Genomic DNA, 129,948 nt, shown 5'->3' on the forward strand with positions numbered 1-129,948 from the left:
GCAGAGTTTAGGCGTGGACTCAGCCATCTGCACGGTTTTCCAGGACAATTACGGGATTTTCCTTGCCCTTGTGCTCGGAGCCCTGGTGCTGCAGCTCTTTTAGGTGTGGCTGAACCACCCCCAACCCACAGCGAAGCTGGGGATGGTCTTTAAAGGCCCTTCCAACCCAACCCCCTCTGTGGTTTTATTACTCTGCCACAGCCAACTCAGTCTTTATCCCTGAGGATTTTATTCCCCCAGTCCCGCAGCCCTGAGGGCAGGCACACGAGCCGGGAAGGCTCTCCTGGCACATTCACAGAGCACCTCGGTGGCCACCAGCACTGTCCCCAGGTCCTGCCCTCCTCAGGGGTCTTCCTGCCCTGCCTGGCTCCTCCATTCCGGGCAAGCAGGAGTCACTTTCCCAGAGCCCAGCTGGCAGCAGTGCCCTCGGAGCAGCTACAGGCGAGAGGGGCTGAAAGGGACACCTGGAACCACCGAGTCCCCAACACCTTCCAGGAGCTCGTCCCACTGGCCAAACTCCTCCTGCAGCTCTGCACAGACGGTGACAAGGTTAGCACAGCCTCCCCTCCAGGGGACAGGGCCACCACAGCCTCCCCTCCAGGGGACAGGGCCACCACAGCCCCGCCAGGAGCCACCGAGGGGCAGCCACCAGACCCCTGTGCTTTGGGAAGGACTGGCCCCAAGCCCTGGGGGACAGCAGCCACCCCACAGCCCCCCCAAACCAGGGCGTGCCCCCCACTCCCCCACCCTGGGCCATACTCAGGTGCCTCTGCAGGAAGGCCAGAGCCGCCCGGCTGGTGATGGCCAGAGCCTTGTGGGGGTCCAGGGTGCCCCTCCTGCCGAAGATGCGGCTGAAAAGCTTCCCAGGGAGGAAGGCAAAGTCGGTCTGGTCCTCGTGCACGGTTCCCCTGGCCAGGGGAGGGATGTGCATCAGTGGGATGTGCAGCAGAACCCAGAGGTTTTCCTGCTGGGACACCCGGGGTGGGGGGGATGCCAGCCCCTGGCTCACAGCACGGTCACAATCCTCGTCTGGCTGTTCCTGGAGCTCAGCCTCTTCATTTTGGCAACGCTCTCCGGAGTCTGGAACTTTTCGGTGTTGATGAAGAGCACAGGCTTGGGCACCTCCGGGTACAGCAGGTTCTCCAGAGGGAACATCCAGGCATCCAGAGCCACGGCACACCTGGAGCAGGACAGGCACCCACCGAGGCTCCCCGTGTCCCCAGAGCCACCACAGCTCCCTGTCCCTGCTGTGCCTTACCTGAAGCTGGGCTCCTTCACCAAGGCCAGCACCGCTGTCACCCCCCCGAAGGAATGGCCCATGATGGCCACTTTGGTCAGATCAAGGTTGTCCTGCAAAAGGGAGAGGGCTGAGGAGTCTGAGCTCTCTAATTAGGGAAGAAAAAGCCAAGGGAGGATCAGCAGAGGCTCCCTGGAAGGGAAGGAATGTCACATTCCACTGCTGGTGTGATGGGCTCTGGCTGCCCAGTGCCCACAGGAGATGAGAGGCTGCAGGAAGCCGAGGGGTGGGAAGCTGGGGCTCTGCACCTTCCTTACCCCAGGAGGAAAACTGCAGGAAGCCAGGACTGATCCTGCCTCCCAATCCATCACTCCGTGCTCGATTGCTCCTCAGGCACAGTCAGGCACAATCAGACATAATCAGACACAATCAGGCACAATCAGACACAATCAGGCACAGTCAGGCACAATCAGACATAATCAGACACAATCAGACACAATCAGGCACAATCAGACATAATCAGGCACAATCAGGCACAATCAGGCACAGTCAGACACAATCAGACATAATCATGCACACGCAGGCATACCCAGATATCACATGCCCCAAATATAATAAGTCATAAAATAAAGAAAATCTATTTTAAAAAAGTAAACATACATATTTTAAAAATCACATAAATATATTAAAACCAGCTAGATTGCTTCTCCCTCGATCCATCACTCTGTGTTTGATCCCTCACGTCTGCTGAGTGATGATTCGACACTCGATTGCTGATGCCTGCCAATCGATCACTCGGCAATCAATTGCTAATGCCTGCCGATCGATTGATCGCGTCTGCCGATCGATTACATCGGCGATCGATTGCTCATGCCTGCCGATCGATTACATCGGCGATCGATTGATCGCGTCTGCCAATCGATTAGATCGGCGGTCGATTGCTCATGCCTGCCGATCGATTACATCGGCGATCGATTGATCGCGTCTGCCGATCGATTAGATCGGCGATCGATTGCTAATGCCTGCCGATCGATTAGATCGGCGATCGATTGCTCATGCCTGCCGATCGATTAGATCGGCGATCGATTGCTCATGCCTGCCGATCGATTAGATCGGTGGTCGATTGCTCATGCCTGCCGATCGATTACATCGGCGATCGATTGATCGCGTCTGCCGATCGATTAGATCGGCGATCGATTGCTCATGCCTGCCGATCGATTAGATCGGCGATCGATTGCTAATGCCTGCCGATCGATTAGATCGGCGATCGATTGCTCATGCCTGCCGATCGATTAGCTCGGCGATCGACTGATTGCGCCTGCCGATCGATTACATCGGCGATCGATTGATCGAGCCTGCCGATCGATTACATCGGCGATCGATTGCTCATGCCTGCCGATCGATTACATCGGCGATCGATTGATCGCGTCTGCCAATCGATTAGATCGGCGGTCGATTGCTCATGCCTGCCGATCGATTACATCGGCGATCGATTGATCGCGTCTGCCGATCGATTAGATCGGTGATCGATTGCTAATGCCTGCCGATCGATTAGATCGGCGATCGATTGCTCATGCCTGCCGATCGATTAGATCGGCGATCGATTGCTCATGCCTGCCGATCGATTAGATCGGCGGTCGATTGCTCATGCCTGCCGATCGATTAGATCGGCGATCGATTTGATCGCGCCTGCCGATCGATTAGATCGGCGATCGATTGCTCATGCCTGCCGATCGATTAGATCGGCGATCGATTGCTCATGCCTGCCGATCGATTAGATCGGCGATCGATTGATCGCGCCTGCCGATCGATTAGATCGGCGATCGATTGATCGCGTCTGCCGATCGATTACATCGGCGATCGATTGCTCATGCCTGCCGATCGATTACATCGGCGATCGATTGATCGCGCCTGCCGATCGATTACATCGGCGATCGATTGATCGCGCCTGCCGATCGATTAGATCGGCGATCGATTGCTCATGCCTGCCGATCGATTAGATCGGCGATCGATTGCTCATGCCTGCCGATCGATTACATCGGCGATCGACTGATCGCGCCTGCCGATCGATCAGATCGGCGATCTATTGCTCATGCCCGCTGATCGATCACTCGGCGATCGATCGCTCGCCATCGATTGCTCCTTAGACACCCCGGGCAGTCCCGGGCAGCCGCGGCGCTCAGAGCCGCTACCTTCAGCACGGACAGATCCCAGCCCTGCTGAGCGATGTCCCGGTCGCTGCTGGCGCCGGCGATGCCCTGGAGGAGCCGCAGTGCCCGCACGCATTCCTGAGCTCTCTGGTGAACCTGCAAGAGCCAGCCCTGCCCTGGTAAACCCAGCTCCTCCAGAGCACAGATCTGGGCTCTCATCTTCCCCCCAGTGCCCAGCCAGGCTCGTTCCTGCAGTGCCGCTCCCTGAATTGACACAAACACCAAGGCAGGTGCGAGGCAGCAGCGCCGCGGCTCCCACAGGGACACAGAGCGTTTTTTGGGATGGTTTCTTTTTGGTGTTTGTTTTGAATTCAGTTAATCTGGCAGCAGCCGGCTGGAGATGAGCAAAAGCCTCTGCTCTGGGGGGGAAGCAGAGGATGGAGAGCCCAGGATCCTCACCAGCTGCCCCCCAGCCGAGCCACCCCTGCTCCAAACCCCCACAGGGACCCCAGAACCCCGAACCCAGGAGCAAACCTGAGTGTCCCCCTAAAACAGCTCGTTGAGCATCCTAAAATCCCAAATGATTCAGGGAGAGGATGCCACGGCTTGGAGCCACTTTGAGGCCACCAGTGCTGGTGTCTGTGCACATTTAAGGTGACAAGTGATAAAAAACTCCGATGGAAACCTCTCTCCTGCTCTCTGCAACACAGAAAATGCCATAATGGAGATTGACCCGACTACTTCCTTCTATTTGTTATTTCTTTATCTTTCTCCCTCGCCATTCCTGCTGGTGGGTTCAGGAGAACTGTTTCCCTTTTCTGTGCAATGTGCCATGAGGCAGAGCACACACAAAAATAACAGGCTGGGAGGTGATTTAAGGCTGCCAAAAGCACCTCCGTTCCTAGAGAGCTTTTCCACGACTAATCTTCACTTGCTGTTGTCCTTTTAAATGAGGCAGAAACAAGCAGAGGGAGGGGGGAACTTGGCTCAGCAGGAAACCTTCCTGCTCCCCAGCAAGCAGCTGTCCAGGATAATCCCAGAGAGACAAAAATCCGAGTGGGAACAAACCCAGCAGCCGGTGCAGAGCTGGGCTGGGCACAGAGTCCTGATGTCCCCAGGGTGTGGGGACTTTGTCCAGGGCCATGGCAAAGCCCAGCCTGGCTCCTGCCAGGGTCAGCTGGACAGACAGACCCCAGGAAACAGAGAAAGGTTGAACAGATTTTTCTCACCTCCAAGGGAAAAGCTCAGCCCCAGCACTGCAGCAATACGAGATTGGGAAGAGCATCCCCAGGGCCAGCCTGGCTTGCAGGAGGAGTTTCAGACCCCTCCTCTGCCCCCCCGCCCCGGTACCTGCTTATTTCGGAAATAAAACTCCTTCTGCCCTTGGGGCACCCGCTGGAAGGGGATCCACTCCTCCGTCCCAGCCTGGGCTGTGCAGAAATAGGTGGTGGCAGCAGAATGGTCCCTGTGGGGGCAGGAGGGAAGGGGACAATCCCCCCTCAGGGCACGATGTCCCACCAGCCCCAGCACGAATTTGGGGGGGACCTGGGCACCCACCTGTGCTCCAGCGCTGCCACCACGAAGCCCCAGGAGGCCAATTCTGTGCAGATTGAAGAGTACAAGGTCCTGGAAGGGAGGTGGGAGCAGAGGGGTCGGGGCAGGTCTGAGTGGGGCCACGGAGGGCTCCCCACATCCCTGCCCCAGCCCTGCTCAGGGCTCACGTTACCGAAAGGCTCCCAGGCCGTGGGAGAAGATGATCAGGGGGTACCCACTGCTGCAGGGCTTGAGAGGCCCATTCCAGCTCACTGGGACTCTGCAGGAGCCTGCAGGGAGGAGAGACCCCCGGGAAAGGTGGGGGGGACACGGGCAGGGGGTGCCACCACTGCTGGAACAGGTCCCTGCTCAGCTCCAGCTCTGCCTGCAGCATCCACCCAGCCACAGGGGGGCTGAACCCCACCAGGGTGGGGGTCCCTAAGGAACGGGGAGCCCCCCAGGGTGGGGATGTCCCCCCTCACCGACGGCGATGCTGAGCAGGCTCGAACACCAGCGGCGGCCGAGGGTGACATCAGCCAGGCCCCCGCAGTACTCGGGGCGAGGGATCCAGAGCGGCTCCACGGCCCCTGCCCGGGGCAGGCACGGGTAGAAGAGGCGGAGGAAGAGCCCCTGAGGGAGACAAGGGAGGGAGGACACAGTGGGGACAGCACAGAGGGTGGTGGCCGTGTCCAAAAGCAGCTGGCTGCAGCCACCCTGCTCTGCATGGAAACCTGTCCCTGTCCCCATCCCCATCCCCGTACCTGCGGCGTGTGCCCCACCATGACATCCGTGCAGCCCACCTGGTGGGGTCCCTGCCCCGGGGGCAGCGCCAGCATCCCCCCCATGCCGAGCCTGGGCAGAGACACTGGGTCAGTGTCTGTCCCCCACCCCAGGGACCCCAAATCGCTCCCTCCTCCTTTTCCCCACCCCTCTCCCATTGCCCAGACCCCCAGTTTCACCGCTGTCCTGGAATTCCCAGGGCACAGCCCCTCGGGGCTGCTCAAGGATGAGACCCCCCCCCCCGTTCCTCTCCCGGGACTGGGACCGTGGGGCTGCCCCACGGCCACAGGGTCCTGTGGGGACCGTCCCCCCGCGGGGACAGGGGTCAGTGCGGGGCTGGCACCCAGTGCAGAACTACAGCGTCCAGCAGCGCCCGGGGCTGCGGAACCACACCTCCCAGTATGGCCCCGGCCCGGGACCACAGCTCCCAGTATGCGCTGGGAGCCCGGACTACACCTCCCAGTACGCGCAGCTGGGCTACAGATCCCAGCGCTTCCCAGTGTCCCTGCAGCTCCCAGCGCTCCCCCCAGCGCCCCCAGTCACCATCGCAGCTCCCGGTTGTCCCCAAATCCCAGCGCTCCTGACAGTTCCCACTGCTCCCCGCAGCCCCCAGTGCCTCCCAGTTCCACCCCAGCTCCCAGTACTCCCCAGCAGCTCCCAGTGCCCCCACCCCGAGTCCCCCTGCAGCTCCCAGTGCCCCTCCCAAGCTTCCAGGGCTCTCCCAGTTCCAAGTTTCCCTCTGTGCCTTCTCAGCTCCCAACTACAACTGTCCAGTACCCCCCAGTATCCCCCTCCCCAAACACCCCCCGCCCGCACACACCAGTACACCGGGTCACAGCTCCCAGCACGCCCAGTGTACTCTGCCCTGCAGCTCCCAGTGCCTCCCCTGCTCGTGGACTACAGCTCCCAGTAGCCACCAGTACAGGACACCGCTGCGGGGGTCACCAGCCCGAAATCACAGCTCCCAGTGACACCAGTACAGGACACCGCTCCCAGTTCCACCAATGCAAAACCACAGCTCCCAGTGTCACCGCCACAGAATGACAGCTCCCAGTGCCCCCAGTTCAGGGCACAATCCCAGTGCCCCCGTGGCAGTCGTGGCCCCTCCGTAAGGGCTGTGCCCAACCCCAGAGCTGCCCTGTCCGTGTCTGCACCCAGCCCGGTTCCTGTCCCCAGCACTGTCCCCTTGTCCCCCCCAGAGCCCAGCGGTGCTCTGGGGCTCTCGGTGCCCATCCCCACGTTCCCTGTCCTTTCCTTAATCCGCTTTCTGGAGCTAAAGCGGCCCCAGGTCCCCAGTAATCCCCTCTGCGGCCAGGGATTAATTCCCTGCGGGGCCGAGCCAGCCAGGCTGGCAAACAAATACCCAAAGATTGGGTGAAAACCAATCTCTACCGAGCTCCCACGCACGCAGCCCCACTCCAGGATCCCCTGGGTGACTGGGGAAACTGAGGCACGCTCTGGGTGCTGGATGGAGCCCTGGGATCGCCACTGTCTGTGTCCCCTGGGGCTGGCACAGGGAGAGGGGACCCCAGCCCGTGTCCCCAGCCATGGATCAGCCGCAGGCTGGGGCTGGCCGGGCTGTCACACCCGTGGCCGGGATCCAGCGCTCCGGTCCCGGCTTGCCCGGCCGGCGGGGCAGGGCGAGGGCGGCTCTGCCGTGGCCGCGGATGCCGGGACGGGGTGGGAGAGGCGAGCCCCGACCTGTCCGTGCCGCCAGGCCCAGCCCACGCCCGGCTCGCCGGAATGGGGTCAGCCCCCCTCCCCAGCACCCCCAAATCACCCTGGAGAGGGTTCTGGATGGAGGTGATGGGTGACAACTCGGCTGTTCGGGGCCATCCTGCTCCTGCTTCAAACTGAGCCCAGGGTGGGACTGCGGGGTTCGCTGGTGAGCCCCGGGGGTCCCGGTTCTGTGGCTGTCACCAGGGACCCCCACACTGAGCTCAGAGTGTTCACAGGGCCCGTCCTTAACGGGATTCACTCGGCCCACATTCCTGCTCGGCTCCTGCTCCAGTCACCCCACCAAGAGATCTCAGTGATTTGGGGGGTCAGGCCAGGCTGGGACCCCATCCCTGCCCCCCAGAGGGTGAACCCCACAGTCCCCGGGCCGTAGGCATGGCAGTGTTGAGAGCTGGCATTGACTTTGTGAGGATGCAGAAGGACCCCTAACCCTGCCTGGGGGTCGCCTGCGACCCCGGGGGTGTCCTTAGAGCCCGGGGGTCGCTGGAACCCGGGGGTGTCACTGGTGGAGATGGCCCCAGCTGTGTTTCTGTCCCTGCTCCCCATCACTGCCCCATGGGATCATGACCCCATCACTGCCCCCGTCCCTTTGGGGGTCTCCCGGGGCACGGAGGGGCTGGGGGCTGAGATCTGGGGATCACGGTGGTCACGGAGGCCACGAGGACAGGGGGACACGAGGGGACACGGGGGGACAGGGGGGACACGAGTAGGGGTCGATCCCGCAGCCCCGGCCCCCCCGGGACCCCCCTGTCCCACGTGGGCGCGGCCAATGGCGCGCGGGGCGGGGCGGGGCTCGGCCGGACACGCCCACTCGTGTCCCGGGAGAGCCAATGGGAGAACGAGGGCGGGGCGAGCCAGGGAGGGGGCGGGGCCAGCGAGCCGTGGAACAGATGCGGGCGGGGGGGGCACGTGGAGCGCGGGGGGGACGCGGGACCACCGGGACCGGCCGGACAGCGGGGACACGGACACGGACACGGACACGGACACGGACACGGACACGGACACGGACACGGACACGGGGACAGCCAGCCCCGCGGGGACTGACAGGCACAGCCAGCTCCGGGAGGGAACAGGGGACAGCCAGCCCTGGGCGGGACAGACACAGGGACGGACGAGGGACAGCAAGATCTGGGAGGGGACAGGGGACAGACAGTCCCAGGGGGACAGACGGACAGGGAACAGCCAGCTCTGAGAGGGACAGGGGACAGCGGGACAGTTAGCCCCGGAGGGGACAGACAGACGGACAGGGGAGGGACAGGAGGACAGGGGAGCTCAGCTGGGTCTTGGACAGGCATCCGAGGGGACACGGGAACACAGAGCCCAGCGCAGGGACAGACGGACAAGGTGACAAGGGGGACGCACACTCCCGACTCCCCAGCCCTGGGAGCGGCTCCTCCGCCCGGCCGCGCACCGGGAGCCCGGCGGGGCTGCGGAGCACCGGGAATGCAGCCCGGAGCCGCGGGCAGGCGGCGATCGGGGCTCCGGGACACGGCGGCCCGGCACCCACCCGGGACCGCGACCCCCCGAAGGTAACGGGGGAGCGGGCAGGGAAGGAGCAGTGGAGAGAGGGGGGCTCCGGTGCCTGCGGGAGGGTTTATTCCCAGGCTTTTATTCCCAAGGGAGCTGGGGCGGGGGGTCCCGCCGCAGGGATGTGTGGAGCCACTTGCGGTGACACGGCTGGCGGCGACAGGACGGTGACGACGCGACCTCTCCCTTTCTCCAGGGATTTGAAGCTGGGTCAAGCGATGGAAATGTCATTGTCGCGGCTCGGGGGCCCGGAGAAGTGAGCGGCTGGGACACCCGGGCACCGGGCTCTACTCTGCAGCCGGACACGAAAAACCAGCAGAGCCCTGGGCAGAGCGGGCACAAAGTGGGGTTGGTCACAGACTGCAAGGGCACAGGACAATACCTGGGGGCCAGGAGCCGTCCCACCACCCACTTGGGAAACATCGGCCTCTTGACCGGACTCTGGCACCCATCTGAGCCCGATGAGGAGCTGGGGCTGCGTGTGAACCTATGCAGACCAGGAAGAAATACATTTTCCTGACTTTCCTTGCCTCTTGGCTCCTGCTTTTCTTCTTCGGAAGGGATCAGCTGCGCCGTTTCGCTTTCTTTTCCGGGAGGAAAGCAGAGGCCCGGAGGAGCTGGCCCCGCTGGACGGATCGGTCCCTCCTCCAAAGCTTTGCGGACCCCGAGGAGCTGCAGAGGGATGGGGACCCTGCCCTGCTGTCCCCCCGGGAGCGGCGGGCGGCGTGGCTGAGCGTCCACAGGAGCAGCAGATGCCGGATGGAAACCTGCTTCGACTTCTCCAGGTGTGAGAGGCACGGCTTCAAAGTGTTCACCTACCCCCAGGAGCGGGGCCAGCCCGTCTCGGAGACCTACGGCAAAATCCTGAGCTCCATCGAGCGCTCCCGCTACCACACCCCGAACCCCGAGGAAGCGTGTCTGTTCATCCTCAGCATCGACACGCTGGACCGCGACCACCTCTCGGCCCAGTACGTGCGGGACGTGGATGAGAAAATCCGCGGCTTTCCGCTCTGGAATGGCGGCAGGAACCACCTCATCTTCAACCTCTACTCGGGCACCTGGCCCAGCTACACCGGCGAGCTGGGCTTCGACATCGGGCAGGCCATGCTGGCCAAAGCCAGCTTCGACACCCAGAGCTTCCGACCCGGCTTCGACGTCTCCATCCCTCTGTTCTCCAAGGACCACCCGCAGCGTGGTGGGGACAGGGGGTGGCTGTACCAGGACTCGGTGCCCCCCAAAAAGAAATACCTGCTGGTGTTTAAGGGGAAGAGGTACCTGACGGGCATCGGCTCCGGCACGCGGAACGCGCTGCACCACATCCACAACGGGAAGGACATCATCTCCCTCACCACCTGCAAGCACGGCAAGGACTGGGAGAAGCACAAGGACACGCGCTGCGACAAGGATAACGTCGACTATGAAAGGTGAGTCAGGGATGGGGTGGGAGGGTCTGAGGCCACGGGACACCCCACAGATGTTCCTGCCTCTCTCCGTGACCGTCTGTGGCGGCCGGAGCTCCAGAGAGGGAAGTTTTGGGCTCTCCTGAAATGGAAGAGGCTTTCCCTGCACAGCACTCCCTGCTCAGGGCTTTCCTGCTCTGTATTAAAGTTGGAGCAATCTGGCGAGAGCGGCTCTTATCTGCAATCGCTGCCACTGCCTCTAATACGATTTCCCTTTTTCCGAACGCTGATGAATGACGCTTTTCTTTTCCCCCCTCCCGCTCTCCCCCAACATAAACGTTTCTCTTGGAGATGAGCCCGAAACATCCCCCCCTCACTGGCTCCACTGAAAATCCCACAAAACTGGCGGGTCTGTGGGTGTCCCAGTGTGGGCAGCCCCGAGCTTAATCGGTGGTGGTGGGTGGGGGTCCCCCTGCATCTCCATCACAAATAGACGTGGTGGCAGCTTTGTGTGGTAGAAAAATTTGGGATACAAAGTTCTGTGAGTTTGGGAGGTTCAATTCTGCAGGGACACGTGCCAGCTCCTCACCTCCCCATCCAACGACTTGGGATCCATCACCAGCCAGCTGCCCAGTCCAGGGCTGGTAAACACAGACCCCATCCCACAGACAGTGGGCAGGTCCCCATCCCACTGCCTGGGGACATCCTGGGGACATCTCCCAGCCGCCTGGCTGGAGAGCAGATGGGGAGAGGCCACGTTGGGCATCATCCTCAAAGCGTCTTAGGAGGTGCTGAGAGGTAAAAGTGGAACTGGGGTACTGGAACTGGGATTAGCCAGGGCTTTGGGATGGGTCAGGCACCACATGGCCCTGTCTGGAGGGTGCCACCAGCCCAGCAGGGTCAGCACTTGCAGCAAAGTCCTTTTGGGATGGGGCACGGCAGGACAGCGGGGCTGGCAGGGCAGGGGGCCCAGGGTCAGCCCCACGCTGTGCCAAGGGGCAGTGGGATGAGAATTCTCCCCCATCCGCCCACCCAGGTAATCCCCTAATGCTGTTTGCAAATACAGGGAGATTTACACCTCTCCCAGGATGGCTTTGGGCAGGATCCACGGGGAACACGTGGCACAGGGGAGCGTGCTCATGTGTGACCCCGAGCCTCCCTGCTCATCCCTGAGGGACACCGGGCAGAAAAACACCGGCACCTCCATCAGAGCCGGCTGTGCCCGACCTCCGCGGGGATTGATGCCCTCCTGCCCGGGGAGATGTTCCCAGACTCGGACAGGGGACAGGCCAGCAGGGAGGGGACAAAGTGAGACCCCGGCAGCACCCGGTACGCCCGGTGCTGACACGGTGCAGGCAGCTCGGGGAGCAGAGGAAGGTCCTGCTGGAGGTTCCATCATCCTCCTCACGCCCGAGGGGCTGCCCCAAACAATCCGGTCCTGTTCTGGGATAAAGGGCGGCTTGTGGCAGCGCTGCGGAGCGGCCCCGCTGCCCCGCGCTCGGAGCAGTCAGTGCGGGCTGGGAAAGACTCAGCGGTGCCGGTGGCACCGTGCCCGGCCGGAGCCGCGGAGGGGCCTGGCGAAGGGAGCTCGGCGGGCGCTCGTCCCGGCTCCTGACAAAACAAGGAAGCCCTGACGGCGATTGCCCGGAAACCGCAGCGCGTCAGGAGCGCAGTATTTCCATCGGGAGGCTCCGGCCCCGCAGCCCGGCCGGCGCCAGCCTCCCCACCGCACCGGCTGCCCGAGAGGAGAAACCGCCCCTCGGGACGGGTCCCGCTGCCCACCCAGCCCTGGCAGCGGGAATGCCCCCCCCGAGCTGCCAGGAGGTCATGGCAGGGTCCGGGGTCCCCGAGGAGAGGTGACAGCCGGTGACACCCCGGGGATGTGGCTGTCGCTGCTGTGGTTTCATGGTGGGGGGATCTGGGCGCTGCTTGAGCCGCTGTCACTTCTCCGGTTACCCGGGCAGGAATTTGAGTGTTAACGGGTCAAGGGTCTTGGCATCGTTTGGAGGCACTGGGGAGGTTCATCCAGAGGCGGATTTTATTGTAAAACTCTGTGCCTTGGCATTGGGGCTGATTTCCCACACCCCAGAGCGCCGGGACGCGCCAGAGTGCTCCAGCAGCCACGGAGGTGACACAGCCTCAACTCCCAGCCTGGCACCACAGGGACCTCCTGGGGACCAACACATTTCAAGGGCTCTTTTTCAGCCTCCCACCCACCCGGATGGACCATGCAAGTCCCCCCCAGCCCATCCAGGACCGGCTGCCCCTCCCTGCGGGCAGGAACAGACGGGGTCTGTCCCGACCTAAAGTCAATATTGGATTTTCCGGCGCGGCCGCAGGGACCCGGCAGAGGCCGAGCCTCTCCCCAGCACGGCACAGAAGGGGCTTTGACAGCCCCAAGGGCGAGCCCGGCCGGGGGGGAACACGCTGCTGGCACCCACTGCCCCCCCCGAACGCTGCCAGGGCAGGCAGGGCTGGTCCTGCCCAGCAAGTCCGGGCACGGCACAGGAGTCGCTGCAGTTTCGGGCTCGGGGGTTCGGGTGGTGGCCTTGCGTGGGCTGTCATTGCTGGAGGGTGGGAGGAGCTGGGTCGTGCCTTCGAAACGCGCTGGGGTCCTATCCTGACCCCCCTTCTTTAGGGGATGCCCAGGTACATCCCTTCATCACCCAGGAGATCTCTGCTCCCACAAAACCGGGGATGCTCAGAGCCAAAATGAGTCCAAACCGATCCTAACGCTGCCCTGGGCTGGCTCCACACCTGCAGCACCTCCCGGGACGCTCACAGGAGGGGAGGGGGCCATGCCTGACCCCCACCCCATCTCCCACGCCAGGTTTGACTACCAGGAGCTGCTGCACAACTCCACCTTCTGCATCGTGCCCCGGGGCCGGCGCTTGGGCTCCTTCCGCTTCCTCGAGGCTCTGCAGGTACAGGGGGACGAGGGATCCTCTCACCGGGTTCTGGGGGCTCTGTCTCAGCCTGCGGGGTCCCTCCACAGGCCGCCTGCATCCCGGTGCTGCTGAGTGACGGCTGGGAGCTGCCCTTCGCCGAGGTCATCGACTGGGGCAGAGCCGCTGTGGTGGGCAGCGAGAGGCTCCTGCTGCAGGTACCGGCCCCAGATCCTGCCCCACGCCGGGCACCAGCCCCCAGCTGAGCCTGGCAGTGCTCCTGTGGGCAGATGCAGGAGGGTCTGATCCAGCCTGGAGTGGGGGTCCCGCTCCAGCTGCAGTCCCGGGGCTCTGTTCATGTCGGGGGGATGGTGGGAAGCATCTTCCCAGGCACAAACCCTTGGGAATGCCGGGCCCCATCCTGCGCCAGGGAGAGGAGATGCAGCCCCACAGAGGGAGCATGGATGGCACCACATCCTTACAGGGATGTCCCTTGGGACGGTTGGGATGGTTGGAGGGGACAGAGACGAGGTTTGGGGGGAAGCTGAGGTGAGGACCCCGCTGCTCCCCCCGGCACAGATCCCCTCTGCCGTGCGCTGCATCCACCCGGAGCGTGTGCTGGCTTTCCAGCAGCAGACCCAGTTCCTGTGGGATGCCTACTTCTCCTCCGTGGACAAGATCGTGCACACCACGCTGGAGGTGAGCCCCCCGAACCCCGAACCCCCCTCCCCACTGCCAGGCTCACAGCCGGGGTTCTGGGAGCATCACTCGGGCCTCCTGCAGATCATCAAGGACCGGCTGTCTCCACACCGCTCCCGCTCCCGATTCCTCTGGAACGCGCTGCCCGGGGGGCTCCTGGTCCTGCCTGACTTCTCCACCCACCTCGGGGATTTTCCCTTCTACTACCTGCAGCAAGGTAGGATCCTGCCTGCCCCAGCTGAGCACGGCAAACTCGGGGCATGCCACAACGCCTCTCCTTTCCCTTTCTCACTCTTTTTTCAGGCTACAGCCCTTCCGAGAAGTTCACGGCTTTCATCCGGGTGGCCTCGCAAGCAGGGTCCCTGTCACAGACCATCCTCAGGCTCATCCAAGCCGTCTCTGGATCCCAATACTGCGCCCAGGTGGGAGGAGCTGAGTCCCGCGAAAGCCGGTGCAGCTCCCGGGTGTCCAGCGGAATGATGGGGCTGGGTCCTGTGGGTTTGGGGTGGACGGAGTGGCTGATGGTGTCGCCTTTGGTGGGCAGAGCTGTGTCCCAATCCCTTTGGGGTGGAGACGGGACCACCTGGGAGTTTATCCTGCTCCAAACCGCCATGAGATGGTTTTGGGATGGTCTGGGCTGGAGTAGAGAACCCACCAAACCCCTTCCCCTTGCAGATCGTGGTCCTGTGGAGCTGCGAGAAGCCACCAACCCCGAGCGGGAAGTGGCCCCAGAGCGCCGTGCCTCTGACCATCATCCAGGGCAGCGGGAAGGTGAGAGGGGCAGGACGCGGGGAGGGATCTGGGGCACGGCCAGGGAGCCGGAGCAGCCACCCCACGGCACCAACCTGTCCTTCCTCCCCCATAGCTCAGCGAACGCTTCTTCCCCTTCGAGGCCATCCAGACGGACGCGGTGCTGAGCCTGGACGAGGACACCAGCCTCTCCACCAGCGAGGTGAGCCCGCGGTCCCGGCTCCCTCGGCTGCTCAGTGCTCACCACAGGGCTGTCCCCATGTCCCCACGTCCTGCAGGGGCAGCGGTGATCCCCTCCCGCAGGTCCCCGCGGCGGTGACACCGCAGTGGGTGACACCGCAGTGGGTGACACCGTGCCCACCCCGTGCCAGGTGGATTTTGCCTTCTTGGTGTGGCGCAGCTTCCCCGAGCGCATCGTGGGCTTCCCCACGCAGAGCCACTTCTGGGACGCCGAGCAGGGGCGCTGGGGCTACACCTCCAAAGGGACCAACGAGATCTCCATCGTCCTCACCGCCGCCGCCTTCTACCACAGGTACCCGGCCGGGAGGGGCCGGTGGGGCCGGGAGGGGCCGGTGGGGCCGGGGGGCTCGGTCACATCTCGCCCCTCACCTCATTCTCCCCCTCCCCAGGTACTACCACAGCCTCTTCACCGAGTACCTGCCCGCGGGGCTGCGGGAGCTGGTGGACGGGCTGGCCGCCTGCGAGGACATCCTGATGAACGTCCTGGTGGCCGCTGTCACCAAGCTGCCACCCATCAAGGTGACCCAGCGGAAGCAGCACAAGGAGGGGGTGGCCCAGCAGGCGGAGTGCGGGGATGGGGCTGCGGGGACCCCCCCGCCCGGGCAGCCGAGCCCCTCAGCCCCGCACTCCGCTCCTGCCAGGGCGAAGGGCACGGCCGGCAGCCGGCGTTTCTCCCAGCGGCAGGACTGCCTCAACCAGTTGGCAGACTGGTTTGGCTCCATGCCCCTGGTGTCCTCCCAGCTGCGCCTCGACCCCGTCCTCTTCAAGGACCAGGTCTCCGTCCTGCGCAAGAAATACCCGAGCTTGGAGAAACCGTGAGGCTGCCGGGCTCGGGGGCAGTCCCGGTCCCGGTGCACGGAGCCCGCCGGGGCCAGGCGGTCGCTGCTGACGGGGTTTTACTCGTTATTGGCTTTTACCAGTGCAATAAAGGAGGGTGGAGAGGTAGGATACGGATGGTGGCTGTGGGACGTGGGGAGCACTGGGAGCTTTTGGGTGCTCCAACGCTTCTGCAGGCTGGGAATAACTCGGGCAGCCCCCCCAGCCCTGCGGGGAGGGAGAGTCCTTCACCTTCCCGAGGACAAACAGAGGAGCGATAAGAGGTGTGTGTGACCTCCCTGCCTCCCTCCAGCTGCGTGCCCCGCAGTCCCTGGGCAGCCCAGCACCCCATTGCCTCGCAGCGCTCCCCGGAGAAGGGAAAAGGAGTGTTCCAGCTCTCTTTCCTCCCAGCTGAATTGAAACAGGGAATATTACGTGGCTGGCCTCCAACAGCCACTCTCAGGCTGCCACGGCCCTGGGTCTGCCCTTGGCTCCTACAGATACGGGAGAGAACACCCAGACCCAACATCCCCCCACACACCCCCGTGTGCTCTGCTTTATTTTCCACACATGGAAAGTCCCCCCGGGATGCAGGGCAGGAGTCAGTCGCGGGGGGGTTGGCATTCCCGGCAGTCCCGCATCTCCTCGGAGTAGCTCTCCACCTGGATGGTGGTGGTGTGGAAGTGGAAGGCGCCCTGCAGCCGCGAGCTGGCCTCGTCCAGCACCTCCTGCGCGCTGGCAGCCGCGTCTGCCGGGAGAAAATTGGGGAATGTCGGGGTGCGGGGAAACCGCCACCCTCCCCTCCCGACTTTGTGACACTCATTGAGGGCGATTTCCCTGTCCCCCCGCTGTGACACTCACTGATGGCGATGTGCACCGAGAGCAGGGGCTGTGTCGCGGTCAGTGCCCAGATGTGCAGGCTGTGCACCGCCTCCACGCCCCGCACCGCCAGCAGCGTGTCCCGCACCGCGTTGAAATCCATCCCTTTGGGGGTCCCTGCGGAGGCAGAGCCGCAGGAGCTGCAGGGACGGGGCACCCATGGGTGACCCCGCTGCCCAGTGCCCCCCTCGGGGTGTCCCTACCCTCCATGAGGACGAGGAGGACGTCGCGGAGGATGGTCAGCGTTGTCCCCAGCACCAGCGCGGAGAAGAGGAAGGTGCAGATGGGATCCACGTACTTGTACTCGGGCTGGAGGGGGTGGGACGGGGTGAGACCCCTCCGGCACCGCCACCTCACCCCAAATCCCCATCGGGACCCTCTGTCTCGCCCCGGCCACCGCTGTCCCGGTGTCCCCAGCACCCCGTTTGCCCCCGGTGCCACGCAGACCTTGAAGAAGATGATGTAGGAGGCGATGAGGACGCCGACGCTCTGCAGCAGGTCCCCCACGACGTGCACGAAGGCGGCGCGGACGCTGGCGTTGGGCTGCTCGCCGCCCGCCCCGTGGCTGTGCCCGTGGCCCGTCTGGTGCAGAGCCACCCCCATCCTGCGGGCAGGGCACTGGTGACACCCCAGGGCCCACCAGGCTCCGGGAGGGGACAGCCTGGCAGGGCAGGGGCCGTGTGGCCCGTACGTACACGATGTTGACGGCCACGGCGCAGGCGGAGGTGATGAGCATCACCCCGCCCTCGATGTCGTAGTCACCCGAGAGCAGGCGCTGGGCCCCCAGGTAGACCAGGACCCCCGTGACCACCCAGATGGAGAGCACGGAGAGCAGGGCCCCCAGGATCTCTGCGGAGAGACCCCCCCGGCATTGCTGCTTCACTCTGTGTCACCCCGAGCACCATCCCCGGCTCCCCGGCAGTGCTGGGGCACGGGGGGGGCACCCAGCGCTCATCCCCGGGGATGCTCCTTGCACTTGTTCATGGGGCCAGGACTCCCCACGCACCTCAGGGCACCCCAAAGCCCCCGGTCCGCACGGGGAGGGCACCCCGGGGTGCTCCCATGGCATCCCCAAGGTGCTGCCACCGCGTTACCTGCCCGGTACCATCCGAAGTTCATGGTTTTGGTGGGGGGCCGTGAGGACACCCAGAGTGCAAAGAGGCTGATCATGATGCTGGCAAAGTCCGTCAGGAGGTGGGCAGCGTCCGTCAGGATGGCCAGGCTGTGTGCCAGGTACCCCCCTGAGGACACGGGACATCGCGGGGACATCGGGGGGACATCGGGGGGACATCAGGGGTATTTCCCCGAGCTGGGCACAGATCAGCTCACCCCGCCCCCTCAGTGGGGTCCCACTGGGTGTTTTGACCCACAGAAAGCCAACGGGGAGCTCTGGCCGCACCCACAGCAGGGAATGGGGACAAGAGGGGCTCTGGGCGGCCACTCGGGTGACCCCACAGGGACCACCCCGCACCCAGCACTCACCCACGGCTTCCCCCACCATGAAGAACAGGCAGATGCCAGCGGCCAGGTAAAGCTTCCTGCGCGCCCGCTGCTGGTGGCCGGGGTGGCCATCGGGCCCCCGCGTGTGGCAGTGCTGGCCACGCCGTGTCCCCAGCTCCAGGGCGGGCTCCTGTCCCTGCTCCGCCTTGTGCCCGTCCTTTAGCGCAGCCCCCACATAGGACCTGCCGGGAAAGGGGTGGTTGGGGCTGGGGGGGACTTTGGGGGGCGGGCTGGACCCTGAGCGCTGCCCCCCAGCCCGTTCCCCGGCCAGACCCCACTCGGGAGCCGCAGAGCAAAGAGGGGTCACGACATCCCCACCCCCCCGGGGCCCCCCCGTACCCGCCGGTGCCCTCGCTCAGGAGGTGCCGTTTCTCGTCGCCGGGTGCCATCCTCCTCCTCCTCCTCCTCCTCCTCCTGCGGGTCGGCGCGGGTGACCCCGGCGTGTGGCCGGCGCTGGTGGCAGCCGGTGGCCTCGGCCCGTGTGAAGAGCCGGGATTCGTGTGCAAATCCCGGCTGGAGGAGGGACGGCCAAGCCGGCTGCAAAGCGCCCGCGGAGCCGGCCCCAGGCTGGGCCCCCTCGCCCGATACCCGAGGGGCTGCTGGGGAGGGGGGATTGCTCTGGGACCCCCCCAGAGCGTCCCCAGGAGCTGCACGGCCGGGCTGGGTGCAGCCCCCGGGGCACAGGGGGATGGAACATCCCCAGGTCCCCTCCAAAGGCACACGGTGACCCCCCCTCCCCGCTTTGGGGAGCCCCGGAACCCCCCAGTTTAGATCCAGCCATGTGATGGACAAACCTGGACGCCCCCTCCTCCTTTCCCCCCACCCTGGCTGAGCAGGGTTAATTACCCCGGGGCTAATTGCACTTGTGGCTCAGCTCTGGGGGCTGCCTCAGTTTCCCCTCGGCCTCCACCGAGCAGGATTTGTGTTTTTGCAAGAGAAAAGCATTTATGGGGTTCCTTTGCATTTAGGATGTATATTTGCATTTATGGCTGTATTTTTTCATCCGAGGTGTATTTTTGAGCTCAGTCAGCAGCAAACCAGCAGCTCCATGCCAAGACCATCCCCATGTCAGGGGCTGGCCCAGCCTGGAGCATCCTCAGCCCCCCTGTGCCACATCTCCAGCCTGGGGCAAGCTCTGGACCGGGCATCCCATGCCCAGGAGATAAATCCTGCCGGGTGCCGACCTGTTACATCCCGGGCAGGCGGCCAGGAGCGGCTGCCAGCGCTGCCAGAGGTGCTAATGAGGCTGGAAATTAAGAGACGTACGGGAGGTGATGCCACCAGCCTGGCAAACCCATCCCCGGTGCCCAGAGCGGGGCCGGCGAGCCGAGAGCGAGAGGCGAGGAAGAAAAGAAACACCCGAAGCACCAGTTTTCTTTATAAAATACACAAATTTCAAATCCGTGACAATTATATACAAAACAAGGGAATTATAAAACGTGCGGAATTTGTCCTATTTGCACCCGTATAGAAAAGTGTCCTGTGCTGGAGCAGGCTCCGGCTCGCCAGGCTGCCGGTCCCTGCCGTGTGTCCCCCCCATCCCAAATCCGTCGCCGGACATCCCGTGCCCGGGGGCGTTTCTCCACCGCCGGCAACGTTGTTGTGGCTACAGGGAAGCTGCTGAGGGAGAGGATGGGATGATGAAGGAGAGCCCAAGCCCCCAAAGCTCCCCCATGGGTGCTGGAGGGTCCTGGGGAGTTGGGTTCAGCCGTGCTGTGTCCCTTACCCATCACTGTCGTCTCGGGCGCTGCGTTCTCTTCCACCTCTTCTTCCTCGCCATCAAAGTATTCCTCATCTTCATCTGCTGCAAACAAGCGGCCAAAGGTCACCAGGAGCCACCAGGAAAAGCAGTGGGTGTCACCAGCTGGGTGGGGGTCGCTAAAGGGGCGTTGGGGGCTCAATTACCGGGGTCGAAGTCCAGGGCACGCACGGCCTCGGTGAGGTGGTCCAGGCTCACGGAGAAGGCATCCATGCTCTCATAGCCCTGCTCGATCTTGTCCAGGCGACCACCCTTGGAGGCCTCCACGATCCTGGGCCGGGAGAGCGGGGATGTGAGTGTCCCTGTCCCCTCACTGAGCTGGGGACCGTGGGGCAGCAGGGCAGGGGGTCAGGGCATCCCCCACACCCCCCAAACCCTGCCCGCGGGGCTTGGATCGTGGAGATTTCCCCAGTTTGAGCACTTACGTTTTTATGAGCTGCTTGACATTCTGTGGAGAGGAGAAGGAGGAGAAGAGGGAGGAAAAGGGGGTGAGTGAAGCCACAGCAGCCACCAGATCGTCCCCAACAGTGGGACCCCGTGGGGCACCAGCGGGCAGGGGCAGGTTTGGGGGTCTCACCATGAGGAAAGCGGCCCCCCCGGTCTCCTCGGCTGCCTGGATCGCTGTCTCCACCAGCCGGCTCGACCTCTCCAGCTGCTCTTTGTACTGGCAGATGAGGCTCTGGATGAAGGAGGTCTTGTCCGCCTGCTCCTGGGAGATGCGCTGCAGCAGCTCCGCCTTCTTCTCCTCCAGCAGCGCTGCCAGGGCGTCAAAGCGAGCGCAGAGCTCCCGCTTGGCCGCCTCGCTGTTCTCCTGCGGGGACAAGGGACAAGGGATGTCACCTCCGCGTCCCTCCGGCACCTGCAGCATCCCAAGGCTTCCCTGCCATGCCCGGCTCAGGTTTTACCCCCCGGTTTTTTGGGGGGGCTGCTTTCCCCCCTTTCCTCACCTCGGTGCTCTGGCAGGAGTCCTCCAGCTGGGTGATGATGGTCTGGATGCGGTCATTCCCCGCCACGAGCATGGAGATGCAGTTGTTCAGCTCAGTCTGGTGAGGCACAGAGAGAAGAAGTTTGAACTCCCTTGGAGACAGGAGCTTCTCCCATCCCAGCATGGGGACGGGCTGGGCATTGCCTGGCCCCAGCTCTGCTCCCCCACGCCCCTCAGCAGCCACGGCTGCTCTAAATATAGTCTGTCTCCTGGGCGAAGTCACCCGGGGGGCTATTAATACCCCGTGAGCCAGTCCCGGTGTTATTTGTCACTGTCCTAGCTCAGCACAGTGTCCCCCGCAGCCCCCCCCGGGTCCCCCCCCACTGCACCTTCTGTCCCTGGAACACGGTTTGCAGAGGGGCCACCTCGCAGTCCTTGTGGGCACCGAACACTTTGCACATGGAGCAGGTGGGCACCTCGCAGGTGACGCAGTAGATGTTGATCCGCTCGTCCTCGTGCTCCTTGCACATGGGGTGCTCCCCCTTTTTCAGGGGCCTGCTGGAGAGGGCGGCACGGCCACGGTGACGTCGCCATCACGGTGACATCCACACCAGGGTGATGTCCCCGCTGCAGGGACACCCCCACTGTCACCCCAAAATCAGGTCCCCAGGAAAGAGGCTGGATCCTGGCATAACCCCAGAGCTGCTGCTTTGGGAGCCACCGAGCTCTGTGCCTCTGTAAAGCCCAGTATGTCCCAGTTTAAGCCACCGTGGCACTGGGCATGGCAGAGGGGACGGGGAGGGGCTGTAATCCACAGTTGTTGCACCAGAGCCTAATTTTAGCCCTGTGCTGCCCGGATTTATTGTCACCCATCGCGTGACCGGGGTGGGGACACCCAGAAACCCCCGGGGGGGGGTCCCAGACAGGGGCTGCAGCTCAGTCATCCCATCCACAGCAAGGAGGGACACGGGGACAAGCCAAGGCTCTGAAACAGGGACAGGTCCCGGCCCCCCGGCCCCCCCGGCCACCTGCCACGTGCCATCCTCCCCGTCCCCATGGCTCTCACACAATATTTACAGCGGTCCAGGAAACTTGGCCGGGGCCACAGCTCTGCCTCGAGACCCCTCTGTCCCCCATTCTTGTACCCACTGGGGCCCCCCCAAACTGTCCCTCTGCCCCTTATCAGCCTCAGTGCCTACTGTCACGAGCAGAGCCGGGATTCGTCCCCCACACCTCTTATCTCCCACCGAATGTTCCAGCAGGAGCACTGGGGGGACAGCAGGACGCGCCCAGCTGTCACCACCCCCCTGGGGACAGCCAGAGGCACAAACTGCTCTGGACAGAGGGGAGAATTGGCTTGGGGGAGGAAGTTTTGGGTCCGGGGAGGAAGTTTTGAGTCACGGGAGGAAGATTTTGGTCGAGGGGGAAAGATTGGAGTTAGGAAAAGTTTGAATTGGGGATCACTTGTGGGACATGGTTTCCCCACCATTCCCAAAAAAGTAGATTTTTAAAACACCTCTCAGTTGCCCCATCTCTGGGGTCAGAAAAGGGCAAACCCCGACAATCACTGAGCAGAAAGACCCCCAGGTACAATCCCTTGGGGTCTCGGTGCTGGTGCTGGGGTATGGGAGGGGGCCATTCCCGCGTCCCCATGTCCCCATATCCCCGTGTCCCCCCCGCCACAGCCCCCGTGCCCACCTGGAGCACTCCTGCTTGTAGATGTCGATGATGTTCTCCACGAGCAGGTTCCTCTGCAGCCCGTACACGCCGTGGCGGTCCAGCAGCACCTCGTGCCGGCACGAGGGGCACCGGAACCGGCCCCCCGAAATCAAACTGCCCCGGCTCTGCCAGTACGGGTTGGCGGCCTGCGAGGGGAAGATGAATATCGGGGGGGGGTCCATCAGTGTCCCCACAAACATCCCAGTGTCCCCACAACATCCCAGTGTCCCCACAACATCCCAGTGTCCCCACAAACATCCCAGTGTCCCCCCAGCGCGGGGTGGGGACGGAGCGGATCCCAGCTCAGCCTCACCTGGAGGACGTCGTTGGCGCACTTGCGGCACAGGTTGTGCTGGCAGGGCAGGATCACCACGGGCTTGCTGAACATCTCCAGGCAGATGGGGCAGATGAGCTGCTTCTCCAGGCTCTCCATGGGGCTGCCATCCTGCAGGATACCGGCTTGGAAATCCATGGGCTCGGCAGTGTTCTCCTCTCAGCGCTCTCGCTGCCGGCGCCCCTCGCCCCGCTATTTATAAATCGCCGTCCCTGTCACGCGGATCGCGATCCCGACGGTGTCGGGTGTCGGGGACAGCACCTGTCACACGGCGCTGAGACATCGGCGAGCCCCGGTAAACAAGATGGGCACAGGCTGTCCGGGAAGCGCTGCCCGCCCGTGCCGGGCTCATTCCCAAACTGGAGCTGCGGGGTAAACAGAGCCACGCGCTGCCCCCCGGACAAGGGGTGGCACGTCCTGAGACCGGCACGGGCCCCAAAATATCAGAGTGGGGACATCAGAGGGGCAAACACCAGCCCCGTGGTCATTGGGACATTGTGATGGTTGCAGAAATCAGGCAGGACTGAGCCAGCTGCAGCAGGGGGTGGATTGAACAGTTTGTCCCTTTCCCCACCCAAACCATGGCAACTTCTGGGGTGCAACCACCTCGCCAGTGACTCCCTGCGTGCTTGGAGGGGGCAGGCAGCTCTGGGGAGTTGCAGTCCCCGTGCCATGCTCCTCTGTGACCCCAAACACAGTCGTGACCCAGCTGGCTCCGCTGCTGGGGTTCAAAACTGACCCAGAAAACGCTGGAGGGGCAGAGGGTGAGCACAGGCCTCGCTGAAAACAGCTCCAGACACGATGCCCAGCTGGCTGGCCAGGGGCCAGTGCTGGCCACAGGGAGAGCTGTCAGCACGGGCAGCTGTGCCAGCAGAGGGTAACCCTAGCCTGGGCACAGACGGGTCAGGATGGGGGAACAGCGTAGGGAGGGGTACGGGGGGTACCTGGGTGTACAGGTGTAGGTGTGTAGGTGTGCAGGTGTACACGGATAAATGGGTGCACAGGTACATGGATGTGTGACACACGGACACCTGGACAGGCACACGGTGTCGGGGTGCACTGTCGGGGTGGCCCCACAGCTGTTTCGGGGCTCCTTCCGCCCTGGCTCACGTGTGGAGCGAGTGACTGTGCCGAGCCCCGCCAGGCACATCTTGCAAAATTGTTCCCGTTCCGGCACTTGGGGCTCTGCCAGCCGGGCACTGGCAGGAGAACAGGGCTGGCTGGGCACCCGGGAGGGCAGCGCAGGGCTCGTCACTGCCCGGACCCAGACACAACCCGGCCCTGCCCTGGGTGACATTGATTAACTAATTGCTTCTGGACTCGATTAAGGGGATTCACGGGAATGGAGGGGTGCTAATGCCCTAAGCAGCTTTCCGAACCCACAAGGGGCTCGTTGGCCCCTAATTGGCTTGGGACAGCTTAGGCAAGACCCAGGACATTAATCACCCCCGGGATCCTTCCCAATTAACCCTGGAGAGCCCACTACAGGAATGAATTTCACTCTGCTCGGTCTTCGCAGGGCTCTGAGCAGTAGGTGGCCCCGGCTTCTACCGAAATGTCCCTGTGGTGGCTTTGTAATGGTTGAGGAGAGAGCAGGGCCTGTGCCAGGAGCCCTGTGCCCCCAGCTCCTGGGCATGGGGGGCACTTCCAGCCCTGCAGCCTGGGGAGGAACGGGGAACATGGCACAGAACAGGGAACACAGAGGGGCGACAGCTCTTGTGTCACTGTCATACAACCAGCCAGACAGCAGCAACCATACAACAACCAGAGCGCAGCCAAGGGCGGGAGGGGCTGTACTGATTTTTTCTGCACATCAAGCAATAAATCACGGAATTGTTTATTTTGGAAGGACCTTAAATCCCATCCAGTGCCACCCGTGCCATGGCAGGGACACCTCCACTGTCCCCGGCTGCTCCCAGCCCCGATGTCCAGCCTGGCCTTGGGCACTGCCAGGGATCCAGGGGCCGCCTGTGCCAGGACCTCACAGGCAACAACTCCTAATTAATAATCAGAAATTTAAGTTATTAATTGATTAATTAATTGATTAATTGATATAATTAAACGCCCACGGCGCTCGCCCCGCCCCTCCCTCAGCTGACCAATCACAGGGCGCTGTGCCCTGGGTGGGCGTGGCCGCGCTGGGGAAGGCGGGCGGAGCGCAGCCCTAAGATGGCGGCCGGGCGGCGGCGGCGGAGGCGCTGAGGTAACGCGGCTTCTCCCGGTTCGGCCCGGCCCGGGAGCGGCCCCGCATCCTCCCCGGGCCCTGGGGCGGTTGTAGCGGGGCGGGTTCCGCGCTGCAGGTTCGGGGAAAGGGAGCCGATACCCGCCGCGGCGGGCAGGGCCCAGCGGGCCGGCATCGTCTCCCGCCCTGTGGGGCGAGCGGTGCGCCGGTGCTTCCCTTCACAAGCGCAGGTGGGGGCGCGGTGCGGCCTCCCCGAGCAGGAGGGCTGCATTTATACTCTCCATAGTGTTGATATATTTCTATTATTCCGTCATTACCGCCGTTAAGTTGGCGGGTGGCGCTGCGCGGGCCCGGAGCGAGGCCCCGGCCCGGTGTCGGCTCGGGCAGCACCGCGGGCGGAGCGGGGCCGGGGCAGCCCCGGGGCTTGGCGCGGTGCCAATGCCTCGGTGCCAGTGCCACGGTGCCAGTGCCTCGGTGCCAATGCCACGGTGCCAGCCGGCTCCCGGCCCGGGGGAACGCTCGGTGCCCGCTCGGAACCCGGTGTGCCCGTGTTTGAGGAACGCAGCGCGGTGTTTTTCCCCCGGAGCTGTTGGGCCCGTGGGGAATTGGCAGCTCCCGGCCCTGTTGGCCCGTGGGCTCTCCGTGTTCAGGGCTGGAGCTGCCGGCTCAGCCTCGGCCCGTGCCGTGAGTGGATTCTCCTGGCAACGCGTTTCTCACACACGTCACATCTTGGTTCAAAACCTTACTGCAAATGCCCGTCATACAGCTTTGCTGAAAGGTTAAAATATCTCTGTAGCATTGCCTGACACTGATGATACCTTTTTTCTCTCTCTTTTTCTTTTTTTCCTTTTTTTTTCTTCCCTTAAAATTGCCTAAAGCAGTGGAAATACTTGAAAGCTTCCTACTAATAACAGGCCCTTTCGATGTGGTCCTTATTGCCTGACATAAAGAGAATTACCTTTATCACTGGCTGTCTTAAAGCTATTGTAGATCTATCAGTGTGATTTTATTTATTTATTTACTTTTGGTTTTGCATTTCATTCTGTTTGGCCAGTGATCCTTGGCTAGTCAAGCTTTTATTTTTTTGTTTTAATTTATTGCTGTCTCTAGTCAGTGTCCCATTTTGGTTTGGTTGTGTGAAGGTGGTGCTGGTGTTTGGTTTGTAATCTTGTAGGGCAGCGTGCAGGGAGGGTCATAAATCTGCAGCAGGGTTTGGTGGCTTTTTTTTTTTCCTTCTTTTTTTTGTGTGTGTGTGTGTCTTGTTTTACTTTCAGAGCAATTACTTAACTTTTGTCCTTGCTCTGTTGAGCAAAAGTGAAAGTTAGATGCTGGGTGCAAACTTTTGCAATCAGTTACCCTTTTTAACCTTTCATAGCTGTAGATTCCTCATGCAGAGGAGGCTTGGTGAAAAGTCAGTCACCTCCAAAAAATAAATCGGGAGCGACTGAAGCTTTCTCTTCTCTGAGTTAAACAACTTAATTATAACAGAAACGTTTGCTCCTGCAGTCACCTCCAGGAAAAGGCAGTTAATTCAAATCTGTTCCTGGCTGCAGCTGGGACCTCCTGTGCTCTCCAGGCTGGATGGGGAGCATGACAGCCTCCTGTTATTCCTGCAGATGCTCACGGAAGACACTGAGGGAGAGGAGCAGGAGCGTTCTCGATAGTCCTGCCTCGGCACCAGACCAGTCTAGGTTTGAATTGTTGCCACCTTGAGCACGCCGGGCTGTGTTTGAAATCTTAACGAAAAGATGTAATTTCACTTTCCCACCTGGCCCGTGGCAGCAGGTGCAGGTTGATGGAGGAGCTTCTGGAACGTTCCAGCACTGACCCCCCGTTAATGGCGGGGTCTGGGCAGGCCAGCCCCTAGGGGGGGAAAAAAAAAAAAACAAAAACCAAAAACAAAACAACAAAAAAACAAACCAGCTGGGTTCCTGTGCCTAAGTTTTAGTTCTGTGGGTTTTTCCCCCTTCCCCAGAACCTTTGCTCTTGAAGATGGTGAGTAGCCAGCCTAAGTACGATCTAATTCGGGAGGTTGGTCGTGGCAGTTATGGTGTGGTGTACGAAGCGCTCGTCAGGAGGACCTGTGCCCGCGTGGCCGTGAAAAAGATCCGGTGCCACGCTCCCGAGAACGTGGAACTGGCTCTGCGTGAGTTCTGGGCCCTTAGCAGTATCAAGAGCCAGCACCCCAACGTCATTCACCTGGAGGAGTGCATCTTGCAGAAAGATGGCATGGTGCAGAAGATGTCCCATGGCTCCGGCTCCTCCCTGTATCTGCAGGTACACCCGGACGAGGGCACGGGGTGGAAGGAATCGGTCACCACGTGGAGCTGGGGGGAAGGAAGGAGGTGGGGCAGCTCCTGGGTTTGAGCCGGGCTTAGTTAGGCCACGGGGTTGTTTGCATTGCTGACGCCCTGAATTTAACGGAGTTTTTTAAAAAAAGCAAACGGAAGAGTCACCCAGATCTTGGGTTTGAAGCTCTGCTGCTCTGAAAGACTCCAGAATTTGTATTTAATGCAAATCTGCTTTGGTCATTTGAGGAAGCCCAGGGGAGGTGCAGGCTGTGGAGTTCCTGGCAGCTGCAGGTTAAAGAGCACTCCTGTCCTGGCACAGAGCTTGGAGGAATTCCATCCTGGCTGTCCTTGGAAGAGGAAATCAGGGTCTTGATTTCTAGGAGGCCAACACTTGAAATTCTTTCAGAAACAAGAATCAATTGGTAGCACATCATGTGCTGGTTTTATTTTGTAATAAGTAACTATTAATCTATTCAAAGAGTGGTAAAGGCATAAATAAGGGAATACATATCACTCTGGAAGTGTCCTTTAAGTTTGAAGATGTGTATGTTTGAACAATAAGTAGCTCTGGAAATACATTAATTCCCTTATCAAGAAGCAGCCCCAAGTATAAATCACCCCTGGGCAGAAATTTGTGTTCCTGGTTTAAAAAGGCAGCAGCCTGCTGAGTGTTTGCTGTGTTAGCCCTAGCCGGCTGTTTTTATTTCAGTTCTCACTGTCACTCCTGTGTCTGCTGTGCCCCTTGGTGGGGAGCAGCCCTGCAGGTGCCAGCTCCTGTCTGAGCCTGAGATCCTCGGCTTTGCCAACTCCCCGTGGCTTGGGAGCTGCTCCCGACTTGTTTTCATGGAGGGATTAGGCTAAAATAATTCTGGGCAGCTCGGGGAGGAGAGGTGAGAGGCTTTGCCTTGCTGGGTTTAGTGGAGCTGCCAGGGACTGCTCCCAGCTGGAGGGCAGATGTGCAGGGAGGAGCTTCGGGAGCCCCGGGGTGGGGCAGAGCTGCCAGGCAAGGTTGGGGTGGTGGTGCTGGGCACTGCCCAGCTGGCACAGGGATCCGGGCCCTGCCAGGTGCACACAGCTCGGATTGTTGTGCTGCTCCAGGGGCAAGGGCAAAGGGCAGAGCTGAGCTGACTGCAGGGCTCGCTTTGAACCAAGGACAGCCAGACCCCCCCCTTGGCTCAGCCTCTCCTCCTCCAGCTGGAATCCCAGAGCTGAGCTGCTGCTGTGGGTGAGGAAGGGCTGCACCCTCTCCTCAAGGGCCCTGGGGCAGATGCTCAGTGCCAAATGAACCAAATCTGTGGAGTTTGAGTCCTGAGTCAGCCTTGTCTGGTGCTTTGGCACTGTCACAGATGAGGGGGATGGATTTTTGTTGCCTTAACTCTCACAGCACCTGCAAGTGCAGCTCCTGTGACTCAGTGTTGGTGCCCTCTTGGCACAGGAGGCTCCCTGCTCTCCTGAGATATCTTAATCTCACCATTCCTGACTACAAACCCTAAAGAAGGCATTTCTTAGCTCTAAAATAGATTTACTGTTTAAATTGGTCTGGGATGATAGCTGTAATTTAATACCATTTTTTTCTCTTGAAAGGTCACTTTTTAAAAGCGTTTCAAAATGCCTCTCTAGATATTAACACACCTCTTCACTTTGGAAAGTCAGTTTGATTTAGTATCCAGTGGTGTACTACTAACAGAAATAATTGCAGGACTTTCCTTCCAGAGCCACCTCAGAGGAGCTGAAGAGGCAAATGCAGTTGTGTAAACAGGATTAGTAAAAGTGATTGCAAGTTTTACTTTGCTTTCTGTGTGCAGCTGTAAGAACTGGCTGTTCAACTTGTGCTCCTGGAAATTCCATGTGGATAATGATGGTGGGAAGGGTGTTCTGTGCTCAGCTGTGCCTGCAGATCAGTGTTCTCCTGAGTTCAGGGATCCTGTGTTAATTTGCTGGAATTCATTAATGTGTCAGGAATGGAGACCAGGCTGTAAAAATCTCTAATGGATAAATAGGGCTGTGTGGGGTTACTTGTGAGACTTTGTTTATCCCGAAAAGCTGTTGGCAAAGTGGGTGGGACAGGCTTTGTCAGGGTGGGACTGTGTCCAGCTGGGACAGATGGGAGGGCAATGGCCACTGGGTATCTTTAAAAATTCTGTTATCAGGGTCGAGCTCTGCTGCTGGGCAGAAGCCTGAGCTTGATACGCTCCACACGAGTGAAGATAAGGAGGCTGGCAAATACATTGTGATTTTTGGTGGTTTTTTTTTTTTTTTTGCTCTTTTACGTAAAAACATTTGCATAATGTTTTCTTTCCCCACCCCCGTTGCAATATCTTGCTCTCTGGATTGTTGGGAGGAGGGTCGAGCAGTTCTGGAATGGTCTGGGTTGGAAGGGATCTTAATCCCCATCTCATTCCCATGGGCAGGGACATCTTCCACTGCCCCAGGCTGCTCCAGCCAGGCCTTGGCTGGATCCAGGGGCAGCCACAGCTCCCCTGGGCACGCTGTGCCAGGGCCTCAGCAGCCCCACAGGGAGGAATTCCTGCTCTGTAACTAACCCAAATTTCCCCTCTCCGTGTAGATCTTGCTCTCATGCATTTTTCCATCACACCCTTTCCTTGTCAGGATCACCAGGTAGTTACCAAATTTCCTTTTCCTCATTGCAGCTCGTAGAAACCTCATTAAAAGGAGAAATAGCCTTTGACCCCAAAAGTGCTTATTACCTGTGGTTTGTGATGGATTTCTGTGACGGGGGAGACATGAACGAGTACCTGCTGTCCCGCAAGCCCAGCCGCAGGACCAACACCAGCTTCATGCTGCAGCTCAGCAGCGCCCTGGCCTTCCTGCACAAAAACCAGATCATCCACAGGGACCTCAAACCCGACAACATCCTCATCTCCCAGGGCCGGGCAGACACCAGCGACCCCGAGCCCACCCTCAAGGTGGCGGATTTTGGGCTGAGCAAGGTGTGCTCGGCCTCGGGGCACAACCCCGAGGAGCCCGTCAACGTCAACAAGTGTTTCCTGTCCACCGCCTGCGGCACCGATTTCTACATGGCCCCCGAGGTGTGGGAGGGACACTACACGGCCAAGGCTGACATCTTCGCCCTGGGCATCATCATCTGGGCCATGCTGGAGAGGATCACCTTCATCGACACCGAGACCAAGAAGGAGCTGCTGGGCAGTTACGTGAGGCAGGGCACGGCCATCGTGCCCGTGGGCGAGGCGCTGCTGGAGAACCCCAAGATGGAGCTGCTCATCCCCGTCAAGAAGAAATCCATGAACGGCCGCATGAAGCAGCTGCTCAAGGAGATGCTGGCGGCCAACCCTCAGGACAGGCCGGACGCCTTCGAGCTGGAGCTCAGGCTGGTCAACATCGCCTTCAAGGACAGCAGCTGGGACACGTGAGGGGGCTGCGCTCACCTGGCCGGAGTTTTCCCCACGGGAATGTTGAGTTGGCCGAGGTGGGAAATGCCAGAGTGAGGCCCGGGGCTGCTCCTCGGTGTGCACGGGCAGGGGGATGGTGCAAAGAGCCAACACTACTTGATTTCCAGCACTCTGCCATGGAGTGTCTCACACATTCCACGTTCCTGTGTCAGTATTAGGAGCTCTCATGGAAAAGGAAAAAAAAAAAAAGAAAAAGGTTTGCATGCTGGCAGTGCAAATCTTGAGGCTTTGTCGTGTAATCTGTGTATATATTTATGTACATGAGTGACTGGGAGTGTGTGGCACTTAAATTATTTGCTGTGGGTTTGGATGATTGGGGTCTGCTAGAAATCTGGGTGAAGAAGGTGGGTAAGAAAAAAAAAATCCCTTCTTCCCCGGGCCTGAATGACTTTATTATTTATTTTTATCTAATTTCAAAGACTTGACTTTGTAAACAAACAAAAAAAAAGCAATGCAAGGGGATCAGCTGCTTTCCAAGTGCTAACGTGGCTGATCTTAGCACTTAGAGCTTAATGAGCTCATCACTGAGGGAGTCAAATTAAAAATGTACAGTCAGGTGCTGGCAGGGCAGCTGGCTCATTGATCATTTGATTTTTTTGCTTTTATTAATCAATTAATCTGCCTTTTCTCTACATCCTCTCTGCCCTGGTGTCCACAATCCTGTAGCAGCTTGAGGATTTATCACAGCAGAATCCTGTGCCCTCAGTTTATGGGGACATGGATGAGGGAATGCAGCAGCACATTCTAAAAATCCTTCAGAATCCCTGGCTCACAGCTGCTGCCAGAGCTGGCAGAAAGCTCAGTGACAGGTATGTGAGAGGTGCCAGCCTGGCTTGATTTTTATATTTTTTAAAATTTTTTTAAATTATTCTTATTTTTCCTCCTTTTAAAGAAGTAATCTTTATTTAAAAGCACAGATGGGGGGTTTGGAGCAGTTGGGAGCTGCTCCTCCCCAGCTCTGGCTGCACTGAGGAGGAGCCACCTGACACTGCAGCTCTTTGTACCAGCACAACACTTTGCTCCTTTGTGTGCAGGTCTGACCTTTCCCATCCAGTTTGACCTTTTGGGGAAAAAAGCAGAGTCTTCAAATTGCCTTTAAAGCTGCAGGAAAGGCCATTTTTCTTTAAAATAATCCAATTTGATTTTTTCCCCCACTCAAATCTTACCTGAAAATGTCTGTAAGTATTTCCTTGTATAATTTTCTTTTTAAATACTGTTCCCCCTTAGTGCTGGGACAGCAGTTCTGAGCACTCAATGTTTATTCTTTGAGTGCAAATAAACAAAATATGATTTTTTTGTTGTTGTTGTTCCTAAAGCAAAGGATTCTGATTGCACCCCACTTCTGAGGCTTTGCAGCCACAGGTGCTTCTTACCTGGTGCTGTGTGAGCTGGTGGCTGTCACCCAGCTGGCCTTAGTTGATAATTCTTGTTCTTTTCTTTCACCTCCTGGTTTTAGGGAATGATCCTCAGACAAACACACTTTGTTTGTGCCAACTCTGCCTCCCAGTTCTCACACCTCAGCAGGGCCATTGGATGAGAAAAATTTGTTTATAATTCAAGTTAAACTCGGGAGCTTTTTAAAAACAAAGGGGTGAGAGCATCCCCCTGACTTACCCACCCAGAAGTGATAACCAGAATAACTCTGCTCCCCTCTGAGTTTGGGGGTTTTTGACTCCCAAAGTGTTTTCTTTGCACTGATTGCCACTTTATAGGTTGGGGGTACCTGAAAATCCCTCTCATGGTGCTTGTCCTCGAGCTCTGTGTTCTCTTTGATTTTTATTATTTTTTTTTGTTGTTGTTGTCTGAGGTCTTTGTTTTGAGAAAAGAAATCAAGCTGTGGTAGCAGGGGGGTCCTTCACCAGCGTGACACGAAGTCAAGACACTTTTCAGCACTTGGGAAAGATTGTTGTTCTTTTTTTTTTTCCATGTTTTTCTTTAAAAAACTGTAAAATATATTTTATGGAGAATTTATAATGAGGAAAATTATTGTGTAATTTATTAAGTTCATGACTGTTTTTGAAATAAAATCTTGAATTTCCATGGAGTTCTAGGAACTTTTTTTTTGTGGGGAATTGCTTTCAGTGAGTGCTGCCCTCCAGGGACAGAGTCCTGCTGTTCCCACTTGCCCTGAGAAACCTTAGGAGTGAAGGTGAGGAAACATCATTATTTATCCATGACAGGAAAGTGTAGCCCTCATTTGCATGTTTTAATTAGCACTGCTCTGGCACAGAGGCATCTGCAGACTGGAAATGCTGTAAATTCATTTCTCTTGGAATTTCTTACACCCACAACAAACCTGAGCCCACCTGTGGGTTCCTGGTGCCAGGAATGGGCACATTCCCACCTGGAATTCCCAACTGGCAGGAACCTTGTGCTCAAGTCAATGCAGTTTGGATTTAGAATCATTTTTTTAAGGGATAAAGACCTTTAGTAAAAGGAGAAAAATCCAAAAGTGGGACTAATTCTAAGAGTGGTGATTTTAAATACAGACACAAGGTGAATTCCTTCCCCACAAAATGAAGAAAAATAAACCTCACATATATATGTGTGTATACATATATATATAAAAAATATATATGTACTGTACTTCAAATATATTTAGCCCATAGGGAGGGTGGGGAAACCTGCAGGGAAATGCCCTGGTGCAGAAATTAGATATAATTAAAGCCCCATCTGGGCAGGGAGAACCCAAGCTCAGAGGATTCAGGTTCCAGCTTGCCCATCCCCGTTCCCAGGGCTGGGACCTCGCCTTTTTGCTTTGTTTTACAAAACAAAAGTTTTTTTAGCGGCTGTCCTGTGCTGGCAGCTGGGGCTTGGTGAGGGAGGTAAAGCCCCAGCTCCATCCCAGCCCTGGGAAAGGTTTTTCCTGCAGGGAAATTTCTCCCCTCCCTGGTGGGCTGGGGTGGCTTCTCCCCCTGCTCTGGTCCCACACATCCCCGGCTCCTTCCTGGGGCTTTTCTCTCCTGGCCCAGGGAGTGCAGTTTGGAGCATTTAAACACCAATTCCAGTGAGTGCTGCTGGCAGGGGCTCTCCTGTTCCCCTTCCCATCTGCCAAGTGCAGTTCCTGTGCCTGGAATGCCACAAACCATCCCCAGCATCTGAGGGACACGGGAATTGCAGCCGGAGCTGCTGCAGGTGCTGCCCAGGAGCTCTGGAAGTGTTTTGGGGGAATCTGAAATCCCATTTTTAGGAGCAGGGAGGTGTCAAGTGACCCGAGGATGGGCTGGGAAGAGGAGCCCCAGCCCAGGCTGTTCCATTTCAGATTTATTTCTTCTTTTTTGGGATGGAACCTAAAAACCTTTGCAGCAGTGCTGGGTTCAGGCCTCCATCCTGACCCTGGCCTTGCTTCCCTCAACCCCAGCAGCTCCTGCAATGTCTGTCTGTCCTGGCTCTCCCTGTGGTCCCAGCCCTCACCTGCCGTGGGTTTTGGAGCCCTTTTGGGGTTTGGAACATCCACAGGAGCTGCTCCAGTTCTGACTTGCACTGACACGCGGGTTCCTGCCTCGGATTAGGTGCTGGTTTCAGGTTTATTTGTGCCCGTTTGAACCCTTGGTATTTTTAAACTCGTCCAACAAGCTTTCCACCCCTGCCCTCTCCTGGAGGAAAGCTCGAGCCCTCTCTGGCTCCTCCCCAGCTCCCGCATTTGCCTGGAGCTCAGGCCAGAGGAGCTGCTGTGGGGTGGGAGTTGAAGCAGCCAGTGGAGACAGCTGGGGCAGCAGGTGCTGCATTCCTGGCTGCAGCTGAGTGAATTTTGAAATGATTTTTTGAAAGGAGAAATGCACCTGGAAAGAGCTCAGCAGGACACGGTGGTTCCTGCTCAGCTGGAGCAGGGTTGGTTCAGCAGGAGAGGAAAATGCTGTGGAAGGAGGATCTGGGATTTCTGGCCTTTGGGGACCTTCTCTGCATTTTCTCACTCTGGAACTTTCTACACCTGGCCCCAGCTGTGCTGGGCTTCACCTGGGCTTGTTTTGCATGTCCAGCTCTGTGCTCCCTTCCAGCTCCACAGAAGAGAGCTCTGAGTAACCTTAAATAAAATAAATAACCTTGGAGCACCCACGTGGCTCCAAAAAGCCCCTTGGTGCATCCCCGGGAGGAAAATGGGATAAATCCCTTCCTAGAAGTCACAGGGACAAAACCCCCACCACCAGGAAAAGCAGGAGCTGCCTGGAAGTTTGATGCCAGGAAGAGCCCCTCAAATCTTCCTTTTTTTAATCCCAAAGGGAATCTGCCTTGTTCAAATATTCCAGTTCAGCAGCAAGTGTCTGGCAGGTGCTCCAAGGAGGGAAACCACTGGGCCAGGCATTTGGGAAGAGCATCCCTTGGGAACACCTGATGGGGAAAGGTGATTTCAAGGCTGCTCTTACTCACTCTTGGCTTTCCCAGAAGAGCTGCCGGGATTCCAGCTTGGAAAATAAAACATTTCCTAATGAACAGTGATTCATGCTGCCTGGAGTTAAAATTAAGGTCCACGAGGGAATCCAGGAGGAGATCCCTCAGCTGCCAAGGGTTTCTCCATCACTTGGCCTGATCCTATTCCCTGCCTTCCACCAGATCTGCTCCAGTGCAGCCACATCCTGCACACAGAGCCCACAGTGTTGCCTGCTTTGCTCCTCTCCAGGTTTATTAGAGGGGTGGTCTGTCCCTTCCTTGCTCTCACTGGGAATTTCTTTCCCGTGCCTGCTGAGCTCAAACAAGGCCTGGCCCCTCTCATCCTGCCCAGCTTCCACTTTATTTTTTGTCAGTACAGGAGTCCTGGCCCCAGCCCCTTCCTGCCCTGCTGCCATCGGCCCCAGGCCCCGTTCCCAGCACTGGCAGCAGCAGCTCCTCAGGAAGGAACTGGGGTGGGGACAGGAGTGCCTCGGACAGGTCCCCTCTCACCCCGGGATCTGGGGCTTTGTCCCTGCTGTGATCAGCCTGGGCTGGGCTGTGCCCCAGCTCTCCATCCAAACTGGCTGCCACTGGGTGCAGGGGGCTGGTGGCTCCTGGCGAGCACTGGGGGCTTTCCCTGGCCCCTCTGCGAGGGTCTGGGAGCCCAGCCCGGGGTGCAGCAGGTCCTTCCCTCTGCTCCAGTGCCACGTTCGCTGCCCCCCGGGCTGGAGCTGGGGATGGAGGGGGCCGGGATTGTCCCTGTGGGAGCACTCGGCCCTCGGGAAGGGAAGAGGGCAGCGGTAAAAATAACCCCTGGGCCAGCTCCAGCCCATTGTGGCTTCCTGCGATTTACAGCCCTTCCCGGGGGGAAGAGGCAGGAACCGGCCGGCTCGGGGCTGGCTTTGACCCTTTCACAGCCGCCGGAGAAGGTGCCAGAAGGATCTTTCCTCCTTTCCTGCCTGGGCAGGACCCTGGGGAGGGGGACTGTGGTGGGCTCCTGCTCCTGAGCTGCCCCCAGCCCCCTGGGGTAGAAGGAGAAGCTGCCGGAGTGGATTCCCGGCCCCATTCCTGACCCTCCCTGTGCAGGGGGACTGGAGGGAAAAATCTCTGCTGCAGATCCCGAAATCCCGGCCGGGTTCCCGTAAGGAAGCGGAGGGAGGAGAGGAGCTGGCAGGGGCGAGCTGGAGCTGCAGGAGGAAAGAGGTGAATGCGGGGCAGGGCTGTGAAGGGGGGGTCACGTTGGCAGGGTCGGAATGGGGTGGGCTCCTGCCGCGGGGCTGGGCTGGCAGGGGTTAATGGGTGGCTCTTCCTCTTCCTCATCCTCTATATGAGGCTGCTCCCGGCTCCGGGCTCAGCTTGCTGCGGCAGCCAGAGGGGCAGGAGCTGCGTGAGACGGGAGCATCGCATCCCTGCATCCCATCCCTGCATCCCATCCCTGCGTGGGCTCAGGTGAGCGAGGGCATCCCCCACCTGCCTGGCACAGGTGCTGGCACAGGTGCTGGCCGCGGGGCTGGGTTGGGGAGGGTGAGGGTCCCCTGGCACGGGCAGTCCCAGCCTGGGCACGGGAGCTCGTGCTCGTCCCTCGGGAGCCGGACACACCGCGTGCCTCAGTTTCCCGGTCTGTTCTCCGGGGTGGGTGCGGTGTGGAGCCCCTGGGCTGCGTGGCAGAAAGTTCCGGGGCTCTTTTCTCCCGTGAGCTCCGCTCTGCCCAGCCCGGTGTCCCCGCTGTCACCCAGGGCTGGTTCCGTGCCCTCCGCACGGGAGAATCTTCGCTCCCAGCCCAGCCTGGCCGTGTGGGGCACGGCTCAGGGACCCCCAAGCACCCCCAGCCGTGGGGCAGCTCGCCAGCTCCCCTGAGCTTTGTTGTGCCGCTCGGGAAGACAAGGCGGCTCCGGTATTTTTTCCTGTTGGAAGCCGCTCCTGGGATGCGGGTGAAGCCGGCGGATGCTCGGCGCTTCTCCCTTCCTGCCCAGGGGTTGTTCCTGCCTGGGCTGCCAGGACTCGCTGTCCGTGAGGGGACCCTCAGCTCTGCTTCAGCCTCATCCTCCTCCTCCTCACCGCTGCACCCTCGGGGCTGACCGCGACTCTCCTCTCTCCTCCCAGGGCTGAATCCAGGAGCAGAGCGAAGCTTCAGCGGCCACCCCAGAGGTGCCCGGCCACTCCGCAGGGCACAGGGCGATCAGCAGCGCCGTTCCGGGGCCATGGTGCCCTTGGGCAGCCCCGCTCTCGCCGTCTGCGCCTCCAGCAACCTGCGCCTCATGGCCCCGGGCCGCGGCTCCCCCCTGGCCTGGCTGAACCGGGGCCCCGAGTGCCCGCAGGGCCCGGGGGGCAGCGGGGGCCGCAGACCCAGCGCCGTGGAGCGGCTGGAGGCCGACAAGGCCAAGTACGTGAAGTCGCAGCAGGTGATCAACAGGAGGCAGGAGCCGGCGCTGCGGGGCGAGCCCCGCCTGTCCCCGCACGGTCGCCGCCTGCTCGCCCGCCAGCAGTGCGGGGAGCTGTGCCCGGGCTCGGAGCTGGGCCGGGAGGGGCCCCGCAAGCTGCCGTGCCCCCAGTCCCCCGTGTCCCGCCGCAGCGGCAGCAGGCGCCTGCTGAGACCCGACTCGCTCATCATCTACCGGCAGAAACGGGACTGCCTGGGAGGGGACAAGGAGAACACCAAGGGCTCCGGGCTGGTGCGGCGCCTCTTCCAGGGACCCCTGAGAGACAGACCGCCCAGCTCGCCCCCCGCCAGGGCGCTGGGCGAGGGGCCCAGAGCCCCCCCGAGCCCCGAGACCCCCATGCTGTGGGCGCCCGCGGAGAAGGAGGAGGCGCGGACACCGGGAGGTGACGGCGGCGGTGACAGCGGTGGCATCTTCGCCGTGCCCGGCAGCCCCGAGGAGCAGCCCCCCGGTGTCCCCGGCAAGGAGCCGCTGGCTCTGCGCGTGTCGCTGCCGCTGTCGGAGCAGGAACGCTTCTTCAATTACTGCGGGCTGGACCGGGCTCTGGTGGAGCTGCTGGGCCGGGAGCGCTTCGGGCCGGCGGGCTGGGACAGCGCCTCGGCCCGGCCCCCCGGCTCCTGCGACTCCGAGCCCGGGAGGGCCTCGGGGGGCAGCGAGAGGGACGCGGGGCCGGGCGAGGAGGAGCCGGACACCCGGCCGGGCTCCGCCGTCTCGGTGGTGGAACGCAACGCCCGTGTCATCAAATGGCTCTACGGCTGCCAGAGAGCCTGGGCGGCTGCCAAGGAATCCACGGTGTGAGCGGGGACGGCCCGGCCGGGACCAGCACACCCGCGTGGCTCCCGCTGGCTGCACGGGACCCCTCGCCCTCGCTGGATGTGGCCGATGGGCTGGTGGCACCCACGGCCCTGGTGCCGTGGGGATGCTGCAGGCTGGGAGAGCCACCAGGTCCTCAGGCTGAGTGTGGTGGGGGCACCTGAGGGGCAGGTGAGGAAGGGACAGCCCCGGGTGAGTCTCTGCATGGCCTCAGGGCTGGCAGGCTGCTGTCACCCTGCTGTCACCCATCTTCTCTGTCCCCAGCCCAGGAGGGTGGGATGCGCCTGCAGCCCCCACTGGGCAGAACCCGAGCCCCCTGTCGTGGGCAGTGCCCACCCTACAGCCCCCTCCTCCCCAGAACAGGGGCTCTGTGGCCAGAGCTGCCCTTAATAAATCTGTTTGGGGCTTTTTTCTAGCCTGGCAGTGTGTGTGGTTGTGGGGGGGATGCCCCAGGGCTGGGGGGGAGCAGCTTCAGGGGCCGTGGGGCTCTTGGGGGTAGGGCAAGGAAAGCACTGGGCAGAGCTCAGGGAAAAGGGGCACCTTGGGGGTCTTTAATGCAGACGTGACACCCAAACCCACGGCAGAGCGCTGCCCACCAGCAATGGGGGGTCGCAAATAACTTCTGGAGAGTCCGGCTGGTTCATCCTCCTCTAGTTGCCCTTGGGGGCGGTTTTATTCCGGATTTCGGCCAGTTTGCCAGCCAGGAAGCCCCAGTGGAAGGCCCCTTCCTCTGGCTCCCGCAGGTCGCTGCCATCGTCACCCGGCGGCTCCCCCGGGCTCTCATCCGGCTCCGGGGGAGGCACCCCCTTGTCCGGCCCGGACGCCTGCTGCCACTTGGTAGCAAAGAGATCCCAAAATCCGGGTGCCTTCTCGGCGTGGGGCACCTCGGAGGGCTCAGTGGCCAGAGGGCTGGGGAGAGAGCGGGCACGGAAATGTCGGTGCAGGGACCTTGTCCCCCACGCCCACCATGGCCCCCCTCCATGGCGGGGTGCAGGCCGGGGAGGGGATGCAGCCATGGGGTGGGGGTGTGGGGGCTCGGCATTCCCAGGGGTTGGATCCGGGTTCTGGGGTCTCTTCCCCAGCGATCTGTGACTTACTGGTCTGGGCAGGGCTCCGGGCCGAGCAGCTGGTGCTCGTCCTCGCGGGTGAAGAGCGATGAAAGCGTCCGCCAGCCCCGGGCCCCCACCCCCTGCACCTGCGGGGAGGCAGCGCCGGGGTCACCGGGGAGACCCCCCGGCTTCCAGGGACCCCCGCCCCCCTGCCCCAGCCCCCTCCTCACCTTCCTGGCCAGCTGGGACACGGGGCTGGCTCCCTCCTCCATCAGCGCAGGGGGCTCGGCCGTCTCCACCAGCTCGGGGGGGTCTCCCTGCAATGAATCCCCCGGTGAGGGCAGGGGTGCAGGCAGGGGGAGGGCAGGGAGGTTGGTCACCCCATTTTGGGGACTCCCCACCCTACCTCGTCCTGCAGGGCCCCGTCCGGCCGCGGCCCCCCCAGGGTCTGCAGCACTTTGGCCTTGTAGAGCCGCCAGAAGCCCTGGGCCATGGCGAGGGGCTCAGCGGGGCCGGAGCCGGCGGGAGCCGCGGCCAGCGGGCGGGCAGAGCGGGCGACCCGGCGATCCGGTGGCTTCATTAAAGTTTCAGCGGCCGCTTGCACCGCACAAAAGGAATCTGAGCCCGGGCTGAGCCGGGGGCAGCGCGGGGCCGGCGGCTCTGGACACCCCCAAAACCCATCCTGACCCCTCCCGTCCCAGCCCCACGGTGCCCCTCGCCCACCTGGGACCCCCAAGGCTGGGACACCCCCCCATGGTGCCGAGGGGGTGCCGGGGCTCCGCGCTCCCCCCGCCGCGTGTCCCCATCTATAATTGATCACGGGCGAAACTCGATCAGCGCCGGGACACGGCGCGCTGAGCCCTGCCCGGCCATTACAGCCGTGACCGGGGCAGCGCGGGGGACACGGGGGGACACTGGGGGGACACACGGCGACAAGGCGGGGACGGTGGCACCGGGGGCTGGGGGGTCGCGGGGACACCGGGACCGGCCCCGGGACACCGGGCTGAGGGGGCGTGGCCTGTTTGGATATGGGCGTGTCTCTGTGTGATGGGCGTGACCATGAACTCTCTCCCGGGGCTGTGGGCGGGGCGTGTGGCGGTGTGGGCGTGGCCCGCAGCCCCCGCGCATGCGCGGTGCAGTGCAGCGCGGCGTGTGGCCGCCATGTCCCCGCGGAACGGGCGCCGCACCGGAGCGCACCGGGCGCACTCGCTCGCCCGGCAGCTGAAGACGAAGCGGCGCCGGCGAGACCTGGACGAGATCCACGCGGACCTGAAGCCCGAGAACGCCGCGCGGCTGCTGCGGCAGGAGATCGACCCCGACCTGCCGGGCTGCGCCCAGTTCTACTGCCTGCACTGCGCGTGCGTGCGGCGGACCCCGGGGCTTGGGACGGAGGGGGGGCTCCAGCCTTGGGGTGCGCTTGTCCTGGTCCTGGGGGGTCCCTGGTTCCCGGGGGACATGGGGGCGCTGTCCTGGTCCCTGAGGTTCCTGGCCGCTGGGATGTGGTTGTCCTGATTCTGGGGGTCAGGGGTCTCTGGAGAGGGGTGCTCAGTCCTGGGGGGTCCCTGTCCCCTGGGGGGGATTGCCCTGGTCTCAGGGTAGTCCCTGGCGAGAGGGCTCTGACCCCTGGGGGAATATTTTGTCCTGGTCTCAGGAGGGACCCTGACCCCTGCAGGGTTGTGGTGGGACCCTGGCCCCTTGGTAGGACCCTCCTTCAGTCTCGGGGTCCCCCTGACCCCATCCTTTCGTACCCCAGGCGTTACTTCGTGGACCTGAACAGCATGAAGGAGCACTTCAGATCCAAGGTGCACAAGAAGAGGTAAGGGGGGAGAGCAGACCCCAAATTCCCTAGGGTGAGGGGGGTGGCAGGGGCAGTTCTGGGCTGGTCCTGCTCAGAGGAGCAGGTGGAATTTTCATCCCCTCCGTGCCCCCCAGGCTGAAGCAGCTGCGTGAGGCTCCGTACACGCAGGAGGAGGCTGAACGAGCCGCCGGGATGGGTTCCTACATCCCCCCAAAGAAGGTGGAGGTGCAGACCCAGCCCCTCGAGGAGGTCGCCGAGATGGAGACGTCCAGCTGAGCACGGGGACAGGGGACTGAGAGGCTGAGTGGCTCTGTAAGGACGTCTTTGTCCTCAGCTTTGTGACAAAAACACGTCCCAGCACTGCCAGCCAAAACCACCCTGCTGCTCCCACAGCCCCCCTGGCCAGGGCACTAACGAGGAGAAGGAGCCAGCAAGACCCTGGGTGCCCTCACCGAGTGTCCTTCTCCAGAAAGGGACAAGTTGCTTTTTTCTCTGAGTGCTGGTGGGACTGCACACTTGTCTGTCTGCTTTTGGAGCAGATTCTGCTCTGTCCTTGGGTCAGAGGTTATTCCAGTGATGCACCCATTAAAATATGTCAATTAACAGTGTGGCAGCATTGAATAATGAGGGTGACAGTCCCCCCAAGGGGTGGGGGGACACTTCAGTGTTGTGTTCTTCCCCATTACCCAAAGGTGTCTGTGCCAGGAGCCTCGTCCCAGAGCTCTTGCCTCACAGGGTGCTAAAAGTCCCTCTGCCCTCCTGGCAGGGAGTTCGCAGGAAGAATTTTGTGGGGAATATGAGCTTGAGTGACCTCTTCATCGAGCACTTGGGTTTGCAGCGAGCAGCTGTTTTGGGCCTTGAGAGGAGAGTGCTGGTGTCCCCTTGGTGAGGACACTTGGAGGCTCCTGTCCCCAAATATTCAACTCCTGCAAGTGATTTCGTGCTCCTGGAGGGTTGGGGCTGCATGGCGTGATCACCCTCCCTGCCTGGTGTCTGCCACCACTGCTGCTGGTGCCCCTTAGGGGACATTGAGTGACAATACCACCAAATTCCTGTGGAGTTCGTGTCCCCGATTTATCCCTCCTGCCAAGCTGGGCACTGGGAATGTGCTGGGAGCGGAAGGCAGAGCAGTGACACAGCTGTGCTGGGTAGGGAAGGGTTTATTTCTACACAGCCTGCCCGGATTTGTCCCCCCGGCCCCGGGGGATGGAGAGCCGCAGCTCAGCGGGGGTGGGAAGGCTGCAGCCGCCATCCCAGCGGGATGTGCCAGCCCAGGGGACACGTCACGGCCCCGTGTCCCCCCTGCCCGTTACCTAACGGCGCGGCGCTGGCCTCATTCCTGCGGGGCTGCAGCCACAGCACGTTCCCATGGGGACAGGGGCTCTCTGTGGCCACCAGCGGTGTCCCCAGGCCCCTCTGCTCCCGCGGGGGGTGGAGATGGATGCAGCTCCCGGCTCTGCCGTCCCTCTGTCTGTCCGTGCAGCCTCTGGATCCCGATGTCCCCCCGTGGCTCGGGCAGGGGCTCAGCCGGCAGCTCCGGAGCTGGAAGCGGCTCCTCCGTTCTCCATCCCGGCTGCCCAAAGCGGGGACAGGCGGGGCCGGGCTCATCCCCCGTCCCCAGGGCATCCATCAGGGCATCCATCAGGGCATCCATCAGGGCATCCATCAGGGCATCCATCGCGTGCCCAGGCGTGGTGGGAAGGGCTGGATGTGGCGCAGCTCGGCTGGGAAGTGGCTGCAGCCACAGCCCCGCTCAGACGGGGGCCGGCGGATGCAGGGGGACCGCAAAACCCCCCCGGGGACTGTCCCCACGACCCCCCCAGCCCCCTCCTCACGGCTCCGGGGGGGCCTTGGCGGGGTCAGCCATTCTCCGGGCGCTGTAGAGGGACAGGCAGAGTCCGGCGGCCGCCAGCAGCAAGGCCAGGGGGGTCAGCAGCCGCCCCCCCGGATCAGCCCCACGTCCCGCGGCCAGCTGCATCTGTGGGGACACAGGGAGCACTGGAGTACCCCAAACCCCACGGGGACAGGGGACTGGGGCCCCTGAATGTCCCCATCACACCGGGTGGTGTAAAGGCAATGGGGGCGGCTTTGTGCTCCTCTGGGCATCTCAGGGGGGTTTTTAGGGTGCAGAACTTGTGGACCCCCATCGGCAGCATCACTGCTAACGTGGAGCTGGGACACAGCCGGGAATGGCTCCTGTGGCCAGCAGGCCTGGTGGGCAGCGTGGGCAGCACCCCGGGGCTCCCCACGGGCTCCCCCAGCCCTGCTCGTTCCTTACCTGGAGCAGACGGAAATACCCCGGGGTCAGGCGTCGGGGGCGGATGATCATGGCTTGACAGGGAGCAGCGGGGTCCGTGGGGCGGCAGCAGCGGGGCTGGGACCCCCCGAGCACGGCGAGGAGCCCCCCGTGTGTGTGAGCGGCCCCGCGGCCCCTCGGGCAGGGCGCAGGCACCGGGCGGGCGCGGAGCAGCCGCTGTCAGCCGCGATCAGCGCCCGCTGCTCCCCGGAGCGGACACGCCGGGCGGGGGGGCCACGGCCAGCCCAGGGTGGATTTGGGGGGGCTGAAGGGCTGGGCTCAACTTCGGGTGAAGTCGTTTATAGGCGTGTATGGGGCTGCCTCAGTTCCCCCACCTGAAAAGGGGTGTGAGTTGTGCTTTTACTGGGAAGTGACACCCCAAAAACTCCAGGGCTGGGCAGGGACTTCCCTCAGGTTCTTCTGGGGGTCTGTGTGGCCTAACTTTGCACCCCGAGGTGCTCTGGGAATGTCCCACTGGTGTCACAAGTGCTGTCGTGCAGAGCCTGGGGGGTGACAGCGGGTGTCACTTCCCGGGGGTTCCAGCGGCCGTGTGTCACCGTCCGGGCTGTGACTCACCGGGGCCTCGCCCCACGGGCTGGTCCTGGGCCGTCCCGGACAGGCAGGGCGCTGAGCGGCACCCGGGAGCGCCAATGGGGCTGCGGCTGCGGGCGCAGGTGGGAGCCGCGCCCGGCGCAGGTGAGAGCCGCGCCCGCCGCCGTTCCGGTCCGGCCCCGCCGCCATGGAGCCCGTGTGCTCCTGGGGCCCCGCTCAGGCCGCAGCCTGGCTCCGAGGTGAGACCCCGGCTGTCCTCGGGCTCTGCCGTGGGGTGTCCCCAGCTTGGGGACATGTGGCTGGCGGTGGCGGCACTTCCCTCCCTGGGAGGGGCATTCCCTGGAGGGTGGGGGGCGGGAAGGGGTCTGGCCGTTCCCACCGTTCAGGTTGAGGCCCGGTGAGCTCTTTGCGTGGAGAGGACCCTCCCACCAGCCAGGGGTCACCGCTGGGGTCACCCGGCCAGGGGCCAGCGGGGACACTGCCTGTCTGTGGCAGGGCTGGACGCGGCGGTGCAGGGGTACCCCTTTGAGGCCTGGGGGCTCTCGGGGCCCGAGCTGCTGGGGCTGGACGCGCGGGCCCTGGAGGCGCTGGGCGTGTGGCCCGTGGGACACCAGGAGCTGCTGCTGGAGGCCGTGGAGCAGCTCCGTAACCTGGTGAGTGCCGGGAACCCGGGGGCTGCAGGATCCCAGGGAGCAGCAGCAGGACATGGGGGATCCTTGGGATGAAGGAGGAGGATGTGGGATCACCACGGGCTGAGGGAAGGGGACAGATGGGGTCACTTTGCACTGCATGGAGGTGGGGACACAGGGATACCCTGGACTCAGTGGAGAGGGGTTCTGAGGAGACCCTGAGCTGGACAGAGGGGAGGACATGGCGGCACCGTGGGCTGGGTGAAGGCACCCCAGAGACCACCCTGCCTGTCCATCCCCTGGCATTCCTGTCCCCCCCAGGACACAGGGCTGGCGAGTACCAGCCTGAGGACACTGACGGAGAGGCTGCAAGAGCTGGCACAAGGCGTCCAGAGCCTGGTGCAGGGGGAGCTGCCAGCAGGGGATGCCCCCCAGCCACCTTCCCTCACCCTCCTGGCCCGAGTCATCGACCTGGTCGGGGCTGCCAAGGAACTCTTCTCCTGGCTCAACAGGTCTGGAGCAGGTGAGGGCACTCGTGGGTGCTGAGTGTCCCCCACTCTGGGGGCTCAACTCTGTTTTCCCCCAGGTACCTCTTCTCCACCCTCAACGACTTCTCGGCCAGCCGGGACATCGTCCTGCTCTGTGCCCAGCTGGCAGAGACGCTGCAGGCGGTGAGTGCCCGGGGCTGGCTGCTCTCCTGCCCCCAGAGCTCTGCCAGCTGGTGTGAGGCAAAAACTGGAGTGAGGGGAGATGGGGTGCAGGGGGTTCCCCATAGGGTCCCTCCATCTGGGATGGAGCCATCCCACCACGCTCATCCCCACGCCTTGTCCCCCAGGACCTTCCTGCGGCCGAGAGGAACAGCGGGATCCTGCAGATTGTGAGTGCTGGGTGAGGAGGGGGTGGCAGGCCCGGGGGGCTGCCAGGGCTCCCCTCACTCCCCGCTGTCACCCACAGTGCCAGCACATCGTGGGCATCTGCCAGAGCATCGTGGGCTGCAGCCCCCCGGCACTGCTGGATCGCAGGGCTGTGCTGCAGCGTGTGGGGCTGGTGCTGCCCCCCGGCCCACAGGGCAGCCCCCCGATGTCCCCCAGCACCCCAACACTGCCCCTTGGCCTGTGGCAGAGCCCCCCAACATCCCCTGACGTGCCAACGCTGCCCCCCAGCCAATGGAGCAGCCCCCCAGGATCCCCTGACACCCCAACAGCACCCTCTGATCTCCTGGGGAGCCCCCAGGCACTCCTCAGTGCCCGACTGGTGAGTCCCCTCCACCCCAGTGCCCCCCTCTGCCTCGGGACCCCCAGCCCCCTGCTCAAACCCCCATCCTGGCCCCCACAGGGCTTTGAGATCACCTCCACCAGCTCCTGCCTGCACTTCGTGTCTGCAACCACCTCAGAGGTGAGTGAGGGGCTGCCCCTCCCTGTCACCCCCTGCCCCTCAGTCACCCCCTTTTATGCCCTGTGGGGGACACCTCCATCCATGGGATCCTGTGAACCTCTCAGGGCCCTGATCTGCCCTCCCCTGACCCAGAGCAGGGGGGGCTGATGTGGCTGAGCCCGTGCAACTCACCCCATGAGTGAGCACAGCCTGGGCATGGGGGAGCCCCCTCTGCACCCCAGTCCCACCAGCAGCCCCAGTGGGTGCTGTGCAAAGTCAGGTCAATGGTCAAACCCCCTGCGCCTTCCTGGCTGGGAGTGGGATGAGGGAGGGAGGGAGGGAGGGAGGGAGGGAGGGAGGGAGGGAGAGAACCCAGGACTGTCCCCCACCTCTGCCCAGGTCTTGGCTGCCCACGGGGGCCACATCCTGCCCGGGGATGAGATCGTGCAGGTCAACGAGCAGCTGGTGGTGAGTCAGGGGGACAGGGGCTGCTGGATTGGGCAGGGAGGACATGGACAGGGAGCTACAGGGCTGGGAGGGCTCGGGGAGTACTGGGGCTGAGCTGGGGGGATGCAGGAGTCATGAGCAGCAAAAATCAGGAGCCACGGCTGGGAAAGGTCTGGGAGACACAGAAGCCATTGCCAGGAGGATTTAGGGCTGGGGTAGGTTTGGGGGATGAAGCATTTGTGGGACAGTGGCCCACAGCTCACTCAGGATTTTCAGGTGGGCTGGACACCTGTCAACCTGGCGAGGAAGCTGCTGGAGAAGGGGAACAGAGTGACTTTGGTGCTGAAGAAGATTCCCCTCGACCTGCCCAGCTCACCCCCCTCTCCCAGGCAGCAGGTGAGTGATCCCAGTGCTCCCAGTCCAGCCTTTGTGCTGCACTGGGCTGTGCTGGGAGCCAGGCAGAGATGCTCAGAGCTGAGCATCTCCCATCACACTGGAGATCCCTAAAGCTCTGGGATCCATGGTGGGATGGGGCTGGCACTGACACTCCATCCACAGCCCCCAGGAGCATTCCTGGATGCTGCAAATTCCCCTGGCACCAGGAGCAGCGAGAGCCCAGGCAGCCCCGTGTCCCTGACCTCCAGGTGAGCCCCATCCCGACACCCCAGCGCCCCCAGTCTGCCACCAAGGAAATGTTTGGGTGCATCCAGGGCCCTTTCCCAGCCCTTTTTTAGGTGGGGAGGTGCCAGCAGTGCAGCAGCTGCCTGTGAACAGCCCGGGAAGCTGCCAGGACTCTTTAAGGAATGACAAAAAGGGAGGGGGGGTTTGTAATTCATTCACTTGGTAACGTTTTAGTGGGGTTGGAACTATATTTAGACATGACCCTTCTCCCGTCCCGGAATGGAAAGGCGTGCAGAGAGCCGAGCTGGGCAGGCTGGTGGAACTGAGCTGGAGCTCTGCCACCACGTCCCTTGCAGCCCCATTCCCGGGGCAGGGAACGCCGTGGGTGCCCCTGCCCGAGGTTGATCAGGGATCCTGGCAGTGCTCAGGGAGGTTTGGGGCTCAGGGGTCCCGTTTTCCTCCCAGCGTTGCGGCCGACTTGGACTCGGGAGCAGACTCTGCCCCGGATCCCGTCACTGACGAGGAGCAGGAAGAGGACGAGCGGGATCCGAGGCTGCCCGGGGCCGTCCCAGCTGAGGAGCAACTGCCAGGACTGCCAGGACAGGGTAGGACGGGAGCAGAGGGTGTCTGGGATGGAGCAATTCCCCCAGAACATGACGCTGCAGCCCTGCTCGCTGTTCATAGGTGCTGCTGCAGAGGAGGTGTGGGACAGTGGCACCCCCCTGGACACCCCCTTGGACACCCCTGCTGTCACTGAACCCTGTGCCACAGAGCTGAGCCCCAGGGCAGCCCCCACCACGGGGGCTGGGGGACCAGAGCCCAGCCAGCTCCCTGGGGAGGTGAGACTGGGGGGGACACGCTGGGAAGGTGTCAGAGGTTCCCCTCTGAGCCCCTGCTGTGGGTGTGTGAATTGGGGGTCCCTCCAGGGGTCCCTAAGGGCTGTGGTGCTGCCGGAGAGGCTCAGCAAACACTGCCCTGCACTGTCACTAAAATCTCATCTCCATCTCCCCGCCCAGGGCAGCCCCCGCACGGGACGCAGACCAAAAGGTGAGCAGAGCCCCGCCAGGCTGGGCTGGACCGGGCTGGGGGCTGTCCCGGGGGGCTCTGCTCCCCCTTCCCTGCCCTGACACCCCCCGGCTGTGGTGCAGGAGTGGCGACCAGGCTGAGCCGCCGGCGGGTCTCGTGCCGGGACCTGGGCCGGGTGGACTGCGATGGCTGGCTGCTCAAGAAGAAGGACCACGCGGCATTCATGGCCCAGAAGTGGAAGCGGTGCTGGCTGGTGCTCAAGGGCCACACGCTCTACTGGTACAACCACCCCAACGTGAGTGGGGCACTGGGTGTCCCTCCCCCTGCCTGGGCAGCTGGGATTTCCTGGGGTGGTGCTGGACAAGGCTGTCCTTGACCCCGCAGGATGAGAGGGCTGCAGGACTCATCAACGTGGCCACCTACAGCCTGGAGAGCACGAGGGAGCAGAAGAAGAAATAGTGAGTGGGATGCTGGAAGAGGGGGGGAATGCTGTCCCAAGGCCACGTGCTGGGAGCCACCTGCATGTCCCCATGGGCTGGCACCTTGCAATACTGTGCCCACACTCTGAGCAAGGCCTGCACTGTGTCACTGGTGGTACCTGGGATGAGGCTGAGGAGCAGAGATGGGTTGGGATGGGGGTCTGCAGTGGCTGGAGGGGGCTCGGGGCTGGCCCTGTGTCACCACAGCAGCACAGGCAGCCACCCCCTTGTCCTCAGTGTGTTCCAGCTGTGCCACCAGACATACAAGCCCTTCGTGTTTGCTGCTGAAACCTTGGCTGACCTGAGCATGTGAGTAATGGAGCCAATGGCCAGCACCAGCCCCACCACCCCGGGCTGGCCAGGACCCTCCTCCCCCTGTCTGTTCATCCCTTCCCTCCCCAGGTGGGTCAGTCGCCTGGTCACAGCCAAAACAAAGTACACGCTGGCCCACCAGGGAGTCCCAGACAAGGAAGAAGGTAACGAGGCCATCCTGGGGTGGGAGCTGGGGTCGGTGGGAGGGGTCCCCATGGGGTACTGGTGCCTGGTGCCACAGCCCCAGCCTGGGACCGCTGGGAGCTTGGCCCAGATTTGGGGGAATGTGACAAACACTCCCTGAGAGGTGGCCAGGGTGATTCTCAACCCTGGGAGGGAATTTCTGTCTTCTCCCAGACTGCTACAGTGAGACAGAAGCTGAGGACCCTGATGATGAGTCCCCCAGGCACGGATCTGACTCGGTGAGTGGCCTGACTCTGAGGACAGAGGGACAGAGTTCCTTGTCTCACCTCCTGCCCCATCTCTCCCTCAGGCAAGGAAGAAGCTGCAGAACACCCCAGAGAAGGCTCAGCTCACCCCAGCCAGCAGCCCCCAGGGCAGCCCCCGGCCCTGCTCCCCCATGGGTAGGTGCCTGGGGGGACATCTGAGCCCCTGTCACTTTGTGTCCCTCCCTTTTACCTCTGGGTGTGCTGGGGCTAACTCGAGTTGGGATGTGTTTGAGTGTGAACCATCTCAGGATGAAGGGAGCCTACAGGAAAAGTGGAGAGGGATTTGTTAGGAGGACAGAGAGTGACAGGGCAAGGGGGAATGGATTTAAACTAAAAAGAGCAGGTTTAGACTGGCCATGGTCTTCCCTGTGAGCAGTGAGGCCCTGGCACAGGGTGCCCAGAGCAGCTGTGGCTGCCCCTGGATCCCTAGAAGTGTCCAAGGCCAGGTCGGACAAGGCTTGGAGCAGCCTGGGACAGTGGAAGGTGCCCCTGCCCATAGCAGGGAGTGGAACAAGATCATTTTTAAGGTCCCTTCCAACCCAAACCACTCCATGATCCCACACCTTGAAGGGAGGGCCATGCACGGGGGAGCCCTGTGGGATCTTGGTGCTGTGCCCTCCTGCTCCAGTGCCCCCTTTCCTTGCCCAGATCCCGCTGGGGAGGATCTGGAGAGCCTGATGCTGTGCCTGAGGCAGGGCGGGGTGTCCCTCATGGGGCAGCGGCGCTTCCTGACGCAGGAGCAGTGCCGAAAATCCTTCCTGCGGCGCAACAAGAACCCGCACATCAACGAGAGGGTGCACGCCGTGCGGGCCCTGCAGAGCACGCTCAAGGTGGGACCCCACAGCCCCCCCGAACCCTCCCAATGCCCCCTGCCCATGGCTGTGCCCCCCAAAACGTGCATTGCTCCGGGCAGGCGAAGCTGGCGGAGCTGCAGGCGCTGGAGCAGCTGCTGGGAGAGGCCACGCTCACCTCGGACACGTTCAGGCGCTGGAAGGAGGAGCACCAGGAGCTGTACCAGGAGCTGAGGGAGGGCTGGGCAGGGCAGCAAGGCCAGGGCTACGAGCACGGGGATGCTGGAGACCAGCACAGCCCCCACCAAGAGGCAGCTGAGCCCTGACATCCCGCCAGGACCTGCCCACAGGTGCTCCGTGCCGGGGGGCCTGGACACATTTTGGAAGGCTCAGCCCCCAGGGGGGCCATCCCGCAGGGGAAGTGGCTTCTGTGACAGTCTTAATTTTTGCCTTGCCTTGGCTGCAGGTTGGCAAGGGGGGGGAGAATTTCAGTCCCCGCTGTGGTGCTGCTGTGGTACGGCCCGGCCACGGGCTCTTCTGCTGTAAATAAATGTGTTGACAAGGCCTGGTCGTGCCGTGGTTTTTCTTGGCGCTGAAATCATCAAATCATGGAATTGTTTAGGCTGGAAGAGACCTCCAAGATCATCGAGTCCAGCTGTAAACCCAGCACTGCCGCGCTCACTACTAAACCACCTCCCCAAGTGCCACATCCACATGTTTTTGGACACTCCCAGGGATGGTGACTCAACCACTGCCCCGGGCAACCTGTGCCAGTGCTTGACCACCTTTTCCATTGAGAAATTCCTCCTGCCGTCCAAGCTCATCCTCCCCTGGTACAACTTGAGGCCGTTTCCTCTTGCCCCGTTGTTCCTCTTGCCAGGGAGTTGTGGAAATCGAGACGATTCCCCCTCTCCCCCTTTCCCCCAGGCTGAGCCCCCTCAGCGCCCGCCCTACGGGTGCCGCCCGCGGCCACTCTTCCCCCGCCAGAGCGCGCCACTCGCGGCGCGGCGCGGCGGGAGCGGGGACGGCGTTCAGGGGAGCCAATGAGGCACAGGCAGGGGCGTGGCCGATGTTTTTGATTGGCTGATATGCTAATAAGCCACGCCCCACCCACCGGCGGAGGTAACGGTCGCGGCGCGCGGGGGTGGCGGGAGACGCGCCGCGGCGGCGACAGGTGAGGGACGGGACCCGGCCCAGCCCCAGCTCACACGGTACCGACACCGGTACCACCGGCACCGGGCACCGGCAGCGCCGCTGCCACACCCGCACCGCACCCCGGACCCTCCAGCCCTTCAGGGAGCGCTCTCTGAGCTCCTCATGGCCTCCCAGCCCCTCAGGATCGGCTGCCGCTCCTCCTCAGGGACCGGGCCCACAGAACCGACAGCTCCTTCCCCGCCGCCTTTGGGTCCGGTGCTGAGGGACGGAGCCCCCCGACCCTCAGGGACCGGTCCTTAGGATTTGTCCCCGCACCCTACCCTCAAGGACCGGGACCTCCAGCCCGTCAGAAATTCACCTGAAATTGGGCGTATCTGCCTAAATTAATTATGCCTAAATTAACCACACCTAAATTAACCCTAATAAGCACTGCATTTATGTAGAAGTGTTTCATTTCTTTGCTGAGTAAAATGCTGTTTGTGTTTCATTATCCTATTGTATTCCCAATGTTTCTCCTAGCTTGTGACATCTGTGTACATGAATGTTTTCTAGGAATTCATGTCTTCCCTGAGCTCCTTGAATCAGTTTAACAAAAATCTGTAACAGCTGCTGATTGGGATTGAGTACGGGTTTGTAGAGGCCTTGAATTTCCACTGTGCAGATGTAAATTGCACTTGCATTATCAGAGACAGGAAATTCACTGAAGCGCCCAGAAAAATAGATAAATTAACCAGAAACTCTGGGAAGCTAAAGATTGCTATTCACGGCACAGAAAGGCTGATTTTGAAGGACTTTTCTCATGTAGTTGCTCAGTGACCTCTACAGAGGGCAGAAATTATCTGGTTGAGAGTTAAGACTTTTAAAGAGAAATTTTTAGTCTGTATAGACACAGATTCAGTGTGCAGGTACTGTGGTGCTCAGCTTTGGGGATAACACCTGAAAGGTGCTGCTCAATACCTGGATAATGGTGCAAACAGGAATTCTGCTTTCTCAGGCATAAAGAAAGCCTACAAGGTTTATTTTTAAAGTGTTGCTGCAGGGGAAAAAACAGATTTTATTGGGAGAAGGAGCTAATTAAATACTAAATGCTGTGTTGCTCTGATGAATAGCTGCTGTGTGTGTGTACCCTTTGCTTGCTTAGTGGGAACAGGGTGTGGATTATAGTCACTTAAAATAAGACTTTTATTCATTTATTCAGTTCTCTAGATAGCTGAGATGGCTGCTCCTGAGAAAGATCCAGAGCTGAGGCTGCTGCAGAAGAATCCACTGGGTAAGGACAGTCCTTTCTCCAAAGCCCTGCTGCTGTCAGATCCTGTTTCAGTTTCTCTGAGGAGAAACGTGACCCTCAGAAGATTCTCTATCAGAAGCCTTTTTGTTCAAAAAAGGTCGAATTTTCTACCCTTGCCTGCTTTTTCAGCAATCATTTGGTAAGGAGTTTCTCCCTTAAGCTGGTAGCTGATGAATCTGGGAGAGTTCTTTCGAGTTAATGCCAAAATACCTCTTTAACCTTCCCGGTTTTGCTGTGCTGCTGCTTTTTTTAGTCAGAGCACCAGCTGGGTGTAACGTGACCAAACTAATCAATGGGAATATAATTTACAGCTTCTGCATTCTCACTTCGTTACCAAGATTGTTTTTCAGTCTCCTGTTGATATTATTTGACTTCCCTGTGCTTCCTGCCATTTCCTTTTGCAAAAAAAAATTATTTTAACAGGAGCACAGGGAGCGAGGCAAGGACCAGTTTGGGGTTTGGAAGCACAGGTAATTACATATGGTTTAACTAAAGCATAAATATCCCTGTTTTTATTCTCCAGACCCCAGCACCTGTCAGAAGAGCAAGTTTTTGGAGGCTGAGTGGAAGACAGTGATGCTGTCTGTGAAGTCCCAGGGCCAGCTGAGCCGCTGCCCGAGCGTGGCCGAGAGTGGGGACGGGGGCATTGGCACCTCCTGCTCGGACAGCACCGAAGGTGATGGGCACCCCTGGGTCACTGTGTCACACCTGGAGAGCACCACTGGCTCACAGTGTCCAAATTCCAAATCCAGATGTCTGGAATGTAACCCAGTGAGGAGGGGGCTGGCTGTTTCTCTGAGTGTGGTTATTGCCTCGCTGCAGTGCTTTTAACTGACTCAAAGCCACCTTGGTGGCCTCCTGGTTCTTTTTGTCCAATGAGAGATGTATCAGCATGTCTGTTGTGTGATTTTAAATTTTTTTTATGGAAATAATTTATAGGTGCCTTTGTGCAGAAGTGTTTGGCTCTGCAGTGTTAGAGCTGAGAACTCTGCAGCCCTGCCTTTAACTCAGGCACACTCTGTGAACTTTTTGGTCCCAGCAAACCTTTCCACCTGTTTTTTTTAATCTTCATTGATTCTCTTTTCAGTAATGAGGGACTTCGTGGTGTTCCTAAAAACACTTCACACATCCATGTGTTCCAGGGAGCCTTTGGAACGAGCTGTAGCTCTTAATAATGTGCCAGTGAAATGGAGGTCTGGCTGTTGGAAGTACTGCTAGAAATATTACACAAGCACATGTTAAAGTGTTCCATCAGGCCTCTCTCAGGATAATAAAACACTCATTTGGCAGGTGGGGACAGGGAAGGTGATTTCCCTTTGGGAAGTGGCCCTTGTGAGCACTGGTGATGTCACAGCAGTGTTGTAAGAGCCGAGGGTGACCTGCAGCCCTGGCTGCTGCTGGGGCACGCTGAGCTCAGTACATTAATCAGAAATGTTGTTGTGAGGACCCTCAGCACACCCAAGGAACTGATTGCAGCACCCACACGTGATGTGCTGGTCAGGGAACTCAGTGACACCAGGGGATAAATTTAGGGGCTGTAAAAGGAAATGGTGCTGTCTCTTCTCTTTGCCAAGGTGAACGTGCTTGCAGCTGCCCAGTAGCCTGGTGTTTGTTCTCTGGAGTCTCCAGGCACAGCCAAGCAGTGGCTGAGAGATTTTCTGCCCTCACTGCTCATTTTTGATGAAAAGATGGAGTGCCTTTATTGTGACAATTCTGTGGCGTGGTTTTGGTCTTTGCAGAGTCTGATTTGGGCTATATTCAAATTGCAGTGTTCATTAATGGTTGGAGCAGTGCTTGGAGGTACAGACAGGTGGGAAGGTGACTTGTTGGAGCATCACGTGGGGCTGGGCCTTTGGCCAAAGCCATGAGGAAATCAAGAGTGTGTTCCTGGGAGAAACCTGGAATTCCTGCGACACAGAACGTCTCAGGACAAGGAGTGGGCACTTTGCTGTTTGCCTTTCTCAGCCCTGGCTGTTGCTGTATTGAAATCTGAGAGTTGCTAAGAATAACCCCGAGTTCCCTGCAGCCAGGTTTGGTGCCCCGCTGGCAGGACGGGAGCTCCGTCTCACTTCCTGTGGCCATAGGTGAGAGCCATTGCTCCAGCTCTGGGACAGGCTCCTGCCGTGGTGTCCTGGAGGAGCTGGAAGGTCAGATCTGGGGGTCAGCGATGCTGGAGGCTCATCATGGGCTCAGGGAAGGCTCCTGGTAGCTCTGCTCACGCTTCGGGGTCGCTGAGCTGCGGGACGGGCAGAGCGGGATCACGGGCTCAGTGTTCAGCTCAGTAAGTCTCAGCCTCTTTATTCAGTATCAAGGACTTGGTTTCTAAACCTAGAGAACCTATTGATTCAAGGTTATACTAGAGTAGCTTAAAAACAAGGATTAAAAGTATGGATTAAACTCAGATTCTTCCTGTGGTGGTAGGAAAAGGTCAGCAGGTTCCTGAAACTTGTAGTGAGGGGGAACACAGTTGTGCCTGAGTCATGCTGCTGCTGCTTAGGAGGACATGTTCAGTGGCAAAGGAAGTGGTTTTAAAATCATTTTGGAAAGCTCACTGGAGGATTGTATTTTCAGGACTGTAATTAAGAATATCACTCTTCTTCTTCTTCCCCCTAGACTTCTGCAATTCCAGTAGCAGTTCTTCATTCCACCCCATCAAAACCCAGGTGACCATTCCAACAGCCCACGTTATGCCTTCCACGCTGGGTGCCTCGCCCTCCAAGCTGTGCCCTGCAGGGGACCAGGGCTCTGCAAAGCCTGCTGTGCCAGCCTCTGCCCCAGGGCTCACCAGGAACGGGGATTTCAACGCCGGGAAGTCCTCTCAGGTGCCACCCAGGGACCTCCTGCGTCTCTGCAGGGCTCCGGGGCAGAACGGCTGTGAGCACTCCTGGCCTCCTGCTGCTGATCACAGGACAGAAGACACCTGGAAGTTTGACACCCCCGCCATCGAGCAGACCCTTAACCAGTCTCTCTTTCTGGACAGTCTGTGCACTGACCCTCTGCACAGGTGCCACAAGTTGAACCCCGGCTCCGAGGCAGGGAAGGACCATTACAAGGTGCTGCCAGAGAGCAAACAGGCGCCGGGGGCCAACGGAGCCGGCGAGCCCCGGGACGGGACGTGGCCCAGAGGGAGCAGGCTGATGCCAGCAGGACTCCAGGCCAACAATTTCTATCCAAAACCTGTAGTAGCTCCCCCAAGCCGAGTGTGGATGCAGGAAGGCTGCTCACTGCACCCCCACCAGGGAGTCTGTGAGCTCAGTGCCTGGAAACAGCAGCTGGACAAAGTGCGGCTGCAGGTGGAGCAGATGCAGGTAGGCAGTTGTGACTGTGTGTGTGCATTTGAAACCCTTTCCTGTCTCTGTCGTCAGGAATTGTTGTCCCAGACAAAGGAGGCAGGGGGAAAATGTCTCATGCTTCTCCAAAAGCCTCCTAATGGTCTGTTTTTACAGCCTGTGGTGTCACAGGTATCGTTTGACACGCTGCGTGTGCAGAGCAGCCCTGGATTGTGTTACACCACCTGCCACATCAAGAGCTGAAATGATAGAAACTGTGAAGAAAAAGCATGCCAAGAGGTTTTAAACAGTGTCTAGAATAGCTTTATTCTGTAGCTAGGGTAAAGAAAGACTTTTTTTAAGAAATGCATGAAACTAGCTGCAGTTTATTAGGTGGAAACTGTTTGTTTACCACCTCCCACCAGCTGTACCCTAATGGAGACAAATTGTTTCCAGTGAGCTAGCACAGTGATCTAAAATTATTTGTTAATCTCCAGTTGTGCTTGGGCAAAGTTTCTTGTTCTTGGACATCAACAAAGACTGAAATAGCCGTGCCCTGGCATGCAGATGAGCACACAGTGTGCAAAATAGCTCCAGCAGTGTTGCAATTGCCCCTGGGGGGCACAGACCTCTCCCTCCTTATTTTGTCTCCTCTTGCAGTTACAAAATGGAGGCACCTGCCCCCATTCCTCCATGTATTCCTCATCCCTGCCTGCACCTGACCCAGCTCAGTGGATCAATATCCTGAACTCCAATGAAAACCTGCTCAAGGAGAAAGAGCTCCTCATTGACAGGTGAGGCTTTGACACTGCCGTGTGCTTTGAAGACTCCAGTCCATTTCTGTTTGGAAAGGAAAGGTTTGGAAAGTACCAAGGAGGGCTCATTTCTCAGAGTCCATTTTGCCCAGTTGATCTTGTGTTGTTGCAAAGATCAATATCAGGACCTTAGAGAACAACCTGATTCTTGGAATTAGGATGATGATCCTAAAGGGCTCAAATAAATTAATTTTAGTTATGGTTTTCTGTGTTTTATAAGGGATAAAGATTTCTGTTCACGTCATGATTATCTGCAATGTCAGAATATCTGCCCCTTTTGCTTAAGGACTTTCTGGGAGCTCTATGATCTTTATTTTAAATTCGGTTTTTGTGACTTTGGGCTGGCAAACAACATTTATCTAAGGCTAATGGTGTACAAGCTTCTTGAAAAAGTAAGTCCTAATGAAAAGTATCTTCAGCATCTGGACTGTAAATACTTTTTCTTCCTTATTTTGAGTCATCTGTCATCTGTTCATTTCACTCCTAAGCTCCAGAGTCAAGCTGGATCCTCCAAAACATGCAAGGCTTGTGTGTTTTATCTGTAAGCACGGCTGGAGGAAGGGTTTTGAAGGGAAGGGAGAGAAGAAAATTAATAAGAATTGTAAAAATGGTCCAAGTGTTTACCTTTATTTCTGTGCAGGCTCTGAGTTGCAGAGTTGTGTTTCTGCTCTGCCTGTCCCTGTGTGGAGCAGCAGTGCTGTGCTGGCACCGTTTGTGTTGTGCTGCTGCTCTCTATGTCTGAGAGCAGTGAATTGCCCGTTTTTGTTGCAGACAAAGGCAGCACATTTCCCAGCTGGAGCAGAAGGTCCGGGAGAGTGAGCTGCAGGTTCACAGTGCCCTGCTGGGCTGCCCAGCCTCCTATGGAGATGTCTACATGCTGAGGATGCAGGTACAGCAGGTGTCACTGAGAAACAGGTGCTGGATCCAACAGCCCTGCCTCTGCTGCTGAGGTGTTTGCTGAGCAGGACTGTGCAGAGTCTGATTATAAATTACCCAAATTATCAATTATCACCTCTGTGCCCCCTGGGATTTGCAGCCCTGAGGCCCTTTGGTTGGATTAAAGCTGTGCTGGTGATGCCAACACTTGGCAGCAGTGCCAGGCGCTATTTCAGAGCGTGTCAGACGGGCTGAGGGATGTTTGGGAATGGGGAAGGATGAGGACACAGCCCTGGGACTGTTTGTAACCCCCCCAAATTCAGGAGCTGGCTCTGCCTGCAGGAGCTGCAGCGGGAGAACACGTTCCTGCGAGCACAGTTCACAGAGAAGACCGAGTCCCTCAGCAAGGAGAACATCGAGCTGGAGAGGAAGCTGGCTGCTGCAGAGGTGGATGTGAAGCTGGTCCGGGAGTCCCTGAAGGAAACGGTGCAGAAACATGCAGAGGAGCTAAAGAAACAGGAAGAAAGGGTATGGTCCTGCTGCTCTGGAGATGGGAAAGTGTTTTCTTGTGTAGTGCTGAGGTGAAACTTTTCTGTGGCAGTCTGTAATTGCAGGTGTTTTCTCATCTCATTTTAGACTACAGTTTATGGCCTTTCCTCCTGCAGTTAAAAACATTTCAGTGGCTCCTCTTTAAACCAAAAAAATGCCTGTCTTTAGCTAAATGAGCAGAAATAGTGAAATCTTCTATTTTGGCATTGTGTGGTGTTCAAAAAGCTCAATGAGTGGGCTTACAGAAGACTGAAGAATAAATAAGAAATTAAATAAACCAGACCTGTCTGTAACTGTCCCTGCAGGTAAAAGGAAGAGACAAACACATTAATAACCTTAAAAAGAAATGCCAGAAGGAATCTGAACAAAACAGAGAGAGACAGCAGAGAATCGAGACCCTGGAACGATACCTGGCTGATCTTCCAACCCTTGAGGACCACCAGAAACAGAGTCAGAAGGTAAAACTTCCTCTGAGTTGCAATGGTGGCTCTTCACATACTTGCTCAGGTGACTTTGCTGTAGTTTACTTAATTTACATTTACTCTCCTTTTGTTGCAGCTGAAGGAATCTGAACTGAAGACTGCTGCCCTGCAGGAAACAGTGCTGGCACTGGAAACAGAGCTTGGAGATGTCCAGGCTGCTTTCAGGGAGCAAGAGCTGCAGCTGGAAACCCAAAAGCACAAGGAGATGGAGCTTCTGTCCACTGTGCACAGGTAGGAGTCAGGGATCAGTTTCATCTTGGCCCTGCAGGAATTGCTGCACAAGATGATGCAGAGCCCTGTGGTGTGGGCTGGGATGCAAACAGGGCAGTGCTGACATTTGATATGAAATTAATTGCACTCCTCATATTGTTTCCCTCCTTAAAGTAAGGGAGAGATCATAAATAAAACTCTTTTTTTTCCCCATGGTGTTCTGCTAATTGCAGCTTGCAGGACAAGTTGCAGCAGTATGCAAAGAATGCAGAGAGAGCACCCCCTGCCCAGGATGGGGAGAGGCAGAAAATGGAACAGGACTCTCTGAAGAAGGAGTGTGACTGCCTCAGGAAGGTAAGGGGCTGTCCCAGGCAGGAATGACACATTTTTCCTTCCACTGACTCACACCAGGCACTCAGATGAAATCAGGGACTTTTAAAGACACAATTGCACTGAAGCAGCAGTTCCTGGAACTCCAGAGTGCAGGGTTCTAAAAGCTGTTCTTGATGTGATAACCACACACTTCTCCAATAATGCTGGGGAGAAGCTGCAGAATGCAGAAGAGAGCAGAGGAAAACCACAAAAATACAAATGTCTCTGGTCTGGTTTTAGCTGATAAATCTAATGGTGCCTTTTATCCAAGTCCACTCCTAAGAGCATCTGTGATTAGAGCAGTAAATGGACAGGACAGAGCAGGAGAGGAGATGCTGTCCGACTGAAGGAGAATTCCTGGTGGTATTACTGCATCTGTGTGGCCAGTTCTGATGCCTCTGCTTTTAATTCCAGATTGTGGACAAAAAGCAGAAGAAGATGGAGCAGTTATCCTTGCAAGTCAAGGTGAGAGGTGACAGGGAGGGACCCAGGATTTGAGAATATGCTGTGAAATGAGTTAGACTTCCTGTGTTCCCGTGGTCTTTTCCAGAACCTGGAGGAACAGGTGGCCCAGGAAGAGGGGACAAGCCAAGCTCTGAAAGAGGAGGCAGTGAGAAGGGAAAATGCTCTGCAGCAGCTCCGGGCTGCCGTGAAAGAGGTCAGGGGGTGTTTGGAGTGTCTGGGGTAGCACTGAATGAATGGATTGTCTTCCAGCAAGGCCCTGAATTTAGTCAGCAGCTCAATCTCTCCTGCTTCCTGCTAGTCAGTTGTCCTGTCAGGGCTGTGAAAGGAGCTGTGCCCTGCTGGAAAGCAGAAGCAGGCCGTGCCTCGGGAATTTCATGGGGATGGGATGGAGGAGCCAGCTGGGGGCAGCAGAACAGGAGTGCAGGCACGGCCTGGGCTGAAGGGCCGGGCAGAACCCACTACGGGGGCAGCCCTGGAGGCAAGGCACGGCCACTGCCGGGGTGCACAAGCTCCTGGAAGCTTTTCCTGCACTGGGCACTTGCTGATTGATCCAGTCCCCATCTGGCCACGGCCTGGAGGCCGGGATGCAAACCAGCTCGTGCCCTCAGTGCAGATGCATTAAGCGCGGCAGTGCTGCCCCAGGTGGCCGCTGAACGCCGTGTCCGTGTGTCCAGCTGTCCGTGCAGAACCAGGACCTGATTGAGAAGAACCTGACGCTGCAGGAGCTGCTCCGGCAGGCGCAGCTGACGGCCCAGCCCCTGCCTGCTGACACGGCCCAGCTGGCCCAGGAGCTGCACGGGGAGCTGGCCAGCTGCCTGCAGGATTTACAGTCTGTCTACAGCATCGTCACCCAGAGGGCTCAGGGCAAGGACCCCAACCTCTCTCTGCTGCTGGGCATTCACTGTAAGTGCGTTTCCTTTTGAGCCATGGCAGAACAAGCCCTTCCCTTCCTGTGGCAGAATTAAGTAACTCACACAGAGCATGGAAAGTTCTCTTTCTGGCCTTCTGACTGCTCTTTCTGTGGTTGGCTTGCTTCAAAGGTGCATGTTGTAATAACTGAATGTTAAGTAGGACCTCTTTTGCAAATGTGAGTTGGTTTTTCTGGCTGACTTGCAAATGTGTGTGATCCTTGCTGAGAACTGCATGTGAGGAAACTCCCTTCTCTGACCCCACAGCTGTGCAGTACCCTGTGAAGGAGAAGGACGAGCTGCTGAGCCCTGAAGGACTGGCCAAGAAACTGGTGGAGGTAAAACAGCTTCACAAAGAGGTGGAGGAGTTGAGGACTGCAATATCTGACAGATATGCTCAGGACATGGGAGACAACTGCATCACCCAGTGAAGAACACTCCCAAAGTAAGACAGGGATTGAAGACTTGAACCTCTCAGGAGTCCTGTGCTCCTACAACCCTAAACCTATTCAGCACTTTATCATCCCTCTGCTGGGGTGCAGGATATGTGACTTACCTGATCTGGGAGGAATCAGGGGGTTTGTTGCCAGAAGTGTTCAGCTGCTGACTGGCTGACTGGGATAATTCAGTGTCAGGCTTTGCAGTAGCTTTGATCTTGTGGAATGTGTTTTATGCTGTGTTTGCTGGAGCTGCTGTGGCCTCTGATGCTGGGAGATGAATTCTGACTTGCCTTCCAGGCATGTCAAATGCTGAACATGCAAATGTGACAGTTAAAATCACAGCTACAAGGAAATGTATGCCCTGGTCTTGCTGATAACCTCCCTGTGCAGGTCCTGTGTGACCAGTGGGACCAGAGGGTTATCAGATTTTTTTATGGGATATCTGGGTTCCACAGGCAGGCAGGTGTGCCAGTTACACTGCTGGCATTTACACTGAGGTGCTGCTGCCTTGGATTGATGGAGCAGGACCTGCTTTCCTCAGGTAAATGCAACTAGTGTCTTTCAGCAGCCAGCATGAGTTGAGGAATAAAGCAACACTAAAAGACTCTGGAAACTCCCCCTGGGCACTGTTACCCCAGAAGCCTTAAGACTTTTTTCCCCTGAAATAGCACTGGGAGTGGGCTGTGATTCAGACTGCAGAGGAGGTGGATGGATGCTGAAGTGCCTTAATGAGCTGGAAGAACCCTCTGTCCCCACTCTGCTCTGTGCCTAATGCATCTACTGGCAGGTGAGGAGCTGCTCTTCCCTTTTAGAGCCATCACAAGCAATCCTGGGGAGTCCCACGTGTTTGTGGCCTCTGTGCCCATGGGGCCACACCTCTGCTTTACTGGGACAAAGCCATACTGGTCCTGCTGTGGAGGGGGTGGCACACGGAGCTCTTTCTGCAAGGCAGTGGCCACTTGGGCTTTGTCACAGCCCTGTCCCTCCTTCCCTGCTCCTCTGCAAGTAATGGGATTTCTAAATGAATCATTGTGGGATCAGTTCACTGTACCACAGCCCTCCCTAAGCCCAGTGACACCTTTACAGTACTGAGTCTGAGGGCGGAATTTGGTTTTCATCTTGAGTTAAGAGCAAGATGCCAAGTTATGACAGGGAAAAATCCTGCTGACACTTGTGTTGTTTGGCTGCTCTTCGTTCTTGTTGGGGCTGTGAGCCCTGGGTTTGGCAGAAATGCTTTTTGTTATTCCTTTGTGTTACAATTTTAAGACCAAATCTGTTTTGTTCTCGGTGTTTGGCCACCGTGGGGGGAACGGTGGCAAGGAATGGTTGGTTTGTCCTGCACGGGGAGCACGCAGCAGTGTGTGCCTGGCAGTGTCTGTCTGTCTGTCCTGCTCCCCCTGGCTGTGTCTGTCCCCAGGGTGCTGGTGCTGTGTACTGAGCAAAAACACATTTCCAGGGCTGACTGCTGGGAGCTCTGCTGGCTCCTGCAGGTTCTCAGGGGGTTTGGGCACCATCTCCTTCTCCCCTTTGCTCTGTGGTGGGTGCAAGATCTCGTTCATGGGTGCTGTGAGGGGACAGTTTTGCCCTCTGCCCCTGCAGAGATGATTGTGAGATGAGATTATTGTGACTGAAACCACCTCAGCTGCTGCCCGGCCCGGTCCCAGGTCCTGTGTCCCCTCCTCGGGCACACGTCCTCTGCTCATCCTCCTGCTCAGCTGAGCCCCTCTGGCCCAGAGCCCGATCCCAGGTGCTGTTTGCTGCTGCTGCAGGGCAGATCTTGGGCCCTTTGCTGCAGAACACGCCAGGCTGCCAGGACAGTGTTCCCTCCCTGTCCCCGCTTCATGTCACGCATATCCCCTCTCGGTGCCCCGTGTTGTGCCCGCTCCCGTTGGGCTCCGTGTCTTTGTACCGGCCTCTGTCTCACCGCGTGTTTGTACCGAGTGTTTGGAGTATCAAATAAAGCTGCTCTGACCCACTCGTGCGAGGCCGTCCTGCCTGGGGAGGGACGCGCTCCGGGAGCGGGGCCGGTACCCGGTGCGAGCGTGGGCCGGTACCCGGTGCGAGCGGGGCCGGTGGCTCCCCAGTGCCGGTGGGGCTGGTGCCGGTGGCTCCCCGGTGTCCCCGAGGCTGCTGTCGGTGGCTCCCCGGTGCCGCCGGGGCGGTGGCCCAGCCGAAGCCGCATGCCCGGGCCCGCTGGCCCCATTGGCCCCCGCAGTCACATGCCGGGCGGTGGCGGGGCTGCCGCTCCTCCCTCCATCCCTCCGTCCGTCCCTCCCTCGGCCGGGCTGAGCGCTGGGAGCGGCCGCGATCGCACCATGAGCACCCTCAAGGTCTACAGCACCTCGGTGACCGGCTCCCGGGAGGTGAGCGCCGCCGGGCAGGGCTGGGAGCTCCGGGGTTCCTCTTCCCGGGGGTGGGCGTCTCTTTCCGTGGAGCAGCGAAGCCCCCCCGCCCCATCCTCCGTGTCCCCTCCCCTGCTCGCTCTGTACCGTCCCCATCTGTCCCCAAAGCCGCCCTCCGCGCGGGGTGGGCGCTGTGCTGAGCCTGGCTGGCACGCTGGGTGTGTGCCCACCCTTGGGGCTCCTCTCCATCTCCCCATAACCTGCCTTTCCCGCCCGGCTTCCAGATCAAATCCCAACAGAGCGAAGTAACCCGAATCCTTGATGGGAAGAACATCAAGTACGAGCTGGTGGATATCTCCCAGGACAACGCTCTCCGGGAGGAGATGAGGGCCAAGGCAGGCAACCCCAAAGCCATCCCACCCCAGATCGTCAACGGGGACCAGTACTGCGGGGTGAGGCTGGGCTTGGCACCCTGGGCTGGGGTGGTGGGGCATGTCCTGCCTTTGGCTTTGCTGCAGATGTTTTAGATGCCTTGTAAGTTATTTCTTGTGAGGTGCAGGGACCAGGTGCTGCCAGGAGTCACTGCAGTTTGCCTTGGGAAAAAGGAGAACGCAGGCAAGGGGCTTTGGGTGGCACTGGGGCTGTGCCCACTTTGTCCTGTCATGCTTGGCACAACCAGCTGGTGCCAGGGCTGTGAACCAGTTTGTGCCATGGGCTCCCCTCCTGCCTCCTAAGCAACCCCCTGTGGCGTTTCCCTGCAGGATTACGAGCTCTTCGTGGAAGCTGTGGAGCAGAACACTCTGCAGGAGTTCCTGAAGCTGGCCTGAGCCCTGCTTCCCCTCCCACCCTGGACTCTACCTGCATTCCTGAGCGCCCTCATCTCCGACCACCTCCACCTGCAGGTTGTCAGCACTGTCCTGGCACCACGACTTGTATCCCAGCACAGGGAAAAACCCATGACCAAAACTCCTCATTGCAGCTGCCTCCGACTCCCTCCTGCCTAACCCCGAGATCATCTCAGAGGGATCCAAAGAAAGTGTGAATGCTCTCTGTGCTTGGCCTGTGAGCAGAGCTGGGCCTGGCTCACGGCAGCTTCCAGTGCCTCTGTAAACAGCAAAGCCTCCGGGGCTGTGAGAGGTGCCCCTGGCCCTCAGCCCCCTCCTCTGCCTCGGCAGGGAAGGGCTGAGGGCTGCATGGTACTTCCCACTTCTCCCAGTTGCTGTTAAAATTGTAAATTCTGCTGCCTCACTTCCTTTTCTTTTCCTCTTTTTCCCCACTCTTCATCTCAACTGCAGAGATTATGGCAACTAAGTAAAGGTTTTTTTTTGTTTTTTGTTTGTCTTAATTTAATGCAAAAGTACTGCACAAAATTGGGCGTCTGAGTGCCCACCACGGTGGAGCTGCCTGGGAAATGGGTGTGGCTGGAAGTGGGATCTGTGCTGCTCTGGCCACCCTCCACCCTGACCAGGCTCCCTTGTGAGCATTAATGGCTCAGGGCTGCCCCAGAACAGCTGATGCTCCAGCTGTCCAATCTTTCCTCTTGGAGTTGGCTTTTTTGCAATCCTGGACCAAGTGCATTTTGTTTTCCTGCCAAAAAGCAAGTTTATAACCAGTGTTGTCTTCCGAGATGCTATTAAATGTTACTGTACCTTTCACAGCGCTGCTCTTGCATTTCTTTTAAATTCGGTTTTATTTTGGCTACAGGTTAAACATCACCCTACCCATGATTGTGAGTCATTTCCAGCTGAGTGAGTTGTACGTGCTGCTGCAGCCTGACACAAAGATCTTAACACCTTAGATTGCTGCTGCTAATCAAAGGCTCCCAGGACGTGTCTGAATGTCCTACGGCACAGTAGTGACAGGTACCAGAGCATTCCTCTCCTCTGCGTGGTGACAGGAGCAGCCTGGGGCAGGGACAGCTTCAGCCAGGCGTGGGGATGCAAAACAAACCCTTGGCACAAAGATTGCCTAGACCAGGATCCAGAGGGGCAGGGAAACGGCTGCTCCTGGGTCTGCTGCAGGTGGAAAAAGGAGGAAGCTGAGGGAGAGCTGTGTGGGTTGAGTCACTGCTCATGGGGAGCTGTGGAAGCAGCTGTGTTTGCTTCCTGTGTTTGAGTTGTGCAGCTCTGGTCAGAGGGGGTCTGGGAAGAGCTCTGGGCACCCTGAGCTTCCACAGCAACAGAAAAATGTAAAGGAAGTGGAAATCGCAGCTGAAAGAAAGGGTTTTATTGGGAGCCTTTAGTGAGGGCTGGGTCTCTGCAAAGAGGGAACCTGCCAAAGGCCCTGCCTCGCATGAGTGGGAGTGTTGTCAGCTGGGAGTCAAGTGAGAGCTTGTCACAGCTGGAATGGGAAGAATGTGCTGGGGAAAGGGAAAGGGAAAAGTGCAGCCCCATCCCACGGGAGAGGGAGGAAGATGCTTTATTCAGGGCTGGGCAGAGACACGGAGGGACTATGCTCGTCTCCAGTGACACGGTGTCCTGTTGCAGCACCCAGCAGGAGGAGGAGGGCGGGTACCTCAGGCAGGCTGGAGCCAGGGCCCCGCTGCAGCTGGGGGCTGTCCAAGGGAAGGAGCTGTGCACGTACAGGAAGCCCAGCAGCAGGATCTCCTGGCTCAGTCCAGCCTGGCTCAGCCCCAGCACTGCAATGGCTCAAGGCCTTCAGGTTTAGCTCCAGCACAGACTGGAACGGAGCCTGTTTGTCCCCTGGTGCCAGTGCAGGTGAAATCTGTAGGGAGCAGCTGTGTGTAGAAAGCAAACTGACCCTGGCTGTGTGTCCATCCTGCTGCTCCAGAGTCCCTGAGCCCAGCTAAGTAACTACAGAGAAGCTGGCAGGGTCCCCTAGGCAGGGTCAGCCCGTGTGCCCCTGCACAGAGATCAGGAGCCAGGCCTGGAGCACAGGTGAGGTCGTGGAGGGGTCCCCGTGTTGGGACTCACCTGTCCCGGGGCCCAGCAGCCACTGTGAGGCAGCAGGACTGGGCCTGGCCCCCTCTGCCAAACGGCTGCTCTGAGCTCTTCTCCATCCCAGGTAATGGCACAGTGAAACTAAATCTGGAAAGAAAACCTGTCCCTTGTCCCCAGCCAGGGCAGGTTGGGTAAGGTGAGATGCAGCTCCCTCCCTGTGCAGAGCTGGGGGTCGGGAGCTCTTAGGCTGTTTTCTGGGAGGGGTCTCTCCTCCTCAGCAGCAGGGAGGCACTGGGGACCAGCCCACATTCCTGCAGGCTCCTGGAGTTGTCCGTGTACACCCTCTGGGGAAAGGTGCTGATGATCTCATACGAGTCCGAGTTTCCACCCCTAGGAAAGAACAGCACAATCTTCTCCTACTCACGGGATCCCCCAAGGTTTGGCTGAGATGCTTTGGCTGATCCAGCTGTGGTTATGCAAGAGCAGAAAAAAGGGATTCCAGCCCAAACTGCAGCCAGCCAGGCACGGAGCAGCCTGTGCAGCTGCACAGCTGCAGCGGGGAGGAAAGAGGCTCGAGCATCCCAGCAGCACTGAGCTCATCCTGGGCTCACACCGAGGCCAGGGCCATGGCCTGCAGCAGGAGTGGGGAGAGGGGAGAGCAAAGGGGGCCCTCGGCCATCTGGAGCTGTCCCCAACAGGCTGAGGGAGCCCCTGTGCAGCATTAAATGCGTTGGGACACAGAGCTGGCTGAGCCAAGCAAAGGCTGCAGCTCAGCTTCCAGCACCTTGGGAAGGGTGACACGGGTTGGGTGGGTGCTGGAAGGAGGCAAAGGCAGCGATGGGCCTGGATCTGATGGCAATTTTGGGGGAGGACAGAAGAAGTTGATTTCTGGTGCTTTGTGGCAAGGTGGGTATGAAATGCTCTGAGCTGCTCAGGACCCTGACACTGCTGCCTGGAGAGTGGCACAGGGCTGGGGCTGTGGCCCAGCTCAGGCCGAGGTTTGAAGCTCCAGGACTTCAAGAAGCTTTTTGTGGGGTTCTACAGAGTCAGGCAAGGAGGGGAGGGAGCCCTGGGCTACCTGATGTGGGCGAGGTGCTGGCGCAGGTCCCCGATGGTGGCCGAGAGCAGCAGCCTCAGCTCGTACGTGTGCTCGCCGCTCTCGGACCGGACGCGCAGGCTGCAGAAATCGGGGCCAGGAGCTGCAGCCCCCTCAGCTGCCTTCACCCTGAGGATCACAAAACCCTGTCAGCCCAGGAGTGAGCTCCACTCAGCAGGCAGAGCCTCCATGACCAAACCAGGGCAGAGGAATTTCTTATTTGGGAATGTCCTTGAGGTGAAGGAGGTCCCAGGGCTGCCAGACCAACCCGCTGCCCAAAGTGCTGCTGTGCTTTCCCAGCCTGAAGGTGCCTTCAAGAGGGATCTGGAGCTTTTTTAGCTTTTTCATTTTAAACCAGGGCTGTCTGGTAAGTGCTTCGCCCTACTTCTTTGATTAAAAATAATCTGCTTGGGGTTTTTTTTCATTAGTTATTTGGGTCTTGGCTTGCCAGAAGACTGAGTGGAAAATGGTGTTAGTGAGACCTCCCACCTGGGCATCAGTTTGCTGGAGGGGTTCTCCCATTTAATATGACTGCAAAGAGCCCTTTCAATGGTTTCACACTCTTAGGCCTTGGTTTGCTGTCGGGAAAACTTTCACATAAATAAGTGACATTTTGAACAACAGAAGCTTTTTGTTAGAGATGTAAAATATGGCGTGTTTGTCATGAAAAATTCAGTGGTTCTCCCAAAGGACCAAACTTGGCCTTTTGTCCAACTATTTCTAAGGTCTAAAAGGGAAAAGTCCATTTACTTCCTCAGCTGAACTCCCTGGACTAAACCTGCAGTGATGGAAGAGGAGGAAGAGGAGATCTGACAGGGCAGGGGTGGGGGGGCTGTACCTGCACCTCTCCAGGGCAGCCAGCCCAGGTGTTTCCACCAGGATTTCTTTGCTGCTCTGCTGCCCATCAGAGCCCTGCAACCAAAGCAGGTGAGTGTCAGGGAGAGCAGGCAGGTGCCAAGTGCCAGCTGTGCTGTGGTTCAGCCTCTCTGGGAGGTTACACTGAGCTGAGAGAGGCCCAAGGAAGGGGTGCAGGGAGCAGGGATGGCCCCTGCTCTCCTCCTGGGACTGTCTGGGTGTCCACTCATACCTGTGATGCTGCTCCAGCCACGCCTTGGGCACTGCCCACTCTCCCTCTGTGCTTTGGGGGCTTGGAAAGCTCACTGGGATCCTGCTCCGAGGAGGATTTGGGACCTACCAGAGCAGAGGGGAGGTACATCCGTGTGGGACCTTCGTGACGAACATTTTGCCCTCAGAAGAGGCTGGTTTGGTGAAAGGAGAGAGCAGCAGCCGACAGGGAGAGCTCTCGGCACCCCAGCGAGGCTGACAGCAGCTCCCGGGTTCCTCCCTTGAAGTTGTCCCATTTTGTGCCCCACGAAATGTTTGATTGTCAACAGCAGCAGTGAGAGCAGTGCAGCCTGTTCACTGCACAGCAGGCAGGGAGCTCTGCTGGGAAAAACTGGGACTCTCACCATTTCTACAGACTTAGACATTTTTCACCTTGTGAGGGTGTATTTGTAGGTGTCCGTTTCTTTTTGCTTGGACAATTTTTAATTTTTCTTTATGCTTGGATAAAGGGGATATTTAGCTTTAACCTTGAGGTGACTGAGCACAGTTGTGTGTAACCAGGCAGCTGCTCCTCATGAGTGATTCAGGTGCTGATTTATTTAGTGATGCACTCACAGACCCACTGATTTCTGTCTCTCTTTCCGTCTGACTGACTTTGACTTCCCAACCCTGTCAGATATTGCTTACACAGACTGTGAGTGTCTAGAAGCAAAATGAGGAATCTGTGGCCTTTGGTGTCCCATATTTAGTACAGTTAAGGTTGATTTGGCTTGACAATATCTACATTTTTGGAATGAGGAATTTGTAGGAGAAATGAGCACTGTTTGCAAGCAACTCTCCCCCCAGGCCTGCAGGGTTACCTCAGCATCCTTTGATGTGGTGAAGGTGGCAGGAGCTTGACCTTTCAGAAAGGCACAGGGCAAGTATGTTTTTGGAAACCTGCTGAGTTCCTATTCTTTTATTACTTGTCGTGTCTCATTGTGAAGCAGGATTGATGCTGAGAGGATCCTGTGTGTGCTGCTGGCTCCCAGCTCCTGGGGCAGCACCAGGCCCTGACCCAAAGTGTTGCTTTCCTTGCTGAGACCCTCACATTCCCCTCCTACCACCTGGGAAGGTTTAAGAATCCTCCTCCTCAAGAATCAGCTGCATTTTTGAGGCAGATTTAAGATTTTACCTGGGATCTCAGAGGTCTCCTGCACTTGGTTGGATTCTGAAGTACCCACCACCTGGCCAAGGCCAGGAAAAGTCCTTGGAAGGTCTGGCTTCTGAAACACCACATCCCTCCTGTCAGTGACCTGTAAGCAAATCTGGCTGTTGCACAAGTTCCTCTTGCTGCATCAGAGCCCAGCAAACCACAGCAATGACAAGCAGCAGTTGTAAACCCCAAATGAAACTAATGATGCACAGGTTACAGGGAGCCAGAGTCCTCAGAGCTTTGCACAATCCCCCTTCCATGTGACCTCTCTAACTTCCACAGCTCCCAGCTGCCCTGGCCACGTCCTGTTCGTGCAGTTGTGCCCTGGTTTCTCCATGGCAGAGGGAAAGTCCAGCCTCTGGCTGTGCCTGCTGACATTTCAGGTATGCTCCAAGACCTAGATTTGAGTCCTCTGAGGCTCTCTGCCTGCAAATGTGGTTTTGGCTCTTTGCCACTTCTGAGAAATCAAAAACTGGAACCCAAGAGAACCTCAGGTGGCCAAATCCATTTAAACTGTGGCAAAATAAACTCTCGTGACATCCTCTTTAAAAGATACTTGTTCCACCTCGTGTTAAAAGCTTTTCCGGGGGAACTATTTGAGAACTTTCTTCCCTCTTTTTTGTGACACAGCTCTTAATTTCCTGCAGGTTCTGCTTCTCTTACAGAGCCTGCTGTGCTCTTAGAGGCCTTGTTCCAAGGCAGCTTCACTGAGGCACAGAAGCCCCCTTGAACCTTGATGCTGAAACGCTTCCTGTAACGGCTCCTGCAGGTGCTCCCTCGTCCCCAGCCACACCTGCACAGCACCACAAACCTCAACCTGCCCTGCCTCTGGGGACCATCCAGCAGTGATGAAAGAAAACCTGAGCTGTCTTGGGAAGCAGGAGAGCGATTTCACGGCCAAAATCTGGGTGTGGCACTTGCCTGCAAGGGGACACCGTCGGGGTAACGTGGCTGCAACTCGGAGGGGAAATATCCATCCATGATGTCCTGCAGGCATTGCTGGAACAACAGCAGAGCTCCTGTCACACCTCAGCCTTTGTGTTTGATCTCTCTGCTGGGCTGCTCCTGTCTGCGCTGTTGTGGCCGTGCAGAAAGGTCTGCACCAAAGACACAGCATCTCCACCCCTACAAATCACTGCCAAGGCTTTCACGGCACGGTGGGGATGCAGTGAGCAGCCGGGCTCCTTTGCAGGGCTGAGGTGAGCTCAGAAGCCCCATCCCCACCCCTGGCAGGATGGACGGCTCTGGTTCCTGTCCGTACCTGTGTCCCTGGGTGCTGGTAGGGCCGGAAGGCTCCGTGTCCCACGACCATCCCATTTCGGTACAGGGTCAGAGGGAGGGGCTCTGGCCGCCTCAGCCGAGCCCCTCGGGGCGTGTGCTCGATCTGAGAAATGCCCTCTCCGACCAGCGCGTTCAAATCCTTAATGTTCTCCAAGATCAAATCGAAATCAATCTGGGCTCTGCAAACAACGCCCTCACCTGTGGCAGAGGGATCGGAGTTACAGGTGAAGGGGTGATGGCTGCACAGATTTCTCTGTGTGAATTTGAGGTGTGTTTGAGCCCTGACATTTCTGTGCTTTGCCCTTCACACGTTTGCAGAACATGGTGCAACCTTTTTCTGTGCCAGGTCCACATCCTTGCTAAACCACAAGGGCAGAGCTGAGGATGCAGCGCTGGGGCTGCAGGCTCAGAGCTCCAGAGCAGCTCCTGGAGCCCACGCTGGGCTCCTGGGCTTGGCTGATCCTCTCAGGAGCCCTGTGCCGCCCCTGTGCCGTGCAGGATGAGGAACTGCACGAGTTGGATTAACCAGATTGGATCAATGGATCAGGGCACAGGTGCTGAGGAGGTGCCAGTGTAAACAGCAAGGCAGGATGTTTGTCTGGGTGTTTGAGGGTAGCAGGGTGAAGCAGTAAAAGGGCTGTGACGGGACAGAAGATTAAAATCAGAAGAGAAAATGAGAGAAAAGATCTAAATTAAGTTCTTAGTTGTTCTGCTTTTTTTATGAGTTGCTAAAGGATGATGTGGAAATACCCTTGAAAAGAGTCAGTGAGCTGAAACCAAAAACTGTTTCTGCTGATCTCCCTCTGTCTCTCCCCTCCTGCATCTAAGGGAAGGTCTAGTCTAATATTGCATGGTGGTTAGGACCAGTATTGCCTCTACAGTCCAAATAATTTTCTTTTTTTCCTCTGCTACCACTTCCTAAGGACACTGCCGAAGCTGCTTGGACCCCAGACAGCAGAGTCAGGTCTCAATTAAACCCTAACGTGGTGGCTGGGAGGAAAAGCAAACAACACTCCCTGATGGAGCCAGGCTCTGTGGGTAAGTTACTACAGCTCCTGTGTACACAAAGCACCTGATTCTGTTTTCCACCCACTCTATGTCAATGTCATTAGAGCAGTCAAGTCTCAAATGTGCAGGGTTTGTGAATTCTGCAGGAAACAGCTGCTGTGAGGTCTCCTCCTGAAGGGCTGAGCCATCAGGTTCTCTCCTCTTCCCCCAGAAGGGTGTACAAAATACAGGAATATAAAATTAAACCTTCTGCTGAGCTCCTGTGAGATTGCTCTACATCTCTGTCCCCTAAGAGGGATTGATGTGAAGATCTTGGCACAGGATCTCAAATTCTGAAGACTCAGATTTTGGGGTTTTGGTGCTTTCCCTTCTCTGAGCCATGAGAGCTGGTGCTTTACCCGGCCTGCAGAGGTTCCTTGGTGACAGCTCCTCTTCACCCTGGGCTGATTCTGTATCCTCCAGCTGCTCCCGTGTCTCTCCAACCCAAATCAGACCATAGTCACTCAGGAACCGCTGGAGGAGGAAAGCCAGGTCAGCTTTGCTGCAGAAAAGTGGCAATGGGAGCCTGAGGGTGGTCAGCTGTGGCTGTGAGAGGCAGAGAGAGGTGGGAGAGGTTTGCCTGGGGCTCCTTGGCCCTGACACACAGACAGACTCTGCCAGCAGCAGGGAAAAGGGAGGAGGAAAGATTTGTAGTGGCAGAGGAACCTCCCAAGACTGCAGGGGCTGAGCTGTCCTACAGCCCTGAGAATCAGAATGAAGCTTGCAGGAGGCCCAGGTGTTTGTGTGTTTAAAACCTTCTCCTGCCCTGCTGCTCACATCCAACCTGCTCCTTCTTTTCAGAGGTGAAGGGCTGTGGTGATCAAAGGGGCAGCTTGGAAAAGGCCAAACTGGGACTGCAGTGATCTCAAACCAAAGGAGCAGCCTCACCTCCATCTCCCAGACCTGGCTCTGCAGCTGAAGGCATCTCATTTCCAGTTCTTCTGTGGTGGATGAGCCAAAAGCATCTATAAGAGAAAAATCTGATGTTTCTATGTAGATGCTCAAAGTAGAGCTGGGGATCACCTGTGTCAGACAGGGCAGCACCTGGCTGTGCTCAGTGAGCTCACACCCCTGGGACACAGGGGCTGAAGGTGACAATTCACCCTGCAGTGGTTTGATAACAGTGCTGACAGAATGAAAGACAGCTGTGAACAACTTTTGTGCTGAGGTGAGCGGTGCCATTGGCAACCATGCAGTGGAAATGGCTTGGCTCCCTCAGCCTGAAGGAGCCCAAAATGAGCAGGTGTCCACTGGACTGGATCCTGAAACCTTGGCTGCATGGCAGCAGGGTGCAGGAGGAGGTGCAGACCATGTGTCTGTGGTTTGAAAACACGTTTGTGTTTTGTGCTCAGGAAATGGAGAAGTCACCACAGCTCTGCACAATGCACAGAAAATGTGTGTGGGCTCCAGCTGGGGCTGGGAAGCTGCTGGATTCAGGGAACTGAACAGGGGGAAAGACCTCAGTGACTCACTGAAAGCTGGGCTCAATTTAGAGCTAGGCTGGACCTGGAATCCTGTGGGAGACTCCAAGTGGGTTTTTGGTTTCTCTCAGCTTTCCTGCCTGTTTGTACTCTGCAGTGTTCACTGCCCTGGGGTTTTCTGACAATCCTTGTGTGTCTGTGGCTGGCTTCACACTCGTGGAAACTTAGAAGCCCACAAAAAATAGGTCAGGAAATGATGTTTGCACCACAGCAGAGTAACAGATACAACACAGGCTCCTGGCTTTTGGAGCCAAGGACAGCTCAGAGAGGTCCCCGAGCCTGCTCTGTTGCCCTACCCAGGGCTCTGTAGCTCTCCCACAGCTGCCAAAGGTAGAACAATTTTTACCTTCTCCTTCTTGAAGAGTCTTTATCCTCTCCTGGAGTTCAGCAATCCTCCTGTCCTTCAGGGGCAGAACAAACAATGACCTGGGTCAGGTCCTGGCCCTCAGCACCTCCAGGCACAGTTGGCACAATGAGTCAGGGCTGGTGAGGTCCTCTCACCCCACCCAGGGCCAGGGGCTGAATCACCTCACAAACACCTTAATTAGACTCAAATGAGGGATGGGATAAGTAGAGAACTCCAGGAATTGGTGACCCATCTGCACGAGATGCTCCTGCTCAGACCTGCAGGGAGGGGCTGATCTAGAATGGAAACCAGCATCTCTGCAGCCACTCCTTAGAAAAACAAACCCCAAAACAAACAAAAAAGGTATTTATTCTAAGCTTTTACAGGGTTCTTATTCTAAGTTTTTAGAGGGTATTTATTCTAAGTTTTTAGAGGGTTTTTATTCTATTCAGTGATGCACAGAGGGCTGCTCCAGGATGGCTCTGCTGTGTGAGCAGCTGCTGTTTCAGAAAACAGAAGGGGGAATGCACCACCACAGGAGGAAAAACCAATAATTCTGAAGCCAAAGAGCTGCTGGTCTTAGTGCCAGGGTGCTGAGGGTCACTGCTGCAAGAAGTCCCAGCAGGGACTGTCCCCTCTGCCACCCCAAGGCCCGATCCCACTGCTCTGTTGCTTTGTAAAGGGCTCATTTGGGTAATTAACAGCAGGCCACAGATGAACTTCTGAGCCCACACGGAACTCCTGTGGCAGGGGACAGAGCAGGCTCAGCAAGAGGTTGACTTTTACCTTCAGCTGCATTTCTTGTGCTTGTTTCTCTATTTTTTGTTCCAACAGAGAGATTTTTTCCACCAGAGAGGAGACGAGGTCCAGGTCAGTGTGAGCTGCACCTGGAAGCACAAATACCTGAGAGCAGGGTTGGGGTGCACAGGGGACCCCACACCAGAAATCCTGGTCTGCCACAGCAGGGAGGGAGTTTTGGGTAGGAATCCCTCGGTTCCTGCTGTCACCAACTCATTGTGTGTGCAAGAAAGGGGGCACAGGAACGGGTCTGTCCTGGGGTGTCACCAAAAATCTGATGGCCCAGAACCCCCAAACCACTGAGGGGCTTTACCCTCCATGTTCTTTTCCAGTGCAGTTCCCTGGAGCACGAGTGGAGGGTGCCCTGCAGGAATTCCTTGTCCTAGGAGACAGCCTGGCATCTCCTGAAAAAGGAAGAAAACAGGTCAGTGTTAGGACACAGCTCCTCCAAAAGCAGGAAAAGAAATATCAGTGGATATCAATATCAATGAAATATCAATGGAAATATCAAAGGATCAATGCCAGCAGCTGGAAGAGTGAACACAAAGTGGAGCTTGCAGAAAGAGACCACAACGCTTGCACAGAGAGGCAGAAAGTGCTAAAATCGAGTTGTTTTAGTGGGAAAAAAAAAAAAAAGCACAGTGCTCTGCTATTAACAGAAGCAGCAAACTGCACTGGGAACGAAATGGGAATTTTTGCTCTGAAATAGAGTAGGGAGGAGGTGATGTTAAATGGAACTGTAAAAATAGATGGTGTTCTAGGATGTGGAAATGTCCTGTTACTTGTCTGGTTTTGGACACTTACAGGGGAGTGAGAGCTTCATTTATTGTGTGAAGGGTGAGAACAGCCTTACCTGTGAGCCAGAATAACACGGGATAACATATGAAAAAAAAGCACAGCTTCATTAACTTTGGGGATGTTTGCTTGGTGGATTAATTTTCTAAATATAATTGAAAAAGCTGCCCAAAAATAAATCCCAAACTATAAATTTTTGTGATCAGCTCGTCCCCCCCAATCCATGCATCCTCGTTTTCCGTGCAGAATGGGCAGTTTGAGGGACGGGGGGACAAAAAGGGGCTCCAAATAATGGAGATAACCAGGGAGTGATAGGGGAGAAGGGCCTGGGGGAGGCTCACAGGGCTGGGCGTACCCGGGGCGTGGTGGGGATATCTGAATTTGGGGGGGATATCTGAATTTGGGGGGATATCTGAATTTGGGGGGGTCCCCGTCCTCCCCAGACCCTCACTCACCCCCCCGCCGCCATCTTGTTTACGGGCGGTTGCCACAGCGACGCGGAGGCCGCTGCGATTGGCCCGGCGCGGGTCACGTGGTGATCACGGTAGTCCCCGGGAACTACAATTCCCGGCGTGCACCGCGCGCGCTCTCCGGGATACCGGGACCGGGACAGGACTGGGAGTGGATCCCGTTTTCCTCCTCAGCCCCGCTCCGCACGTACACACCGGCCTGGCCTGAGGCGCCTCACGCCGTGCAGCCTCTCCCGCCTGCCTCACCTGCTTCCTCGGCCTCTGTTTTCTCACCTGGGCTCCGCTCCTGGCCTTGGTTGCTCCAAACCCTGTCCAACCTGGCCTTGGACACTTCCAGAGATGTTGGCTGTGCTCAGGAGACTTTTGTTTCAGCTTGTCCAAAGAGCAAAACTGAGCTAAACGTGGTGAAGCTTTTCTGCAGAAAAGCTTTGGGCGGAAGCTGCCAGGGAGCTCACCATGATGTGCACGAACCCAGACAGCAGCTGTGTGTCCTCGGCACGTTCCACTGGCTTGATTCATTTCAAACCATCCTAAAATAACCAGATCCCTTTTGTTTCCTTCTGCTGCAGGGTGAGGGAGCTCAGAGATCTGCTGTGAGGAGATGGATTTGGGGGGGTTAAAGGAAGCATTTCCTTTATTTAGGATCTGTAACTGAATCCCAAGGGACACTTTGGCTCCAGCTCCACCTGGAGGGAAGGAGGTTTGTTCCTCCCAGCCTTGGCTGCAATTTGCAAACCCTCAGTGATCCAGGGAGGGTTTCAGTCACTCTCAGTCCTTGGTGGCTGTGAGGACAGAGACACCCCAGGGAAAAGCAGAGCTGAGGGGTTTCAGCCTTTCCTTGAAATTCGGGCATGTGCCATTGCTTCTTTTTACATACTTGCAGAAAAACCCTCTGTAGTCCTTCTCATCTATTTCTCCACTGGTTCCAGCCATGTTCATCACCTTTACACCCTTTAATCTTATTTTGCCACTTAGTCTTCGAACTCTATTCAGCATCTCCAGGAGAACTGAAAATTCCTGTGTTCTGTTACTTATCCCTGCCATTCCACAGAGCAGGGAGCGGGAGCTGCTCTCATGCCGGGGGATGTAGAGAAATGGGATGGACAGGGGATGTAGAGAAATGGGATGGACAGGGGATGTAGAGAAATGGGATGGACAGGGGATGTAGAGAAATGGGATGGACTCTGCTCTCCGGAGATCCCCACGCCACGTCTGGCACCTTTTTCCTCGCAGCACAGGCAGCAGAGGCGACTTCCCCAAACCGTGCAGGCTTTTGGGGAAGGGAGGTGTGATTGGTGCGCCGGTGCCACCGTCGAGCTTAAAGGCTGGGGGCAGACGGGGGAAGTGTCAGAAGTGTCGCAGCCCCCGCCGAGCCCCGGCCATGCCGCCCCTGCAGCGTGCCCGCCTGCTCCTGCTGCTCGCCCTGCTCGCCCTGTGCCTGGTAAGGACAGGCTGGGGTCAGCCAGCTGTGCCCAGCGGTGGGGAGGGTTTGGGCGAGGGGGGAGTTTCTGCCTTCGGCTGAAAAATCTCTGGTTTTGGTTTTCTCTTTGACTTTACCCGCTGCGATTTTACCAAGAGCTTTGTGCTCTGGAAGGTCCAAAGGCTTCCATGTGGTGCTTTTTGGAAGCTTCTCCTTAACTTGAGGGTAGCTCTCAGCTCTGTAACCCCCACTCTGAGCTCTCCAGCTCATCTCCTTTGCCCAGCCCGTGCCTTCTGGGGATGCTGAGCGTGGGGGGCCGGGGGGGGCTCGGTTCTGGGTGGGTGGGGATGAACCCACTGGCACTTTTGGGGAGCATGAGGCACCTTGGGGCTGCTTTTGGGTTTGGGGTTTTGATGGTTTTTTTTGTTGTTGCTGTTGTTGTTTCTGTGGGGTTTTTGGGGTTTTTTTTGGTTTTCTTTTTTTGGTGGTTTTTTTTTTGTTTGTTTTTTTGTTGTTTTGGGTTTGGGGTTTTTTTTGTTTTTTGGGGTTTTTTGGGTTTTTGGTTTTTTCCCCCCCGACAATATATTGGTAACGGGGCCAGATCTGTCTGTGCTTATTTCACTCGTGGAGTCCCACACTGCTGCTGGCTCCACAGGGTGCATTTGCACATTTACATTTTGCGATTCCCCCTCTGTAAACCAGGCGAAGGGGCGGAGCAGAGTTTTGGGCCCCATTCCTGGTCCTTCCCCATTTCTGGAGGAACTTGGAGGAGGGGTGTAGGACAGTGTGTTTCACAGTGGGACACGGCAGCATTTTCCAGCAGCCAGGGCGGTGTTAGAGAGGGAAAGAAACTGCCCTGAAATGGTGCTGAATTTCACACACCGTCCTGTTAGCCCCAGCCCGGGGTCGGGGGTCCCTCCTCCCCCTGCCCCTCGATTCCAGCACGGGCGTTTCCCACACCCCACCTTGTTGTGCTGCAGGGTTGTGACCCGTCACCTTCTCTCCACTTCCTCGCAGAACCGGAGGAGCAGAGACCACTCCCCGGCTTCCACTTCCCCCCTAAATTCTAAAACCCTCCTGGTTAGAAGCAGCGTAGCCATTTCAGGGAGATCTCACTTCCCTCCCAGCGTTGGAACGAGCCCAAATTCAGGAGCCTGGGTGTGAAAGGGAACCTGCCAGGGGACAGGAGGCTGTTTGTCCTGCCTGGGGTGGGGCACCGGGGGCTCCTGTGCCCCCAGGACCATCCTGTGAGGGGTCTCAGGGCTTTCCCCGCCCTGCTGCTGTTGGGAGGGATGTCTCAAACTCTTTTTCTTTCCCAGCGCCTCGGCCAGGCCAAGGATGATCCTCCCAAAGATGCTGCCCCGAGCAACGTCACGAGCAGCATCAGCCGGAGCCCGCCCTGCGCCAGCCCCCCGCTCCTGCCCATCGCCCTGGGGGTGCTGGCAGCGCTCCTGCTGCACCTGCGCTGAGCCGGAGGGTCCCTGGGGCCCCGAGAACACCGTCCCCGAGGTGGCATCCCCCGGACGGCACCGCTCCCGTTCCTGCCGCCCTCCGCTGCCCTCGTGCCCCCGCTTTCGGGGAGCAAAGCAATAAACGCGCTGGTGCCGACACCTCGGGCTCGTCTCCGCCTTCTCCCGCTCCGGTACCGGGGCTGATGGGGGCGTGGGGGCAAAGCACCGGCCCCGTAGCCGGGGCTTCAACCCTCGGGGTTGGAGGGGCCGGGTGGGGCCAGACCCGGGCCGAGGGGGGGAGCAGGTCCGGGACCCCCGAGTGTCCCCCGAGCATCCCTGAGCGTCCCCCGAGTGTCCCCTGAGTACTCCCGAGTGTCTCTCAGTATCCCCCAGTGTCCCCCCGTGTGTCCCCGAGTATTCCCGAGCGTCTCCCGAGTGTCCCCCGAGCGTCCCCGAGTGTCCCTCGAGGCCTCCGCGGGTCCGGCCGGAACCCCCGCGCCCAAATCCCGCGGCAGGGGCTGCTACTCCCCGCCAATCCCGGGCCGCTAGCTCCTGCCCTCAGCCAATCACAGCTCGGCAGAGTTTATATAAAGCCATGAGACCACCTCCGCCACTTCCTGTCAGGCGCGGCCGGGGCCCCGAGGGGAGCTGCTGCGTGCTGGGCTCTCTGCAATATTGAGGGGGTTTCACTTTCCTGCCAGGCTGGTCTTAACCTCTAAATCCCTCGTGTGCTGCCTGTCCTCCTGCCCGAACGGGTACTGGGGCAATGGGAGACACGTAAAGTATGGGCGTTTGTTGGTGGCTGTTTTTGAAGTCGCGGCAGTCCTACCCCGCTGGAGACGCCCGATGTCACCTGGCGCTGCCCAGGCTGTCTCCGCTGCTCCCTGCGAGGGTGAGGAGTGGTCGCTGCCCCCAGGCACTGACCAGACCAGGCTCTTGCTGGCAGCCGTGTCCTCTCCCCAGCCGCGCTCGTTGTTTCAGTTTCTTGCCCCGTGTCCCCCTGGCTCTAAATCACATTCCCGGGGAGCTCCTGCTCTTGACCCAGATGGGTGAAACCTCTGTTCTGGGCACTCGGAAGGTGGGTGGTCTGTGCCATCATGCTGCATCAGCGACAGGGAACCCCAAGGGCACAGTTTGGGGTCGCCCTGTGCTGGAGCTGCTGGGGTCCCGCAGCCCCCGGTGCTCCCGGGGCACAGCTTGGGCAATGCCCAAAATCCATGGCCACGGAGCTGCCTGTGCCCCTGGGCACTAGAGGGCACCGGGATCCCATCCTGGCACCGGGATCAGTCCTGGGGCTGGCAGGGGGCGAGGTGCTGGGATGGGGGGCACTGCCGGGCTGTGGGGAGGACAAGGACAAGGACAGGGACACCAAGCAGCCAGGCAGAGCTGGTCCAGACAAGCAGGGCTGTATCTTACACACGTACATAAATACAGTTCAGGGGGAAGAAACATTTGTGGGGAGGGGCTCTGCTGCTCTCCAGAGGGTCCCACTCTGGTCGTGTCTGTGGGATCCTTTGTGGACCCTGCTCAGGCCTCCTCAGGAGGGAGGTGGGGTGGTCCCCCGTGGGCGACAGCTTGGTGGTCATCCTTCACACCAGCAGCTGGGGCAGAGAGGTGCTTGGGGTGCAGCAGGGGTGGGGTCTGAGGCCTCCTGCCCAACGCTGGCAGGGTGTCCCCACCCTGCCCCATGGCACCTGTGCCCCTCACAGCACCTGGATGTCCCAGATCTGCGTGGGTCTCTCCTCAGCCATGTCCCAAACGATGGCGTGGTCCCGGTCGTAGCTTCGGCCGCCTGCAGAGCGAGGGGAAGGTTTGGGCAGGGCAAACCCCACTCCTGATGGTGCTGAAGGGGTGGGCACCCCATGTCATGGCCAAACCCCCCCCATTTTGGGGAAGCAGCCTCTGTGCAGGGCTGAGGCCTCACCCTTGACATCGAGGATCATGTCCTCGAACATCTGGCTGTGGATCCGTCCCTGAGAATCCACGCTCCAGGTCTGGCGTGGCATCCGTGTCTCGGACCAGAGCACGGCCTTGGCGCCCTTGCCGGCCGGCCCGATGACCTGCAGGCTCATGGTGGGGGCCACCTGCAGGGACACGGGAGGCATTTCCCTGTAAGCACGGCTGCTCCTGTGCTGGAACGTGGGATGAGCAGGAAGATCCCTCAGTGAGAGACGGGGGGGGATTGAGGGTGACAGCAACTCCACAGGGAAGGCAGAGATGGCTTCGCATCTCCAGGGGAGATTCAGGGAGGAGAATCACCAGATCTTTGGGGACAAGACTGGGATTAGAGGCTGGGAAAAGCTGTTATAAAGGCTGGAAGATGGCTGTGGGGTGGGGAGTGCCCAGCAGGAGTCCTGCCAGAGGCTGTCCTGCTCCCCTCGGTGGTGCTGGCTGTCACACCTGAGCCCTGACCTGGTTTTTGATCAGCCCATTCTCGTAGTACCAGACAGAGCTGCTCTGCTCGCCCAGGCTGGAGACCACCACCCTCCCTGCCTTCATGTCCTCCACATCGTCGGGGACCGAGAGGAAGAGCTCCAGCGTCCTGCTCCTGATGCGGAAATAAATCCGTCTCTGCAACGACAGGAACCTGCTGTTTGCACCCCAAAGCCCTTCCAGGAGCTCACCTGGGTCCTGCAGCCCTGGGTTCTCCCCGTTTTCCTCCCCCAGGAGATCCCCACGTCTCCCCAGGGCGAGGGCTGTGACCGTGACCTGTCCCTCGTAGCTGCCATGGGCACGGCTGGGATGCCATGGATTTTACATGGCCCTTGCCCACAGGGAGCGTTTCACCACAAAGGCAGCCACTCCCAGGGTGGGGGACAGGAATCTGGGGCGGCAGGGCCGAGCTGGTGGCACCTTCCCTGTGCCAGAGCTGTCAGGCTGCTGCTCTGCAGCTCCCCCAGCCCACCCCGAGCGGGCTGGCAGCTCTGTCTCTGTGCCCCACGAGGGGTTTTGGGTTCACCCCGCCGGGTGGCAGTGCCCTGTCCCCTCCCAAAGGTGACACTCACCTGTCGGATGGGGTAGAGGGACCCCACGTGCTGGAGCCCGCTGTAGGTCAGCCAGTTGGTGATCTCAGTGCAGTCCAGCAGCCACTGCCGCCCTCGGAAGTCACCGTGCTCGCACAGCACCCAGCTGTGGGGACAGGATGGCACAGCACAGGTCACCCCGGGCGGGCAGGGGACACCCACAGGGTGCCAGGGCACCAGGGCTCACTTACATCCCTCCTTTGACCCGCACTGACAGCACGTGGTTGTTGAAACCCTCTGCCTGGAGACTCCGAACTTCGGAGTTGAGCTCGATCTCCTTCCCCTCGAAACACTCCAGCCCGTGCAGGAAGATGGAGGGCTCCGAGAAAAACTGTGAGATTGGGGACAGAGATGGGGTGGGAGGGGGAAAGGATGGGAGTGGGGGTTCCAGGGGTGGGGATCCAGAACGGGGGGTGCCCATGAGAGGGAAGGGAAGGGAAGGGAAGGGAAGGGAAGGGAAGGGAAGGGAAGGGAAGGGAAGGGAAGGGAAGGGAAGGGAAGGGAAGGGAAGGGAAGGGAAGGGGGACTCACCAGTGGAACTTTCTTCAGGGAGCAGATGGAGGTGGAGCAGAGGCAGCCCATGGCACTGAGCGTGGGGTACTCGCCCTCGGACAGCACGTGCTGCTCCCCAGTGAAGTCCTGGCCGTCAAACAGGATCCAGCTGGTGGAGAGGAGCATTCCCGGCTGACAGAGCCATCACAGCAGCCATCCATCCCTCCTGTGACCCACAGCACCCCTTCCCTGCCCACCCTGTCCCCATCCCCATGGCCCCGGGACACCCCACCTGCCCCCACGGACTCTGCAGGAGCGTGGGATGAAGGCTTCGGGCAAGGCCTCCTGGTCCTCCTCAAAGGCAACGTGGTCCCCCAAGAAGTCAGGCTCTGAGAAAAGCAGGATCTGGGGAGGAGGAGCAGAGGGGCTCGGTGAGGGGGTAAAGCATCACCACCACCCCACAGGGGGCTGTGTCCCCCTGCCCATCCACCAGCCCTGACCTTGGAGACGAAGTGCAGGTTGTGTTCCCTGACCTGGAAGCAAACAGAGTGGGGTTGTGGGTGTCTGGCTGTGACCCCCACCAGCCCGTGGGGGGGGGGTCCCATGAGGAGGGGGTGTCCCCTCACCTGCAGGATGGGCTGTGCTGAGGCGATGTGGCAGTCGGTGGCCCCCCAGTCCTCGCAGTTGCGGTACACCCCCTTCTCCAGGATGTACTGCTCGCCAGAGTAGTTGGGGCCCTCATAGGCCACCCAGCTGTGGGGAGGAGGTGAGTGCTGGTTCATTCCCCCCCCCAGGCACCCCCCAGGCCCCCCGTGCCCCGTCCCCACGCTCACACTCCGCTCAGCACGTGGATGGACTGGGTGACGGAGCCGTATCCGGCCAGCTGCGTGTCCGGGAGAGCCTCGCTCAGCTCCACGCTCGGGCCCTCCTCGAAGTCCATGGCCTCGAACAGGACCAGTGCTGGGTCAGAGAAGTCCTGTGGGGAGAAGGAGCCCCCCCCAAGCCCCGTGGTGTGTCAGGGGAAGGGGCTGTGGGCTGGGCACACACACACAGGGCCGAGCTCCTTGGGGAGGGTGGGAGCAGCTGCCGAACCTTGGCTCGGGAGAGTTTGGGGGGTCTCAGCCGTGCCCAGCTGCCTGACACAGGCAGGGAAGGCTCCCTTTGGGGGGTGAGGATGAGGTGAGGGTGCCTGGCTCTCTCTGCCCACTCTAAGTCCATTCCCAAGCCGTTCCCATCCCTGCCCTCACCGTCCGGATCAGCCGTAGGGACACCAGCTCCTTGCTGTAGCCGCCCCACTGCCTCCAGTCCTGGTACTCCCCTTCCTCCAGCAGGTACTGGTGGCCACGGAAACCTTCCTTCTCGTAGCCAACCCAGCTGTGGCACAGGCAGACACGGGCAGTGAGGACTCCAGAGGATTTCCACTTGCTGGGGCACAGGGACACCATCCACACCCTCCCAAGTGACCCACAGCCATTCCACAGCCCTTCCCAGGGGTGACCATCACCCTCCCAGCCTGCTCCAGCCCTGCCCTCCCCGTGCCACTCACCAGCCACCCAGGACACGCAGGGAGCCCACGGTGGGCAGCGCTGGCTCGGGCAGGCGCTTCAGGTCATAAATGTCTCTGCTGATGGTGAAGCTGCGGCCCTGGAAAGCTGCAGCCTCATAGATCAGCACCTGGGGACGGGTGAGAGAGGTGAGAGAGGTGAGAAAGGGGACAAGGTGAGGTGAGATGGTCCCATGGCCATCCCAGCCCATCCCAGAGCTCACCTGTGGCTCACCAGGTCTCTCCACGACGGGGCAGCCCTGGAAGGAGAATGAGCCCCAGTGAGGCTGTGGTGGCAGGAGGGGACATTGCAGGGACATCTGCTGCCACTCTTTAAAGCCTGAGCTGGTTTTTGGGTCATTTTCATTCAAGAAGCTCTTTTGAAGCTTTCCCTCACCCCTAACCCACAGGAGCACTTTCCAAAGCCACGCTTGGCCTGTTTCCACACCATGATCTTACCGATGGCAACCAGGAGCTGCCAGAACTCACTCACAGCTGGACACAGCCCCCACAGGCCTGGAACCAGCACTCACCAGCCTGATGGGGTGCATGGAGCAGATGGACGGGTCCTTGGCTCCCCAAGCCTTTAAATTGGGGTACCCACCCGGCTCCAGCACGTAGGGATCATCGTCGAAGAAAGGCTTGGAGTAAAGCAGCCACCTGGGGAAGGGGGAAAAGGCGTCACACCCTGCTCCCATCTGTGCTGGAGCCCACCCGGCAGCCCCCCAGGGCAGGGTCGCGCTCACAGGCCCGAGTGGACGATGATGGAGGCGGCGGCCAGCGCCTGTCCCCGCTGCCGGGTGTCCTCGGCCGAGCCGCTGAACCGGAGCCGGGCGCCTTCGCCGTTCTCCTCCGCGAACAGGCTGATCTCGGGGGTGCGGTAATCCTGCGGGAACAGCGGCGTTCCGGGCTCCGGCACCTCCGCTCGGGGGGCTCGGGGGGCTCGGGGGGCTCGGGGGGTCCCTGCACTCACCCGCACCACCCTCTTGAAGGAGCCGATGCGGAACGGGCGGCTCCCGCGGGGCTGCCCGCTGTCCCCGCTGTCCCCTTTGCTGTCCCCGTACGCCGTCCAGGGGTTGTCGATCTCCACGTCCCCCTCGGCCAGGACGCACTTGCGCCCTCGGAACCGCGGCTTCTCGTACATCACCCACCTGGGAGCGGGGGGAATCCAGCGTTACCCGCAGCCCTGCGGTGCCCCCGGGGCACGGCGAGGGTGGGGATGCGCTGTCACCGCCGCGGTAATCAGCACTTGGCAGGACGGTCACTCCTGAACGCCGGGCTGTGACCGGGCTGTGACATCCCCGGCACGGGGAGAGCTCCAGCCCCAGCCAAACCCCCGCCTGCGGTACACCCCCTTCTCCAGGATGAACTGCTCGCCAGAGTAGTTGGGGCCCACTCAGCTGCGGGGAGGAGGTGAGTGCTGGCTCATGGTGTCCCCTGGTGTCCCTACCCGCCTCGGATGACTCGGATGGAGATGGTGTGTGACAGCTCCCAGGACGTGGCGTCGGGGATGTCGTCCCAGATCTCCCGTTTCTGCCCCGCGAAGCCGGCATCGGAGTACAGGATGATCTGGGAAGGGGTGACAGGGCGGGGAAGTGTCACACACCGCGCCATGGCCCGGCCAGCCAGCCCTGCCCGGCCCCAGCGCCCTCCCTGTACCTTGCCAGGTCTCGTGTTGATCTTCTCCAAGCCCTCCTTATCCTCCTGCTGTGAAGAGGCGAGGGGATGGGCGGGTGAGGAGCACGGAGGGACATGGGCTGCAGCAGCCATCGCAGCCGCAGCCGCAGCCTCGCGTCTGGCGTCTGCCCGGCCCTCCCACCGCCCCGAGCAGCCACACCTCGAGCATTCCTGCACGGCTGGGGATCAGCCTCGCGTCTGCCCCCGACCCTCCTGTCACCTGCCCGGGACCCTCCCAGCAGCCGTGGTGGCACCCTCCCATCGCTTGACCTCGTATCCACCCATCCCAGTGTCCTCCCATCACCCATCCCAGTGTCCTCCCATCACCCATCCCAGTATCCTCCCATCACCTATCCCAGTGTCCTCCCACGACCCGTCCCAGTTCACTCCCATCACTTTTCCCAGTCCCTGCACTTTCACCCCATGGCCTCTCTTGGGGAAGCACGAGCCATGTGTTGGGAACAGGGAAGGAAGCTCCAGGGTTCAGCCCCCACCCCATCCCACTCTCCCGGGGAAGGAGAGCATTCCCCAGGGCTCCGGGCTGCAATCACTCACCAGGACATGCTCCAGGCTCAGGGCCACGGTGCTCTCTGGCTCCTCGGTGACAGGAGGGACAGAGCCAGAACTCAGGGCTTCCAGCATGGCCATCTCGGGGCCAGAGTGGCCACCAGGGCCCAGCCCATTGTGGTCCCTGAGGCCGGGTAAGTCTGTGGCCCCGTCGCCGTCGGGCAGCTCGAGCAGGGCGGTGCCGGGGGACACGAAGCGGCTGTAGAGCACGCTGTTATCCAGCCGGGAGTAGGGCTTGCCCTCATCAGCTCCAGCTGCCCGCTGCTCCAAAAAGTGGGAGAGCAGCGCCATGCCCTTGAGGACGTTCCCTCGGAAGAGCCCACTCCGCTCGGCCGAGCCCCCGGCCACCAGTTTGGCTTTTTCATCTGCTCCCAGTGTCCCCAGGAGTGAGCCCCCCTCCACGCACCCCTGGCCCCCCACCTTGTCCCTGGGCACCCCACGGAGGGTTCTCATGGCCGCCCGTTCCTCCGGGCTCAGGTAGGGGTTCTCGATCTCCTCCTCTTCCTCGGGGGTGTCCTGGGGCCGCCCCGCCGGGCCCCGGGCCAGCAGCTCCCGCAGGGCCTGGGGCAGGGACAGGGGGGCTCGGGGGGCCACGCGGTCCTCGTGGATGGGGGGCAGGGCTGCACAGCGGCCCAGAGCCGACGGCCGGGGCTGCCGAGGGGCTTTGGGCGCCTTCCGCAGCTCCGAGGGCTCCATGTTGCGCAGGGTGTCCACCAACATCTCCATGTCCACCAGCAGCTCGGGGTCCTCCTCGGCCGCGTCCGGGGGGCTCTCGGCTGGGGGCTCAGGGGCTGGCGGCTCGGTGGGGGTCTCTGGGATGCTCTCAGGCTCTTGGGCTGTGCCCTGGGGGTCTCCCGTCGTCTCATCCCCCTCCGGCTCAATCTCAGCCTTTGCTGGTGCTGCTGTTTCGGATGAAGGCTCTGGACCATCGCCCACCTCCGAGGGGAGGTTCTCGGGGGTGCTGCCAGTTCCCGGGGGGCTCTCTGTCCTCGGTGGCGTGGCTGCAATGGTGCCATCCACGTCTGCCACGCTTCCCTCACCTGCGCCAGCCGGATCAGCCTGGCCAGCGGCGCCTGCCGAGGGCCACTGCGGGGAGCTGGTCAGACTGGTTTGTGGGTCCCCGGGCCTGTCGCCGGCTCCCGCAGTTGCCCTCACCGGCGTGGGTTCAGCTTGTGCCGAGTCCTTCTCCTCGGGGGATCCCTCGGCCGGGAGCCCAGCGGCCTCTGTGGTGCCCGGCGAGTTTTCCTTGCCCACTGCGGCCACAGCAGAGCCGCTGCCGTCCTGCCCGGGGCTGTCCCGCTGCGCCGAGGCCCTGGTGGCCCCGGCAGTGTCGTGTGTCCCATTCGGAGCCCCCCGTGGTTCCGCCGGCCCGGCCGCGTCCCTGCCCGTCCGCAGCACGGTGACCTGCCTGGCCCTGGGCGAGGCGGGGACGCTGCCGGGCTCGGCGGCGCACGGGGCACCGGCAGCGTCCCCGGGAGCCCCGGCGGGGCGGGTGGGCAGCAGGGTGCCATGCACGTAACTCTCCCTGTGCACGGGCACCTCGCGGGGGGCACCCACAGGGCAGGGGGAGCCGTCACCGCCGGGCCCCCCCTTCCCCCGCTCGTCCTGGCGCCGGGGCCGCTGCGCCGGGGCATAGACCTGCGAGAAGATGGGGCCGTGCGCCGTGAAGTCCTTGAGGAGGCTGAGGGAGGACGAGTGCTCCCGGTGGGTCGGGGTGGCGGGGCTGGAGCCCGTCTTCTCCACGATCTCCCTCTCCCAGGCCTGCAGCAGGAGGGACACGCGCGAGGGGCTCCCGTCCCTGCCCCGAGCGCTCCCGGTGCTCTCCAGGCGCCGCGACACCAGCGAGACCTTCTGGAAGCGGGACCGGCCCTCGGGGGCACCCGCGGCTCCCTGCTTCATGCTGAGCTCGGCGCTGGAGATGAAGGCTCTGCTCTTGCTGTGCCGGAACGGCGGATCCATGGATCGGGCAGGGGATGCCGCGGTCCCGGAGCTCCCCGCGCTGCCGGGCTCAGCCCCCGCGGCCGCCACGCTGGGGCTGGCAGAGCTGCAGGGAGAGAAGGAATCTCTGGGAGAGCTGAGAACAACCCCACGAGGAACAGCCCTGACCCCCAAAGCAGCCCTTTAAGCCCCACAGACCTCCCTCTGAACCTGCGGGACATTTTGGGAGGATCCCGTGAGCCCTGGAGGTGGCTTTGGGGCTTCTTGTGGAGTTCCTGCCATCCATCCTGGCACATGTAGGGCGTGGGGGGCACCGTGGGTCCCCATGCCTGGCCGTGCCAGCGCTGCCGTGTCCGGCAGAGCTCTGCCACGAACCGTGGTGGGCTGAGGGCTGTGGCAGAGCCTGGCGGGGCACAGGTGAGCCTGGCGGGGCACAGGTGAGTGTGCACGATCTGTGCCGTGCCCCGAGCTGCGGGATGAGTCAGGCGGGCAGCAGGGCTGCGCCGAGTCAGCAAATGCAGCAAACAAACAAGCCCAGAAAACAACAGGGAAGCTGCTCCGTGGGGGAAAGGGCCTGGCTGGGATCGGGACCAGCCGCGGGAGGAGGTGGAGACCTGAGCAGCATCATCCCCTTCCCTGCGCTGTGTGGCAAAGGTGGGATTGCTCCGTCCACCTCTGCAGCTCCACCGGCACCAAGAAACCAACTGGAATGATCATCCAGGGCTCACCCCCTGCTCTGAGATTGTCCCCAGCACGCAGCAGGGGTTGGCTGTGCTTCTCGGGGCTCGGGGCAGGGGACAGGGACACGGGTGCCACCTCGGCTTGGGGGGATGCCAGCAGAGGCGTCCCTGTGCCTGCGTTTTATTGCTGGGTTTGGGATTGGGAAGCAGCTGACACAGCAGTGCTGGGGAGGGAGATGAAGGTGCACCCACATCCCAGCATCTCCCAGTTAGGAGCTGTTCAGTGTCACCGCCCAGCTGTGGGGACAAAGGCGGAGATTTGGGGTCAGCCCGAGGACAGGCTGAGACTGAGGTCCCCATCCGGGAATGGGGACACCTCCCTGCACAAATCCCAGGGCTGCTTTCCCTGGGGAACACCTCAGAGAGGACCTCATCGTGCAGCAGCCAGGTGGGATGGATCCACACTGGCAGGTTGAGTTTCCCCAGTCCCTAAGGGGATCAGGGGGCCGGGTACAGGCAGCTGCCTGCCCCTGCTGCCTGCCCGCCACGCGCCCTCCAGATCCTGCTCTCCCCGGCCCAGCAGGTCTTTCCAGAACAGATAGGAAGAGTTTGTGTCATTTCTCCGGAAGGTGATGAGACCTTGTCTGGGACAGGCAGCACCTCTGGAGACTGGGACCAGCCTGGGTGGGGCTGTACAGCCACATGGCCACAGCTGGATCCCCAGGGTCACAGCTGGATCCCCAGGGTCATGGTCAGTGGAAGCGGGATGGATGCACTGGCCGTGCCCGTGGCCCCAGGACAGCACAGGGACGGGGACGCTGGCTCCGTGCAGCACCGGGCTGCTGGGGGGAGGTGGGACCTGCTGACTCAGCATCCTGCCTCTCACCTGGGGCTGCTTTTCCAAAGATCTCCAGGTCTGTCATTCCCATCCCATCCCTGCAGCTGGATCCAGCACCTGGTGCCACCCTGGACCCCACAGGTCCTGGGGAAGGTGCTCACCCAGAACCCTGCTCTGCCCCAGCACCCCATTTTCTGCTAAAATGATTCCCACTGCAGCAATGGGTGAAGGACAGGAGGACACGAGGATCAAGGACAAGAGGACAAGACCCTGCAGCTCCCCGGCTGCCGCTGCCGGCGGTCCCCGCCTGCCCGGACGTGCCAGGCTGGGTCAGCGGTGTTGCCACACCGGGGCACCCAGCACGGCTCTAATTAATCCCCTTTGGCCAAGCCAAGCCAAGCCAAGCCGCTGACCTCGTTCGCTGCCTCTCGTCACCCCAAAGGGTCTCCCAGCACCCAAGTCAAAGGCACGAGGCGCTGTTTAATATTCAGGAGAGACGGAGGGGCCGAGGGCAGCAGCTGCGGCTGCCTTTGAGCCGGTGACCACGGATTAAGCTGAGCCTGCGGCCACGTTGGGCTGAGCTCTGTCACCGCGGGGTGAGAGCGGACCTGCCACCTTCAGGAAAATCAGGGATCTGGGTTGGGTGGCGGCTGCACGAACTGAGGTTCATGGGGAGGCCAGGGGAGCCCCCGGCCCCCCCCGCTGAGCCGGGTCATGGGCTGCCATGTGCCGGGCACGGAGGGGGACAGGGGTGACAGGGGAGCCCCGCTGTCCCCTCAGCAGACATGGAGGAGCCCCAGCTCACCCTGGCACCTCTTGGGATGCACTGTTGTGGCAGGAGTTGGATTACAACCGCAGCAGCCCCCCAAATTCAGGGACTGAAAGTGAGAGGGTCAGAGCGGGGCTCAGCCCCCACCTCCCGGCCCCATCCCCCCAGCCTGGCCAGCGCTGATCCCGGGACCCGTCCCAGCCCCTGCCAAGCCGGGGCTCGGCTCCGGGCACCGGGGAGGCCCCGTGGCTGCAGCGGGACGGGAGCAGCGGTGCCCCCATCCCTCCCCAGCACCGCGGATCCCCTTCCCTGCCAGCCGGGGCCACCGGGGCAGCGCCCTGTGCCGGGGGGCACCCCCTGCACCCCCCGTACCTGCCGGCCGAGGGTCCCGCCGTGCCGTGCCGTGCCGTGCCGTGCCGTGCCGTGCCGTGCCGTGCCGTGCCGTGCCGTGCCGAGCGGGCTCGCAGTGCTGCTCTCTGCACACCACACAGCTGGGCGGACCGGCAGAGTCACCCTGAGCACCCAGCCCTGAGCACCCAGCCCTGAGCACCCAGCCCTGGCGCAGCGGAGGTTTGGCATTCCTCAGGTGCTGACAGCCGGGGAGCCGGTCAGGCTGGTTCCAGACCCGGCTCCCCCGTTTCCTCCGACTCAGCAGCGCCGGGAGGGAGCCCAGCCGGCCTGGGTGGCTCTGGGCCCCCCCGGACCTCTATCCTACCACCCACCCGAGTGGAGGGCGGTGGTGACCTCGGATGGGACATCAGGGACCGCTTTTGTCCCCGCACCTCCGGCCGGCACGGTGCTCCCAGCACGGGCCGGCTCTGGGGCTGGCAGGGTCCCAGCGCGGAATGGGGAGGGGCTGGGGGTCCCCAGGGCCTGGACAACTTCCCGAGGGTCCCACGAGGATCCCCCAGCACTGCGGCACCTTGCCGAGGGGCTCCGAATGCGGGGGGATCCCGCAGGTCTCAGGGGGCTGGGGCTCTCCAGGGGCTTCACACGGGCTCGGGGAGGGAATGGACATCACAGTAGCCCTGGGCCACCGCGGGACACCTGACCCCGGGGCGCAGGGCCCCGTCCCGCCAGGGCTGGGAGCGCAGCAGGGCCAGTGCCCGCCCCGTATCCTCGCCCTGCTCCGCCCCAGCCCGCGGGTGCCCGCTGCGGTGCCAGCCTCAGCCCGGGGCCACCACTCCCGGCTGCTGGCCCAGCCCAGGAGCCTCCCCGGTCACCGCCGGCCCCGCGCAGGTGGCCACAGTTCAGCTCCGGCTGGGGAGCCTGGGGCCACCCAGCTCTGGGTGACAGCGCTCACGTGCTGGGGAAACTGAGGCAGGGCCGAGCTCCCTCTGCCGGGTTCTGGCAGGTCCCCTGTCCCCTGCCCTGCCCCTCGCCGGGAGGGCTGAGCACCCACGCGGGGATCGAGTGCCGGGGCTCGGGCACAGGAGCGGGATGTGCCCCCTGCCCCCCCCGGTGCCGCGGGCTCGCAGGAGGGGCAGCGTTGGGGTCCCGGAGAGCCCGGCCCGGCCCGGCTGGGTGTTCGGGGGTGTCACTGGGTGTTTGGGGGATGCCACTGGATATCACTGGGTGTTCGGAGGATGTCGCTGGGTGTTGGGGGTGTCACTGGGTGTTCGGGGTGTGTCGCTGGGTGTTGGGGGGTGTTTGGGGGGTGTCACTGAGTGTTCGGGGGGTGTCGTTGCGTGTCACTGTGTCTGTTCAGCGTGTACCAGGGTGTCCGAGCCGAGCCAGCCCCGCACCGCCCTCCCCGGCCGGGTTAGTCAGCGCTCGGGAGGGTCCCCCCGCAGCAAACCAGTTCCCAGGCACTGGAGAAACTGGAGGGACACCGGGGCGAGCCTGGGCTTTGAGTCACTGTGTGCAAAGGGAGGGACACGCCACGGGGCGCGCTGGGGACGGGCGGGGTCGGGCTCAGCCGCGGCTGCCGGGAGGGACACGGGGCCAGAGGGAGCCCCAGAGCACCCCGAGTCCTCCCGGGGCTGCAGGGGGGTCCTGCGGGCATCCTCCGCCCAGCCAGGGGGAAATGGGAAGATGAGAGTGGAAAAGAAAAAAAGGGGAAAAAAGGGGAAAATAAAAAGGAAAAAAAGGAAAAGGACACTGTATAAGCCGTATCCCCTCCCGGGGGGAACACGGGGTGCCCGTCCCCCATTCCCAACGGGACCTGCAGGGCTCTGCTCTGGCCACACCTGCATTGAGTTTCCAGATCTCAGCGCTGGGAGGGGCTGAGCCAGGGCAGCCGCTGGTGTTTGGAGGCGATGGGATCTGGATGGATCAGCCAGCTCGGCTTCCTCGGGATCACCCTGGACCTTTGAAGGGGGTTCCCCAGCACCCCAAGAAGGATGAAAACCCTGTTTGCCAGGCTCGCAGTAGGAGGAGGAAGATGCAGGACAGGCCGGTGCTTTGGGAGGTGAGATTCAGCTGCTGCAGGAGAGGCTCTGCCTTTCCTCAATATCCTGCTCTGCCCTCCTGGCTCCCCCAGGCCAATTTTCTCCCCCACTGCTCGGGTTTGGTGTCAGGGGAGTGAGGTTTGAACAGGGCTGGGGGGATTTAAGGGGCAAGGACAGACTTGTGAGCTCTGGTCTGAGGTGGGGAGGGGTCTGCAGCCTCCGAGGAAAATCCTTCAGCTATCGATTCCCCCTTATCAGGGAGCAGGAATATGTATGGGCTGAAATCCTGATCAATCCCTGCTCGGCTGCTGATCAATCAGCTGCTGCCCCAGGGTTTTATCAAAGGGAGCTGCGAATTTGGGCACAGCCCATCACTGCAGGGGACGACAGGACTGTCTCGATCCAGCCCTACCCTCCCTGTGGGAGGGCAGCACCCTACAGGGCACCCCTCAGGAACCTCCAATGCCCCAGGGAGCCCCATTTGGGGTGGAGCAGGATGGCCACGCTGTGGGGCACCCCCAAGCCCCAGGGGAGGATTTTTGGGGTGTTGGGAAGGTGCTGCCTGGTTAGGGCACCCTCGGGGATCAATGTCCCCCCAGCCCCGTGTTCCCAGCACTGGGAGCATCCCTCAGTCCCAGCTGGGCCTGGGGGAGGCACGGGGCGAGCAGGGGGTGTGGGGGGCCAGTGAGGGGGAGGAGCAGCTCGGTGGCCTCCTTTATTGATTGCTTCGTAGCCAAAGGTCAGCGGCGAGCGTGGAGGGGTGGGGAGGAGGGAGGTGGGGTGTGAGGGGCTGTGCCACGGGGGGCAAGTGCCAGCCTCAGGCAGGGCAGGGTGGAGTGCCCAGCAGGGGCTCCCATTGCACGGGCACCCCCTCGTGCCTCAGTTTCCCCACCAGCAGATGGGCTGGCAGGGCTGGGCAGTGGCCACCAGCGTGCTGGGCTGGCTGGGTGGGCGAGGAGGTGTTGGGGGCTGGAGGGAAGGGTCCGTGCCCACCGGAGGGGTGGAGGTGGGCTCAGCCAGGAGGGCTGTGCCTGTGGGGTGGGCAGGGACAGGGATCAGTTTTCCTTGGCAGGAGCTCGGTGATGCTTTGGAGCTGGTCTGTGGTGACAGTGACAGCGCTGGGAGATGGCGCTGGAGCCTCAAACATTTTCCACGGCTCTTCAGGACCCTGGAGGGGCTTGCAGCGCCATGGGGACACCGGTCCCCACCTCTGCCAGCGCTGTGACCCACGTGCCCGGGTGCTGCCCATCCCCAGGGCTCTTCCTGCCGGGCCAGGGCCTGGGTGCAGCCCCGGGGCAGCTCCGTGGGCCCGGCCAGGGACAGCAGCGCCGGGCCTGGGCTCACTGAGCTGCTGCCCTCGCCCCGGCCGTGCCGAGGGGGAAGATTTACAGGCTGTCAGAGCCGGGGCCAGAGGTCAGCAGGGGTCAGAAAGTCCATTTCAGTGAGGTCACTGTCCACTTCTTTCAATCTAATGAAGCCATTATTTGTGAAAGCGGCCGCTTTGCCGGCTCTTCCCTTGAAGCCGAGCAGGGCACAGGGGCTGGCTCTGAAAGAACAGGAAGGAGTCCCCTTCCCTTTCGCATTTGCCATTCAACAGGCCCCGAAAACAAATACTGCACACACAGAAATATGACACAGGCTGCGGGCTGGGACAGCGGCAGCGGGGGCAGGATGGGATGCAGAGGGATGGGGTCTGGAAGTGCCGTGGTCCGGGATGTGGCTGCATCACGTGGGTGGAAGTCGGCGAGGATGGGCAGAGATGAGGAAGTTGCTGTTGGCTGTAAATAGTTACAGGAAAATGCCTCTGGGGCTGCTGGTCACTCCTGGCCATCAGGAAGGGGCTGGAGAAGGGTGGGGATTATTTTCTGAAGGATTCGTTGTGGGCAAAACAAGAGCTGGTTCCTCACCACACTCAGTGTGGACAATTCCTCACCTTCCCCCGTGCCCTCCCCAAATCCCGAGTGAAACGGAGAAAACCGGGAAGGAGATGGGATGGAAGCAGGGATGAGCGGAGAGGGCTGGAGCCGTATGGAGGGTGGGTTATTTTCTCCCCCCTTGCCCCACTTATCCACAGCCGAAAGGAAAACGAGGATGAACGTGCAGCCCTTGCAGCCAGGAGAGGGGGCCAGACTCGCTCCTGCTCTCGGGATCATCCCGGATCGTCCGGGATCTGTGAGTGCCGGCAGCGAGGGGAGCGTGGACACCGACAGGCACCGTGGTTTCCTTCCTTCCTGCCCAGACTGCCACCAACCCTGTCCCCTCCGCCATCCCCGGTCCCGGACCGGGATGGGGGCGGGGGTCCCTCCGGCTGCCAGAGCCTGGGCAGGGATGGGAGTGCGGATCCCATAGGAAACACTGGCCAGACCCTTCCCCCTTTCTGCGCTGCTCCTCGGCTTTGGGGAACCGGCTCAGGACTGGCCATGAGGGGCCGGTGGGGGTTTCCTCCCCAGCTCGGTTAATGCCCGTTGAGAGCAGCGTGAAGGTGAGGGGACACCGTGTGACATCCTGTGACACCGTGTGTGTGTGGCACTTCCCACTCCTGCTGCGTCCCGTGGCACACGGATTCACCTGAACCACGGGGTGCCAAGGTGCTCCCCCTTCACCCGCTGGGAGCCTTCACAGAGGAAAAACATCCTCTTCCTCCTCTTCCTCCTCTTCCTCCTCTTCCTCCTCTTCCTCCTCTTCCTCCTCTTCCTCCTCCCTTTTCCGTCCGTCATTGGGGTCCAGCGGGGCTGTGGGGAAGGGGCAACGAGGAGTTGCCGGGTGTGCGGGGAATGAGGAGGAGGAAGAGCAGGAGGAGGAAGAGGAGGAAGGTCCCGGCCAGGACCCTGGACAGGGCCCCTGTTCAGCACCAAGGCCAGCGGCAGCGGCCGAGCCCTCGCGCGGGGATTCCCCACGCGGGTTCGGCGCCGGCCCCGGCCCGGCCCGGGGTCCCCCCGCGGGTGACACCGCGGTCCCCCCGCGCTCTCTGCCCGCCCAGGGCTCCCCCCCATGCTCCGCTCGGGGCCACCACGCGGGACTCGCCCCGCGTGGGGCGGCCCCGGTGGGCGCAGCCGCCGCCCCCCAGCCCCAGCTCCCCCTTGGGGGGGCACGGGCGGCTCGGGCCGGTTTGGGGGCGGCGCGGGGGGACCCCCGGGCACAGCCCGGGAGGGGCGGCGGGCGGCGCTGTGCCCCCACGGCCGGGGCATTGTCCGCAGCCGGAAATGGAGCCGCTGGTCACTCGCCCTTTGTCCCCGCCCGGCCCGGGGGGCGCCGGGCCCCGGCACCGCTCCCGTGCCGCCCGAACGGGGGAAGCGCGGCCAAGGGGCTCGCCCGGTCCCGGGGTGCTCGCCCCACTCGCGGTGCACGGGATGGGGCTGGGGGCGCAGGAAGACCCCGCAGAGCCACCCCGTGCCCCTTCCCCCGTCCCACCGGACCGCAGGTGGCTCCACTCGCGGGGAGGGGGCGCGGAGAAAGGACGGGGAAGCTCCCCCCGATGTCCGGGGGTCCCACCTCCAGCCCCCCCGCCCGGGTGTCACCTCTTCCCTTGACAGGTGGCCTCGCCCCTAAGTGCCCTAAGTGTGGGGGGGTCAACCCGCGACCCCCCCCCCGCAAATCCCTCCCGGAATGTGTCGCTATTAGCGGGGGGGGTTAATTAGGATCACGTGGGGACGGGATGGCGGAGCAGGGCCCGGCGCCCCCCGGCCCCGCGGGTGGGTCCTGGGGGGGGGGGCGGGGGCTGCTATTGTCTGCGAGAATTTGGGAGCCTTTGAAAAAACCCTCCCGCTCCCTCCCACCCCTATTGTTGGAGTGAAGATGGAGTCAAACCTCTCCCGGCTCCCTCCCGGCGGGGTCTAAGCTGGGTTTTTTTGTTGTTTTTTGGGGGTTTTTTTCCTCCTTTTTTTTTTTTTTTCTCTTTTTTTTTTTTGGCTGGCCTGATACCCTCAAAGCTGGCCGAGGAGGAGGAGGGAGGAGGCGGTAACAGCCACAACTCGGAATTTGCAAGCGAGTGTCGGGATGGGGTCTGTTTCCAACCAGCAGTTTGCAGGTTAAGTTATATTATTGTCGCAGCCCGCCTCGGCTCCGCGATTATTAATAACGAGGGCAGAGCCCGGCTGGGGGGCGCAGGGACCCCCCCGAGCCCGGCCCAGCCCGTCCCGCTGAGCCCCGGCAGCGCGGCCGGGCCCGCCGGGCCCCTCTGCCCCGCGCAGCGCTGGGGGGCTCGCAGGGGGGGAATTGTCGGGTTTTTTTTCATCCCCCCTCCAGCCCCAGGATGACCCCAGAAGTTTGGGGGCGTTTGGGAGCGCGGGTGGGACGGTGCAAGGGGGGAGATGCTGACGGCGAGGGAGAGTTTCTCCAGCATGGCTTGCTGGGGGCAGGGGGGTTTCGGGTTGGTATTTTGGGGGAGTTTTCCCCCGTTTTAAAAAATTTTTATTTCAATATTTTGATTTTAGAAAAATAATTTGGTTATTTTTCCGTTGCTCGTTTGGTCTTTTTGTGCGTGTGTCTGGGATTTTTAACATTTTTTCCCGTTTTTAACATTTTTGAAGGAGAAACGGATTTAGGGCTCCCACTCCACGCACTGCTGGGTCCTGCTGGCAGGAGCTGCCTTCGTTTCCCGGGGTGACCCCCATGCACACGTGGAGGCAGAGCTCATCTCTCTGTTGGTTTTTTGGGGGGGGGTTGGGAAATTTTTTTTGCGTTTTCCAGCCTGGGCGCCCCGAGCAGGATTTGAGGTTCCTGTGCGGGGTGTGCGGGGCCGGGGGGCACCCGCGGCTCCCCCAGCCCCGCGGCTCAGCGGCTCGGGGGTCTCTCGCCAGGTGCGAAGCCGGGCGAGGAGCCGGCCGGAGACTCGCCCAAGGCCGAGAACGAGTCACAGCCCCTGCACGGCTCCGGCATCTGTAAATGGTTCAACGTCCGCATGGGCTTCGGCTTCCTCTCCATGACCGCCAAGGGCGGCGCGACCCTGGACTCCCCCGTCGATGTCTTCGTGCACCAGGTACGGGCCGGCCCCGCCGGGGGTCCTGGGCAGGGAGGGGAGCACGGTCCGGAGGATGGAGGTGGGATGGGGACCCCCCGGGCGGGGGAAGCGCAGCCGCAGCCGGGGCTCCTCTCCGGGACCGGCCCTGGAAGCTGATCCCGAGTGATTTCATTTTCCCGTCGCTGCTCCCGGAGCAGCCCCTGGGGACCGGGATCCCGGAGCAGCCCCTGGGGGCCGGGATCCCGGAGCAGGTGCCCGCGGGGCCGGGGGGGTTGCGCCGCTCGCCCCGACGAGGGACACGGAGGGACACGGGCGGTGTCACCCCGGGAGCCCCGAGCCCGCCGGGGATGCGCTATTGGGAGTTCTCCCGCTGGAGCTCATCCCGGGACTGGGAATCTCTGCCCGCGCCCTTTGTCCCGGTCCCGGGTGGCACAAAGGCGCCGGGTTTGTGTCCCTGCGGATCCTGTGTGACAGTGACAGCCCCGTGCCCGGATTTGCCTTTGCCGAGCGGGGAAGCCCCACGCGAGCCGGGGACCCTGCACGCAGGGAAGTCGTGGATTAGGAGCTGAAATTCCTTGAAGGGCCCGGATCCCTGGGGAGGATCTGCCGGGAGATCCCCCCGGGGCTGGGGAAGGGTTTGGAGATGGTGCCCGAAGCGAGCACAGCGCAGGGAGGGGATGTGGGCTCAGCGCCCTCAGCTCGGGACAGCGGCTGCCGCGGGGCTGGGGAGCAGAGTGAGCACGAACGAAGGGGGCACGGGAGTTTTTGGGGCAAACACGGGGGGTTTGTGCCGCGATTGAGAGCAGCACCACGGGGCTGGCTCGGGAAAGCCCTGGACCAGCCGCCTTCAGTGGCTGCTGCTCCTCAGGGGCCCAAAGCCCCCCAGACTGGGTCCGTCCTGTGGGCTGGGGTGCAGGACCGAGCCCCTGGGCTGTGAGGAGCTCCTGGGGCAGCGGCTCCCGGGGGTCCCTCACTCCCTGCCCACGAGTGGGGGCTCCAGGCAGGGCTGGCAAGCAGATGATGGCCAGGGGAGATGCAATGCCTTGGTAGGGGCTGCCATCGCAGGCACAGCTGGTTTTGGAGTCAAGGGCTCCAAATCAGCCAGGGGAAAACAGATCCTGGTGTTCTCCAGAGAGCAAATGGGCCTTTGCATCTCAATGTGGCACAGCGGGACCCAGCGCTCCCGGGGAGAACCTCCCGCCCTTCTCCCGGGGTTTATTGCCCCCAGACAGTCTGGTTTCCTGATTGCTCTTGCTCACATTCCTGCAGGGGAAGAGAATTAGCTGGGGTGTCTCTGTCGAGAGCATCCCACTGCCCGGAGGGACCTGCAGCCTCCCGGTGCTCCCCGATTTCTAAGGTCGGGGGAGCCGTGCGATCCCGGAGATTGCAGCGTTTGGGAAATACAGGGAACTCTGGGAAAAAGCGATTTATTTTGGGTAGCAGAAGGGCCGGGGGTGCTGCAGCAAAGGGCTTGGCACCACCAGAAGCTTTGGGCTGATGGAGAATTCTTCTCCTCCGGGTTTCGCCTCCTGCTCCGCTCGCTGGTGGCACAAAGTCTCTGCTCTCCTGCAGGAGCAGCCGGAGGCGCTCCCGGTGTCTCTCCCACTGCAGGTCCTCGGAGAGGGATCAGCTCATGCTCCCAGCGCGGCCTCGCTGCTGTTGGTGGCTTGCAGGGATGTCCCGATGTTGTCCCCACCCCAAACGTCCGGGTCCTTCCCAAGAGCTCCGCTCCCGGGGAGGGAATCAGGGCAAAAGCCACCAAAAGCCACCCAAAGCCGGGGTAGCACCGCTCAGGGCTCGGTGTGCCCTGCCCAGCACCCAGCGCCCCAAAACAGCTTTGGGGCTTAAAACTGCAGAGCCCCCAAAACCCGCTCCTTCCCCTCTTCATTTACATATGTGAATGATGACCCACAGGAAGTAATTGTGGGAGAAAGAAGGGAATTGGCCTCTTTAGATCTATTAAATCACTTTATTACAGGAACCAGGTCTGAATGGCCCCTCTCTGCAGGGAGCGCGTCTCCATCTCCCTCTGCCTTTATCTGATCACAAAGAGATTAAAATCTCGGCAGGACAGGAGACTAACAGGGCTCCTTGGGGCTGCCTTTCCCTCGCATTGTGAGCTAAAAATGAGGCATTTGGGTTCAAATGCCTCCCCTGGACACTGGAGATGGATTCATTTGGGGGCTGTGAGGAGATAGGAGGGATGAAGCAGAGGGGAGCAGAGCAGATCGTCCCGGGGAGGCGAAGGGCTGAGCAGCACCCCTGAGGAACTGGGGACGTTGAGGTGGCAGAAATTGGGCTGGTGATGGTGAAGACCCCCAAGGTGCAATGGTCCCCTCGAGATGCGGCTCCCGGGCACTGAGCGTCATTTACAGGAGCGTGGAGCTGCCTGGGAAGGCAACGTGGGAAGAGGGAAAGGAGAAAATCAAGGCTCGGTGCCCCTGCTTGGAGCTGGAGGAGCAGCGGTGACCAGCAGGGCTGGGATTTGGGGTTGGGGTCTGCCTGAGAGCAGAGGGGAAGAGGATGTGCAGTGCCTGGAGATCGCTGCTCTCCACAGCTGGGCTCTGCATTCCCAAGCGTTTCTCCAAGCCAGCAGGTCTAAATCCGTGATAAACGCAGTTTGTTGGTTTTTTGTTCCTTCTCGTGATTTCAGCAAGAAATTCTGCTGGGCACCGTGGGTGCCCGTGGCTGCAGGGTTTGATCAGTGGCATCTCGGTGATTTAGTCCTTGCGGGGGGGGGGGGGGGAACATAAAACTGTGCCCGTGACTGGACCTGCTGGGGCTGGGATGTGGCACTCGAGCCTTCCTGAGCATTGCTGGGCACATCCCAGCACGGGAGGGAATTCTGTCCCCTGTGATCCCCGGGGGTCGGGACAGGAGGAGCAGCTCCAGGGGATGGGATGGGATGGGATGGGATGGGATGGGATGGGATGGGATGGGATGGGATGGGATGGGATGAGGGGGTGGAAGGGGCATTTTGGACGCCGGTTTTGGCTGAGCCGACCTGGGCTGTCACCCCCCTGTGCATGCGGCCAGGATAATAAAAATAATAATCCACGTGAGCATGACGTGAGGTCTTAAAAAAAAGAAAAGAAAAAAAAAAAAAGTGTTTGGAGGCTGCTCCGTCCCTGCCTATGCAGGAAAGGCACAAGGGACAATTTTTTCTGTCAGGGAACAGGACCCAGCCTTTCCCTGCTGCCCCCCCCGGGCTGGGGTGTGGGGCAGGGTCCGAGCGGGGAGTTTGGGTTGTGCAGAGCTGGGGGGCAGCGAGGGGAGGGAGGATCCGCTCGGAGCAGCTGTTTGCAGCAGTGATGCTCCTGGAGGGACACGTGGGTGAAATCTGGATTTTCCCGCTTCCCCGAGCGCAGCTCCGCAGGACCGGGGTCACCCCCAGAGCTGGGCGGGCACCCCGCGACCGGGAGCAGCAGAATTGCAAATCCCTGGGGATGAGATCGTGGAATCCCAGATTAGTTTGGGCTGGAAGGGACCTTTAAAGGTCATTTAGTCCAACCCCACTGCGAGGAGCAGGGAACCCCCGCTGAGATCCCCTGGGGTAGAAATGCTCTTTGGAATCTCTGGTGTTTTTCGGTTTTTGGTGGGGGGAGAGGGGTAGTAGCAATTTCTTTGCTTTTGTTTTTTTTGTGGTTTTTGTTTTTGTTTTTTTTTTTAATAACCGCTGGAATGAAATTGTATTGCGCTGCTTGTGCGCCGCGTCCCGATGGGAAATAGTGAAAGAGAGTGGCTTTATTCCACCCCTGAAACTCCCTCAAGACGCTCACACACAAAAAAAGCCTCCTGTCTCTGTCTAAAGATTAACTGATGGCCGCAGGCACATCCCTTCCCCCAGCTCCCCTCCCTGCCCCAGGGAGAGAAAACACCCTGGAATGGTCTCCGAGATAATATGGCCCAAATGAATGGGATGGCAGCCGGGATGGAGCCCCTGTCCCCGCCGCCCCCGGTTCCAGCTCCCACCTTTCCTTCTCCCTGTTCCCTTTCTCCCAAAAATGAGCGGGATGGAGCTGAAAAACGCGCGGTTGCTCCGGGCCGTGTTCGTGCTTTAAGATGGGAGCACAAAATTCATACGCAGCCACTGATCCCAATTAGCTGCCCCTGAGAAGTGCAGGAAGGTTTTGGTGGGGAAAAAATACAACCAAGGGAGCTAAAAGGATTTAGGACAGGAAACTGATGGATTAAACTCTGTGGTAGATGCCTTTTTTTTTTTTCCCCTCGGAATTGGTATCTAGAGTTTAATTTTACTGACTTGTGGTGGAAAATTAAGAGTAAACATCGTTGATTTGGCAGGGAAATGTCTTTATTTTGATTTTAGTTGGAATCGGTAGGGGTCCTTAGGGACATTGCACCAGATGACGGCGAGGGAGGCAGCGGAAAGCCTTGGTAATGTTTTGTTAAATCCTCTGCGCTCTCCCCGAGGGCTCCAAAGGCATCGCTCTCCTTATCTCTGCACCAGCCCCCGGGGCTGAGGGAGGACCCCCTTTCCCAAGCACATCCCCCCGTCTGTGCAGGAAGGGACTGGGGGGGATTCCTGCCCCAAACCCTTCACCCCCGAGCCCAAACCCAGCACCAGCCCAGCCCCTGGAGCTCCTGGCACCGGGCAAAGATTTGTGTGTGATTTGGGGACAGGGACGGCGCAGGCTGTGGAGGCAAAGGGACATTTCCCCGCCGTGCCTGGGGACTAGGGGCACTGCTCTGTGAGAGCCCAGCCCTGCCAGGATCTCCTCCGGGCGCTGTGTGCCATGGGCAGTGCCCAGCCGAGGGGAGAACTGCTCTGCCATGGCTGTCCTGAGGCCGCCGCGCCCCCGGGGCCGCGGTGCCAACATCCAGAGGTGACAGTGCCACCAGTGCCTCGAGAAGCGGGCAAGTGCCAGCCCCTGCACCTCGAGCTGCTCCCCCTGACTGTGCCGAAGCCCCTGGGGCTGGAGCTGCTTCCCCTGGGATGGGCCCTGGGGGTCGTGGGGGGCTGAAGGCGGCCGGGACAGGGGGGGTTGAAACAGAACAAGGCATGGGGTGGGGGACAGGGACTCTGTGGCTCTGGGGACAGAGTGGGGGCTGCACGGTGCCTGGGGGCACTGTGTGGGTGCCAGCTGAGCCAGACAGGACAGACACGGACAGGACACCCCAGTGATGGGGCCATGGCCCCTCCGAGGGCTCAGCAATCCCTGGGCTGCTTTTCCTGACCCTCCTCTGCAGACTGAGGGAAACTGAGGCACGGGCACTGCCTGCAGCCGGGCTGGGCTGCCCGAATTGCTCAGGGCAGGGCTCAGATGTACCCCTGGCACAGCTTGGCACTGCCACCAGTGTTCCTGCCCGTACCCCCGCATCCCAGCCCGGCTCGTTTTCCAAGGGATTTCAGTTTAAAGGGCTCTGCAGAGCCGAGGTGCAGTGGCTGCTCCGCCCCGGGCCCCGCTGGACACAAAGATGGTTTGATTGAGTGGCCGGGGCTGGCTGGGAATAAACGTCCCCTTGTGTCGTGCTGGGGACAATGGTGACCCCGGGGCCGGCCGAGCCCCTCCGGACCCGGCAGCTCGGGGGGCAGCGGTGGCGTTTGGGGCGCCCCACGGTGCCATCGCTTCGGGACGGGAAATTGGGATAAATGTGGGATCTGTGGTGAGGGATTCGCTGCGTGGGAGGAAGAGGAGGGATGAAGGCACCCGTGTGTGTGTGTGGGGGGGTCACCCAGTGCCGGGGGTGGGCAGCGCTCGGCCGCTCACGTGCTGCGGCTTTGTCTGCCCGAAATAAGCGGGGATGCGGGAAGGGAGGGTGGGGGAGCGGGGAGGTGCCCGCTGTGATGCCCGGGGGGCTGAGTGAGGCTGTGCCAGCTCTGCCTCTGTCCCCTGTGCCACCGCCTCACTCCGGGCCCTGAGGACCGCGAGGAAATCTCCCGCTGGGCTGCGCTTCTTTTGGGATGGGCGATGCTGTGACCCCGAGCCCAGGGCCACCCGACACCCCCCGTACCAAAACCATCCCCCCCCAGGACTGACCCCGCAGCTCCCCCAAGGGACGCAGAGCCCAGCGGGCGAGCCGGGCACGGGCTGATGTGCGGAGGGGCTGGAGGGGGTCAGAGGGCCCGCGGCCATGCCGGCCACCCTTCCCCCCCCGCCGGGGCCTGGAACTCCTGGAATTTGGGCAGCGGGAGCGCGGCCGCCGCCGGCCCTTTGTTCTCCTGGCCGGTGGCTCCCGGGCCTGGCCCTCCCCTGCGCTCCCCCTCATCCCCAGCATCCCCGGCTCGCTCCAATCCCCCCCTTCCTCTCTTTATTTTTTTGGGGGGGGGTGTGGGTGTGTGGAGGCCTGGGAAGGCTCCGGCTTTGTGTGTGGTGTGGGACAGGGGCTCTGGGCCCCTTCCTTTCAGATGCAGGAGGTATGCAGCTAATTCAATGGGCTGCAGTTTGATTACCTATCTGATAACAGAGGAATGCCAGCAATGTGTGTGTTTTGGGAAGGGGGCAGGGGGGATGCGCAGGGACCACCAGCCACTCTGCAGCTCACATCAAAAGGCTGCGGGGGGGGGGGCGGGGAGCTGGGGCGCCCCGGCCTCTGTCCCCCCCCTTCCCTGGGGAGGGGGCGTTTCCTTTGGCCTTTTGGCGGAGGGGGCTGGGGGGGTGCTTGTCATCCTCACCCGCTCCTGGAAAATAAATCGCTTCCCCGTCATGTTGTGGCAGCTTCTGCCTCATCCCTCCTCTTCCTCCAAGTGGGGGTGACGGGGCTGGGCTCTGGCGGTGGTGCCCGAGGTGTGGCTGAGCTGGGGGAGCTCTGGGGTCCCCCCTGGCACGGCTCAGCTTCATCCCGAAGCTCAGGGTGAGCGCCTGGGAGTTTTCATCCCTGCAGTGTAAACACAGCTGGGCCAGCTGGGGCTGTAAACGCCCTGAGAGGAGCCACGGGAGGTGCTTGGCCTCGTCCCCCGGCCTCCAGGGCTGCCTCCCGTGCCAGGGAGTGATGCTCAGCCCCTCCTCACCCCCAAACCCCTGGGGCTGCTGTGGCTATGGGGTAAATCCCCATCTGGGGTAGCTCCCATTGCCCAAATCCCCTCAGAGACAGAGGCAGGGCAGGGTGGGAGGCTGATCCGGGTGCTGAGGAACCTCTGGGATGTGCTGGTGCTTTGGGCACAGATTCCTGCATGAGGGATGCTGGGCTGGGGAGCAGTGGCTGCGAGACTCTGTCATGTCCTTGTTGTCATTTGGGACCTCAGAGTTTGGGGTTTGGCTCTGCCTTTAGGCAGCTCAGAGAGCAAAGGAGGATCTTTGGCCACTCGGGATCCCATCCCAGCAGCCAAGGGGATCCAGGCCATGGGGGTGACTTGGCCCAGCACACGGGGTCTGAGCTGGACCCCCAGGCACAGACAGGGAGGGGAAAAGCAGCACAAAAAGGGGTCTCAAGGGCTGTTCCTCGAGCCTTTCTGTGTTCCCTTTTCTCTCGTGCCCACGGGCTCACGGACATCCCACAAGACCCTGCCAAGAAAAATTCACTCTTACAACCCAACAACTCCATTTCTTCCCTCTCTGCTTTTACACGAGGTGTTTCCTGGGGACTCCTGGTGACATTTGGAGTGGGGATGGGAGCAGCCCGTGCCTGCCTGTCCCGGGCAGCGCTCACACGGAGGCTCGGTGTGGAAAGAATGGGAGAGCTCGGCCCACGTGATGGGAACTGTCGGGCCATGAATGGGGGAGATGCTCCATTCATAAATGCAGGGTCGTGCTGCAGCCGCGCAGGCGTTGGGAATCCCCGGCCGGCAGGAGCTGCTCCTCCCTCTGCCAGCAAATTCCCTTTAATTCCTCGCTCATGCTCGTTTTGGCTCCGCTGGCAGAGCTGCGGGAATGCCGGGCAGGAATTGCTGAGCTGGAATTGCAGAGGATGCTCACGGCACAGGGGGTTGAGAATTGCCAGCTCCTTCACCCAGCTCTGCTCCTCGGGGATTTGCTCTGCTAAAATGGACAGAGCCCCTGGAAGTGGAGTGGGTTTTCCTGTCCCCTCACAACCCCCCTTCCCAGCCTGGGTTTTTCTTGGCTCCCCTGCTTTGATTGTGTGGTGATAACCGATGTGGAGTTCCTGGAAGGAATGGGAGAAGCTCCCAGCAGCGATAATCCTGTGCCAAATGGCTGCTTAATTAATTACTGCAGGCACTTAAAGGGCTTGAGCTGAGGTGAGCCGTGCCGAGGGGCCGGCAGCGCCAGCTTCCATCCCCTGGGTTCATATCATTGTGCAAAGCCTCGAGATTCTTTTGTATTTAAAAATAAACCAAAAAGGAGGGACAGGCAGAGGGGACATTTGCAGCTCTTGTGCCACAAGGGCTTTGTGCTGTCCCTGAACCCCCCCGCTCTGTGCTGACCCCCTCTTCTCCCTGTGCCCCCCCAGAGCAAGCTCCACATGGAGGGGTTCCGCAGCCTGAAGGAGGGCGAAGCTGTCGAGTTCACCTTCAAGAAATCATCCAAAGGTTTGGAGTCCATCCGGGTCACCGGCCCCGGGGGCGTTTTCTGCATCGGCAGCGAGAGGAGACCCAAAGGGAAAAGCCTCCAGAAGCGCCGATCCAAAGGAGATCGGTAAGGGCTGAGGAGGGGCCGGGGCTGAGCCCTGCGGGCACCCCGGGGATGGGATGGGATGGGATGGGCAGTGCCCCCCGGGATGGGATGGGATGGGCAGTGCCCCCCGGGATGGGATGGAGAGCAGCTTCCTGCGCTGGTTAATGAGCGGCAGATGCAGCTCGGTGGGGAAAGGGCAGGGAAGCAGCAAGGGAGGGGCAGAGGTCAGGGACACCCCGGGCAGAGCTCCCCTCGCTCCCAGCCGTGCTGGGAACGTTCTCCAAGAGGAGCCTTTCCTTGTGGGGAGGAAACAGCCAGAACTCCTGACAGCGTCTCCCGCAGTGGGATGGGAGCCCCGGGCAAGTTTCTGGCCAGCTCTTCATCCCCCTCTGCCATCCTCTCCATCCCGGCTGCCCGGGGACGCCTCATCCCAGTTTTCCCAGTGGATGCTGTCCACTCCACTCAGCTGTTCTCATAAACAGGTTTTTTTTAATTAATCAGAAAGGAATTGTGAAGGAAAAGGAAAGAGAAAAGCGTTGTGACCGTCCTACCCGGATGCAGGATTTAAAATGGACACGAGGCAGCTCCCTCTGCTCCGGTGTGAGGGTGGCACCCATGGGACGAGTGCTGGAAGGCACAGCCCTGTGAGAAGCCACCCTTGGGGCTGTCCCCACACGATGGCAGCTGGGGATGTCATTTGTTCCTTTGCCTGTTCCTGGGGCAGTGTAAGCCCGGGACTGGGGTCTGGACACACAGCAGCCAGGACAGTGATGGAGCCAGAGGGGTGGAACCCCCAGGATCCCGATTTTGTCCCGGTGTGTGGCTCAGTGCAGTGGTTTGCTGCCATCTCCTGGGTACCAGCAGCACCATTGAGCCCCAATTGGCCGTGCTGGAGCTGGGGCTCAGCAGGGACCAACCCTGGGGCCACCACCCGCCCCAAAAGCCGAGCCCAGCTCTGGCTAAGAAGCCAGCTGGGTCCCGGGCATGGTCACACCATTCTCCCGTCTCATTTTATTTCTCCTCACCTCACACAGGTGCTACAACTGCGGCGGGCTGGACCACCACGCCAAGGAGTGCAAGCTCCCTCCGCAGCCCAAGAAGTGCCACTTCTGCCAGAGCATCAGCCACATGGTCGCCAACTGCCCCGTGAAAGCACAGCAGTCGCCCAGCTCGCAGGGAAAGCCCGCCTACTTCCGAGAGGAGGAGGACATGCACAGCCCGGCCCTCCTCCCCGAAAATCGGGAATGATGGTGGGTGGCAGGGAGAGGGGGCTTCCACCGGGATGAAAGGCTTTGGCAAGGCAAGGGGCAGGAGCGGGCAGGGCGGGTGGCAGTGCTGGCAGCGGGGACCTGGTGTCCCTGCTCAGACCTTTCCCCCGTGCCCAGGCTGGGAAAAGCCCTGCTAGCATCAGGATGGCTTGTTCCAAAACAGGGGAAGGCAACACACTTCATCCCGCTAAAAACCCCGAAAATATTTGATGAATCTTTATTCTTTTCCTAAGTTAAGCCAGGCAGTCGTGTCCTGGGGAGGAGGAGCAGAGGGGCAACATCCCAGGGAGGAGCTGGTGGCTCCTTGTTCTCCGGGAGGGAAAGGCTGGTGTGGAGCAGCAGGGACACGGCCGTGGGCCGGTCCCGCGGGTCCCTCTGCTCCTCGTGGCTTCTCGCTGTCAGGGAGGGGTGAGGATTTACGGTTTTTCCCCGGTTGCTCCATTCTGCCAGCAGCAGAGCCCGGATTTGGGCTCAGTCAGGATGACATGGATCATCCCTCAGGGCTGTTCTAACACCACCTGCTTGTGGGCAGCCTGGGGGAGAGCAAGTCAAAGCAAAACCGCTTTTATCACCCTCATCCTCCCAGAGAGCACGAGGTGCTCCATGCAGCCAGCTCTCCCCTCTCAGGCTTCTCCCAGCCCCTGGAACTCGGGAAACACCTCTGCTCCTCCTGCCCACGCCACGCTGTGGGGCTGAGCCTCCCCAGGGACAGGGGATGAAGCTGTCCTGGGTTTGTCCCCCCTCCCCACAGCCCTTCCCAAGTCTTGCCTTTATTTATTGGCCCCGGTGGACCCCCCCTTTCTCCCGGGGAGCCCCCCCGGCCGTGCCGAAGCCAAGGCCAAGTGAAAGCTGCACTAGGACGTGCGTGAATGACGTATCTTTGGGTTTGTTCGTCGTCTTTGTTTTGGGTTTGTCGTTCTTTTGGTTTTTATTTTTTTCTTTCTTTTTTTTTTTTAATATAAATATTCTGGGTTTGTATTTTTGTATATTTTAATCTTTAAGAAAAGAAAAAAAAGAAAAAAAAAGGAGAGAAAGGACATAATTCCTGCAACTTATTCTCAGGTATTCGAGCAATCTCAGGGATAAAATGCCTCTGTAGCCCAGTGCTGGACAGAGAGGAGGGTTTTTTTCTAACAGCACAAAGAAATAATGAAGTTTGTATTGGAAGTGTAGATCTACCTCACTGGATGTTTGCTAGGTGGGCTGACATGTTGTCGAGCTTTTCCAATGTGTTTTTTGGTGTGTTTGGGATTTGTTTTCTTTTGAACTGTATTTTAATGGTCTCTTTCCCTTCCCCATGCACTGATGGAGGCATTTGGGTCTGTGGATCCGTGTGTGGGGATGGAGAAGCCAGGCAGTGCCATGGGCAGGGAATGGCTGTTGGCTCCCTGAGTTCCTCCAGCCTGGTGGCTTTTGAGGAATGTCCTGATTCTGTCTCCTGTTTACTCTCACTCCTGGTGGGAGCACTCCAGTGCACCCCGTGCCTGAGCCCTCCTGCTGCCCCACGGGCTGGGATGTCACACAGGCTCCCAGCAGGCTGGGGTCACGATGGGGGTCCCAGCCCCATCCAGGGGGACAGAGGGGGAGCAGGCAGTGACCAGGGAGTGTTGGGAGACAGGGCTGCCCTCAGTCCCTGCCCTTCCTCACCCTGGAGCTCAGGGCTGGCTGTCCTTGGCCTCCTGGGACAGGGTTCCAAGTCTGAGGGAGCTGCAACTGCTCCACCTTTTTCTCCTTCCTGGTTTGCCTCAAATGCTGACCCACCATGGCTGGGGGAACTCTGGATCCCAGGTTTTGGGGTATGAACGCTCCTCTTGCAGCCCAGGGGGTGGCTGGAGCCTCCCCAGGGAGGGTGTCTGGCCGTGGGCACATTTCCTGCTGGTTTTTAGTAGCAATAGGTGTAGATGTGGGGCAGGGTTGGATCAGATAGGAGCACCCACTCCATCCCCGGGGATGGGGGACTCTGGGGGGACTCACTGAGGCTGCTGGAGCCTGGTGACCCCCAGCACGTGGGCATTGGGGGGGATGGAGAGCAGCCCCCAGCTGCTCCCTGCCCTGCTCCAGTAGTTTAGGGTGAGGTGGTGGTGTCTTCTTGGGAGAGGGGGGAAGGACTTTTAGTTCTTGACTAGCAACGGGGTCTGTACAAAACTGCTTCAGGAAAACAGCTTTAGTGTGACGGGGTAAATGCAATAGAGCCTTGGGGGGTGAGCCTTGGCCTCCCCCCGGCACCTCGGCCGTGCCAGGGAAACTGCTGCCCCCCTCATCCCTGTGTCTGCCTCTCATCCCTGTTTTTATCCCCTCAATTCCTGTGTCTGCCCCTGAATCCCTGTCTCTGCCCCCCTCATTCCTCTCTGTCCCCTCAGTCCCTGCCCCCTCAATTCCTATCCCTGCCCCTCATCCCTATCTCTGCCCCCTCATCCCTGTTTTTGTCCCCTCATTCCTGTCTGTCCTCAAGAATCGTGTAGGACCTTCCCCACCCCTGCTCCCACTTTAATGGTTTGGTGATTTCTCTGCCAGGTGTCTTAGTGTGTGTAAATACCTCTGTAAACCTTTCCACTTTCTCTCAGTATTCTTGATTATTGTTTACAAAAATAAGAGGAAAAAAAAAAAAGAAAAAAGAGAAAAAAAAATATAAAATATCCAAAGCATCTAATAGGTTATGGAACAGGGAGATGGATCTGATCTCCCACACAGAGCTGCCAGATGGGAGCTCTGTAACCATCCCTGTCCTGGGCTGAAGCAAACAGGGAATCGCTCAGCTTTCCCCCCGGGGTAAAGCTGGGATCTAAGAAAACAGGGATTTTTATCGGTGGTGAGAAGCCACACTGGAGGAGATGGGATTGATTCGCATCTCCTTGCGTTGGCCATTGTGGTTCTTCCCTTCTGCTGACAATAATTAACTAAATTGCTGCATCATGGCCCACCCTGCCCACGGGCACTATGCATGAGGGGACAGCCGGGGAGGATGGGGCACGCTCAGGGTCCTGCTGTGACACGGGAGTGTTTGAATGTATGACAAATAAAACAAAGATGCCCCTCACGAGGGGGTGTCTGCCCTGGGGCGAAAGCCTTGAGTCCCAAAAATCTCCACGAGGAGAGGGAAGAATGTAATCCATGTTTACTGCTAGCAACCAAAGCGTTGGTGTCAAAGCCGTGAAGTTTGAGGAGTGGGTGGGAGGGAGGGGATGGCTGGGGTGCCTGTGTGTGTGTGGGGCTCGGGGTGAGTTACTCACACTTCCCAAAGTCATTTCCTGGAGTCCCTGCAGCGACATCCTCAGCTCCTGCTGCTGCAGGTTTTCCCCCCTCTGTTCATTTTATTTTTTGTTTTTTTGTACCAACTATGTAAAATGTGGGGTTTTTTTTTCTTTTCTGGAAAAAAAAAATTAATAAAGACCATGGGCAATGGCTGCTGGTGATGTTCTGTGCGTGGTTACTTTTGTTTTGAGGAGCCCAGACCCCAAATGGGGGGTAGCAGGGCAGGGGGGTTGTGCTGGGAACCACACCCCACCTCCCCTTGCAGCCCCCCAAAAATGCCCCGGCCCTGTCACAGAAACACACTCTGCTTTGGGTGGAAGGGACATTAAACTCCATCCTTCCTTTGGCTGCTCCAAGCTCCGTCCAACCTGGACACTTCAGGGATTCAGGGGCAGCCACAGCTTGTGTGGGCACCCTGTGCCAGGGCCTGCCAAAGGGACAGCTTCTTACCAATCTGTCCCTGCTCTGTGTCCCTTTGAAGCCATTCCCTGTGTCCCGTCCCTCATCATCTCCCTATCCCCTCCCCTCAGTGCCTCCCCGCCATCTCTCCCCGTCCCCTCACAGTTCCCGCCCCAAATCTCCCCCCGTCCCCTCACGGTGCCCCCCCCTCCCCTCAGCGCTCCCTGCTCATGCGCGGCCCCGCCCCCGCGCGCCCCCCCGTGGGCGCCGCCGTGTGACGTAAGCGGAAGGGCACGTCACCGTCCGGCGGAGGCTGAGGCGGCGCCGCCGGCGCAGGTACCGGGGCCGGGCGGGAGAGCCGGGGCTTACCGAGGTTTACCGAGGGCATTGCGGGCGCGGTGTGTGTGTCCTTCCGCCGTGTCTCTCCCGCTGGCGGCCGCGTGCCTCCCCTCACGGAGCCGGCGGGGGCCCAAGGGACGCCCCGTTCGCACCGTGCCTGGGAGGGCCCGGGGGGCTGCGGGGAGCGGGGTAACGGCGGGGTGTGCCTGTGCCTGTGGATATGAATGTGAGTCCCGCTCCCCGCCGGGGCCCCGGGGGCTGGAGCCTCCCGGCTGTGCCCACCCGGCCCGCGGAGCGAGCACGGCCCTCGCTGCCGTGCCCGGGCTCGCAGCCCCGTGTGAGGGTTGTTCTTTGGGGTGACGGTGTCAAACCGCGTGTGAAGGGCTGCTTGCCGGTATCTGCCCTTTGGCAGCCGGCGATGGCGCTGGGTGTGCTCAGCCCGAGCCGTGCCAGGGGAGCACTGAGCTGTAGGAGCAGCCTGGGGTCCAGCAGTTCCTCGCTGTAATGTTCTGTGGTGCAGCCGTGGGCAGGGATCCCTTCCCGAGGGAGGAGGCAGAGAAAGCCCGCACGAAGAATTAATTCAGTGTAACTCGATCTGCTGCTGCCCCTGGATGCTGGGATGAAATCCAGGCCGTTGGGTCTGGGCTGTTTGTGCTGGTGGCACCCCGACCTTGGGGCTGTACGAACCAGTCGTGCAGGCTGGAGGACTCAGGGATGGTTTTCCTTGCACCAGCTGATGCAGAATCCACTCTGATGACACAGCTGGAAAATTCCAGAGCCTGTTTCTGAGCTTCCCCACTGCCTGATTATCAAAGGACTCCCACAGACAACATAAAGGGCTCCAGAGCAGCAAAGTCAGAGCTGCTTTTTCCCAAGTGGTTTGTTTGCTTTGGGCTCAATCACTTTTAACCCCTTTATTTTCATCTTCTCTTTGAAAAAGGAAAGGAGCTCTTGGTGAAAAATGTCGTGGATCAGAGAGGGCGAGCTGAGCATCATAGAGAGGTTCTGTGCCAACATCATTAAGGTAAGGGATGGATTTGGGGGGATTTTGTGGTGAAGAGCTGGCAGGTTCTTCAGGGTGGCTGCAGGGCTCTGGAAAGGGAGCGTTGTTGGCAAGGGTACATTTAGTGCTGGCACTAAATGGATGTGCATCCTTAAACTGCATCCCAGGGTGGGAGATTACTTAGGCTTAGCTTTGCAAATGAGCAAGGCTGCAGGCAGTGCTTGCCAAGAAGGATTTGTGGTCTTGCTGATGAAGGCAGGCCATGGAAAGGAGGGAGAGAAGAGAGATCCTCACGTTGGGAGTTTAAGGAATGAAGCTGAGTATTGGAACGAAAACTCAGCAGTTCCAGGAAAATTCTCTCCTTGCTCAGGCTGGAGACTGCTGGTGCTGCCCTTGTGAAGCCCAGTGAGGTCAGTGGAAAGGAACACTCCTCTTTGTGGGGGGAAGTCCTTACGACCTTTTCTTCTTTCCTCTGAAGTTGTGTCTGTGAAAAGGCTCTTGAGCTCTGAAATTAAAAATGCAGCATAAACCCCTGTGATCCCTCCTCCATGGCTGCAGGGACTGAGAGCTCCTGAGCACTGCAGCTCTCTGTGGTGAGAGAAATGGGGAAGGCAAAGCTGCTTTTCGGATTAGACAATTGTCAGCACCGAGCTCTTTCTTTGGAGCCCCTAAACTGGGCTTGGCAGAGAGGAAAGGAGCACCCTGCTCATTGCAGGGACACAGCACTGCACTCCTGGGAGGGCTGCTGGGACAGGGGGCTGAGCTCTCTGTGGTGCACAGCCCTGCTCACCTGCTGCTCCCTGTTTTCCAGGCAGGTCCCATGCCCAAGCACGTCGCCTTCATCATGGATGGCAATCGCCGCTACGCCCAGAAGTGTCACGTGGAGAGGCAGCAGGGACACTCTCAAGGCTTTGATAAGCTGGCACAGGTGGGAGAATGTTTTCTGCCTTTGTGGGGTGGAAGTTTGAGCCGGGTTTGCTGCTGGGCTGGTGTCCTGTGTTCCTTCTCTTCACTGGAGCCAGGCCTGTGCTTGGAGCTGATGTTCGTCATCAGGATTCTCAGCTTCAGCTCCTCCCTCTCTGTGGTATCTTGCAGAGTCATTCTGTTCAGCTGCTTTTTCTTCTGTTTTGCACTCAATTAAAATATCTACCTTCCAGATCTCAAGGCTTTTATTTCTGTGAAACAGGTTGACTTTCTTAGAAAAGGTTTTGAAAGGTACAGTATTATATAATTTACAAACCAGTGGTGCTTTTCCAGGCTGGTTGAGTCCCCTTTGATGGATTCTCATCCTCAGGTAGTGATATTTTCATCCTGTTCTCTAGAGCGAATGTGCAATTCACATCTAGAGGTTTCCTATTTTTGGCAGTTATTTCTTTTGATCCAGCCCTGGCCTGGTGGGGAACCACAGGAAGGTTTTCCATGGAGAAGTTGTGTCTTGCTGACCCGATTGTTACATTTTGTCTTCTTGCAGACCCTGCGGTGGTGCTTGAACCTGGGCATTCGGGAGGTGACAGTTTATGCCTTCAGCATTGAGAACTTCAAACGCTCCAAGGAGGAGGTGGATGGGCTCATGGACCTGGCCAGGCAGAAGTTCAGCCGCCTCCTGGAGGAGCAGTAAGAGTCTCCCATGTCTGTGTCCCACAGGGTGGAACTGGAGCAGGACATGAATTGCAGGGATGTTGGGAGAGTGGATTAAGTGAGGAGAGCCTTGCCCACCTGCAGTCAGAGATTGGAGGGGCTGTGCCTGCCTGGGCGGGGGTAGAGGTCAGTGCATGCACACTCGTCCTGCATGTGAGATTTGGGACAGCTGTGCCATCCAAACCATGGGGACAAGGACAGCTTGCAGATAAACACAGCGTGCCAGATGTTGTTTTCATGAAATATCAAAGCTTTGTCTTAATTTTTGGTTAGTTAGAGGTGCCCAGAGCCTGTGGTTGTATTCTAAGCTTCCAGAGGTAGGGATGCCTGATCTGTGATCATTTCCTGGTCCTTTGGTTATGTCTGTACCTCAGGAACTGGTGTGGGGAATGATCCCTGTGCCTTTATGGAACAGTTTGAGGTGATCAAATCTCAACCAGATTTGCACACCTGAAAACCATTCGGTGGTTTTGCCTTTCTCCAGTTCCCAGTTTTGCTGAAGCTGTGGGTGAATGTTGGCACTTGTGCAGTGGAGACTGATGTGTTTTCTGTGGTCCCCACTCTGGTTGGGTGCAGGGAGAACCTGAAGAAGCACGGGGTGTGCATCCGTGTCCTCGGGGATCTGCCCCTCCTGCCCGTGGATATCCAGGAGCTGATTGCCCAAGCTGTGCTGGCAACCAGGAACTACAACAAGTGAGTGACACCCAGCTCAAGGAGCTGAGACCTCACATCTTCCTCCTCTTCCTGAGGGCTGGGACTTGTCAGACATGCTACACCTCTTTTTTTTTTTTCCTTTTTGGTCCTACAAGCACACATCACTGTCACCTGCTGGACCTTCCCAGGATGAGCCTTTCACATCTTTTCCTCTTTGCAGGTGCTTTCTGAATGTCTGCTTTGCATACACATCGAGGCATGAGATCAGCAATGCTGTCAGGGAGATGGCCTGGGGGGTGGAACAAGGACTGCTGGAACCCAGGTAATAACTCTTGGCTTTCTGTGTGAGGTTTTTGGATGAATCCTGCCTGTCTTACCACTCACACTGCATGAGAAACCTCTCAGAAGCCAAGTGGCTTTTAAATAGATCTCATTAAACCAGTGTGACTGGAACAAATGACTTAAAGTTACTATGCAATGTTTGGCTTTTATTATTTCAGTTGCCATGGTGATAGATACACAACCAAGACAGAAGAGAAATTAGGTCTATGTCTTAAGTTAGTTTAAATGTGAAGGCAGATTTTATGCCACAACAATTGGCTGCTTGGCTGACAGTCTTAGCTATGAGGTCAAACAACAGATGAATCATGAATGCTGCACTGTTCCTCCACCCTGAAGGAGAAGGAATAGTTTCACTCTGCTCCCTGCTCCAGATGGAAGCCCTCACAGTCTGCTTCCACCACTGTGTTGTGTTTCAAAGAGTGGGATGCTCTGGGGCTGAAATAGCACTTGGAATAGCCTGTGGAGCAGACAGCAGTGTCTGTCAGATGGAAGTGGATGGCTGGCTGTGCTTCAGCTCCACCACCCAGTTTTAATTTGCAGCCCCGAGTTTACATAAAACCCCTTAATTCTGGTGTGCCACATGCATCAGGTCAGGAAAGGGTGTGATAAACTGTATCTGTGTTTTAGTGATGTGTCTGAATCACTGCTGGATAAGTGTCTGTACACCAACAACTCCCCTGACCCAGACCTGCTCATCAGAACCTCTGGAGAGGTTCGCCTCAGTGATTTCCTGCTCTGGCAGGTAAAGTCTCTGTTTTCTCCTTGGCATATTCCATCTTTCCCTCAGAGAGTGGTGTTCCACTGACTCCAGGTGCAAGTGGATGTGAGGGGTTACCTAACTTCCAGAATGGACTGAGTGCTGAGGCACCTCTGAACAATCTGTTTCTTACAGAACTGTGTTTGCCTAAAATCATAAATTCTCATCCTTTTGCTCCTCTCCTCACCTTTAAGTAATTACTTGTTTGTAGAGAACATTTGAGTGCAGTGCCAAAACCCAACTGCCTTTAGGCAACCACATCAAATGTTCCCATTCCAAATTATTTAATTGGCAAGTTCTTAGAAGTTGTCTGGCCTGAGCTGTGCTTACCTACCAAGGCATCCCCTCTCCTCCCCCTGGTTTTGGGCACACCTATTCCCTGGGTGGGTATTGATGCTATGAAATAACACTTGTGGTAGAGGAGTCCTGTTATGTGTTGGATTGTTTTAGCAGTCATCATAGGAACGTATTTACCTGAAACTGTGAGGAACCTGGTGGCAAAAATAGGTTTTGACTTGAAATCTTTCATCATCCAGCTCAAGGATATCTTCAGTGCACCACAACTCTTGGCTTCATGAGGCAGTTTAAATGCCATGAGTGGGCAGTAAGGAATATCATGAGATGTCATTTGAAGAATGGCTTAAATGTCATGTCCTGATCCTCAGTTCAACTGTTATTCCCTTAGCCTTTGGTACTCCAGTGTTGCTATTTTAGGTTTTTTATAAGTCTGTGATGCTTAAGCTATTAAAAATACCTCTCTGAAGACCAACACGGCATTAGAAAGGATTCTGCTGATGCCTTTGCAGGAGTGGATGTCCCAGCATTACAAACTAATTAGAAGGACTCTACACTCTGCAGTTTCAGACTTTCCTAGCTGGTTTTTGCCTCACTTTAAGTAGAATCTGATAACACAGCCTAGGTACAACCTTTGTGGGGAAAGTGGCATAGTTTGCCCAACAGAGTTGCATCTTAATGACTTTCTCTCTGGCTCAGGGATTAAATTGTTGGTGATCTTGCTTTCTGCAGACATCCCATTCATGCCTGGTGTTTCAATCAGTCTTGTGGCCAGAATATTCCTTTTGGAACTTGTGTGAAGCTATCCTTCAGTTCCAGATGAACCACAGTGCTTTGCAGGTAAGGGAGCCTTGGGGAAGTGGAAAGCCCAGCCCCATGTGTTACCTGCACAGCAGCTGCAGATCAGGTGAGAGGCTGCAGAGGGGGAGCAGTGCTTGTTAGTTAAGATCTTGTTTCAGTAGCAGCTCCTGTGTTGCTGTTCCTGCACCCCTGTGGCTTGTTACAACGTCTTGGTGCTTGGCCAGACTCCTCTGCTTTCAGCAAGACACAGAAATACCCAAAGTCAGCACTGTCTGTGTTACTCATGGCTCATTCCACCAGCTGGAGCATCTGTCCCAGACCTCACACCCCAGTGAGCACTCCTGGTCTGCCACAGGCTGAAATCTGCCAGTTCAACTCAGACACTTCAGCAGTGCTGTGAGCACAGGCTGCCTTCTCACTGGAGCAAGCAGGGAGTACTCACAGGCTCTTCCTCTAGCCCCACTGTTGTTTTCAGGCCTGTAACAAGTGGGTTTAGAGTTTCCTTTCTGGGAGCTGAAATGAGGCTGCTGTGAGTCTGTGGACAAGTGTCCTCTTTCTGGTGGGTCCACATGTACCTGCTGAAGGGATTGTTCCTGTTGCTCACTGACATTGTTCCTCTCCTTTTAGATGTGTTGCTGTGAGCTCTCCCTGGCCTGGGTCTGGTACAGCTGGCCAGTTCAGTAGTGAGATAGTAGTTTGGCTCCTTTTAAGCAAAACAAGTGTGGGAGCTGGAGCTCTTGATGGAGAAATGTGGGGGGCAGCAGCCTGGGACACAGGGACAGCAGTGACTGGCAGAAGCACCTCAGTGTGGCACCTCCAAATCTCCACCATATCTCGCTGCTGGATGTGTCTGTTCCTTAATTATTTGGGTCCTCTTTTTAAAGACAGGCTTTGCATTGCCCTTTTCTACCTTCAGGGACCTTGCTCACCCCTGAGAGTTGTCAAAAAGATTATAGCCAGTTGTGGTTATGGCTGAATTTAATCAAGTGCAGCCAGTCTGGCAGCATCCAAACTCTCCACGTCTTTAACCTCTTTTGTTCCTATTTCTGGCCCAAGCCTGCCCTTTTCCTACCAGCAACTCATTGTGTTAGTACAACTAATGGCAGTTCACCTTCTGCATGAAGAGGGAAGCAGAAAAGGCAGTAGTGTTTGTCATTGCCATGAGCTTGGCCTCTGTCTGGAACAGTAAGGTCACTGTTCTGACTTTGCTCCTGGTGCTGGTTTCTGACAGGCAACAAATGCAGCTTCTGTTCCCAGCTATTCTCATCTTTTCTTAGTTCTGGTTGGTGGCTGGATGTGTTCATGCCATGCTATTATCAGGGTTTCTCATTGTCCACATTTGTTCTCTGGTCAGTTTGCTCCCTGGAAGGGCCACTTTGCAGTGTCTGAGGCTGTCCCTTTTTTCCAGGGAACCCTCACAATTGTGCAAAGGGAGGACTTCTCCCTCTGAGGAACTGAGATTTAGGAGCTGGTCTTTCTAAATTTAAAATGGGTGATCTTAAAATCCAAAAGAACTCATGAAGCAAATTCTCTTGGTGGAAAGGTTGCTGTCAGTGAGGATGGTGGGGATTTGCTGAGGAGCCAGGATGTTTTACAGCAGCTCTGTGTGCTTTGGGAATGTGCTGCAGCTTTTGGGATGTGGATGCACAGCAGGATGGAAGGGGAGACAAGGTACAGAAACCCTCCTTGATTTGGAGGTATTGGATAAAAGATCCTCCTTCCATCAGCATCACTTTTAATGGCTGCCATTTTATTTCCCAGCCTGTTGCTCAGCATGGAGTCCCAGGATCAGCTAGACCCTGCTTTTGGTACCTGGTAGAGCTCAGGAAGGAATGCAGGACCCTGCAGTGCTGAGCCTTTTCTGGGCAATGAGCAGAATTGCACTTTGAGGGTGGAAATCTTCTGCTCAGCAGGCTGATGGTCCTTGTAGTTCAAGTCAGCCTGGAGTGCATCCATTCACTGGGTTTGCTGGGGATATTTCTGTTCACATTCCCAGCACAACAAAAGCTGATTTCCAGAGCCATAGCTGCCTTGGGCTCAGGGAGAGTGTGGGGATGAGTGAGTCAGGCTCTCATTAGAGTAATTATTCTTCTTGCTTGTTTGAAAGACTAGCACTTCCCAAGTGTGTGTGTGTATCAGTCTATGTCACAGTGACCAGTTTTTAAAAATAGAACTTTAATATTCCTGCCTGCTGATGTGTTTTTGCTGTTGGAAGCTGCAGGCCAGGACATGTGCAATAAGGAGAAATCTAAAAGTGATGTTCGACAACAAAATATTTGAAATACTTGAAGGGTAGACAAGGATGGCTCCTGCCTTTGCCTTTCTCCTGCCGTGTCTCAAGCCAGTTCACTCTTAGATCACAGAAATTTGGGAATGCTGAGCTTATTCCTGATTTTGTCTTAAAGCTGATTAGCTCAATACTGGATCATCTTAAAGAATTGCCCTATAAGTGATGGTTTGGAGTCCCCTAAAACCTTTCAGCAGCCAGGGGAATACAATCAAACATGCTGTGCTAACACTGGTGAGGGTAAGAGTGTGCATGTGTGGGGTTCTAAAGTTCTCCTGTGGCTGTTCCTCTCTGATTGCAATACCTGAGGGTTTTCCCACAATCTGTCCTGACTTTTATCTGTTCTAACTAGGAGTTAATGCTCTGAGCAGAGTCCTGACTTGGAGGGAAGGCCCAGAAGGAGATTTTTTTGTAACCAGTCTGCCTCAAGGTGGAAGAGGCAAGACCCAGAGCCAGCCTTGAGTGACCCTGCAGATGCATGGCCAGGCAGGTGCTGCCACCACAGGTGAGCTGATAGGCCTGGGAAGCTGCTAACACTGTCTGTTTTCACTCCAGAAGGCCAGAGACTCCTACCTGGAGGAGAGGAGGCGACAGCAGATGGAGAGGGACCAGGCTTACGTGAGCAGGAAGCTGCAGCAGGAGGGGAGCTCGTCCCACGGGGACTCGCGGCGCCGGCGGACGCTGCTGCAGAAATGCACAGCCCTGAGGGAGGAGAGGATCCAGGGCTTCCTGCAGGCCCTGGAGCACAAGAGAGCAGACTTCTTTGAGAGATTGTGTCCAGTGTCTGCCTGACACAGGTGCTGGGCTCTGGGGAGCACACTGTTCACAGGGAGCAGCTGCTGCCCACAGGGACTGGCTCAGCAGGGCCCTGCCCTGCCCTGGGCACCCGGGGCTGCTCCAGGACTGTCCCAGGGCAGGGGTGGCTGCTCTCAACTCTCCAGGCTGCGATGCTGCTGCTGAGGAACGTGGTGCCGTCCTGTGTCACCTCCCTGCCCTGGGGACCTGCACCCTGCGGGGTCCCTGACCAGGCCAGGTGTTCTGGTGACAAGAAGTTTTAACTGCAGGGAGCCTCCTCCAGTTCTCTGGCTCCTCCTGAACTGGCCCAGCCAAACCAGTCCTGTTAAATCAGCCTGGGCTCGGATTCTCTCCATGGTTTTGCAGTAGGGAATCATCTGTTGAGATGTCCTCTGCTGTCCCATCAAGAGAGCCCTGCTTTCTGCAGGGAGGGGATTATTCCTGGTGTCAGGGACATTCCCACTGCCTCTTCGGGCACAGCATCTTGTCTTTTCCCCACCTGACTCTGCTGGGTTGGATGTATCCACTCCTGGTTTCCAGAGAGCCAAAGGAAATGTTCCCAGCCTTGCTGTAGTGAAAATTAAGCTGCTCCAAAGCTGCAGCAGGTTCTGAGATCTCTCCTGAGCAGTGAATGTGGGGAAAATCCAGGTGCAGAAAGTGTTGGACCACGCTGACCTCCTGAGCAGGCAGGAAAAGAAGGATTGGTTGGGAATGAACCTTCTCAGGAAAGAAAGGAAATTGGCTAAACAAGGTGATGGCTACCATATGGCAAACCCTCTGAGGGAGTTCCAGGGAATGAGGGTGGGTGTAATTCAGGAATACAGTAGCCAAAAAGCAACCTCTGACCCCAGCCAGAAGGGTTCAGAAGGGCTGCTTGGCTGATATTGAAGGGAGTGGCCAGAGCAGCTGTGGAGTGTTACTTGTTCTCAGTTTTCCATTGGCAGGGAGATGGACAAGCTGATTTCCAAGATTGTTTCTGTCTCTGATTCCTCCTGGTTTCCGTCCCCATCATCTAAATAACTGAAAATGTCTTGATTTTTTGCTCCTGATGCAAAAACACAGGTGTGGCACTACCAGCTGTTGCTGGGCTTCAAGTGTTTCTTCTTACCTCCAGGTGAAAACCACAAAATGCAGATTTAAAAGCCTTGTAAGTGCTGCACACTGAGCACTTGGCCTGTGATTGTGAAGAGAAGAATTGTGTAGTCAAACTGGGAATAAAATATATTCATACCAAAGTTATTTAAAAAATAACCTGAATGTTTAAAGGTATGTAGAGCTGCTTATTTTAAGGTGTGATGAAGCTGGAATCCAGATTTAATATAATAATATTTAATCTGTGACAGACTCCTCATGTGATTCCTGTTAGCTTGGGAATGATTTGAAGGTTATTTTTACAGTGTAGTGTGAGCAGTTTGCTGACACCCCAAAGCCTGCCCGAGTGAAGCTGTGTGCAGGTACCACCTCTTGTGTGAGTAACAAAGAGAATTTGGATAAAAATGTGCTGACATCTGTTGATTTTAAGCTTCTTTTGCTGTATTTTATTTTCTCCATGTTTCAGGAAACAGTGTACTCTCCATGAGATAAAAAATCTCCAGTCTGCTTTGCCAGGCTGATGGGGTCTCTTCTACTCAAAAAATGCATTTTTGTCTTAAGAAAAAAAAAAGGTTTTCCATTGTATTATGGCTCTACAGGTGATGAAAACCACAGTGGTGGCTTTCCACAAAGTACTGGTCCTGTTGCAGGTGAGGTAAGTGAAGGATCTGGTTTATAAAATACTTGTATGGGAAGTTTTAATCCATTTTATAGAAGCCATTGCTGCAGCAGGGGAGGAGGAAGAGTCCTTCAAGCAGTGGCAAAAGGTTCCTCTCACCTGACTTTGTACAGTTCACCTGCATCAGTTATTCCAGTAAATACAATTCCAGTTATTTCCCCTGTGAGCCTTCCTTTGTTAGAGGGTGGAGATGAGTTACTCCAGAGTTTGAGGAGTGAATCTGTGGGAGTAGAGCCACAGGTTTCTGTCAGTGAGAACTGAGCCTCCATCATTAATTTTTATGGGTTGAAGATGGGAGAAATCAGCATGGCAGGAAAAACGTGTGGTTGAGGTCTGAAAAAGCCCGAGTTCACCTGGGCAGGGAAGGGGGGAAAGCTTGTTCCTTTGGGACGTTTATCTGAATGAAGCTCAACTAAAAAGTGAGCAGTTTGGGGCACAGGGAGGTGGTGATGAAGATCTCGAGTTGGATTTGTGACAGTGCCAGGTGAGAGCAATGTCCCCTCCTGGAAGGAGCCCGACTTCCCCAGTCACTTGGCACAAGCAGCAGGCACCTGTGTGAATCGATTTCACGTCATTTTATCGCTTTTTAACATTTTTCTTCCCTCTCTCCTTGCAGCACTCCGCATTTCCCGTTCTCCCGGGGACCGGAGCTGCCCCGGGAGCCCCTCCCGGTGCGGGGGGTGCTGAACGAACAGCTCCGCTCACCTGCGCGCGGCCTCGCGGGGCTGCGGGGGCGGGGGTGGTGTCCCCCCTTTCCTTTCACATCCCAAATTTTTCACCTTTTCCCCTCCACTTTTTTTTTTATTTTTTATTTTTTTTCTTTGCTCCCCCCGCCCCCTTGCCGGGTTTCCCGCGCGCGCGCACGGAAGGGGGGGGGGTGAATGGCGCGCGCGCCGCCCCCTCCGCGCGCCCCCCCCCAAAACCCCATCCCCTCCCTCCCCGCCTTGGCCCCAACCCCACGTGACCCCCGCGGGCCAATGGGCGCGCGGGGCGGCGGGGATCCGGCTGGAACCGGTTGGGCCGCGTCCGGCTCTATATAAAACTTTATAAACACCCGATTCCAATTAGTGGGGTCGGGAGCAGCGCAGCCCGCCGGGTCCAGCCCTCAGCGCGGCGCGCCGCTTCCCCCGCACCGCTCCGAGCCCGCAGCCCTCAGCGCGCCCGGCTCCCCCTCACCCCCCGCCCGCCCGCCTCCCTCCCTCCGCCGGCTCCCTCCGCCCCCTCACGCCGCCCAGCGCGCTCCGCTCTCCCTCACACATACACACACACACACGCACACACGCGCGCACACACACACGGAGCCATGCCGAAGAGAAAGGTACGTGCAGCTGCCGCCCCCCGCTCCCGCTGTCCTCTCCCCCCTCACGGTGTCCTTTCCCCCCCCCTCACGGAGCCGCCTGTGGGAGGGGGGGGCGGGACTATGCGTTCCCTCCCCGCTTTCGGGGCGGTAACGGAGGCAGCGAGGCCTCACCGGGGGTGGGGGCGGCGCGGGGCCCGTTACCGGCGAGCCCCGAGGGGGGCCGGGGGTGCGGGAGGGGCCGGCGGTCCCCGCCGGTCCGAACCGGTTGGTTTTGGCGGGAGGTCGGTGTGAGGGGAAGGGGGGGGGGGAGGGGAGCGCCGGTGTGGGGCGGGAAAGGGCGGGAAGCGGCGGCGGAGCTTTGCCGCCAAAACGGCGGGGGCGGGAGGGGAGCGGGGGCGGCCCTGAGGGGACAGCGACGCCCCCGCACAAACCCCGCACACGGCCCGGGGAGGCGGCGGCCGCTCCCGCCCCGCCTGGGCTGCGGCGGTGCGGGGCCGTGCCCCGGCATCCCCCGCCCCGGCCCCGCGGGGAGGGGCCGGTACCCGCCGGGGGTGGGATGGGGATGTTCCCCTTGAGATTTGGGGAGGTTCGAAGGGCGGCTGGAGGCTGAGAATCCTCCCCATCACTTGTTCCTACAACCTGTGTCCGTGTCCCCAGGCTGAAGGAGAGACCAAGGGCGATAAGGCCAAAGTTAAGGATGAGGTAAGAAGTTGAGTGTTTTGAGAAAGTTGGATCATCAAGTGTTTCCGTTGGAAGATGAGGTTTAACGTCATCAGAATAACTGGGGAGTAGAGGGGAGGGTTGGTCTCAATTGATTCTGACTTTTCAAAGTCTTAACTGTTTTTTAACCATGAAAAATCTACTTAACTCTTACTGGCTATTAGTAATTTCAATGGCATAGCCTCATGTTTCTTGAGAACATAGAAAAGGGGAACTGCCTCCTTAATTTCTAAAAACTAAAGAATAAACATAATTTCTGGGGGTTTACTACTTTGGGAAGAGAGCAAGTTTGTGAGACTTTGGAAGTTTGTATTCTCCGTCATTTCAATAGAATTATTTTCCTTTTCCAACAGCCACAGCGGAGATCAGCGAGGTTATCTGCTGTGAGTATCCTCTTGCTGGGCAGAGATGTCACAACCCTTGGTGGTTTCACACATGACCACTGGGTGTGTAAATGTGTGTCAGAGCTGGAGGTGAAAATTAAGGACCTGCCCCATTGTGTGGTGCTATGGGAGTGGTAAAATAACGGACAAGCCAAATAACTGCTGCAGTTTGAAATGTTTTGATTTACTTTCTTAAAACTAAGCTGTTTGGCCTGAATGTTTGAAAAAAAAAAAAAAAAAAGAAAAGTAGTTTGGTTCTCTGGAGCAGGACTGGAGTGCCAGGACAAGGGGGGGGAATGGCTCTTCCCACTGCCAGAGGACTGGGATGTTGGGAAGGAATTCCTGGCTGTGAGGGTGGGCAGGCCCTGGCACAGGGTGCCCAGAGCAGCTGTGGCTGCCTCTGGATCCCTGGATTGCCCAGGGCCAGGCTGGATGGGGCTTGGAGCAGCCTGGGACAGTGAAAGGTGTCCCTGCCATGGCAGGGGTGGCACTTTAAGGTCCTCCCAAGCCAAACCATTCCACGGGTGTCTAACACAGGTTTTCTCTCCCTTGCAGAAGCCAGCTCCTCCAAAGCCAGAGCCCAAACCTAAAAAAGCAGCTCCAAAGGTGAGTTGGGTCAGGGCTGTTTGGAAAGGTAAATGTGTGATGAGGTTTGGCATTGCCTGGCAATAACAACAACTGACAAACCTTTAGTTACCAGCTGTGCAGCGAGGAAATGGAGCTGCATAAAGCTGAACTGAAAACTTGCAGATTTTACAGAATTTGCATAAAAAATACCCAAGTGAAGACTTGACACTTGCTGTCAATCCCTTAACAAACAAACATGGGTGTGCTGTGTTCTTTGGGGCCAGCAGCCCTGGCTCAGGGGCTGGGGCTCGGGTCTGCCTGCTGGGAGCTGACAGCAAATCTTGTCTTGCGTTTACAGAAGAGCGAGAAGGCGCCCAAGGGGAAGAAGGGAAAAGCTGATGCTGGCAAGGAGGGAAACAACCCCGCAGAAAATGGAGATGCCAAAACAGACCAGGTATCCCAGCAGCCTGTCCTGCACCAGGATCGATTCCTTTCCCTCTTGGGGACAGGTCCTGGCTTTGGGCAGCCACTTAGCACACATGGGGGTGTTGGTAAAGAGTTAAAGTTGTCTGTTTGCCAGGGGATGTTGCCACATGGAAGTTACTGTTCTTCTGTGAAGTTCACAAAGCAGCTTCTAAGTTGTGTTTTATGGTGCCACAGACGTTAAATTTAGTTTTATTAAAAATCAGAGCTGTGCAGCCCAGAGAGGATTTGTTCTGCTCAGGGTTTTGCTATACAGAAAAATGAGTGTCTGTTTCTCTAATGAATTGACTTGTTCCCCTTTTCCTTTTCAGGCACAGAAAGCTGAAGGTGCTGCTGAAGCCAAGTAAAACGTGTGAATTTTTGATAACTGTGTACTTCTGGTGACTGTACAGTTTGAAATACTATTTTTTATCAAGTTTTATAACAATGCAGAATTTTGGTTTACTTTTTTTTAAGCTATGTTGTTAGCACACAGACTGCTTCATTGTCGTGTTCTGGGGGGGTGGGGGGCAATGGGGACAAATGTCATTTAGTCTATTTCTCAAAACCTAAATTTTAATAAGAAAAGCTTTTGCCAGTCCCCCAGTTTTTGGAAGAAGGGATTCCCCCGTGCTGACCAAGTGAACATCAAAGCTCCCAAGGTGCTGTTGCCTGCTCCAGATCCCAATGCCATCAGTTCTCCTTTGGTGTCCCCCTGTTCACCCAGAGCCCGTCACTCCCAGCCACAGCAGAACTGGCATTTTGGGACGTACCACGCTCAGATGCTCCGGATTTCTGGTGTCCAATCCGGGATATACTGGCTCAAAAAGGAGCTGCACTTCCTCTTTTCTACTGTGGATCCTCAGATATAGAAACCTGCCTGTAGATTTTCTTTTCCTCTCAAAGTCAGGGTGGGTTTGTGCAGTTGTCAGACAACGTGCAGATGTGAACGTGTCCACCCTCACTCTAAACTTTGCCCTCTACAAGTGTGAGCTGAGGATTCTTACGGTTTTTAGCAACTTCTCCATTTCAGTAGTCCACAAAGGGAGGGGAGTTTGACAGTTGTTGTAAAATGTTGCAGATTGTAGCCCATGTCCTGCCTAAAATTACCATGATTGTTCATGAAAAGTACCTTTAATAAAGCTGGATACGGTTTGGCTTGGACTGTTCTTAATGCTCTCTAATTTCTCTTGCCTTTAGTTCACTTCATGTGGTTTAAGAGCTCTTGCTTTGTGCATGTCTGTGTTTTGTGTTTTCATTCAGATAATTAATTGTTGTAATTCACACCTGAAAAGCAAGATTCCCTTACCTAAAAGTGAGGTTTCCTTGCCTAAAAGCTAGATCACTGCAAGAGGTTTTTAGAGCCTTGGCTTGCTTGGAGGCTGAAAATGGAACATGTAAGTGAATCTACCGAGATAAATTATCTTTATTTTCTAAGATTTAGCACTGTACAATATGGGGAGGAATACAGTGATCTTGCTGCAGAGAAAAGTAAATTCTGGTGAGCTTTCCTTGGGAGTGAAACCAGAACTGGCTCCATAAAACTGATGATGTGTTACATTTCTGCACTTAAACTTGAATATTGTTGCTCCTGCTAATCGAATCCAGACCTGGCTGGGGTAGTGACTAAGCAGGAGAGGAGATTTTTGAGTAAAAATGCACCATTTTTATAGTTGCTACTTAGACTCCAGAGCAGAGCCAAACCCAAACCCCCCTGTGTAAACGTCTCCTTCAGTGACTGTCAGATGGAATATTTTTTCCATCTCTGCTTGGCTTTCCCTGGGATTTCAGTGTCTGTTTGTGATTAAGTTCAGTGACCTGTTTCAACCTGTGCTGATTTCAGAGGGAATCCAGTGAAAACGAGCAGGGCAGAGTTTCACATGCAGAAATTTCCGAGGCCGGGAGTGCTGGAAGTGCTCAGGAGCGGCTGCAGGCACAAAAGGCAGCTTGGGAGGTACCCCTAGGAACTGCTCCATCCCCTGCTCCCATAGCTGGTATGTCTAACAGAAAAGAAATCGTGATGAATAATCTTGTTTAATAATCATTAAACCCCACCCAGAATCAGCCACCAAACCTCCTGGAGCAGCTGGGCGGTGAGATGTGGCTGCAGAAAGGAAAGTAATAATAATAATAATTAAATCTTTTAAAAGCAGAAAGTTTGAAATAGCCTACCCTGCTTTTGTAGAGCCTTACCTTGCTGGGCATCTACAAATGAACGAGTATTTCCAAAGGAACTGGGTTTGGAGGGGTTGCCAGCTGGAATGTTCACCCTGTGTCCATCACTGCCTGGGTGACCTCTTCACCCCCGTCATTAAACAAAGTGCTGCTAATGAAGGGCATTCTCAGGGCTGCTCTTTGTTAAGAAGTTATTCCTTAACTTCTCCATCTTTTCACTCCCCCAGCAGCCTGTGCTGCCCCTGTGGTTCCTTGCAGGATGTTTTCTCCAGCCAAGCACAAAAATAGTGATTTTAAGTGAAGTTTGCTACCTAAATTCCTCTGAAAGCAATGGATATGTTCAGAACTGAGGTTCCCACTGGATGTGCCCTGCACTGCTGGAGTTACTGACCTGTTGGGCTTGACTCAACAGGCAGGACTCATCTATTTCTCCTTAAGCAAATAGAGAGTGAGGGATGCTGAAGCCAGTAAATCCAACTAATTAGCTGTATAAATGAAAGCTGGGGAGCAGGCACTGAGCTGCAGCCCGTGCCTGGCTCGTGGTTAGAGGCACCACAGATCTGCATCGCCGCCTGCCTGAGCGCCCGGAGCTGAACACAGAATTTCCTGCTAAATTGTGATCATTTGACATGGAAAATTGTCTCAGGTGTATCTGTTGGGAACAGGGTTGTGCTGTTAACAGCCTGGTCTGCTGGGTGGGCTCTGCAGCAGCAGGGATTTGTCCTGCTGGAGCTTTGGGAAACATCACAGCCAGGGTCCAGAAAATCACCACTGGCACCAGAAAGGCAAAATGGGTTCTGTGCTCCATAGCAGGCCTTGGAGCTGGGCACCAGTATGGGTTAAATCCATGTGATATTAGAGCTCTGCCACTAAATTGTTTCTCCATTTATTAATTTCAGCACCAGCCACCTGGGAAACAGGCCCAAGCTGCTGTTGTCATTTATTTGCCTCTTAATAGGTGAAGTTGCAAAGAGTGGCTGAGTTCTGCACAGGACTGAAGCCTTTGGGATGCTGGAAGTGGATACTGGGGATGATCCTTGTTTTCCCAATACTTCAGGATTTTGCTGGAGTTTTAAGAAGGGTGAAATTATTGATAAATTATTGAGCAAAGTCTCTGGACTCCCCTCAGAACAGTGGCAATTAAACTGAGCAGAAGCTAATGGGAGTAAGTTGCCAGCCAGTGCTCACTTCCTGATATCCTACAGAACCAGCTTCCATATAAACATGGGTTTATGCTAAACTGAAAATGAATTGGGCTGAAAACCACGAGAACAGGTGAGCTGGCCAAGCCAGGAGGACTCCCCACACCCCTGCTCCTCCCAGTGCAGTGCTCTAGGATTAAGAGTTTTGAGTTTCAGAATCCTTCCCCCGTGCAGCAGTTTTCCTTTTTCCTTCACAGAGCTCAATTCTGTTTGGAAGAAGCAAAAGTATCCTGCTCCCATCCCTGAGCCCTGCCACGGGTGGGCTGAAAGGGAACAAGGAAGGCAAATGGACTGAATTCAGTGAGTGCATCCTGAGGATATTGAGTTGCAGGATCATTTGTGTCAGAAGAATCACACAGCTTGATGGCACAGGGATTTCATTGTCCCTAAATCATCCCAGATATGGTAATACCATACCCAGGGACTAATATTGCTGACTATAATTCCTGAGAAATGGCACCTTCTCCTGCACTTGGTGGAGATGAAATGGAGCTTGAGTTAAACTCACAATTTACAGAGTGAGCCCATCATTCATAAGGGATGGGAAGGAGATGGCACAGGGGGATCTGTGGTTGAGTAAAGTTGATTGAGGCTAATAAAGATCTTTAGTGACTTAGCTTTAGAAGATTTCTGATGTGAAAGACTCGGTTTTTAAAAGACCCTTTATTAAAAACTGTTTTGTCTCTTTTATTTTTATTTTTTTTTTAGCATTTTAACCATCTCATTACAAAAGGAGCCAGAAAATACGTGGTGTGGCAGAAGAAACAGGAGTAGAAAATTTCAGGGAAAACTTCCTAAATGTGAGGCCTTTAAAATGCATTAAAGCCTCCAAAGAAAAACACTTCATTGCCTTAGGTACAGCAAACCAGCCTGGAGAATGTGGGAGGAGCAGTCCCAAGGTGGCTCAGGGGTGCAGTAGGAACCACAATTCTCTGTATTTTGCTGGACACATAAACCCCAAACTAAATTTTTCCTTTTCTAAAGAGATTTGATAGTAGATCTAATTTTTTCTCACTCAGTTATCCCACTGAGGTTACTTTGGGATTTTGAACAAATTTCCCTGCAGGCAGCAGCTCTCCCCTGCTCTGGAGTTTATTGCTTGCTGTGCAGAGGTGGGTGTATGTGGCAGTCTCCTCATGGAGAGCAGTTACTAATAGATTACTATTAATCTGGTTTCTCTGGATTACTATTTCAGCATTGCCCAGACAGATTTTGTTTGCTTTTATTCTAATGAAGTGGTGTCTTGGTGCTTCTCAATGGAATTCAGTCTTACCTCAGCACAAGAGCTGAACATTCCTGTATTAGGGGTTCTGAGTTTAGCCCCAGGACTGATTCTCAACTTGGGCAATTAAATTAGCTTTTCTCATCATTTCTTTCTCACTGGAGAGAGTAGCAGAGG

The 129,948-nt window shown here is 58.5% G+C and overlaps 16 protein-coding genes across 26 annotated transcripts; 10 read left to right on the plus strand and 6 right to left on the minus strand.

Moving 5' to 3' along the window:
- Positions 1-206: 206 nt before the first annotated feature.
- PAFAH2 (platelet activating factor acetylhydrolase 2) lies at positions 207-6,573 on the minus strand. Its single transcript, XM_014890555.2, has 11 exons — positions 6,521-6,573; positions 5,682-5,772; positions 5,403-5,550; positions 5,114-5,210; positions 4,945-5,013; positions 4,738-4,852; positions 3,430-3,543; positions 1,259-1,350; positions 1,010-1,180; positions 760-908; positions 207-530 (listed from the first exon to the last, which is right to left on the minus strand). Exons 2-11 carry the CDS (start codon positions 5,763-5,765, stop codon positions 436-438), a joined length of 1,134 nt encoding a protein of 377 aa, XP_014746041.2. The 5' UTR covers positions 5,766-5,772; positions 6,521-6,573; the 3' UTR covers positions 207-435.
- A 1,827-nt stretch (positions 6,574-8,400) lies between these two features.
- On the plus strand, positions 8,401-16,382 carry EXTL1 (exostosin like glycosyltransferase 1). Of its 2 annotated transcripts, XM_014890598.2 has the most exons (11): positions 8,401-8,966; positions 9,161-10,388; positions 13,195-13,288; positions 13,360-13,467; positions 13,829-13,948; positions 14,033-14,165; positions 14,252-14,370; positions 14,624-14,719; positions 14,814-14,900; positions 15,070-15,230; positions 15,328-16,376. In XM_014890598.2, exons 2-11 carry the CDS (start codon positions 9,454-9,456, stop codon positions 15,755-15,757), a joined length of 2,283 nt encoding a protein of 760 aa, XP_014746084.2. In that variant the 5' UTR covers positions 8,401-8,966; positions 9,161-9,453; the 3' UTR covers positions 15,758-16,376. The 2 variants fall into 2 exon arrangements, with proteins under 2 accessions (XP_014746084.2, XP_088034363.1); XM_088178237.1 differs by having other exon boundaries at positions 13,829-14,165; positions 15,328-16,382.
- On the minus strand, positions 16,291-18,522 carry SLC30A2 (solute carrier family 30 member 2). Of its 3 annotated transcripts, none has more exons than XM_088178239.1 (8): positions 18,477-18,522; positions 18,116-18,322; positions 17,728-17,874; positions 17,329-17,482; positions 17,081-17,237; positions 16,837-16,942; positions 16,616-16,750; positions 16,291-16,502 (listed from the first exon to the last, which is right to left on the minus strand). In XM_088178239.1, the coding sequence occupies exons 1-8, from the start codon at positions 18,520-18,522 to the stop codon at positions 16,357-16,359; spliced, it is 1,098 nt and encodes a 365-aa protein (XP_088034365.1). In that variant the 3' UTR covers positions 16,291-16,356. The 3 variants fall into 3 exon arrangements, with proteins under 3 accessions (XP_088034365.1, XP_088034366.1, XP_088034364.1); XM_088178240.1 differs by having other exon boundaries at positions 18,116-18,315; positions 18,473-18,522; XM_088178238.1 differs by having other exon boundaries at positions 16,837-17,237; positions 18,116-18,315; positions 18,473-18,522.
- A 972-nt stretch (positions 18,523-19,494) lies between these two features.
- Positions 19,495-23,043, minus strand: TRIM63 (tripartite motif containing 63). The gene is made up of 9 exons (XM_088178241.1): positions 22,850-23,043; positions 22,516-22,682; positions 21,207-21,375; positions 20,840-20,935; positions 20,470-20,703; positions 20,318-20,340; positions 20,039-20,163; positions 19,860-19,937; positions 19,495-19,753 (listed from the first exon to the last, which is right to left on the minus strand). The coding sequence occupies exons 1-9, from the start codon at positions 23,006-23,008 to the stop codon at positions 19,740-19,742; spliced, it is 1,065 nt and encodes a 354-aa protein (XP_088034367.1). The 5' UTR covers positions 23,009-23,043; the 3' UTR covers positions 19,495-19,739.
- Positions 23,044-24,995: 1,952 nt separating this feature from the next.
- On the plus strand, positions 24,996-32,818 carry PDIK1L (PDLIM1 interacting kinase 1 like). Of its 4 annotated transcripts, none has more exons than XM_088178242.1 (3): positions 24,996-25,073; positions 25,934-27,329; positions 29,995-30,969. In XM_088178242.1, the coding sequence occupies exons 2-3, from the start codon at positions 27,045-27,047 to the stop codon at positions 30,733-30,735; spliced, it is 1,026 nt and encodes a 341-aa protein (XP_088034368.1). In that variant the 5' UTR covers positions 24,996-25,073; positions 25,934-27,044; the 3' UTR covers positions 30,736-30,969. The 4 variants fall into 4 exon arrangements, with proteins under 4 accessions (XP_088034368.1, XP_088034370.1, XP_014746075.1 ...); XM_088178244.1 differs by having other exon boundaries at positions 24,997-25,073; positions 27,028-27,329; positions 29,995-32,818; XM_014890589.2 differs by having other exon boundaries at positions 25,013-25,073; positions 25,931-27,329.
- Positions 32,819-35,983: 3,165 nt separating this feature from the next.
- FAM110D (family with sequence similarity 110 member D) lies at positions 35,984-38,808 on the plus strand. Its single transcript, XM_014890518.2, has 2 exons — positions 35,984-36,591; positions 37,246-38,808. Exon 2 carries the CDS (start codon positions 37,344-37,346, stop codon positions 38,376-38,378), a length of 1,035 nt encoding a protein of 344 aa, XP_014746004.2. The 5' UTR covers positions 35,984-36,591; positions 37,246-37,343; the 3' UTR covers positions 38,379-38,808.
- Positions 38,809-39,043: 235 nt separating this feature from the next.
- On the minus strand, positions 39,044-39,935 carry C24H1orf232 (chromosome 24 C1orf232 homolog). Its single transcript, XM_088178245.1, has 4 exons — positions 39,849-39,935; positions 39,673-39,759; positions 39,491-39,588; positions 39,044-39,302 (listed from the first exon to the last, which is right to left on the minus strand). Exons 1-4 carry the CDS (start codon positions 39,933-39,935, stop codon positions 39,044-39,046), a joined length of 531 nt encoding a protein of 176 aa, XP_088034371.1.
- A 637-nt stretch (positions 39,936-40,572) lies between these two features.
- ZNF593 (zinc finger protein 593) lies at positions 40,573-41,845 on the plus strand. Its single transcript, XM_014890522.2, has 3 exons — positions 40,573-40,800; positions 41,196-41,258; positions 41,375-41,845. The coding sequence occupies exons 1-3, from the start codon at positions 40,604-40,606 to the stop codon at positions 41,514-41,516; spliced, it is 402 nt and encodes a 133-aa protein (XP_014746008.1). The 5' UTR covers positions 40,573-40,603; the 3' UTR covers positions 41,517-41,845.
- A 2,341-nt stretch (positions 41,846-44,186) lies between these two features.
- Positions 44,187-50,774, plus strand: CNKSR1 (connector enhancer of kinase suppressor of Ras 1). The gene is made up of 21 exons (XM_088178109.1): positions 44,187-44,232; positions 44,584-44,741; positions 45,039-45,229; positions 45,304-45,388; positions 45,553-45,594; positions 45,672-45,971; positions 46,053-46,112; positions 46,491-46,559; positions 46,815-46,934; positions 47,097-47,182; positions 47,625-47,764; positions 47,844-47,998; positions 48,176-48,206; positions 48,308-48,480; positions 48,570-48,643; positions 48,902-48,973; positions 49,067-49,140; positions 49,334-49,398; positions 49,470-49,560; positions 50,074-50,255; positions 50,339-50,774. The coding sequence occupies exons 1-21, from the start codon at positions 44,187-44,189 to the stop codon at positions 50,540-50,542; spliced, it is 2,418 nt and encodes an 805-aa protein (XP_088034235.1). The 3' UTR covers positions 50,543-50,774.
- A 551-nt stretch (positions 50,775-51,325) lies between these two features.
- Positions 51,326-63,020, plus strand: CEP85 (centrosomal protein 85). Its single transcript, XM_088178246.1, has 14 exons — positions 51,326-51,390; positions 52,570-52,641; positions 53,183-53,335; positions 55,273-55,967; positions 56,589-56,722; positions 57,515-57,632; positions 57,962-58,147; positions 58,474-58,626; positions 58,727-58,881; positions 59,094-59,214; positions 59,647-59,697; positions 59,783-59,890; positions 60,372-60,600; positions 60,873-63,020. The coding sequence occupies exons 2-14, from the start codon at positions 52,587-52,589 to the stop codon at positions 61,034-61,036; spliced, it is 2,322 nt and encodes a 773-aa protein (XP_088034372.1). The 5' UTR covers positions 51,326-51,390; positions 52,570-52,586; the 3' UTR covers positions 61,037-63,020.
- A 60-nt stretch (positions 63,021-63,080) lies between these two features.
- On the plus strand, positions 63,081-65,042 carry SH3BGRL3 (SH3 domain binding glutamate rich protein like 3). Its single transcript, XM_014890581.2, has 3 exons — positions 63,081-63,408; positions 63,672-63,839; positions 64,149-65,042. Exons 1-3 carry the CDS (start codon positions 63,226-63,228, stop codon positions 64,212-64,214), a joined length of 417 nt encoding a protein of 138 aa, XP_014746067.2. The 5' UTR covers positions 63,081-63,225; the 3' UTR covers positions 64,215-65,042.
- UBXN11 (UBX domain protein 11) lies at positions 63,301-76,510 on the minus strand. Of its 4 annotated transcripts, none has more exons than XM_088178248.1 (13): positions 76,135-76,510; positions 74,910-75,000; positions 74,585-74,685; positions 73,799-73,853; positions 72,860-72,936; positions 72,331-72,445; positions 70,905-71,122; positions 70,565-70,642; positions 69,623-69,743; positions 68,471-68,574; positions 68,222-68,295; positions 67,366-67,512; positions 63,301-66,677 (listed from the first exon to the last, which is right to left on the minus strand). In XM_088178248.1, the coding sequence occupies exons 1-13, from the start codon at positions 76,378-76,380 to the stop codon at positions 66,530-66,532; spliced, it is 1,575 nt and encodes a 524-aa protein (XP_088034374.1). In that variant the 5' UTR covers positions 76,381-76,510; the 3' UTR covers positions 63,301-66,529. The 4 variants fall into 4 exon arrangements, with proteins under 4 accessions (XP_088034374.1, XP_088034373.1, XP_088034376.1 ...); XM_088178247.1 differs by having other exon boundaries at positions 76,108-76,510; XM_088178250.1 differs by lacking the exon at positions 76,135-76,510 and adding an exon at positions 75,847-75,883.
- Positions 76,511-80,435: 3,925 nt separating this feature from the next.
- Positions 80,436-90,838, minus strand: CRYBG2 (crystallin beta-gamma domain containing 2). The gene is made up of 21 exons (XM_088178252.1): positions 90,632-90,838; positions 90,255-90,265; positions 86,023-88,069; positions 85,450-85,497; positions 85,241-85,359; positions 84,764-84,941; positions 84,537-84,676; positions 84,324-84,450; positions 84,015-84,050; positions 83,794-83,921; positions 83,495-83,621; positions 83,081-83,223; positions 82,874-83,000; positions 82,748-82,780; positions 82,540-82,652; positions 82,287-82,416; positions 81,947-82,086; positions 81,738-81,861; positions 81,145-81,303; positions 80,657-80,816; positions 80,436-80,524 (listed from the first exon to the last, which is right to left on the minus strand). Exons 1-21 carry the CDS (start codon positions 90,836-90,838, stop codon positions 80,436-80,438), a joined length of 4,386 nt encoding a protein of 1,461 aa, XP_088034378.1.
- A 5,466-nt stretch (positions 90,839-96,304) lies between these two features.
- Positions 96,305-110,571, plus strand: LIN28A (lin-28 RNA binding posttranscriptional regulator A). Its single transcript, XM_088178111.1, has 4 exons — positions 96,305-96,341; positions 97,365-97,627; positions 105,977-106,161; positions 107,175-110,571. Exons 1-4 carry the CDS (start codon positions 96,305-96,307, stop codon positions 107,386-107,388), a joined length of 699 nt encoding a protein of 232 aa, XP_088034237.1. The 3' UTR covers positions 107,389-110,571.
- Positions 110,572-111,327: 756 nt separating this feature from the next.
- DHDDS (dehydrodolichyl diphosphate synthase subunit) lies at positions 111,328-121,490 on the plus strand. Its single transcript, XM_014890592.2, has 9 exons — positions 111,328-111,395; positions 112,339-112,422; positions 113,213-113,329; positions 113,873-114,015; positions 114,616-114,732; positions 114,914-115,015; positions 115,663-115,777; positions 116,819-116,926; positions 119,730-121,490. Exons 2-9 carry the CDS (start codon positions 112,360-112,362, stop codon positions 119,964-119,966), a joined length of 1,002 nt encoding a protein of 333 aa, XP_014746078.1. The 5' UTR covers positions 111,328-111,395; positions 112,339-112,359; the 3' UTR covers positions 119,967-121,490.
- A 1,264-nt stretch (positions 121,491-122,754) lies between these two features.
- Positions 122,755-126,341, plus strand: HMGN2 (high mobility group nucleosomal binding domain 2). 2 transcript variants are annotated; one of them, XM_014890596.2, is made up of 6 exons: positions 122,755-123,058; positions 123,698-123,742; positions 124,114-124,143; positions 124,699-124,749; positions 125,069-125,164; positions 125,505-126,341. In XM_014890596.2, exons 1-6 carry the CDS (start codon positions 123,044-123,046, stop codon positions 125,538-125,540), a joined length of 273 nt encoding a protein of 90 aa, XP_014746082.1. In that variant the 5' UTR covers positions 122,755-123,043; the 3' UTR covers positions 125,541-126,341. The 2 variants fall into 2 exon arrangements, with proteins under 2 accessions (XP_014746082.1, XP_088034496.1); XM_088178370.1 differs by lacking the exon at positions 122,755-123,058 and adding an exon at positions 123,146-123,321.
- Positions 126,342-129,948: the final 3,607 nt, after the last annotated feature.

The sequence above is a fragment of the Sturnus vulgaris genome, chromosome 24 (genome assembly GCF_052056855.1).
Source record: "Sturnus vulgaris isolate bStuVul1 chromosome 24, bStuVul1.hap1, whole genome shotgun sequence".
Lineage (NCBI taxonomy): Eukaryota > Metazoa > Chordata > Aves > Passeriformes > Sturnidae > Sturnus > Sturnus vulgaris.

Coding starts and splice junctions, on each gene's coding strand:
- ZNF593 (XM_014890522.2), top strand. CDS start 40,604: ATGTCCCCGCGGAACGGGCGCCGCACCGGAGCGCACCGGGCGCACTCG. Junction 40,801..41,195: donor TTCTACTGCCTGCACTGCGC/GTGCGTGCGGCG, acceptor TTCGTACCCCAG/GCGTTACTTCGTGGACCTGA. Junction 41,259..41,374: donor TCCAAGGTGCACAAGAAGAG/GTAAGGGGGGAG, acceptor CGTGCCCCCCAG/GCTGAAGCAGCTGCGTGAGG.
- C24H1orf232 (XM_088178245.1), bottom strand. CDS start 39,935: ATGGCCCAGGGCTTCTGGCGGCTCTACAAGGCCAAAGTGCTGCAGACC. Junction 39,760..39,848: donor ACGGGGCCCTGCAGGACGAG/GTAGGGTGGGGA, acceptor GATTCATTGCAG/GGAGACCCCCCCGAGCTGGT. Junction 39,303..39,490: donor CCGGAGCCCTGCCCAGACCA/GTAAGTCACAGA, acceptor CTCTCTCCCCAG/CCCTCTGGCCACTGAGCCCT.
- CRYBG2 (XM_088178252.1), bottom strand. CDS start 90,838: ATGCCAAACCTCCGCTGCGCCAGGGCTGGGTGCTCAGGGCTGGGTGCT. Junction 83,001..83,080: donor ATCCACGTGCTGAGCGGAGT/GTGAGCGTGGGG, acceptor TCCTCCCCACAG/CTGGGTGGCCTATGAGGGCC. Junction 81,862..81,946: donor GTGCGGGTCAAAGGAGGGAT/GTAAGTGAGCCC, acceptor CTGTCCCCACAG/CTGGGTGCTGTGCGAGCACG.
- CNKSR1 (XM_088178109.1), top strand. CDS start 44,187: ATGGGGCTGCGGCTGCGGGCGCAGGTGGGAGCCGCGCCCGGCGCAG. Junction 48,974..49,066: donor ACCTTGGCTGACCTGAGCAT/GTGAGTAATGGA, acceptor TTCCCTCCCCAG/GTGGGTCAGTCGCCTGGTCA. Junction 49,561..50,073: donor CCGGCCCTGCTCCCCCATGG/GTAGGTGCCTGG, acceptor TTCCTTGCCCAG/ATCCCGCTGGGGAGGATCTG.
- DHDDS (XM_014890592.2), top strand. CDS start 112,360: ATGTCGTGGATCAGAGAGGGCGAGCTGAGCATCATAGAGAGGTTCTGT. Junction 113,330..113,872: donor GCTTTGATAAGCTGGCACAG/GTGGGAGAATGT, acceptor GTCTTCTTGCAG/ACCCTGCGGTGGTGCTTGAA. Junction 115,016..115,662: donor CAAGGACTGCTGGAACCCAG/GTAATAACTCTT, acceptor TCTGTGTTTTAG/TGATGTGTCTGAATCACTGC.
- PDIK1L (XM_088178242.1), top strand. CDS start 27,045: ATGGTGAGTAGCCAGCCTAAGTACGATCTAATTCGGGAGGTTGGTCGT. Junction 27,330..29,994: donor GCTCCTCCCTGTATCTGCAG/GTACACCCGGAC, acceptor TCCTCATTGCAG/CTCGTAGAAACCTCATTAAA.
- UBXN11 (XM_088178247.1), bottom strand. CDS start 76,380: ATGAATCAAGCCAGTGGAACGTGCCGAGGACACACAGCTGCTGTCTGG. Junction 72,937..73,798: donor GACTCTTCAAGAAGGAGAAG/GTAAAAATTGTT, acceptor TTTCTCTTATAG/ATGCTTTTGGCTCATCCACC. Junction 71,123..72,330: donor AAGGAACCTCTGCAGGCCGG/GTAAAGCACCAG, acceptor CCTCTGCCACAG/GTGAGGGCGTTGTTTGCAGA.
- SLC30A2 (XM_088178238.1), bottom strand. CDS start 18,522: ATGGCACCCGGCGACGAGAAACGGCACCTCCTGAGCGAGGGCACCGGC. Junction 18,316..18,472: donor CTGAGCGAGGGCACCGGCGG/GTACGGGGGGGC, acceptor CTTTCCCGGCAG/GTCCTATGTGGGGGCTGCGC. Junction 17,483..17,727: donor CTTCGGATGGTACCGGGCAG/GTAACGCGGTGG, acceptor GTCTCTCCGCAG/AGATCCTGGGGGCCCTGCTC.
- FAM110D (XM_014890518.2), top strand. CDS start 37,344: ATGGTGCCCTTGGGCAGCCCCGCTCTCGCCGTCTGCGCCTCCAGCAAC.
- SH3BGRL3 (XM_014890581.2), top strand. CDS start 63,226: ATGCCCGGGCCCGCTGGCCCCATTGGCCCCCGCAGTCACATGCCGGGC. Junction 63,409..63,671: donor CGGTGACCGGCTCCCGGGAG/GTGAGCGCCGCC, acceptor CCCGGCTTCCAG/ATCAAATCCCAACAGAGCGA. Junction 63,840..64,148: donor ACGGGGACCAGTACTGCGGG/GTGAGGCTGGGC, acceptor GTTTCCCTGCAG/GATTACGAGCTCTTCGTGGA.
- TRIM63 (XM_088178241.1), bottom strand. CDS start 23,008: ATGGATTTCCAAGCCGGTATCCTGCAGGATGGCAGCCCCATGGAGAGC. Junction 22,683..22,849: donor GCGCCAACGACGTCCTCCAG/GTGAGGCTGAGC, acceptor TTCCCCTCGCAG/GCCGCCAACCCGTACTGGCA. Junction 20,936..21,206: donor CCGTGTTCCAGGGACAGAAG/GTGCAGTGGGGG, acceptor GTGCCTCACCAG/ACTGAGCTGAACAACTGCAT.
- CEP85 (XM_088178246.1), top strand. CDS start 52,587: ATGGCTGCTCCTGAGAAAGATCCAGAGCTGAGGCTGCTGCAGAAGAAT. Junction 55,968..56,588: donor TGCAGGTGGAGCAGATGCAG/GTAGGCAGTTGT, acceptor CTCCTCTTGCAG/TTACAAAATGGAGGCACCTG. Junction 58,882..59,093: donor CTTCTGTCCACTGTGCACAG/GTAGGAGTCAGG, acceptor TGCTAATTGCAG/CTTGCAGGACAAGTTGCAGC.
- HMGN2 (XM_088178370.1), top strand. CDS start 123,161: ATGCGTTCCCTCCCCGCTTTCGGGGCGGTAACGGAGGCAGCGAGGCCT. Junction 123,322..123,697: donor CCGGTTGGTTTTGGCGGGAG/GTCGGTGTGAGG, acceptor CCGTGTCCCCAG/GCTGAAGGAGAGACCAAGGG. Junction 124,750..125,068: donor CTAAAAAAGCAGCTCCAAAG/GTGAGTTGGGTC, acceptor TTGCGTTTACAG/AAGAGCGAGAAGGCGCCCAA.
- PAFAH2 (XM_014890555.2), bottom strand. CDS start 5,765: ATGGGGGGGATGCTGGCGCTGCCCCCGGGGCAGGGACCCCACCAGGTG. Junction 3,544..4,737: donor TTTATTTCCGAAATAAGCAG/GTACCGGGGCGG, acceptor TGGCTCTTGCAG/GTTCACCAGAGAGCTCAGGA. Junction 1,351..3,429: donor GGGATCTGTCCGTGCTGAAG/GTAGCGGCTCTG, acceptor TCCCTTTTGCAG/GACAACCTTGATCTGACCAA.
- LIN28A (XM_088178111.1), top strand. CDS start 96,305: ATGGCGGAGCAGGGCCCGGCGCCCCCCGGCCCCGCGG. Junction 96,342..97,364: donor GGCGCCCCCCGGCCCCGCGG/GTGGGTCCTGGG, acceptor GCAGGATTTGAG/GTTCCTGTGCGGGGTGTGCG. Junction 97,628..105,976: donor TCGATGTCTTCGTGCACCAG/GTACGGGCCGGC, acceptor GTGCCCCCCCAG/AGCAAGCTCCACATGGAGGG.
- EXTL1 (XM_088178237.1), top strand. CDS start 9,454: ATGCAGACCAGGAAGAAATACATTTTCCTGACTTTCCTTGCCTCTTGG. Junction 13,289..13,359: donor GCTTCCTCGAGGCTCTGCAG/GTACAGGGGGAC, acceptor GTCCCTCCACAG/GCCGCCTGCATCCCGGTGCT. Junction 14,371..14,623: donor GATCCCAATACTGCGCCCAG/GTGGGAGGAGCT, acceptor TTCCCCTTGCAG/ATCGTGGTCCTGTGGAGCTG.